Below are 109,994 nucleotides of genomic sequence, written 5' to 3' on the forward strand. Positions count from 1 at the left end.
TCAGTTGCCATTTTGTTCCACCATCTTTTCATCTCTGTTGCATCCTGAGTCGTCTTATCATTCTTCTTCATCTTCTGCCTGACAATTGCCCAATATTGAATCAAAGCAATCGAAAGATTCCCTTTAATTCAACCACGGTAAAAGAAAAGTTCAGTTACTCGTTCCAGCATAAGATGGCGGCGTACCACTACATGATCCATCGGATGAACTCCATTTCTCTATCAACTGAAGGAAGAGAAAAGGAACTTCAATATATTTTCCAAACGGCTAATAAAAATGGTTACCAAAGTAGATCCATTCAAGCCATCATAAGGAAAAAAAGAAAGATTGCTTCAACGGAAATCTTTCACTACTTTAACTCCTATTCAGAAGGAGTTTCAACGAAGATCCATGGATTTCAACAGTGTCAACGCACTTGAATTGCGACAAAAGTTGACAAAGTTTGATATTAGGCTAGTGTTTACTAGCTCAAACAATAAACTGAAATCCATCTTAGGAACAACTAAAGATCCTGGATCTCCTTAGACCAAGCCCACCAATGGTTGCTAAACCTCGAATTGAGTACATTCAGCAACATATCTATCAACCCATCATCGCACCAACAGTCGCTAACTTGATTCAAAAATAGCATTCGAGCAGTAGGTTGTTACAGGATGCGTTTATGTAGCAACCCGGTAGCAACGCAGTCGGTCGTCGCCTTCAGAAAATAAACTAACACAAATACCAACCTTGATGGCAACAATGGGTGCGAAAACCAGTAAATAGATAAAAACGCAACCAATCAAACCATCTAAAATACCGACCGAAATAGCAACGCCCGGTGGGCTTGGTCTTAATAAAGCTGATGTGTACATATCAGTTGTTCCGACTGTGATAAGATGTAGGACCTACATTGGACAAACCAAAAGGAAATTGATTGATAGATTCGAGGAACACATGGCTATAGCTAAATCTGCCTTAAAACATTTTTCCTTCACAGAATCCTACATCAGCAGTACCATTACACATGTGTGACTCTGGTCACTCTATTGATCGAGGAAATGTCTCGCTGATTCGGCCTTTGAATAGTAATTCGCTTAAATTGGATGTTGCTGAAAGCATTGAAATTTTCAATCAAAAATCAGTTCATCTCTTAAACGGAGACACCAGACCAGGGCACTTAAACTCAAAATTAAGTAGTTTTGGTTCAAAACAGCACTTCAGTGGCAGCCCTCAACTTTGAGTTTGACTGGGCAATCGCAAAACTAAGTTCTGATAGGCATACTCAATACTAAGTTCGGCAGACGAACTTAAATTTATCCTTTTTATTCGAGGGTTGTTTATTTTCAGGATGGTTAAATTTTTTCTACCCGCAAGTTGCTGTTCCGGTACATTGCATTGCAATTACAAAGCGGTGGAAAGTTTTGACACTCCCGGTCAAAGAAAACTTCCGGATGTTACTTCCCACGGGAAGTAAATAACATCCGGAAGTTTCCGGATATTCCAAGCCCCTCACCATATGATGACGATGGCGGACAGAATTTTACGCTGACACGGTGGACATTCCATTATGAAGTTTCTCATAGTCTTCTGGTAATTGTTCCGGAACAACAAAATTTTGCGTCGTGTTCGCTAAGTGTTTTCAGTCCAACAAAAAGAGTTCAATTTTTAGTTCATAAGGTCGAACTCAGCTTTGCTCCCTCGCCGAAGGAAAAAAAAGGGATCAATTTTGAGTTCGCAGTTCGAACTCCGTTTTGAACCAGCGCACAGTGGTCCGAAAAGGCTAAAAGTGGAACTTTTTTCGTAGCGCCTCTGTTTTCATTTTATCTCTTACGTGTCTTCAGAACATTTGCTTCTTCAAACATGCTTCATAATTTGAAATTATGTAAAGTTAGTCAAAGCCTACTATAAAAAAATTTAAAATTCTAACTTTTTTAGTTCAATACATAGAGCATTACTTTATACTACAAAGTTGTAGAATACAAGAAAATATGAAACTTTGTTGAATACACCAAAACTCTATCTCTTTTCAGAGCAGAGTTATAAAGGTTTTATTTTAAAAGTTATTTAAAAGTTAGTTTTTTAAACTTAACTATAGTTAGATGAGGATTTACATGAATAAAATGTTCTAAACATTTGTTGAGACATTCAAATCCCACGTTTTGCACAAGATTGCAACATTCTACGACGTTTCCAAGCCAACTTATTGCATTTTTAAGTTTTATTTTTACTCAACTTCACGAGCGTTTATTGCAAAAACGTGCAAGTGAATTTTCAAAAATAATAAACCGAGTTGAAGCTTGAACTTAGTGCAACAAATTGGTGTTGGCGCCATTTGTCTCCACGCGCTTATATTTGAACACAACAAGCATACTTTTGATGTGTTTTGCGTATTTCCTTACAAAAATTATTTTTAACTGCCTTCTTCCTTCGTTTTGCGTAGCATCTGTGTAGCCTGGAAATAAATTTTTCCATTTTTTTGTATGGAAACACGTAGAACATATCAAATATATGCTTGTTGTGTTCGAATATGAGCGCGTGGAGACAAATGGCGCCAACACCAATTTGTTGCACTAAGTTCAAGCTTCAATTCGGTTTATTAGTTTTGAAAATCTACTTGCACGTTTTTGCAATAAACGCTCGTGAAGTTGAGTAAAAATAAAACTTAAAAATGCAATAAGTTGGCTTGGAAACGTCGTAGAATGTTGCAATCTTGTGCAAAACGTGGGATTTGAATGTCTCAACAAATGTTTAGAACATTTTATTCATGTAAATCCTCATCTAACTATAGTTAAGTTTAAAAAACTAACTTTTAAATAACTTTTAAAATAAAACCTTTATAACTCTGCTCTGAAAAGAGATAGAGTTTTGGTGTATTCAACAAAGTTTCATATTTTCTTGTATTCTACAACTTTGTAGTATAAAGTAATGCTCTATGTATTGAACTAAAAAAGTTAGAATTTTCAATTTTTTTATAGTAGGCTTTGACTAACTTTACATAATTTCAAATTATGAAGCATGTTTGAAGAAGCAAATGTTCTGAAGACACGTAAGAGATAAAATGAAAAACAGAGGCACTATGAAAAAAGTTCCACTTTTAGCCCTTTCGGACCACAGTGCAGCGAAAGGAGAAAAGGGGTACTTAACTTTAAGTTCATAGAATCGAACTATGTTTTGAACGTCGGTCAAACTTAATTTTGAGTTAAAATAAAGGAGCGTGTAGGTATATCACATGCGTTATTCGAAAACCACTACATATAAAAAATATAAAAACGCAAAAATACTTGCATTTTAAAAATAAAAATAGTCCTGTCGTTAAATTTGCGAAAAAAAAACAATAATATAAGGCGTAATCATCGTTTAAATTTCAAAAACCGTAATTTGACCGCCTCCGGTACGTTTAGTGTTAAAAATGAATCAATCGAAAAGTTTTTATGAAATTTCAATGCATCGGTGAACTTTTGTTCATCAATTTAGTTGCTTTTCAGTTCTTTTTTAAAACATTTTTTTTGTTTACCTTTATTCTCTTCCAATAGGTATAATGATTCCCAAGCGGGTTTTAAAATTAAAAAAAAACTGTCGTAGCGTTTCATTTCAAACTCGCAGTATTTTCCGGACTGTTAATTAAAAACTTATTTTTATGGAGCAAAATTTTTTTCGTCATCGGTGAGAAATTCTTCCAGATTGCACATTGCCATTCGGACATCAAAATGAACGTGGAATTTATATTCACCACTCTTGTTCGTTTTCCATTTTCACGTTCGCTCAGTGCGTTTCCACTTCGAGCGGAATGGCAGTGAACGCGGAAAAAATATTCCGCAGTGTAAATCAGGGGAATTGAAATAAAACCAATTTTAATGGGTTTTGAACAAGGAAATCAGTTAAAAAATAATCATTCGACCATTCCGCATTTATTCCACATAGTTTTGCAACCATGAAATGCAGTATAGTCGATTTTTTGAAGAATATAAGTAATTCCATTTTCACGTTCACAAGAGGTGTAAATGCACTTTAAAGATCTAATGTCGAAAGCCAAATATGTAGAAGCATCATTCTACACACTCACCTACAAAATGAGGAGTGTTCAGGTTATTTATAAGAATGATTAGAAAAAATACGGCGAATTTAAGTTGACCACTTTTTGATTCGAACACCCATTATTCTTATTTCGCACCCTTTTTCATATTTTGTAACCTCAACGTCAGTTATTTCATCCAAAAACAGTAAACTTATGCTTGACTTATCCGTTGAACGATTCAAAACAAATTGTAGAAGAAAATTTTGACGATTATCAATCATTCAAATTTTAACAAGCAAAACACAGAGTGGTACTTTTCGGACTTTTGGGCAACGCACGCGTTTTTGTTTACGTCCATAATTTTTTTTTAATTAAATTACAATAAAACTAGAAATTTTAATATTAAACAGTGGAAAATGATAGATGAAGTGACTGGTGCTTGTTCCCGGAGTTATTCGTACTTTATTTTGGCATGCTGAATCTTGGTTGAGGTAGTTCGGAAGGAATTTTAAAGTCAGCTGCTCCGGAATGGAGGAAAAGTTTTCTAGTCGAAAACTTTCAAGACTTATTTGGTGAGATCAAACCTTTTTCTTTCTATTAAACGTTAATTTCCTAATACACATTGTCATAAGATTAGTGTAGCTATTTTCAAATTATGCTGTAGGTATTTAAGTAATCCATATGAAGCGTTTGGTAGGGAACTCCACGCTTTATTCCTCCCCTTGCTCCAGAATCTTTTGCGGTAATTACCACATGGTTGGCCTGGCCGTAGTTATCTCTGCAATGCATGTTTTATGTAACAGAGATAACGTTGAAAAGAAAAGTGAAGGACGCAAGTCTTTTCATTTTCCAGGATGCTAACACGTTTTGGCTATGTTGGTAAAAGAAGAAGAAGAAGAAGAAGAAGAAAACACAGAGTGGTACTTTTCTTGTTTCGCTAATACTGCAATGTAAAAGCCTAAAAGTGAAAAATGTTGGATCCCACCAAATAAGTTATCATCGAGAGAATACATTTTGCACTGATTCAGACGCACTTCTTTAGTTGGCATGAGTCGGGCTGATGATGTTTTGATGCTGGGACCTATCGGAACCGAAACTTCTGAAGCTGATTTTCCTCTACTCATATCTTTCCGGTGTATGAAATATCCACGAGACTTGCCCATTTGCTACTACAAAGCACTTCACAATTAAGTTCGCGGTTATATTCAGCTGGATTCGATGTTCGATTACCCATTTTTTATACTATTTTCTTACAACTACAAGGCAACGCCTACTTGAACTCTCATATGTGTACAAAATCATGTAGTTTGCAGTTTTCTTAGAGCAAATTCACTCGTGTTGGGAAAAAGTGGTAGAAATTTTGACACTTGTAGCACATTTAGAAACGAACACACACATATAGAATCTCAGTGAAACTTCATGTTTCTTTGAAGAGATCTAAATTCTACTTAACCCTCATCCGCATTAGATTTCATTACCCTAATCAGCACTAGGAATGTCAATTTGACACCACAAGCTCAAATCGTTACAACTTTTGGCGTGTTAAACCGATTTAAACAAAACTTACATCAAAAGAAACCTTGTAATGTCAGTAAAATATGTTTAGAAGATTATATACAGCTAAAATTACAAGTTTTCTCGTTATTCAGCATGAAAGAAAAAAAATCCGAAAAAACATGCCTCACGAAAACTGCTGTAGTTCATTTATTACACGTCCAAAAAAATATTTGCCTTAAATGCATATGAAAGCTGAAGTTGATGCCTACATCATGCAGACAAGAAATATTTTTTTAAATTTTTTTTAATAAAATGGTCACAGCATCATTATTTCGTCTGTCGGCTTCGCTCTCTGATCAAATCACCACCCACCGTACCTACTCGGAGAGCAAACAAACACGTTTTGCTGGACGCGCTGCTTGTAGTTCTAGAAATTCAGGAATGATTTTACGTTTATAATTTTCATATATTTGTGAAATCTCACAGCGTAAATTGTTGCACCTCACTAGAATGTAGATTAAATTCCCTTTTCAATGGATATAGTTTTAATTGCTTCAAACGGCGAGAAAGCACTGAAAATCCGGGTACAACCTGACGGAGGACCACAAAAACAGATGAAATTTCAATTAGTGAAAAACATCACGCAAAGTAGCCAACTTTGAAAAATTCCAGTAAATTCAATTTTTGTTGCATCGAAAATTTAAAGACAGCAAAATGTTAGAATTTCAATAAAATTTGTAGTCATATTTTTTCTAAAACTCTATCATCGCTCAAACAGTATTTACTAGCAATCGAATGAAAAGTAGGTTTTTCAGACCACTTTTTTGAACTTTTTGTGACCATTTCATTAAAAAAAAAATTCAAAAAATATTTCTTGTCTTCATGATGTAGGCATTAACTTCAGCTTTCATATGCATAAGGCAATTTTTTTTTTTGGACGTGTAACATATGAACTACAGCAGTTTTCGTGAGGCATGTTTTTTTCGGATTTTTTTTTCTTTCATGCTGAATAACGAGAAAACTTGTAACTTTAGCTGTATATAATCTTCTAAATATATTTTACTGACATTACAAGGTTTCTATTGATATAAGTTTTATATGAAGTTCATAATAATTCAAACGACTTAAATAGATTTTACTTTTGTGGTGTCAAAATGACACCCAAAGTCGGAAAAGGGAGTTTTTTTTGTCCAGGCTTCCAGGGTTCGTCCATAAAAAAGTAAATATGCAATATTGAAGAACTTTTGAATTCATTTAGGGTCCCCGAAGAAATTTTTGTATTTTGAAGCTTCTGAAAAAAGTTACAAGCCTTCAAACTTGCAATGGTGTCAAAATGACACCCTAATGCGGATGAGGGTTAAGACTAAAGCGTACATCTTTCAAGGATACAATGGCTAGCATCTTACTAATGCTAAAACCACCAACCCACAGAAAGAGTACTATGTATACCGTGACCGAGACTCGATCTCATGACCTCTGGCTTAGAAGACTTGAACGCTATCCTCTAGGCCACGGTCGGCGACAATTGGAAAATTATACCATGCAAAAATGTTTTCAAGATCTTCGGGCGTTGTATTTTTTGCAGCACTATTTCTATTTCAGCCGTATGTGATAGAAATATTACTATTTTGGATCACAGCATGCAAAAGTACAACACGTGTTGTGAAAAAACCTGAAGGCGACAGATCTTGAAAATGTTTTGCATGGCAAAATTTTCATAATGTGCTAAAAGTGTCAAAATTCCTACCACTTTCTCCCAACACCAGTGAACTTGCTCTTAAATTTTCATAAATTATGTGATACAACAGGACTTCAAAAAAAAGTTGTAGCTATGGAACATGTAATTCCTGGAGATGATGTATTAGCGTATTCTGTTGTGATAATACATCTAATCGATGTATTACAAGTGTTGTCTAAAATGCCAAACCTCAAACTGTGCGGGCTAAATGCGCCTATTTATGTTTTGAACAAAATTTCTGTTTTTTGGGCATTATTTCCGTATAATTTCATTGAAACTGCTAGAAAGTAATAATTTCCGCACGACATAGCTGAAGTTTTATAAAAATCTATGTATATTATAATTTTATGGAATAAAACAAAAGTTAGCGTCGCCATACTATGGACGTAGTTCATCCATGAGAAAAACTTTATCAAATATGTTTTTAGATCTTCAAATCTCTCTTAAGATGTTAGTCAGAGCTTAGATTTGAAGGTTCAATGATAAAAATCATTTATTTATTCTATTTAACGTGTTATTTTAGGATGGAGGCATTTTACAAACATGATGGGGGCATCCAAAAACACTCTATTATTCCACTAAATAATCATTATTGAACCTCCACAAAAGCTGAAATATGTTTAATTTCTTAAGTTGATTTGAGTAAGAAACGAAAACCATCCTAGTTTTTGTTTTAAGCTTCTTTACGTAAAATTTTTAAAAGTCGAAATATTACATCAAAATGTGTCAAAACTTTGTATGATTTTTTAAATTTTTTTGAGTACGTAAATTCATAAAATTCTTTCTTGCCTTATGTTTTAAGCGTTTCACCCTCAAAATGCATTGGTCAGATAAGCTGTCTAGTCAGCCATTTCGCCAAACAGCCGTAGGGTCATTTAACCCGATAGGCCCATTTAGGAAACCTTTCCCCTACACAATGTGAACACGTCGCGTGGTGTAATATCACAACCTTCTGTGTTATATGGCATCAAGTAGTCCATGTTTTCCTCAATTGACGTTGAAATTTTATTCATTTCAAAAAATAAGAAACGGACATCGGACTTCAGCTGTTTTTATTTGGCTTGTAAGTACTTCCAAAATTAAATAAAAATGTAAGCGAACCAACAGCTTCAAAAATAATTTCATCATTTTCCATTTTTTCAAGAAGTTTGATCCATATGCACCAGCGGTACGAAACATATTCTTAGATTCCAAAAGCCGGGTACATCAAGAAAATGTAATGTTAAGTATCATTTGCAGTTCAAGGTATGAACAGGTATTTGATGTAATATAACAATACTGTTTTTGCTGTTGATGAGAATCTAGCAATTGATCATCAGAAAACAAATAAATTTAGGGGTCAAAGATCTCCTTAGACTTGTATTAATAAAAAAAATCATGATTAAAACATTATGAAAACCAACCGCTTCACAGGTAGTAATGACAAATGATTGAAGCTCATCGTTCTTTAACTTGTTAGAATAATGTGATAAAACTATAATATTACACTACCAAATGAAATTCACCAGAGACCAATGACCAATTAAGTTCCAACTTCTCTCTAAAAAAAATAAAAAAGAAAAGTGCATTATGAGTTTCACTACGCAACTACAGTACGAAGTCTACTGGAAATATTTGTAAATTAAATACACTTAATCGGCTCGTTAGATTCTTAGAAACAAATATGCATCGAGCCACCAAATCCCCATTGTAGTATGAAAAAATATTAGAAACGCAGCTCCCACGGGTTTACGCTTTTAAACTACTTATTCCGTGCGCTTGGTGGAAAAACAAACGCGCACGCCAAACTGATCATCGCGATCACACCGCGTAGTCTGAACCCATTAATTACCTTTAAAAATGGTTACTATAGTATAGTATAGTAGTATATTGGGATAGTAACGAAAGCCATGTGCGGGGACACGCTGCTGCTGGGGGAAGGAAATCCCGCTCCTTAGTCATGTTTTTCGCGAAATCGGATTAGAAGGTTTAGTATTCCTGGATATCGCAAACTGTCGACACACATGTTGGGCCACAAGTTGTTGCTCGTTTTGGTGGTTGTGTTCCGGTGGGTTCTGTTCTGTAATGGTGATCCGCGGCGCAATTCGAGGTATCGGCCACCGAGCGTTCACTTCGAGGCTTTTGATCCGCGGGGCCTTATCGTGTGGGTTCCGGAAGCCGGAGTCACGGTGTTTTCCTTCCAGGGAAAGCTGAACGAGCGTTTTTCCGACGAAGATGACACCGGTCATTGGGATCGTACCGTTACGCGACCCAAGAATGGAAGGTTTTCGATCGTAGATCGAAAAGTGCAACTCGATCTCGGCGATACGATCTACTACCGAGTGGTCGTTACGCACAACGGTGTGACGTATCGTGGGAATGACGAATCGTTTCGCATCGGTCGCTACACAGGTCCGACTCCGGGAGGCGATCGATCAGGGAGAAACCCTACGCCGACTTCCACCTTTCCACCGTTCGTTTACAAAAATAACGCGCGTAGAACGAAAAACGTAGATCCGGATGCATATGTCCCCATGGGACCATTCGATATGGAATCCGGAGAGTACGAACCCCGTACCCTCATAAGGACCCGAACCATATCGACGCAAACCAGTGCCGAGGATTTGGACCACAAGGAGTGCGATCGAGCGCAAACGCGGGTCAATGGGAGAAAAATTTGCGCCGGGAAGTTGATATTCGAGGAGCTGTTCAATGGGCAGGCGCTAAATGGCCAGAGGTGGCGCATCGAGAATCGGTTCGCCTCGGATCCGGACAATGAGTTTGTGGTGTACGCGGATTTCGAGGAGAACATACAGGTTCGTCACTTTTGAAAGTTAACCAAATCACGAGTTTTGTGCTTTTAACAAACACAGTGGGTATTATTTCAAAATCGATTTCAGGTTCGCAACGGCAAGCTGCTGATCAAGCCGACGCTGTTTGAGAGCAAATTCGGTCCCGGTTCGACGAATACCAAGTTCATGTTCGCCTCGGAGTGTACCGGGCTGCAGAACTCCCGGGACTGTATCCGGGATCGCAAGATAGACTTCGACATGATTCCCCCGGTTCTTTCCGCACAAATATCAACATTTAATTCGTTCAAATTTTTGTACGGAAAAATAATCATCCGGGCCAAATTACCCAAGGGTGATTGGATATTCCCACGTAAGTTAGACTTCTACTAAAAAAGGGAATCAAATTAATGGACAATGTTTTTTAATGTTAGAATTGTATCTGTACCCGAACAACGAATACTACGGCCGGGATGAGTACGCTTCCGGTTTAGTGAGGATTGCATTCGCTCCCGGTGGGCCACGATTGCGTGATCAACTATACGGTGGTGTGATATTGAATAATGCTGAACCGCTACGTTGCTCGAAAATGTGTACTCTAACAAGAGCACATAGCTGGACAGACGATTTTCACGAGTTCGGCCTAACCTGGACCCCGGAGGGCTTCTACATGGAGGTTGACAAGGAAGTGTACTGTCACATCAGCCCGGAGGAAGGTTTCCACAATGAGCTGAAAAGATCTAAGCCACAGATTGCTTACCTGTGGAAGCTGAGTGGCAATCGTATGGCTCCATTTGATAAAGAATTCCACATCAGCCTAGGGGTGGGTGTTGGGGGACACTACGATTTTCATCTGTTCGATGAGAAACCCTGGAAGGATCTGTCGGTAAAAGCCGTCAATAACTTCTGGGCTGCCCGAGGAAAGTGGTATCCTACCTGGAATAGTAACAGTACCCTGCAAGTCGATTACGTTAGAGTGTATGCCGTTTGAAATTAGTTCCTTGGATTATTAATAAAGATTTTTACTATTTTTTTAAAACAAATTAAATTATTAATCTTTTTGGGCAATATGTAAAGCTTCATGGGTGGTTTCTTTGTCACTTTATCTGTACAGCACATGTGTATTTCCCCTAGTAATATAAGTAATCAATCAATCAAAGTAATCACTATCAAAGTAAGAGTAACGTTCAGTTCAAATATCAGTTCCATGGTCAGTATCAGGATCAGAATAAGGTTCAGATTCAAATCAGCGTTAGAATCTCAGGACAAGGATTGTTCATTAATAACTAGGATGTCCGTAACAAAATGAATAAAGAAGAATCTTAATGATAAATTACTCGTATTAAAAAAAAACAAAAATGACAGAAATTACAAAAACGACAAAAAAATGAAACCGAGATTTAAAAAATAACAAAAGGCAAAATTAAAACAATGACAAAAATGAAAAAAATTAAACAAATTACAAAAATGACATAAGTGACACCTGACAAAATTTTCAAAATTTCAAAAAATTCTCAAAAACGAAAATTACATAAGCTCAAAAAAAATTAAAAATAACAAAAATAAAAAAAATGTCAAAATTACATAAGTGAAAACATTTTCAAAATCGCGAAAATAAACTTAAAAATGCCAAATGCAAAATTACAAAAATAACAAAAAGACAAAAAAAAATTACAAAAATGAGAAAAAAATGACAAAAGGAAAAAAACAAAAGTGACAAAATTTTCTAAATCTAAAAAAATCTAAAATACAGTGTCGGACAATAGAATAGGACCGCTCTAATGCAAAATATTCAAATCACCTTTAAACTGCCAATTCAAATATAATAATATGCGACACCTAGCGGCAAGCACTTATTGTAGTATGCCGACTTTGTATACTGCACGTTTATTGCAATCAAAGCAACCCGTTTGTTCTACTCGACCAGAAAGCTGTCAGAGGGTGAAAAAAGTCGCGTCATAAAATAAGACCAGCTCATCGGTTCGGCTGTTCCGGCATTTTCAGCGCTCTAGATTTGAAGAAAAGGTGTTGTTCTCGGTGTTGCTTGTCCATTTTCGTGTCCTGGTAAGTGTTTCCCATAAAATTTATCATGTAAATCATAAAAACAAACAAAAAATAAAGATTTTCTTCCTCCTACTCTGTTTTCAGCGAAAAAGCGATGGGTCGGGCACAGCACTGCACGGAGGTCCAGCGAGCGATCATCCGGAATCTGTACAAGGCTGGCAAAAGCCAACGCGAGATTGCCGACTACTTAGGTAGGTCGAAAACTTTCGTTTTCAACGCGCTTCACTGCACCGGCAAACGGGAACTGACCGGCCGCCCCCGCAAAACGACGCCGAAGGACGATTCGGCAATCAAGCGGGCCTCGCAAAAGGACCCTTCCAAAGCGTCCAAGCAGATCAGAGACGAGCTGAATTTATCTGTGAGTTCCCGGACGGTTCAGCGACGGTTGGCGGAGAAGGGACTAGGAGGAAAAAGTCCCCGGAAGGTGCCGATGCTGACGCCAAAGCACTTGAATTACAAAAATGAAAAAAAAAAATTAGAAACGACAAAAAATATGAAAAATGTGAGGTCCACCTTGTCGCCAGAACGAATTTCAGGGTGGCCACAACATTTTCATTTTGAAATTCCCGGTTTTTTCCCGGTTTTCCTGGTCAAAAATTCAAGGTTTTCCAGACCTTGATTGTCCATTTACGTCGGAATATAGCAAAATTTTCAACATATTTAATTGATTTGGTTGTTTCATAACAATCAAATCATTGAACACTTAGACGAACAGGATTCTATTTTAAGGTCTACCAAGGGTGCTTAATCGCTTGGCGCACGGCACCCTCCCAAATAAACGCACTTCAATCAATCTATTTTAAGGTTTCCATCACATTTTCTTAAAATGATAAAAATACACCCTACACAAAATCGTTATGGGTTTTTAAGCCATGTTTACAAACAAATTGAAAATGTTGTGTCAGGCAGGACTATTGCCAACACTAAAAATTAATACGTAACAAGAATCTTAACAGCGTTCATTATTACCCCAAATTCATCTGGGCAATTATGAACAGATAAGACCAAAAATGAATAATCTTTGTTCATAATAACCTCAGTTGACCCTACCGTTTTCCGAAAAACTTGTCTTCTGTTTTCAGCCAAGTTTTAAAAAGATTTTCTTTAGTATTCAGTAAAGATTTTTTACATTGAAAAGTCCAATAATTGAAAAAAAAAACAAATTAAGCTTTTGAATCGTTGTTATCATTGTTTTTTTATACAATTGAGTTTTAGCACAGATAAGTTTCAGACCCTGAAAACTGTATCGAAAAGCGATAATTATCGATACAACTAGTGCTATCAATTTACAACTAGTGCTAACGAAATTGTTGCGACGTAACGCTCAGCCGTTACCGCTTGTTTAGAGTAGCAGTGTAGGGCGTATACAAACAGAATTGATTGACAGATTTAGAGGATAGTAGGAAATCAAGAGAAGAAAGAAAAGGTTAAGAGAGACAGGAAGAGGATTGAAATTGAGGAAAAACGTGAGTTTGATAGTAAGAAGCATAAGTTATAGTTTGCTAAAAAGTTCCAATTGTGGTAATATCCCTTCATTAACACTCGTGTTCAAGTGTACTTGTTCAAAGTGACTTTCTGAATAAGTCGTAAGTACTTTAAACTATTTTTGAAAAACCCTTTGCTAAAAATCACTTTACTCAAAAAATGTAGGTTAGCTAAACTTGATACGGATTAAGTCGGGATAGTTTCCTACGCAATACCGTAAAGTATTTTCCTCGATTGTTCAACGATATCAGCTAGGAAGCAGGAAGGATATCGTGAGTAATTTTCAATTAAATATGCGAAACATTTATTGATAAAATTTTATAACCTAAAATCATAGGTTAGAACAAGTGTGGCAACCGATCTTGAATTCTAAGTTGTGTGCTAAAATAGGAACAACGCCACTAAAATTGTGAGTTAAAAACCTTTTACTTTCTCAAAGTTACCCAATTCTAATTAAATTCCCTAAAATCTACAGCTTAAAAGCAACAATAAAATTGTTCAGCTATCCAGAAGTGGCGTTTCATTCCACCGCGGCAACAGAAATCAATTTTTGCCACTTGTTGTAATAAATTACTAAACATTGTTTTTGCATCGTTTCAAAGTTCTGAATGCAGAACATGGAAATCATGATCAAAAATATGGACAACGAGTTGCATCATCTTGATTTAAGTTTTAGGGATTATTTAACAGCATATCAAAGTTTGAGATGAAGAAAAATTAAAAAAACATTTATTAAATTCAGATTCACCCATTGTATTCATTACATTGTACATTGTATAATTACAAATTAAGGAATTTCAATTTGGAAATGAATATTTAAACAGAATTCATAAAGAATTCAAAATTATGTTATCTAAATTTATTACAGTAAAATTGTTACTCAAAATTTTGCAGTTTAAAATGATTAAAACTTGAATTAAACAAGCTATTTTATTTAAAAAACGAACTTTAGAACTCAAGAATTTCAAGTTCAAAATAAATTTTGCTTTGAAATTGAAATAGCATATTTCGAAAGAAATTTAAAAAGGAACAATGCAATGTTTGAAGCAACCATAAATGTTTTAAAAAAAATCTAAATCCTCAACATATATGGTTTCGAACTTTGAAAAAAACATTTTTTCGCATGATTTAGTTCTGTAAATAATTGAAGAATAAATTTATAATTTGAATAAAAGTAATTTTATACATAATTTACACCGATCTATTTTTTGCAAAATAAAATATTTTTGCATAAAAAAAAATCTCAACGCTTTTATGCTTCATTCAAAAGATGGTTAGCTTTGTTAGTTGTTACTGTTAGTTACTGTTAATTGTTATATTTTTATTTTGAATCAGGTTTTTGTGGTTAAATTATAAACAAATAAGGCCGGGAGAAATTTCAAATCCTTCTATTTTCACTTGAAGTTGAAACATCGCAAGGGTGGGGATAATAAAAAACAATGCTTAAAACAAATAAATTAGAATAAATTGCACAAAAGCTACTATATCATTGCCAAAAACCTATAAATCAAGTATTTTTTATCAAAAAAATCAATAAAATCAAGAATATTAAAAGGGAAATAACTCCCATCTCCCAATATTTGTTTTCTGGTCTTGTAATCTTTTGGATATTTGAATTTTTTTTTTGGAAATTTATATAAAATACTTCAAACTTTATTTATTCCCCCCTTCTGTTTTTTTTTGGAAATTTCGAAGGGGAGGTGACAAAAAAAGAAATTTATTATTTGTTCCAGCCTAACTGTTCCAGTTAGTGATAAAGTTATAACATATTTTGCAGTGTTTAATTGTAAAAAACCCTTGTATCAGGGAGAAAAATCTTATAAGTTTTTTCAAAAACATGCTAAGCTTAGGCTAACACCGAGGATTTATGCAAAAACCAATTTGAAAATTGTATGAATAAGGTTTTGAAAATCAAAGCGCCTTAACAGTGTACACAACTTTTTTTCAATTATAAGATTAGTTATAAAATGCAGATTACAATAAATAAAGACATTGTTTTAAAAATTGATTTTTCCGTCTTGAATTCGAATCTTTTGTCAGATTCTATCAAATCTAGTGTTATTGGGTTTTCCTAAGTTTTGAGCTAAATCAATCATTAGTAACTAATAAACCGACAACCCTCTTAAAAAAACAAAAACTGATTTGAAATCTATTTATTATCCTTCATTTGATTGAGCAATGTAACTATTTTTAACTATAGTATATATAACTATTTTTGTTATGAGCATTTGGTATCAAAGATTCGAATTTGAATAACAACTTTGTTGGAGACTGCGAATTTTTTGACTCATGCTTAAGCTTAAAGAACGCCTCAGTTTTTCTCAGAAGTTTAAACTACTCGCGGTCTTCAAAAAGTTGATCATTGATTCGAAACCTTCGATTTAAGTATCTTAGAAAAGTTCTAAAATGTTGATAAAAAGTCAAAATCAGCTCTTAAACCCTCTTCAAACGGAAAAAACGTAAGTTGTGTTGCCTTCTACCATCGAAAAGACAATAGTAAAAATAATCAATTTTATCGAAATATTTTGTTATTTTGTTTAAATATTTTACTATAAACACAAATATGTATATTTTAAATGAACTACCATGCAATGTTGAATCATTTTAACATTTTTAAAAAAATTACTCAATGTATTCTACCGACATAAACACCCTCGTGAAAAAAGCTCGTAAAAATTCTTAAAAATATTACTAAAATTTCATATGACTATTTAATTTCAATTTTTGTCACGATTTTCGCAAATTTTAAAAGAAATCTCAATATATCCAAGCTTTAAAAAGTGAAATTCGAAATTTTCTGGATAAATTATGATCAGTTATCGAAAAATGTTAATTTTGAAAGCACAACTTAAAAAAATTAATTTGTACCCCGTGATGGTATGTTTTTTTTTTTCAAACAGTGCGTTTGATAGGAAATGGTTTTCTTTTTAACTCAGTAATGTCAAATTTATTACTATTAAGCTACAAAAAACACCGTGACGTACGTAAAGATGATTGTATTGTGTTTATCTCGAATTGAACATTATTACTCGAAAATTAGAATAGTAGCATCTTTTTAAAATTTCCAAATTTGAAACTATAATTTAACTCTGATTCGTTTGTATTTGCATGATTGATAGTTTTTTCAAAAGAATCATGATGTGCGATACTTGAAAAAAAATTAGGAGACTTTTTGAATTTCTCATCTCGTTCTTCGAAGCAGTTTTAAATTCTTGGTTTCGGTAAAATTTGTGATTTTTTTAAAAAAGAGGGGTAATTGAAGAGAGATCAGAAAAGTTAATAAATTCAAAAACTTATGATATTCATCTTACACTTTTTATAACTGTTCAATTCTGTCGTGGAAATTTAAATTATAATTCTGAGTTTTGAATTTTGGGTTGAATCTCTGATCTTGAAACCCAAACTGAAGTTCGGTTTCCTTTTGTCAATTTTCCCGGTTTTGGGTCTAAATTCCCGGTTTTTCCCGGTTTTCCCGGTTCGATTTTCAATTCCCGGTTTTTTCCCGGTTTTCCCGGTTCTGTGGCCACCCTGGAATTTCATAGACTCCCATCGGACCCGAAGAAAACCACCTGACGTTCCAGTGAGGGATGTGATGGCTGTGCTTGACTTGGACTACATGTTCGAAATTTACCTTTTCCTCAAAGCTATCGATCTTTGTCTATAACTCTTTTTATTTTCATTTTTCCCTTTCTATCTTCCTTTTTCTTTTAAATAAAAGTGCTAAGCTAAGAAAAACATTGTAAACACAATAAAATCTGAGTTTGACTCCTTAGAACCTCAAGGTATAAGCCGTGTCAAATAAAGAAACTACAAAAAAAATATGAAAATAACAAAACAAACAAAAGTTAAAAAATTACAAAAATTGGAAAAATGACAAAAAAAAAATACAAAAACGACAAAATTTTCTAAATCCTAAAAAATCTCAAAAATAACAAAAGTCTAAATCACAAAAATGCGAAAAATTACAAAAAAAAATGAAAATGACAGAATGATATATGTGATAAAAATGTTTTTTTTTACTTCAAAGAAATATTGCAAAAATGAATAAAAAATACAAAAATGTCGAATATAACAAAAATGACAAAATTTTCAAAACTCCAAAAATGAAAAAAAATATCAAAATATAACAAAAATGACAAAATTAAAAAAAAAATCAAAAATCAAAAAGTTATAAAAAATACACAAATAACAAAAATAACTAAAATTTCATAAAATCACAAAGATTTAAAAAAGAATAATTTTTCGTTCAAAAATTACTAAAATTAAGAAAAAAAATGACAAAAACTTTAAAAAACAGATATGACACGAATAACAATAATTAAAAAAAATTACAAAAAATGAAAAGAATGACAAAAAGACATAAAATAACCAAAATGACAAAAATGAAACACAGAACAGAGATAACAAAAAATATAAAAAGAGAAAAAAATCAATAGGGTAACGTGGGCCATGGAGAAATGTGAGCCACTTTGAATATCTCACATGTGTGTTCAGATAAAAATCTCAATCCAACTGTCAACGTCGTCGCTTTGCGTAAGCATATTTTTCTATATATTGATGACTTAAAATACGCATCATATGCTTCTTTATTTATCAAGCTTAAACAAGTTTTAAAAAAACTTAAATAATTAAACAAGCACCCGCTGATTGCATTGATGGGGAACCTAAAGTTCGTAACAAAAATATGCTCATACGCTTATGATCTAAGTTTTGTCGTGTTCTTTCACGTGGAATTTTTGATGAAACATCAATAAGTCACACAAAAGCAACTAATTTGCAAATCATTGCTTGTGGAGAATCGCGGGCCACATTTTGTGGGGTATCTTGGGCCACTTATATTTTTATGTTCTTATGCACATTCAGAACTTAAAATACTTTTTCCTATCTGTCTTTTATGCCAAATGAAGAGTTATGAAAAATATTTTGTTCATCCTATATGAGAAATTTAGCCGAAAAGTTCGCGAGCCAGGTTTTTGAATCTATTCGATCATACACAACTCTTTTTTTTATCTCATCATCTGAAGTTGCTTTAAAATAACGAAATGAATTTAGTAGTAATAGTTTTGGGTCAACTCATAAACTTTGCATGTTATTTGGTGAATTTGGATTTCTCATCATTTTTCAAAATCCAAAAAATGTTGCTAAACAGTCCAAAACTTAGGGAAAATAACTTATTAATAATAAAATAAAAATTGCCTAATGATACCTTAATAATCTAGAAAACCATACCATTTTTTAATTTCATTTTATATTTTATAATAAAGAAGTTAATGAAGAAGAAAAAGAGTGGCCCATGATTCCCCACTATCCCGTAGGTACATATTTATAAAAATGGAAATGAAAACACCAGAAAATGAAAAATGACGAAAATGGAAAATCCGAAAAATGACAAAGAAAAAATTATAAAAATGTCAACAGGTTAAAAAAATACAAAAAAAAACAATGACAAAAATACAAGAAATACTACAATGTAAAATTACAAAAGCTACAAATAGGTATACAAATTTCAAAGGTTGTAGAAGGGCAAAATTTTTTCAGTTCAATCGTTTTTGTTGTTTTTTTTTGTCATTTTGTTATTTCTGGTTCATTTTTCTCATTTATAATTTTTATTTCAATTTTTTTTTTTAATATTTATTTTTGTCTTTTTTTGCTATATTTTCTATTTTGTCAGTTTATATTTTTTCATTTTTTACAATTTGATTATTATTTGTTTAGAATAAAGTGTAAAATGGTTACAGATCTGTGCGGGATGAAGTTTCATAATTAGAAGTTAGATTGCGTTTTTCATTATTCATGTTGGTCCAATTGCCCAATTGAATCCGTTTAAAAATATTTCAAATTTCCAATAAAACACATTCTTACCTCAATCAGAACAAGGATTTTCTTTTGAAAGCAATAAACCTTAGATGGATGAACCCAAAAATATATTTCTAAAGTAATCGAAGAGTGTTATCTAGTTGATCTAGATAGTCAAAATTTATCCAGAATCTGACAGCGATTATTTTATAAAATTGGTTAAATAAAATTCAACTTTTAAAGGTTCTTCTGAAAATGCAACAGAATAAAACCCAGAATCGTCTCATTAACAATTGCTTACCTTGCTTCAGTTAGTTATCAACAGTTGTAACCGCTCCCTCAGCGTCCGTGTCCGGTTCCCGTTCGAACAGAATCATCAGCTCAGTGTGCGGCGTATGGGGAAACAGATCCACGGCAATGGCCTTCTTGGCCACAAACGGAGATCCACGGAGCGTTTTGGAAGCCGGCCGCACCAGATCGAACCAATTCTTGAGCGCACTTTTGGGAGAACAGGAAACGTATATTAATCGGTTTAGGCCCCGAGCGTTGCGCAGCTGGGTGATGGAACGGACGTCTGTTGAAGAAGTAAAAGGTGTTGAAAATTGTGGAGTTTTGAAAAAAAAAAATGTGTAAAAAAACTTACGAAGGCCGGCCCTCGGAGGATCAACGATTGCAACTAATTTTTCTCCTTCCTGGACGTTAGCTTTTCGCACCAATGACATAATCAAATCATCGGCGTTTCCGGCAAAGAAGTTACAATTTTTAACATCATTCAACTCGGCATTATGTTTGGCGTCCTCGATTGCCTGATCAATAATCTCCACCCCGAAAACTTGCTTGCAGTGTCGGGCGAAGCACAACCCAATAGTTCCCGTTCCGCAGCAAATGTCCAGAATGGTCGTTTTGTCATCTGTGCTGGCCATATCGATGGCAGATTGATAGAGGACTTCAGTGCCGGGCGTGTTAATCTGGAAAAATGCCTTCGGGCTGATGCGAAACTTCAAACCATGAATTTCTTCCACAATGTGGGTATCGCCGCTGAGGTGCTCCATGGGACGTTCTTCGCTACCGGATGTCTTTTTTTCCATTGGTTCAAAGTATACCGAGCTGATTCCAATTTGTTTAGCCTTTTCGCTAGTCAGACAATCGACAATGGAAGATTTCAAATCTTTAAGCTCGTTAGCGGTCAACTGTTGTGGGTGGAAGCCAACAATCACCATCACTTGGCCGGTTGCACTGGAAGTTCGAACCGTAAGCAGCCGGAAGTGACCAGTATAGAGCTCGGCGCTATATGGTTCATATTTTGAGGCGCGTACAAATTCCTCAAACAGCTGAACACTGCCCTTCATTTTGTCCGAAATATGTTTCAAATTCGCGATTCCTTCGACCTCAACAACGCCCTTGCAGTAAGCGCCCATCCGGAAGCCGATCGTCACCTCGCCCTGGCTATTTTTACCGATGGAAAATTCACACTTGTTCCGGTATCCATCGATCTTGGGAGAGCGTCGGATTTCTTCCAGCGGACAGATCATCCCTTCGTACTCCTTTCGTTGAGCTTCGACATACGGACGTAGATTCGGGCAGTTCTTCCAAACCTCGTCGGAAAACTTTACCAGAATGTTTTGCATTTCCGATTGTTTCTGTTTGATCTGATCATCGTAGCTCAGATACGCCAAAGATGTCACCGATTCTTCAACGGTTTTGCGTTTTTTGATTACCTCCTGGGAAGAGAATTAAATATCAAAATTTTAAACGGTTCTTTCAGTTCAAAATTTTAAATTTCCAAGAATATTCTTACCATTGGGTCCCTTTCTGCTTCCCGCCGCCTTTTAACCAGTGGATCCGGCGAGGGTTTCGCTTCGACAGCGGTCAGCGTTTTCCCCTTCCACGAGTAGCCGTTGACCGCCTTAATAGCGTTCTGCCGCTCGGGCTCGCCGCGGAAGCAAACGAAAATGAACGGGCAGCCCCGGTCCATGATCTTTATTTTGCTCGTCGCTAGATTGAGTTTCTTGTTTAGCAGTTTTTTCAGTTCCTAAAATAAATTCTAATCTAATGTAATATTTTTATTAGAGACTACAACGGTAAACCTACGCTAATTCCGTAATACTTGGGAAGGTTTTTGATTTCGATCTTGAACCGTTCAGAGGTGAAGCCGGTAGCATCCAGATAGGCGTACTCGTCCTGGTTAACTTCTGAAGGCTCCGAGGGTGCCACTTCGTTCCCTACTGTCTCAACTTCTACAGGAGGGTCACGATTTTCCAATTCGACATCCATATCTGAATAACAATGAATAAAAATCGTATTTTAGCGAGAAACAGAAATCAACACGTGTGATCGGCAACGAATAGCAAAATATTTTTGAAGCCGGATTCTGTTTACAAAAATAAACGTTCATCCGCAAAGAGTTCATTAGCACGCTTAAAAATAAAAAGGCACCATTTGATATATTCCAATCAATTCGGAAGAAAATATAGATTTAGGATGATTCACAGAATTTCCTTAATAAATTTTTTAATAATTTCGAAATGTAGAAAAATCTTCTCTTTAAAAAGGGTGATTGTTTGGGTAAAATTAAATATTTTTCTTGAAACTTAAAAATCCATCAAACATTGAGATCTTATGTAATTTCAGGTCGAATATCAACTTTCTGAAACGTGCATCACCTGCAAGGTCAATTTTCGGAAAACTTGTGGATGTTAAGAATGTTCAACAATTGGCTATTAAAAAAACAATTTTCTTAAATTCAACATTTTTTTTTACTTAAAACTTTTAATATGCAAAATTTTGTCATTTTATTCTTCTTTATAATTTTGAAATTTTCGAAATTTTTCAAAATATTGTAATTTTGATAATATTAACGAAATTTTGTTAATTTTGTAATTTTTTCTAATTTTTGTAATATTGAACCAAATAATCAACCATTAAAGGTTGTATTTTTTGCACTTTTGGAAATTTTTGTATTATTTCTAATAATAAAATTTATGTACTTTTTGTCATTTTTGTCATTTTTGTCATTTTTGTCATTTTTTGTCATTTTTGTCATTTTTGTCATTTTTGTCATTTTTGTCATTTTTGTCATTTTTGTAATTTTTGTAATTTTTGCCATTTTTGTCATTTTTGTCATTTTTGTCATTTTTGTCATTTTTGTCATTTTTGTCATTTTTGTCATTTTTGTCATTTTTGTCATTTTAGTAATTTTTGTCATTTTTGTCATTTTTGTCATATTTGTCATATTTGTCATTTTTGTCATTTTTGTCATTTTTGTGTTTTTTGTCATTTTTGTGTTTTTTGTCATTTTTGTGTTTTTTGTCAGTGTTTATATTTTTGGAATTTTTTTCATTTTTGTCATTTTTTCATTATTATAATTTTTGTCATTTTTGTAATTGCTGTAATTTTGGTAATATTTGTAGTTATGGTTCTAACATTTAAAATCATATGGTTTTAAATTCAAACATATTTTATACTTCTATTTTGTGAGAAATAGAGCTTGCTTTGGCTACGTAGCCACCATATTGTCAACTTCCGTTAGTCTCTCCGCGTTTCACCGTCTTCGAATTTGACGTTCGTTCAAAATCGCGAGCGCGGAGAGAGAACCGTTTTGTTGTCCGCGTAATCATCCAATCACGGCAGCACACGAGCCGCGCTGATGCACATTCCGCTCGCTGGCTTGTTGTCACGAGGGCTCCATACACGCGCAAGTTGCTTGTCGATGGTAAGTTAGGAATTTCCAAGCAGCAAGCCCAAACGGTTTTGATGTTTGATCTATTGACAAAGCAGTTGAAGCTGTGGGGAATCCGTTGTGTCGTCAGAGCAAAATTTGCCACGTCCGACGATTCGGTTTTCTCGCGCTCTCTCTGTCCGAGTTTTAAGTTCGACTTTACCGTTCAGCAGCACCCGAATCAATCTCAGTAGTCGTCGGAACGTGAAAGTAAGTAGTCGTGATTTTCTTAAAAGCTCGAAATTTGAGCAATTTGAGCAAAAGGAATATCCGGTTGCCTACTGGGTTTTTCTGTGGCCGTGGGTGTTGGAGGAAAAGTGTAAATTTGCTGGATAATTGTGTAATTTTGTGACACCTAGTGAGCTAGCGGCTAATGGTTAATAGTTTTCGGTTTAGCGGTGATTGTTTTTCGGCTCCAGCTGTTATTTTTTTTCCTCCAAGACACCGGATTGGCGATCAGTCGGATCTAATTGTGGTATTAAAAAATTTCCTTTCCCCCCTTTCTCCCCGGACAGACGTGGCGTGAAAATTATTCCTGACCAGGGTAGCGGAAGCGGAAACTCGTAGAAAGAAATTCCAGTAACATGCGAATTCTAGCATCGTTCGGTTTGGTCCTGTTTGTGGCCGGCCTAGCCCTGGTCGCATCGGATGACGATGTGAAGGTGGAGGATGAAGTGCTGGTTCTGACCAAGGATAACTTCCAGAAAGTGATCGAAGGCAACGAGTTCGTCCTGGTGGAATTCTGTGAGTACTCGAATTATCGATTTCTGCAAAAATAAGCTGTCTGGGAAAAATGATGTCCCCCTCCCTGGGCCGTAGTGTGTCATGGCATTTTGCGGGGGGTGCCAAGGGGGTTGCGGGTGCGATATTCTCCATCTTGGAATGATTATTGTCCTCTTTTTCTGAAACACAGTCGACTGTGGCTAACATGCAAACTGCAAACTATTTTGCTTTCATTTCATTCAATCTCATCCAAAATAATGGCGATATGCAAGGGATAAAAGTGCTTGAAACATTGTCCTAACTGCACTTGTTTCGTCGGCCTGTTATTTTTTCTCCCGTCTCCTCCGTTCGGTGATGTCAGCAAAAGAAAACTCCAACACATCACTTTAGTATGCTTCTTTTTCTTAGTTTCTTTTACCCTTCCTCCAGCCGGAGTCATCGATGCCGCGCCGCTCCACGTCTTTCTTCTTGAATGCCCCTACCGCCCGACAATCTCCCCGGGATTCCGTTTGCCGGCCTTATCTAAACATTATAAGGCGGTTATCTCCTCCCTTCTTTCGATGCCTCGTCACACCTCCTCGTGCAGTGGAGGAAATTGTGCAGTTGCCCCGCAGCCGGCAGTGTACTAAACGCGTATATTCTGAACTCACCCAGTTTATTCGCGTTCACCAGTACAGGTCCGGCACGGTGAACAAATACCACTGCAAAATGGGCACTGCTGAAGACGTGGAGTTTTTTTTCTCGCTACTTTGCTGCTGACCGGATCGGACCGCGTATCACATCGGCGTTGTTGTTGTAACACAAACAACACAACTCATCATCTCAGCCGCACCACGTTGTTGGGCGGCAGCAGCAGCAGGTTTTGAACTTGGTGCAGTAAACAATTAGTTACCTACCCACCTATCGATGACCTGATTTATAGGGATTGATCTGCCGGCAGAACCGTTACATCCTCCCAGAGAAATTGTTTTCCAGATTAGTATCGGTTAGGTTCGATTCTCTCATGTTGCTGGATGTCATGGAATCCGAGAGCAATATGAGAATATAGGTATTTTATTTTTATTTCTATAAAAAAAATTAGCTTTGAGTCCTTTTGAGCAACTTTAACGCATGAATTTTTAGGAAAGTTAGTGAATTGTTAAACTTTTCAGCGTTAGTTTTCCCAGGATGATCCAGAATGGTCAAACATTTTAAACTAAAAATTATTAAGTTCTAAATGCTGTAAGGGTACATTTTTTTGAATGTGTTGAGCCTACTTGATTCAGTAACTTTATTTATTCATTGTCAGTCTCGGAGATAAAAATAAAATTTATTACCTATTGAACAATAATTTTCATGAATTTTTCATCTTTACTAAACTCCTTTTGAGAAACAGTGGAAATCACTAGGGCAATTGTTATGTTGCATGTTTGTTATGGAATTTGGGAACAATATGTATCCGTTTGAGCAGCTCTTACCACTTAATTTTTCATTTTCGAAACAATTTAGTCAAAAGTAAAATTATTCAGGATCACTTTTTTTATGAAGGCTCACAATCACATTTCAATCAACAACTTTGACAACATTTTCGATGTTATCAGATTCTTCACATAATTTCTACGTTTTAACAGATATAATAACAGGTACAAAAATCGTTGAAAAAGTTTCGTAAGTTTTTGTTTTCTAGTTGAATGTTAATTTTATTAAAAAAAATTTGTTAAATCAACAACAAATCAATAACAAAGTGGGCAATCAGAAAAACTCAAAATTGATTGCAGTAAACTTATTTCATTTCATACAAAAAAAATAATTGTGATCGATAGATTTGTGTTGGTACTACGATGATTCAGCTTTAATGGCTTCAAATTGTTGAACATTTTTGGGTGCTAATGTGTGTTTAGTGAATGGCAGTTATTAGTTTAGTGGGCACGCCAGATTTCGTACCTTCAGCTTAAAATTATGCCAAACTGAACAGATTTTTACAAATTTGCATCTTTGACTAATTTGATGTCTCAAAAATGTGTAGAATCTTTTTCAATCTAGGGAACCAAACAATGAGCTTAAGGGTGTTAGGTATACCACTATAATAGTGGTAAAAGCAACTTTGGCGGTGGAAAATTCTTGTGCTGGTGATGATCAGCAGTAAAAAAAGCTCACTGCAAGTTTCAAAGCGTTGCTTTGGTTTGTCCTCTGGTTGGTCCTCTTTTGCGATATAACTGCCCTCATTCACTTTCCATGGAAAAATCGCAAACCTGACATACTGAGCGCTTTGGAAAGTGCAGCAAAGCTGGGGCCGAGAAGTTATTGAAATTCCAATATTATTATGGTTTTTTTCTCGTTTTTAACCAATAATTTCGGATTTTAAGCTCTACTAAATAACTAACTTATATCTTAATCCGCGATGCCAGGTAAATTTTTGACGTTTTGTAGTTAGGACAAATATATGGCCGTTTTCAAAAGCTTTCCAAAAGCTCCCTAACTAATCTAAACTTTTCTATGGAGGACATGGTGTCGCTAGTGTTTGCTTAATAACTCCCATCGCTGGGCAAATTCTCATACATTCTTATTCCCGCAAAAATAGCAAGAAATTTTGTCAGGCGAGTCGAGAGAACAAATTCTTTCCAAAGACCTGAAATTTCCTGACCTGTCGCACCGGCAATTCGGAAAAATGTTGAACATTCATCATTCAACCGTCTCCAGAGTGTTGAAGCAGTTCCAGGAGCGGTTGACGTTGGACCACGACAAACGAGCCGGAAGAAAACCGGGACCGGAGAACAAATTGACGGAGGTAAAGGTGAAGCGGATGATCTCAAGCCGTGATTTGGCTAAAAAGATCTGCATGTCGCATGGCTACGTCCAGAATGCAAAGAAGAGAGCTAGACTACATACATACAAGCAGTGATACAAGGTACAGAACTTCCTAAACCGCGATGAGCGGCAACGATCGACGGCTAAAACTCGAGCACGGACGCTTTACGAGAAGCGCCTTTTGCCGTTCTCGACGAAGCTCCGCTATTTTGGCCTGATTTGGCATCATTCCACTATTCTAAAAGTGTCCTGGAGTGGTATGAGGCCAATTCTGTTCGTTTTGTTCCAAAGGTCATGAAGCCGCCAAACTGTCCGGTGGAGCAGTACTGGGCAATAATGAAATGAGAACTTCGGAAGAGCAAGACGACAGTCAAAGACTAGAAGGACATGTTAAGAGAATGGAAAAAAACTGAGAAACTGGTGTCGGGTTTTGATTTTTGAAGTTAATATGTACCCTAAAATTTTGGTTTGATTCTAAACATTATAAGAAAATTGGCATGACATTTTTGGTGTCGCAATAATTTCATGTTCGCCCATTAGAAAATCTTGAGTGGCCAATGTGGTATCTTGATATAAATCGTCTTTGCGCTCCCATCATACAGACCATACAGACAATACATGAGAGCCCAACTCAACCGACGATGTTTAGCAATCGATAGCACAACTGACCTTTGTAGAGTGTAGCAAGCAATCAAGTCAGTTGTGCGGCAGTCTGGATTTGGACCTCAATAGGGTCCAGAACCGGGACTCCACAGCCAACACGTATTCTCTCGATCTAAATCCGATCCAGAATTTCTGTTCCATCATTACAAAAAATCTCTCTGTTTCTTGGACGATTTATATTGCATCAAAAAAGAAAAAAGGAATCGTATCTGCACGTCAGGGTTTGGCGAGCATTTCACCCCATAAAAGCACTCAGTGTCATTTCACCGGCCAATGACGTGTGGATCATTATATGGCGATGCAATTGACCTTTTTGAAATTTTCAGTTAGATGTTGGATCATTTGATTGGTCTTGTTAAGTCTCGAAAAAGGAGAAAGATGAATGGAAACCGGTTTTTGCTGTCTTTTTGGCGTTTCTTTCTTTGACATTACACCCTGTTAAGCGCACCATCGACGAATCATATACGATCCGCGTTGCTGGTTTGTTGGTTGAGTGACCGGTCGCTGGTTAAGCTGATCGCGTTTTGTGACGTGGTTTATACCAACATGTGTCAAGTCACTGCCGAGAGACCCCTTAGTCATCGTCTCTGTCTTGAAAGTTAGATACCGGTAAGGTACTTTCCAAATTATAAAATGATATTGCTCGTTTTGCCGAAGCTTTGATAAACGACAATTAGCTGTGAAATTGGAAAATATCTCTTTTATTTTATCGGGTAAATAATAGGTATACGATTCAATTGGTTGGTCGAATGTCTACGTGCCACGAAGTTAATGTCATAATTTATTTTTGTTCCTTCTGCAACATCTAATCGTTCAAATCTTATCTTGAAAGAAAAAAACTTCTTTTCGGGCAATTTGTTGTTACTCATTTCGTACATCAAGATTGTTATCATTTAACAAACGCAACATAGAACAGTTTAATTGTGATAAGAAGTACCGGGAGTGTGTGTTCTTGGAAAACAACCACTGACCCAGAATTTCAATGTTAACCTATTTCGAAATAGCTCCCCAAGCTCCACAGCATAAATTTCTTGGTTGGTTAATTTACATCTAAGGTCAGTCACCTCTGCTTCGCCACCAGATGCTTTCAAGATTCTTGATCATCCTTCCTCCACAAGTTTGCCATTTCTAATCTGGTGGTAGAACTAGTTCGCTTGTCAAATCGTGTAGGCAATCATTCTTCATGTGCGCGGATCCACAAAGCCGCAACCAAAAACTACAGTTAGATCTCTTCATTCCATTTTCCCCCACGTTAGGTTGCAGGCATTCGCAAAAGGTAAAACTTGTTCTACTGCGCGATGCCTGCGAGAAAACGTGGTGTCGAACAACCTCATCATCATCATCACCGTCTTGAGCCAACGACGTAGTTCCACGTATTACTTAACTGGGAAAAGTTTACGTTTCGTTACGGAAAAGCTGAGCAACAGAAGCGGGGAGACCCTCGATTGCTTGCCGGTCGGTTGGATTGAGCTGGAGTGTGTCTCCCCCGATTCGTTGGAGTTACAAACACATACATGCCTACAATCGTCAGAGAGAAAGAAGGTACACGTCCCCTCAAGTAGCTTGAATCATGCATCAGCGGCTTAGCTAGCCGGTCGTCGAGGAACTTGACTTAATAATGATGTAATTGAAGCGTTCCGAATCGAAAAAGCATGTGTTGTTGCTGCGGCGAGCCGGCATCTCGAGAGAAGGGGAAATTTTTGGAAGACATCTACTACCACAACGAACGGAGATTGTTAAAACAATCAAAATTATATCATATGGACTATGGACAGGGATTTTTTCTAAATGTTTCAATAGAAGAAAGAAGGGTGTTAGATCAACGTACTGTTGCTGTAAATTTGAGAATTTTTGTAGTTCTCAAAATACAAAAGAATCAAATGACATTAATGTTCATTTCAATCTGACTCTAAAAGAACCCTCTTTACAGAGCTTGAGTACATAATTCGAACATTAGAGCAAGCGTATGAAATTTTCTAAGAAACTTGAAAATGAATAACATATTACCTACTGCTTTCCGATCAATTTGAAAGCTTTCGATCAATGTTAAAAGACCCAGGAAAGGTTTTTCTATTTTATTTCTTTTTCAAACCATTTTTTATCATAGTCATTTTCGTTAAAAATGTCTTCGCATTTTCATAATGCAGATTTATGACCACATTCAAATTCGGCAGAATTAGCTGGCTAAATTTCTTCTCCACGTTTTTTTCAAAGGTGTCAAAACATGTCAGTTAACATATTTCGGTCATGCCACGTCACAACAGTCTTCTTGTTCATTTACGCATTCAGTATTTTCTTCTCCATTATTTTTTGCATTAGTCAAAGGGAAAAATTTACATGCAACGGGCAGTTGAAAGAGAAGCGAACGTTTCATGTTATTTGATATTTCACGTCCGTGTTCATTCAACCATTCAACGTGGAGGCTGCTGCTTTACCCTCCCTCAACACCGCAGTCGTTTCTTGCGTCATCGATGAAAAGAAAGCCTTTGAAGAGACGGTAACGATTATTATGATGTGCATAAAATTTCCCATCTAGATGATGAACTAAAATGATGTTCTTAAAATAGACACAACACGGGACAGCTTTTATTGAATATTCATGAAACAAAAATTACCACCACGACTATTATTAACTGTCGCTATACCTATTTATAGATGCTCCATGGTGCGGACACTGCAAAGCTCTGGCCCCCGAGTACGCCAAGGCCGCTAAGGCTCTGGCCGAAAAGAAATCCAACATCAAGCTCGGCAAGGTTGATGCCACCGAGGAACAGGAACTGGCCGAGAAGCACGGAGTCCGTGGTTACCCGACCCTGAAGTTCTTCCGCAGCGGTACCCCCATCGAGTACACCGGTGGTCGCGAAAAGGATACCATCATCTCGTGGTTGGAGAAGAAGACCGGACCAGCTGCCAAGGAACTCGAAACCGTCGAAGCCGCCGAAGAATTATTGAAGGAAAACAACGTTGCCGTGGTCGGTTTCTTCAAGAACCGTGACTCTGATGAGGCTAAGGCTTTCCTGTCCACTGCCAACGCTGTTGACGATTATCCATTCGGTATCACCTCCAGTGAAGAAGTCTATGCCAAATACGAAGCCAAGTGCGGCTCGATCGTTCTGTTCAAGCACTTCGATGATGGCAAGGCCGTATTCGAAGGTGAAGTGAAGGAAGATGCTCTGAAGAAATTCGTTGCTGCTCAAGCTCTGCCACTGATTGTTGACTTCAGCCATGAAACCGCTCAAAAGATCTTCGGAGGTGAAATCAAGAACCATTTGCTGTTCTTCATTAGCAAGGAAGCTGGTCACTTTGAAAAGTACATCGACCCCGCTAAGGAAATTGCCAAGAAATACCGCGAAAAGATTCTGTTCGTCACCATCGATGCCGACCAGGAGGATCACCAGCGTATTCTGGAATTCTTCGGAATGAAGAAGGAAGATGTCCCATCGATGCGTATCATCCATCTGGAAGAAGATATGGCCAAGTACAAGCCCGAAACCAACGATCTGGCTGCCGACAAAATTGATACCTTCGTGTCGAGCTTCCTGGAAGGCAAAGTCAAGCAACATCTGTTGTCTCAGGATCTGCCAGAAGATTGGGACAAACACCCTGTCAAGACCCTGGTTGCCAACAAATTCGACGAAGTCGCTTTGGATCCCACCAAGGATGTTCTGGTTGAATTCTATGCCCCATGGTGTGGACACTGCAAGCAACTGGCTCCAATCTACGACAAACTGGGTGAGAAGTATGCCAACCACGAGAGCATCGTGATCGCCAAGATGGACTCCACTGCCAACGAATTGGAACACACCAAGATCAACTCCTTCCCCACCATCTATCTGTACCGAAAGGGAGACAACCAAAAGGTCGAATTCCGAGGGGAACGCACCCTGGAAGGAATGGTCGATTTCTTGGAGGGCAAGGATGCTGAGGTTTGTCCTTCAACCATATCTCAACATTCGCAACCGATTCTAACAAAATTTTATTTCTATTCTTTCAGAAGCCCGAAGTCGAAGAGGAAGAGGATGAAGAAAAGCATGGCAAGGATGAATTGTAAATGGGTAAAAAATCAACCGTTCGTACTTTAAAACAATAGTAAGCACACAATCAGGATAGAAATGTTATCGGAACACAAAAATAGAAACCCCATGTTATTTACTAAACATTCTCGATTCAGAAAAACGATAAAAACATGCATTTAAATCAAAAGATCATAACAAAAAAAACTTTTCTCAAAAAATGCATGCTTCAGATAGCCAAACTAATTTTCACAACCCGTCATTTAGTAGAAACGGAAACTCGTATCATCCCGGCCCGGAGTGTTGTAAAATAGTTCGCGGAATAATTTTCTTCCACACCTCCACCAACACCCATCCCGATGGCCTCAATCCTGAAGGGGAGGCTCGCACACAGAAAAGGGATCTAAACACACAGACACACAAACACACTGAAAATTGTGAGAGAAAAAAACAAGAAGTTTAAATTAGATTTGCAAGAGACTGTATTTTTAAATTAAATAAAATGTGTTGATTCATCGACGGAAGGGCTTACTTATAGAAAACGTTTTCAGTTGAAATAAGCAGGAGCAGCAGCAGTGAAGCAGGTCTATGTTGGCGCGTGAAAGGCAGAAGCTCGGACACGTTAATCTTCCCATTATTGTGATGAGATGAAGTCGACGACGGATGGCAAAGAACTTTATCTATACATAGTCACCCGGTTTTGAGATATGAATTAAAAACGATGAGAAGAGCAGGGGGCAGTATGAAGAAGATTAATTTAAAACGAGATGCATTTTCAAATGTTATATTAACATTATAAAATAAAAGATGGCGAAAAGATTAAGTGTTTGGTTGTTTGTTGTTGTTGAAAGAAAGTGCCTGTATTGCAAATCGGCGTTCCAATCCTTGGGAACAAACCTTAAGAAATTATTTCATCCCTTATATTAGCGTCAATCAGATACACAGTTATCGGATCTGAATAAGTTTCATTTTTCAATTATGGTTGTCTTTTCTTCTATCTAGATCGTTTTAAGAAACAGTTCTCCTTTTTTCCCAATAAGTTAATATCCATAATGCAAACACTATTATTCTTACTCTGAAAGCTTGTTACAAGTTATAGGAATTTGTATCTGTTCAAACTAGAAATAGATTTTTTTTTGCCTGAAAAAGTCTGTCGTAGCCGATGTACAACATTGATAGGTGTCTGTGGATTTTTTTTGAAAATTTCGTGATTTTTGCATTGCAAAAAGGGAACTAAAATAAGCGAACTTTTTGTGATGTATCCGTAAGTCACGTAGACGTATTTTAAAAATTTCCCATGTTTCACATTTGCTAGTTAGGTACTTTGAATAAACGAATGAATAGAATATTTGGTCTTGGAATCCTTTTTTTAACAATATGAACCTTTCAAAAATACATTCAAGTGCAATTTCTTGCCCAAGCATGCTTCCAGATCTCCATTTTGGCAGAATAAATTTTTCAAGAATGAATTGATTTAAAATTTAATTTTCAAACAGATACGCAATATGTATTAAACATAACAACACAAAGAACAGACGTACAAGCTAGCCCACGAAACTTGTGTAAAATTTCCAGCGGCATTAGTTTAATTATAAGTTCATTTATACGATTACGCCTTTTCGAAAACTGTACACTTGAAAATTTGATTTGTAACTTCTGAACGGCGCAATAGGTGCCACTGTTTAAAGTCAATTTTCAACATATGTCTGCATTTGAAATTTTACACACTTTTTTGAAGATTTTTTGTTCGAGCTTGTACGTCTGTTCTCTGTGATAACAACTAGCTAAGCGAACTTTTCAGCATATTGTACTTCTGGATGAAAAATAGGATGAATCTTCCAGATGGATGATAATTTTTTTCAGGATTTTTACTGTTGGTAGATGATTGTAATTTTTTTTACAAGTATGTCTTATACCAATGTCAAGACATAATTTTGCATTTTAGACTCGCGGAGTTAAACCTATCGTAGACACAACATAAACCTCTAGATATGAGTTTTATGATTAGTAGCCAATCTATTTTCTTAACATTTATCGATTTATTTAAAATGGAACCAAATAGATACTTAACTTAAGTTTATTTAAGTTACATTACTTTAGTATACTGAAGGTTCATTAAAGTTGATTTCCCACGCAACTGAATAACCTCTAGCATCGATCATTTAAATTTTGATCTTAATATACGAAGTAAGTTATCGCTAAGGGTCTGAATTTTCGACACATCACATTTCACATTTTGCATTTGTTTTCAATGCACGAAATGAATATGGTCTGAATTCCCGACACTGTACGGTCTCAAAGCAAGAAACGTCAAAATTGGCTGGCACCACTGTTCGAAATGAGCGAAACTCCAACCAGAGCAGAGCAGATAGATTTTTAAAGCCTCTCTTGTTTTGAAGATAGTTTGCAAAAAACGCTTGACCACCAGTGTGGCCAGAGGGCCCGGTCTACGGACTTCTCCGTAAATCTACGGATTTTAAGCACTTACATGAAGCTACGATCGATGCTCGAAATCTACGGATTTTCAGCAGTTCCTACGATTTTTTTACGGATTATCGAAGAAATTATAGGAATTCTGTGGAAAAACGGAAATTCTACCTGACGACCAAGAAAAAAAAGCCATCATGTTTCATATTGCCAAAATCAGTACATTTGTCGATTTTAGCAATTTGCAATCTGGCAACGCTGCTGGCTACGGCACGAAGTGAGAAAGAGCGGGAGCATTCCATCGCATTATAGTTTTCCCAATTTTTCCTCGTGTTTCTCGCGCGAGAGAACGAAGATCGAGAGAAGGAGAGCAATGTGTAAAATTTATGTTGGAAACATAACAACAATCGTTATACCTTGTCGATTTTTGAATTTTGAATACCGTCTGCGGATAGATTATAATAATAGTATAATATTATAATAATATTATATAGATCAACGGTGAACGAAATCGTTTCTTTGATAATCTATCTATGTTTGTTGACTCTAAATATGTTTAAAAATAAATTCACTTTTGATTCGTATCTTAAAAATGTACAAAAATTAAAAAAAAATTATATCAGGGGCCGTCCACATACCACGTGGACAACTTAAGGGGAGGGAGGGGGTATGGAAATGTCCACGCTTGTCCACGGAGAGGAGGGTAGGGGTTTGGGTCATGTCCACGTGGACATATTTACTTTCAAAATATTTTCTAAAGGTGAATGAATCTTAAGATGTTCAAATAAAAATCTTAAAATTGCAAAGCTTTCCAACTTAAGTTTGAACAATTAGTAGCTACAATTGATAAATATGATAAATTAGAAATTTAAAATTTTTAAAATTATTTTATATCATGAAGTTATTATTCAGTTTTTTTGAAAATCAGCCATGTCAATAACACAAAGGCAAAAAGTGGTGTTTTCTAACTGTCAAATTATAGGTATTTAAAAAAATCTATTTCAAATCTGTCCACGTGGACATCCGGGGAAGGGGGTAGGGATTTGCCAAATATCCACGCTTGTCCACGGAGGGGGAGGAGGGGGTCAAAAATCTCATTTTTCTGTCCACGTGGTATCTGAACGGCCCCGTCAGTTGAATTTTTACACTAACGTAAATTGATTTTTTTGGGTGATGCATCAGTCGATCGATTTTTTCTGGCAGAAGTCAATAAATCACTTTCCAATGCTTTTGCATATTTACGTTTGTTTATAATTTACGAACGCCAGCGTCGATAAAAATAATCACTTCGATAGAAAAATTCGATAATTGAAAAAAATATTTGAATAAATTGTTCATCATTGACACGCTCCTACCAAAGCTAGACCATCATACTTCATCTCGCCTACTCTGTACGCGATATTTCTCCGTCCGCTAGACGGAAACTCGAATCAGTCCAGTGTATCGATTGCTCAAGGAAACGTCGTCGGCGGGTTGTCGCCTTCTTTGGTTCGTCAGTAATAAGCACTAGTGTCCGTCCCATCGTATGTCGAATCGAAAATTTTGCAGTAGCGTTTTCTCGAAAAGAAATCCACAATTCGTTCGGTGCAGTCAGAAAATTCGAATCGTCGGGCGGTTCGTCGGTATTCGCTGGATAACGTTAATTGAATCTGCAACCAATAAGATAAAGTAAAAGTATGTGCGCTATTTTGGAACCGACAGGAACAGCAGCGGTGTGAAAATTATCGCCAATTATTTTTGTCTCGCTAAACTCCATCGTCAACCTCTATATGGTGGGGTGCAAAACCCTCAGAAGTCGGATTTCAAAGTGAATTTTCCTTATTATTATTTATGGCAGATTAAATCTTCTGAGATGAGCAGTACACGACGTACTGTGCAGGTGTAAATTCGTTCGTCAAATGATCTGTCATCTGATCTGATCTGGAGGTTGGGGGGTTGTGATCTTTCGATTGAATGCCCGAGAGCAAATCGACCATCATCGGACACGGGATTCCCTGCCTGCTTGCTACCCTACTACTGGTTTAGTAGATTGTTCAATCTACATATAGCTCTAAACCTAAGTACATACATATATGGCACCATGGAACATCGACCATTCGTTGCAGCATCTCGTACATTGACGATGGCAAAAATGATGTGGCCAGTTAATGTTTGTTAGTAAAAAAATGCTACTAGTAGTATCACTAGTGAAACCACGTTTTCTGTAGTGTGATGCTGCTCAAACGGATATGATCCAAATTTTGTAGATCGCAATAAAAAGGAAATTTCATTAATCGGGATTTGGTCTATCAGTAGTTGGTTTAGAGTTGGGAATTTTCCACCAAAATAATACTAGTGTAAATCTTTAGTGCGTGGCTTAATGGAACACTTCTAGCTTAGAGAAAAGCCTCTAATCACTCCGACGGAAGGTGCCTGTACAAAGATTGCAACTCCATTTAACCAAACGAGGAATATGTGAAAGTTGCGCATGAAACAATAGTGTCACATTTATATCATCACAACACTCGAAACAACAACAAAAAACGAACGCCTAAAGGCCAATCCAGCAACTATCACGGGAGATAAATTGCGGTGCTGTTCCATTCTATCGATTTTTTTCTCATAATGTGTTTGTACCTCTCTCTATGTGTATATAAACCTACATAAATTCTTCTCTAGTAGTTCGTAACCAGCATAGAACATCATTCCAAAACCAATTGCCTTGTATTTCCCTATTCCTATCTTCATTCGGCAGTGCATGCTTTACTTTACCTACCTCTTTATCCCCAGACCCCAACCCAAACACGTTTCTTGCTGACCAAAATGTTTTTATTTTGAAGCGCATATCTCGCGAGCGAGACACTTTTCTTCGCTGCTTTCCCTTCCCACCAAAGCATGGATGGAGCATGATGTTTCCTTCAGTACCTATTTCTTGTGTGGATGCTTCATCCCACCTTGCTTCGCGTTTAGTCAGGCTATAGGCTACATAACATGCATCATGAGATACGTACCAACCTAATACGTAATATGCTCCTCGCTCCTTCACCGCGAACCGACAATGACGGACAGACGGACCGGTTAGACTGGTTCAGTTATCCGGGATGGTCTTTTGGAACATTCCGGTGATAACACAGTTCGCTATTAAGGAATAAATTTAAAAAGTTGTTAAGGAAAGACATCCAGCCTGATCCAATCATCCTTAGGATATTCAGATTTAATCAATAATTAATTCAGTTATGAATTTTAATTTTTTTTTATTATATACATATGTATCTATGTAGATTTGAAAAGTGACAAAAAAACTACAGTAAACGACGGAAATAACAAAATTGATAAAATTGACAAATATAAAAATTGTTGAACATGCAGTTCCGAATAACGACAGACAACCTCAGCATGCCATGACTTAGAATAGTATTTAAGAACGAATTTTCTCCTAAAAAATCACAGTTTATTTAACCGTCAAACTTTGTACCTAGTTGGTTTTATCCAATGTACGGCTGAATCCTACAGAAATCGGCCAATATGACAAAAAGGATAAAAATAAAATCAAAATTGATATGAATGATAAAAATGCCCAGAATAAATTTAAAAAATAAAATGTAACTACCCAAAGGGAAATAAATAACAAAAATATGAAATGATAAATAAAAAAAATAGTCAAAATGGTACAAAAAATTTACAAAATTGAGTTAAAAAACAAAAATACAGACCCCGTTTGATTTTTGCAACATTCTACTTTGACAAAATCCGAGTGCCAAACCGTTCGTTTTTTGCATCATAAAAAAACGGTTTTGTTTTAATCACTTTTTTGATTTATATTGTTAATTAATCGAAATTGATATTTTTTAACTGCTTAAAACAAACGTAATTGAGGCAACCTAGTGAACCTTCATATAAGAGAAGCGACATCTGATCCCTCTTAAAATGAAATATGTGGCAACATCGTCTAAATGTTGGACAAAAAAATCCTCAGCACTGTTTTCTAGCTCAATGTTCAAGCTCTAAAGTGAACGTTCCTTCAATCCAACAAAACAACATTGAACTCGATGCCCGAAGGATCGCGATAAACGGTATGAATGACTTGAACTTCGTTAACAATCAGATAGTTTTCTAACTAGGAACACGATTCAACAAAGCATTGAAAAAAATTGCAACTAATCATAAATTCATATGACCAGCTTTAAAATTATCTGTTAGAACTATAACAACAATCACAATACCTTCCTTGGTTGAGTTTTCAATAAGAAAGGTAAAAGCTCTGGAGAAAAATGCTCGGCTCGATTGGAATCGAGTTTGACAGTTCTTTTGTATCGATTGGAATTTTGTGTTTGAGACGTCGCTTCTCTTACATGTAGGTTCACTGAGGCAACCTAATAAATTTATTGCTAATATTATTTTTTATGTTAATTTTGAATAATTAAAAAAAAAGTGATAAAAAACCGCTCGTTTTTATATCATTCGATTTTGGCAACACTAAATTAATGGGCGCTTTGCCATCATCGGTCTCTGTAGCAAGGTTGCTCGAATAAATTCTGTGTTTTGGGGAAAATAAATTCTAACTATCTGTGATTTTACCCAAAAATTCTGTGATGGTTTTTCTATGGTGCTTTTTTCCATTAATTTCATTGAAAAGTCATGTCAAAACTCAAATTGCCTCTTGTTCACTTTTTTCTTGAACAAAAAACTATCTTATCAAACTTTTCCTTAAAGTTAAAAATATGCTCAAAATTCTGTGAAATTATAGATTTTTCTGTCATTTTGGCAACCTTGGTCTGTAGATGAATAATTGGTATAAATAAACAAAAATGTAATAATAATAAAAATCTTAAAAATTACTTACAAAAATGGCAAAAAAGAAAGCGTTAGAAATAAAAAAAAACATGCGAACAATAACAAAAGTATCGGAAATAGAACGATAACAATTTTAAAAAAATTAACACTATGAAAGTTTAAAGAAATGGGATTAAGTGACAAAAATTATAAAAATGACACTTATAGTATACGGACTTTCCCGAATAATAAAACAGTACGCGTTTTTTATGAGCGATTACAAATCGGACCTTCATAAGCGCAAGTCAGTTGTGAACTCCTCTGTCTTCACTTACACTCTTACCCTATTATATCCTACTTTGGGTAGTTCTTACCCAAAGCTCACACTCAGGGCATCACATCCCCCCTTTTATCAAAAGTCAGATACTTCAGCCACGTAGTGCTGGTTTCTGCAGTGCTCGTGTTAGTTGTTGTTCTCTCGTTAATCGGGGTTTAAATGAAGGAGTTTCTTCGTTGATTGTCTGGTCTGTTTGTCCAGACATAGGTTTAAAGTGAGCAACATTCCGATGATAAACTTTCCCCGTTTCTTCGGATTGCAGCTCCAAGTCTGTATTCGTACGGCTCAAAATCTTGAATTTTTCATGATGGAAGTAGACAATCCTACTTTTGGTAATTCTTGCCCAAAGCTTACGCTCAGGGCATCACAACAATAAGAAAACTATGAAAAGAATAAAACTAATAAATTGGAATAAATTGCACATAAGCTTATATGCAACAAAATTGCATACTATATCTATAGGTTATGTTATTTTTTATCGAAAAATTCAATAAAACCAATAACACAAAAAGCGATAAAACACTCATCTTCCACAAATTTTTTTTTTGCTCTTGTAATTTTTCGGATATTTGATTATTTTTTAGAAATTTCCATAAAATACGTCAATTTTTTGGGGGCCGGACATTCGGCCGAAGGCCGATAGGCCGAAAGATGTTAGGCCGAAGGTCGCTATGCCGAATGGGTTAAAAGGCCGACGGATGTTCGGCCGAATAGGACAATAGGCCGAATGAGACATTAGGCCGAAGGTTGTTTGGCCGAATGGATGTTAGGCCGAATGGTCATAAGGCCGAATGGTCGTTAGGCCGAATGGTCATAAGGCCGAATGGTCATAAGGCCGAATGGTCATAAGGCCGAATGGTCACTAGGCCGAATAGTCACTAGGCCGAATTGTCACTAGGCCGAATTGTCACTAGGCCGAATGGTCACTAGGCCGAATGGTCACTAAGCCGAATGGTCACTAGGCCGAATGGTTACTAGGCCGAATGGTCACTAGGCCGAATGGTCATAAGGCCGAATGGCCATTAGGCCGAATGGCCATTAGGCAGAAGGGTCACTAGGCCGAATGGTCATTGGGCCGAATTTATGCTAGGCCTGTAAGACATATTATCGCTTCCTTGCATGCTAGGCCGAATAGGCCGTATTCGACCATTCTGCTTTGTGACCATTCGGACTTATGAACATTCGGCCTATCGTCCATTCGGCCTAATAGCCATTCAGCCTAACGACCATTCGGCCTAGCATGCAGACAAGTGTAAAAGATTTCTTATTGACCTAGCAACCATTCATGACGATCATTCACCCTTATGACCATTCGGCTCAACGACCATTCGGCCTAGCATCCATTAGCCCTTACGACCATTCGGCCTAATGACGATTATTCCTAACGACATTTCGGCCTAGCATCCATTCGGCCTTACCACCTTTCGGCCTAATGACCATTCGGCCTTACGACCTTTCGGCCTAATGACCATTCGGCCAAATGACCATTCGGCCTAATGACCATTCGGCCTAGTGACCATTCAGCCAAATGACCATTCGGCTTAATGACCTTTCGGCCTAGTGACCATTCGGCCGAACATTCTTTCAACCTCGCGTCCTTTCGGCCTAACAGCATTCGGCTGGATAACCGTCGGCCGAATAACCCATTCGGCCTAGTGGCCTGTTCGGCCAGATAGCCCATTCGGCCTAACATCCATCGACTGAATGACCTTCGGCCGAATAGCTTTCGGCCGAATGACCCAGCCTCCAATTTTTTTCCAACTTTGGGTGTTTTTGGAAATTTCGAAGGGGATGGGGGTGACAAAAGAAGAAATTTATATTTGTTCCGGCCTTTAAAATTTACCAAAAATATGATTTTTAAGTCCCAAATAACAAAAAATTAAACAGATTACAATCATATAGCCACTTTTGTAGTTCTTTTTAATTTTTTTTTAATATTTTTATCTTTTGTGTTGTTTTGTAATTTTTGTAGTTTTTCGTTTTTCTCATTTGTCATTTTTGTGTTCAGTGTTATCGTTTTTCTCATTTTTTGTATGTTTTGTTACTTTTATAACTTTGTCAACTTTTTTCATATGGGTCATTTTTGCCATTCTTGTCATTTTTGTTTTTTTTTTTGTCATTTATTATCGATAAGTTCCATTTTATTTCTAACTTTTGGGTTTTTTAATGGTTTTTTTGCTTGTTGTGTGTGTCATCTGATTTCATATTCATTTGTATTTTATTTTTATATTTTATCTTTTTCACCGTTTTTGTCAACTTTTTCTTTTTTTTTTGTCGCGTTCGTCTTAAGATTTCAAGAATGCACAGAGGATCTCCGAAGATTTTTTTTTATTTGAGGCACCCGAATAAAGTTACAAGCCGCCAAACTTCCGATAATGCCATAAAGACATTCAAGAGCTGATTGGGGTTAAATTTTCCCAACATAAAACATTACTTTTCCCAGAACTAAACACATGCATGGCATTCTTCCCGAGATGAGTTTTTAAACCTACTTTCAATTGATTCAGAAAAAAATTGTTTTTGTCAAAAACACAGAATTTTTTTTTCGGCAACCTTGTTAGGAGGCATAGAGTCTTTCGCTTATTTGGTTTACATGTGGAAGTTTTGAGGCTGACCAGAAACACCACTTTCGATAACAAGATAAAAATAAAAGAACTGCAATAGGAATAATTAATTATTAACTACAGACCCCGTTCGATTTTGGCAACACGCCCGAAAATTTTATGTTGCCAAAATCGAATGTTGCCAAAGTCGAACGGCTTTTTTGCCCCTTTTTTAATTTAAATTTTTATTTCAAATTAGTCAAGATTAATGTAAAACCTTGTTTTAGCATAAAATTTTTCAATTTGGCTCAATCATATTAGTTTTAAGCAGTAAAACATGAAAAAATCATGTTTTTACTGTTTAAAACTATTATAATAAAGCCGAATTACGAAATTTCATGCTCATATTACGTTTTACATTAATTTTGATTAATTTGAAATGAAAATAAAAAATAAAAAAGTGATAAAAAAACGTCTTTTTTTGATGTTGCCAAAAACGAACGGTTTTTGCTCGTATGTTGCCGAAATCGAATGTTGCCAAAATCGAACGGGGTCTGTATTTATAAATCTTCGAGTTCTCATTAATACAAATTTTTAAAAAGCTTATATGGACGAACTTTTTATACAACATGAAATTTTCGTGAAATAATATAAAAATGAGAAAAATAAAGCTTTCGTAATTTTTCGAAAAACCTTGCGTTTGTGTCTTATATAAAACTTCTTCATTTTTTTCTTGGAAAAACTGAAGACCCCCAGCGCAAATTCCTAAAAAAGAAAAAAAAACCCTTTTTACTATTTGTTTTTGTTGTAAATTTCTGAATTTTAGCCTCTTTGGATTTTTTTCTTCTTTTTTTTAAATTTGAATAATTCTTTTTCAATAGTTTTCCAATTTATGCCAATTTTGTAATTTTTGAATTTTGTAGAGTTTGTTATTTTTTTTTTCATTATTTTTTTTTAAATTTAGTCAGTTAGAAATTTGTGAAATTTTGATTATTTTCTCATTTTTGAAATTTATTTTATCAGTTTTGTCTTAGTCAATTTTGTCATTTTTTTCGTATTTTTTTCAATATTTTCATTTTTGGTGTTTTGGTTTTTGTTGCTCTTGTTTGACATTTTTGTCATTTAAGTGATAATAACAATACTTTTCTTAAGAATATGATTTCTGAATTTAATTTTTGTTTCTAACTGAAATGTACCAAAATATGACATTTCATGATGATGTTTTTTTTTTAAAGGTATGTATGTAAATGTTTCCCATTTCGATTTCTTTAAAAATAAAAATGATACTTTTTTGTAATACCGAGATTTTTTTCCTATTGGAACAATATTTTTGAACCAGTCCAACAGCAAAACTAAAAACTCCAACGTGAAGTGTAGGCAGTTCCGGTTCGTCATGGACTTTCTTTCTTTCACCGTTTTTTTTTTTTTTCATTTCTGCCCAGCCATGCTCACTAAATATGCACACCTTTGTCTGCTGATGGCTTAACGCTTAGCAGCTAGCTTGGGCTGTAAGATGCACCGCGCAATTTTTGGAAGTGCAATAGCAAAACTAGTTTTCAAAGTGCTTTTCGAATACTTCAAAGGTCATAAAATGATGACCGATTATGAAATCGGAATGAAATTAAGTGGTGTCAGTATTCTTTATATCATAAGATGTTTATTGAAAGTGCTATTAAGTGCATACTCTACCATTTATCTTTAAGTCAAGATACGATAACAAATCGATGAGAGGCATTCGCCAAGCAGAACCATTTTCAAGAACTTGATGTTATATATCCTACACGCTAGCTACGCCACGCTTTATGTATTTCCCCAAGAAAGGCGCAAATTGTGCTATCTTCTTGTTACACCACTCAAGTGTACACCCATTAATGATCTAATGAAATTCTAGGTATAAAACTCATTAACATTTCCCGATAAAAGGAAGAGGTGTGTGCATTAATATAGATTGTTTCGAAAGGCGTCGGCGTTTCGTAGGAATTGTTTGTCGGATCGACGCGACATTTTTCTTTTAATGCGTTGTTGAGTTTTTTGAGACGTTACCGGAATGGGTGTGTTTTTTTTTATTGCCAAATGGTGTCTATTTTTCCGACCTCTAATTTTAAAACTGTACTTTATTGTTTTTGGGTGTGATTTATTTTTGCTTTGCAAATCCCTGAAGCATGAACCTCTTGCTACTAACCAATAAAAAACAAGTCGGGAACAATGATGGAAAGCCGCATGTAGATGGTTGTTTTTCTTGGACTTTGGTGTTTTGCATTCACAGCAAGAAAGCGAAGAAAGTACGCATAATAAAATTGTATACTCGAAAACTTGCAGCTAACGGCGACATCACGTTGAATTCGTGTTACCACCAGCTGACTTCTGCTACAACTGCAACGAACGGCGGCGCCTTGCCACTGAAAGCCTACAAAGCATGGATGTAATTATTCACGAATCGGATAATGGAACATCAGAGGCAAACAACGAGAGCGAAAAATTTCTCAACGCGTCGTCACCAACGTTTTTGCTGCCACCTTTGGCTTCCACCACGTCTATACCGGCTTCTTCCGTCACAACAACCGTACACAATCAATATCACCAAAACCACCACCACCAGCAGAAGCAGCTTGCTTGGGACCGAGGGGACCTTCTGGCCTCGTCAGCTGATTTTCGTACGCCAAACGCCACGAGCACAGTCGTTGGACCGGCTGTCACTTCGCCATCGAAAGCGAAAGCGTTCGTCTGTGACCTAGATCTGAGTGCGCCGATAATAGGCGCTAAGAAAGATCGTCCCTATCATCATCATCTGCTGCACCAGCACTATCTCCACCATCATCACCAGTACAACGATCTGCAAATTCAGCTGACCCGGTCGGCTTCCCGGAACGCCAAATCCCCGACGAAAAACTCCGAGGACGATTTTGCCACCGGTAGCAACAGCAGAACCACTGCTAGTGATATCGATATGCGGTCCGACTATTGCTTCTACCGGTTTCAGCGGTTCATCTCGCGTAACCCACTGCTCAACTATCTGCTGCCGATTTGCGTAATCGCGGTGCTCGTGTTTGTGATCTACACCTTCCGGGATACGGCGAAAAACATGCTGTTCTGGATCGAAACGCAAAACTCGTGGATCGTGTTCGTGATCTTTCTGTGTTTGTTCACGATCGTGAGCTTCCCGGTGACAGTGGGCTACCTGGTGTTGATCATCAGCAGCGGTTATCTGTTCGGGTTCATTAAGGGCCTACTGACAGTGATTATCGGTGCTAATCTGGGAGTGGCGATCGCACACAACACCATCAAGGGCCTGCAGTCGAAGCTGCCGATGCACAAGTGAGTAACATTCAATATTATTATTCATGCATAAATTTTCCTACCGATAGCGCCATATTATTTGAATCTTAATTATTCTTCCAAGTTACCATAATTTCCTCAGAATTAAATTTTCAATGTTTCATCGCCCTTCTAAAAAAATGCGTTGCTATAGACCCCTGTTTGCCAATGTTCTATCAATTTTAGGTTTTTTTTTTGTACCAAAAATATTGATTAACACAACTGTAAACTTTTGAACAAAAAGATAGCATGTTTCCTGTTGTCCTGACTTCTAGTTTATACTTGTGGGGAAATAAACATACTTTTGAGCTTATAACTCAAAGTGGGTCGGTTTAAAAAAATAGAAATAAGGCGGTGCCAAACACCGAACTTTGCTGGATATCCAAATACGGCAAAAGCATCAATTCTCATAACTGACAACCCGTGCAGTATATGAGAGGCAATGCAAATCTTGCCGTGCTTAAAAATGTCCAAAATTGGGTCCAACTACCGTAAGATGAAATGATGGGAAAAGAAACAGATCACGAAAATTAGATGATCACATGGGAGAACAATTCCCTTCATTCCTATAGACCTCGACACTCGACCAATATAACTTTCATACGCCAGGTTCTCTCCTGTAGTAAAATGTTAATACCTGAGCCGCGGAAAGGCGCAAGATGTGGGTTCAAGTCCTACCGGGAGATAAGGCGAATTATTATTTTCGCATGTTTTTTAACATCAATTTTCATCTTATCTAGTACCTGAAATGTCAACTTACACAGTTGGATTCAATTCTCTACAAAATAAGTTTTGCTGACTGAATGTTTGAGTCAAGGTCAAGACCCATCTATGGGTCGCAGTTTAAAAAAAGGTGTTCTAAAAGTTCGAGTACACTAGTTGTACAGCTGTAGTACATACATCAAATATTTTTTAGAGAGAAGCACACTAGGGATTTGTGGTTAAAAGAATAAATCCCGAACAGACCTGTATGGCAAAATTATAGCAGGTTTTGTTATCACGCCTTGAGAGGAATTTTTTTCTCATTTTGCTTGGGTGGTACACAGCAAAAATTACAGCTGAAATTTTCAAACTTGGTTACCAAAGTGATGCCAAATTTTTCTAAAACTTAGACCCCAACTACACTGAACAAAATCGGACTATGAGATTTATTGGAAATTTTAGTAATTTTGCACTAAAGGAAAATCCAATATTTTTGATTAGGAGACGAAGGATTGATTTTATAGGAATTCCAATGAATATAATAAAAAACCAAATGGGCACAATTTATTGTTTTAGATAATTAAATGAATGATTCCATGATTGCCATTAAATAAATATGCTTTTGTTTTTTAAAATGATTTTAATATTTTCTATCCGTATTACTAAATCTTTGTTAATACAATCTAGGAGGGTTTCTTTTCACATCCTGCGATTGTTCTATGTTCATGAACTGATGTTAATGTTCGAAGATTTTTAACCGAAGTGTCTTTCAAATAATATGGTTATCCTTTGTTCTAATTAAAAAAAAAACCAATCGAGTTACAATGAAGAACAATGCATAGATTAGTTAACTATCCTATCAGATGTATATAAACGGAAAACAGCTAAAACTCAACCTGAGAACCCAACTATAACTGTGAAATTATGCTAATACTTATAAACTAATTATTTTAAAAAAATCTTTCTGGTCACCACCCTAGAAGGTTTTTTATTGATTTTATTATTGGTAATTGTAAAATGAAGAAAGAAAACTCCCGAAATACTCCTGGGTTTGTATGCAGTAAAGTTAATCGAAATTCCATTGCTTATTGCTGGGTTTAAAAAATGCATAAAAATGAATTTTAATCTAACAATTTATAGTTATTATTTATTTTTATATTTTAATATAATAATATAATGTAATAATAATTATTAATGTTTTTAACCATTATGTGATGCATTTTCTGATAAAATTTGAAGCCACTGTGGAAACTTTGGTAGTGCTGAAAAGAAAAATTAAAATTTATTTTTATTTTGGTCACAGGTTGATTTCTTAACACATTATGGACCGTTAAGAAATCTAAGCCCTAATACACCAAAATTCGGCATTCTCAATCTCAGAAACGACCTGACCAAGTTCTACAAATTTAGTATCTTTTAATTATCGAAAGTGCTGTACAAAATTATGTGGTTTTTTTATAAAATGTATCACATTAAAGTTCCTCTCAGTGAAGCACACACGCCAAGGAAAAAAAAATAGATATCTCGTATTTGGTCCGCAATTTGTTAACATAGATGCCTTAACGATGCCAAGTTTTGCTATCAGATTGAATTTAACATCACCTTACTTTCAATTATACTTGCTAGCAAATAAAAACTGTTGAAATCTTATTGATGTCAAATGTTGCTTGTAAAGAACATCAACATCAAATAATGCTGTCATTTTGCTATCGATACCTTATGTTCGTATCAGTTTTCTTGTTCATTTTCTGCTTTGTCGCAGCACAAATTTTTTACCAAAATGTAAAAATATGACTCATTGAGCTTGAATTATTTTGAAGAGCCGAATAAATAATATCTTGATCATAAGATTTTGCTGCGAACGACATGTTCAATATACTGAGTCGATTTGGGGTCATTTGTGAATTTTTTAAACCCTGGGGTCTAAAAACCTTCGTTTTGGTTCAAAACTCATCCATGATTATTGGCAGTTTTTATAAGTAACGTTTACATGAGTAAATTTGGACTTTAAGGTTTGTATGGGAAAATTGAATATTTTGTACAGAAAAATCAACATCAATTTTGTTTCTTCTGTGGAACCAAGCCTGCCAATGGTTTTTGTGCGAATTTATAAAATCTCTCAAGGAAATTTTCCGCTGAACAACTTTGTTGAGGGCCGTCACTTCGTATCTTATTAGACAAAAAAGTTATTGGCTGTTTCTCAGGGGAATGACTTATGGCATTGATAAATAATAAATTCAATTGACATCTCTGCTGGGTGCCTAGCAAGGTATTGCATGACTACTTCTCATGCAATACTTCGCGGGGTACAAGCAGTGATGTCAATTGAATTTATTGTTTATCAATGCCAAAAGACATACTCCTGTTAAACAGCTAATAACTTTTTTGCCTAATAAGATACGAAGTTACGGCCTTGGATGATTTTTGAACCAAAACGAAGCTCTTAAGACTCAGGGTTTGAGAAATTCAAAAATGACTCCAAATCGACTAAGTCTAATGTTCACATTACCTTTCAGTTCAATCTTTTTTCTGATTATTTTATCAAATGAAAGCCAATGATTGTTACATTGTTGAAATGGCATTGATCCATCTAAACTAAAACAAGTTTGCAGAATTTACCGGGATTCGCGCGGATATTTTAAACTAGAGATGTATCGAATATTCGGTCGGCCGAATATTCGGCGCCGAATATTCGGCGCCGAATATCGCCGAAAAACCGTTAAGCCGAATATTCGGCTCACCGAATAGTTGAGCTAAGTATTCGGCCGAATAGGCCGAATATCTTGTACAGACTGGAAAATTTTTCGAATATTTTTTGATTATTTAAAAAATATCCTAAAGTAATGTTGTAAAAGCTACACAAGCATTAAAAACTTATGGTTTCAGCAAAACATCTCAGGTGTTTCCGCGTATCTTTCACTATAGATCGTACAGGAGGATGCTGAACGGTATCGCTTTAAACTTTGGTTATAGTTTATTCCAGATTTTCTGGATATATTCGAGCTTACCCTTAAATTCAGTTAAGTATCCAGATAAGTCAAACTGGACGAAATATCCAGATATTGTTAATACTTCCCGAGTTTTGCTCGGGTTTATACAGATTATTTGCTAAATCAAATAAAAAACTCAAATTTCTCTGTATTTTTTTTTTAGATTTTGTGTTCAACTTTTCAAAAATTCAAAATATACCTAAATTTTGCCTTTTTTATTTTTTTTAACGTTCTGAATGCCTGACCGTCTGGATACGTGTGGTTGAAACTATGGTTTGCATAATGTTTAAGATTATCTATCTTTTCAACAACTATTTTAAAGACATCTCGCTCAAATTTGACCTTCACCTAATTCAATATCAGAGAAGCAATTTCAAAATCCTTGGCACCTGTTTCGATATGTTTTATCCCAGATTTCATAGGAACGCAATCTCTTTGGTGATAAACGCCCTAGAAGCGACTACCCAGCCAACATGAAATCGTAAAAGAAATCATCGTCGAACTCGTATATAGATGCCATTCAAATCGGAATCGTAAATATGTACACTTACCATTCGATCATATCGTTTATTTATCGTAGAAGATGCAACATCCCAATGAAATACGACTTAGTTACGATATGTTGGATGAAGTCGTATTTAGTTCCACCGATGTCAAATGAAATCTTATAACGATCGCATAAGATTTCTTAAGAAGCATTTTATTGGTACACAAATTACTTTCGAATCGAAATCGTAAATAACTTCGAATAAATTCGTAAAGAATACTACGTAAGCATCGTCTTTCGTATCACGTTGTATGTTTACTGGAATGTCACATTAGTAGGCAAATTAACATCGTGTCTATCCGATATAGCTACAAATATTATAACAAGTTTAGTTATAATCGTATAATCGGTCACTTTACCCACGATATAAATATATTTAATGCGATCAAATTAGATTCGTATTAACAGATACTTAGCGTTCGCCCACATCTCATCATATGATACTAAAACTTCATCGTGATAAATCGTGTTCAGTGGATGTGCAATTTTGCGATCGTGCTTGCAATTTAGTATCAGTATTTAAATTTTGTGAAAGTTGACGACTAAAGCGAACAAGCAAACGGAGGAAAGAAAATAATAAAGGTAGGTTTCGGAAAAACAACGTTTTACAGAAACCTCACTAACATTTTCCTTTCAAAAACAACAGGATTACTCTCCCCTACTAGGCTCAGACTAAAACAACCCCGCCGGATAATTACCCGGCGATTTGCATGTGACTACGAATATCAAGGAATGTTCACGGACAGAATTGTGGCCCGGCAAATTCCGCAGTAAACCCGAAAGGAAGAGGCGTCAAAGATCCTGAGGGAGGCATGGATGCGGTGGCAGTTAGGAAAGTAGCGAGCGGGACAATGCCCGGTTGCGGTACCTACGAAAATATAATTAGTGCATTTCAACGTTAGTTATAATAAAAATCAGTTAAAATCATCAATTAATTTTATTTCTACAACACACATCTTATAAAATGTGACTTAAGTTGTCAACCGATGCTAAAATCTCTGAACATCGTATAAGGGTACGAACACAGTGAGCGCGAAGCGAACTGCGAAGCGAAATATTCATTCACCGGATGAATTTCGCAAGTTCGTTTTTGAAGGCCGGCCACAGTGCACGCGAATCGCGAAGCGGTTCAACACTGAAAAAAAAACCTTCGGTGTTTTGCAAAAATTATTCACACGTGAAAAAATCTTTGCAAATTAATTTACAGAATCAAAACTGTGAACAGGGGATACGTACAGCGCAAAAAAAAAAACAATCCGCGTTAATTCCGAAAAATTACGTTAATTACGGAAAACCGCGGAAAAAAAACCTTGCGAGTTTTAGGACCGCAGGGATTATGAAAAGGAATTTTAAGGACATGAATACCCCGCATAAACCAGGATTGTAACCAAACGTTTTCTCAAACAATCGCAAAACGATTTGTTGAGGCGTAGATAGAACTTTAGGCAAACTTTTAAATAAATTGTTAAATACATTAAATGAATCGTGAATTCCGAATTGATTGTATCTTTAATATGTTGTTAGGTTATGTAACTGTTAAAAACTTTTCAAACTCTTATATGGGAGAACTGTTCTACAAACAGTTGCGATAACGTTCGTAAACCATTCACGAATAATGTTTTTGTGCATCGAACTGTTGTTGTTACAGTTATTCTTAAAATTTACTTGTAAGTGAACATTAACAGTAATAGTTGTAGAACGATTCGAAATGACGTTTTCCAACGTTATGCGTACCGTATTCTGAATAGTAAGGGAAAGTAGCACGCACACACACAAAAGAAAATTTTCTTAAAAAAATAAACTCAATATTCAATTTTTATTAATTTCTATTTTATTCACTAGAACGTGAATTGGTGGTTTAATTTTCATCACACGGGCGGGATGTTGGCGTAGCTGCTGGATTAGAAGTCGTACGGGACATATTATTCTTCCCAGTACGACGACATTGCTCCTCCAGCTCCCGGCGCTGCAAAAAAAAACCTTTTTAGTGTATTTGGATCGATATATAACTAATGTTTAACTTACCTGTTGCGGACATCGCTGGTGTCCTTCTTCCGGTTTGATTTAAAATGTTTGTCCGTATGTCGGACCCTGATCGAAGAGGACTTTTTTGTTGCTGCTGGGTGCTGGGAGTTGAACTTCATGGGGGAACACGAAACACGAAAAGTTTTTGTTTTTTTTTTTCGCTTCAACTTGTCGGCCTGTCCAGTGGTGCCGTCTAGAGCGATTTTTCAAAAATGTACCAGAATGAAATTAAAAAGTTAAAATAAAATAAGATTTATAACTTTTATGTTTCTATGTCGCCTGTTTGCATGTATGCTACACATCAAATTTGTAATTGCTGGTTACTTTTTAAAGTGCATTTTATTCAATGACGAATGACTGACAAATGATGTTATGAGTTGCATGGATTCGAAAAAAAAATTCATATTTATATTGTAAATTGAAGTATCGCTTTGTATCATGAAGTACTCGCTTAGTATCATGAAAACAATAAAAATTAAAACTATTTTCGTAAATTTGAACTAATTTTGGAAAAAACCATCTGGCATCTCTGACAGGGCGTTTCGTTCATTTATGACAGAAAGGATGAACGGTATGTGTAACGGTTCGAGTTCAGTTTTATGATTAAAGAAAAATTGAAGGTAATCGTTCATATCATTCTATAACCTTTCCAGATACCATCACGTTTTCACATTAACGTTCATATTTCGTTCTTATCGTTGGCAAAGTAAAGTTTGGAAGAACATCTACGTTTACAGATAAAATCACAATTTCTGAAACCGTATATGTATCGTATAGACTGTTTGAGATATGGTTTTTTAGTATGCGGGACTCGGTGCCTGGACTTTATGAGGTCGCCGAAAAATAGATTTTTGACGCCCAAATCCAAGATGACGGCTTCAGCCTGACATCATTTGACATAAATGACTGAAGGTCACATAAAACAAACACAATGTCGGTATTAGGTGAAAGGAATCAATAAGCAGAGGTCGAATTTTTAAGTCTGACGCTATGAAACGCCATCTTAAAATCCAATACGGCGACTTCCGCTCAACTTTGAAATATTGTAAATGACTGGAAATTGCATGAAAAAAAAATCTAACAAAACTATATGGCAAAATTAGGCAAAAAAAAAAAAACAAAATTAAGACAACAAAAATTACGAAACTCTAACAAAACTTTGAGAAAAATATGGCAAAAGGTGATAAAAATATAACAAAAATATGAGAAAAATATTAAAAAAAAACTTTGATAAATTTTACATTAAAATGGCAAAGCACTGACCAAAATATAAAAAATCTGACAAAAATAAATGAAAATTGACCAAATAATAACAAAAACTTTACAATAATGGCAAAACTGGAAATATAAACTTTGACAAACATTTGACAACATCATGGAAAATATGACATATGAAATAAAAATATGACAAATATAATAACTAATCCACAATAACAGATATGAAAAAAATTGCAATAAAATAACATAAATCTTGCAATGCTATGACATAGATAGATGATATAGATTTGTCTAGATTTTGTAATTTTTTCGTCATATTTGCCATATTTTTGTAAGATTTTTATTTTATTTTCGGATTTTTGTAATTCTTCTCTCGTATTTGTCATAATTTTGTTGAAAGTATTTTGTGATATTTTTTATCATTCTTCATAATTTGGTCAGATTTTTATCATAGTTTTCTCAGAACTTTGTCATATTCTAGCCCATTTCTCTTATTGTTTCATTTTGATGTAAAAATTTTGCCATATTTTTATCACTTTTGTGATAATTTTTTTTATTATAGTTTTTATATGTTTGTCAGATCTTTGTGATTTTATTGTAAATTTTTTGTTATAACAATGTCATTTTTGTAAATTTATTGTCAAATATTTGTCCTTATATTAGTTCTGTCAGATTTTTGTCATTTTATTTTCAAATTGATGATTATAATTTTGTAGTATTTTTTCACATTGGTCATAGTTTTGGCATTTTTGTGAAATTTTTTTCATATTTTTGTTCAATTTTCGTAATATTTGTCATATTTTTGTCTAATTTTTTTACCACATTTGTCGTGTTTTATTCAAAGTTTTGTCATTTATCACTATTTTGTTTGTCATAGTTCTTTCAAATTTTGTCATTTGTCATTTTTTAGTAATAATTATTCAAATTTTTGCCACACTTTCGTTATGTTTTCGTTATATTTTTGTTATAATTTTTTAATTACAATTGTCATATTCTTGTTTATTTCTTTCAGTGCTTTTTAGCAGTTTTCTCAATTTTTTTGTTAAATTTTTATCAGTTATTTTTCTTTTTTTAGTCCTTTTACTCATTACCCATATTGTGGATGGTTTATAATTTTCGATTTTCAGTTATTTACTGCATTTTGAATTAAGCGGGAACCGCCATCTTTGATTTCAAGATGGCGTCGGACAGCCATATTCGACTTCTACTAATTGAGCCCTTTCATCCAATACCCATATTGTGGGAGTTTCATGTGCTTTTCAGTCACTTCCAGCATTTTAAAGTTGAGTGGAAGGGGCCATATTGGATTTCAAGATGGCGTCGGAAAACGAATTCCAACTTCTATCCGTTCAGCCCCTCCACCCTGTACACATATTGTGGGTCTTCATGCCACCGGTCGTTTATGGCCAGTTAGAATTTGTTCCAATTGAAAAAGACTGCCAACGCGTTATTTGCGAAAATCCGCGCTAAAAAAACGTGCATTTTTCATAACCAACACAGAAACTGCAATGATAATTTAATAAATAAACTTTTGAAAAAGATTTTTTTGATAAATCATTTTACGATAAAAAATATCCGAGAGAATATTTTCAGTGTATGTCCGGATGAACAGGATGAATTCGCGCGATCCAGCCGGGTCTTCGCACGAAAATTCGCTTGCACTGTGGCCGGTCGATGTTTTTTTCAACGTGTTTCAATGAGAAGCGGTTGTTCGCGCGAATTGGAAATTCGCTTCGCACTTCGCACCGCGCTCACTGTGAATTCGACCTAAGACTGCAACACATCTCGCATAAAAGGTGACATAAGTCGACATTCCATCGTCAGATTGCTTCGAGTCATATAAGAGTACAAAACATCTCGCATAAAGGGTGACTTAAATCGCCAATCCATCGACAGATTGCTTCAAGTCGTACAAGAGTTCGGCACACCTCGCATAAAGGGTGACTTAGATCGCCAATTCATCGTCAGATTGCTTCAAGTCGTACAAGAGTTCAACACACCTCGCATTAAAGGTGACTTAAATCGCCAATTTATCATCATATCGCTTCAAGTCGTAAAAGGGTAAAACACACATCGCATAAAGTGTGGATGGAACAGTTAATCCTCCCATCATCGTAAATGCGCATGAATCGAATCCTTTAATGTAACGTACAAAACGACGCCAAAGCGACATAAAGTACCAAAGTATTTCTAACATCGTAAATGCCATTTAGCCGCCGCCCGTGGCGTAGAAGATAGCATTCAAGTCTTCTAAGCCAGGGGGTATGAGATCGAATCCCGGTCACGGCATACATAGTACACTTTCGGTGGGTTGGTGGTTTTAGCATTTGTAAGATGCTAGCCATCATATCCTCGAAAGATGTACGCTTAGAGTTAAGAAAAAAAAGGAATCTCTTCGAGGAAACAGCAAGTTTCATTGAGATCCTGTATGTGTTTGTGTTCGTTTAAAAAAAAAAAAAAAAATGACATCACATATGATGTTGTCGATGTCGTAAACCAGAAAATAACGAAAACATGTACGTATATTGCCTCCACTTTTGGTAGGTATATGCTTTTTTCTAAAGTCATATACGATGATTTGTGTCGACATAGACGAACGTATATCTTTTGATATACCTACCAAATTGTTGGCTGGGTAGTCATCTGATGCCTTTTCAATTATTGGTGACATTTGAAAAATCGGAAAGACTCCTACTTAAAAAATATCTTGTAAAACATCATCCGATAATATCATCTGGTTGAAAAAAAAAACGATTAAAAACACGAGGGGCAGTAATATGGAAAAAATAGAAAGCATTGAAATAATCGATTAAGGTTTTTTCACTGAAAACTCAATAGAATATTCGACCGAATATTCGGCCGAATATTCGTTTGGCCGAATAGTTGAAAAGGTCAATATTCGGTATTCGGCCGTTCGCCGAATACCACTATTCGGTACATCTCTATTTTAAACAAAACCAGAGAAAGATTTTGGAGCTTTGAGAGATCCGAAACCAACAAAAAATTCAAATTGAGCCATTATATTTTTTTATTTTTTCGCCCAAATCGAATTTAATTTAACAAGTTTCAATTCAAAAAAAGGGTTTGGAGTGTTTTTATTCCTGATTTTTATCAAATTATCTTTCGCTCTAATTTGCCCGGATTTTGAGTTGAATGTTTTGAAAATCAGCCCGAATTATGTCAGTTTTTAGATAAAATGCCCCGATTTTCCCCAACCCGGATACGTCTCGGAAAAATTCTGGCAATTTTAATCTAAGAGATTCACGCAAACTATACTAAACTTGGGGTCCAATCAAATATCATTGACATGGAAGAACCAACTATGTGTACTTTCATAAAATCGCCAAAATCGACCGTTCACAGGTCTAGCGATCGATAATTAGGAAATCGTGTATTGTTTAATCAACCTCACTTTATGGATGATTTATTTCAAATACTGTTTATTATTTTGGCTAAATCGGTTAAAAGTATTCGGATATATAGTAAGAATGTATAATCGGAAATGATAGGTAGAGAGAAGAATAGAAGAAAATTTGAAGGAAGATGAGTAAGGATATTTTATTTAGAAAGAAGAATGGCACCACATCCCAGACTTTTGTCACAGCACAAAATTAGATGGAATAGGCGGAAAACAGCTAAGATAAATGTTTGCAAACAGCACACCTTTTCAAACAAAAACAACAATTCGATTCGGTTCTATGCCAATTTCGGTTGAGGCCAATTTCATCAAAGGCGAGGTCGAGCATAAGAGAGTTAAGCATGTTGCCAATTACAGAAAATCAGCTAAACTTCTTTCTAACGCTGACAATCAGGCATCAGAACAGATACTCTTAACATAATTCGTTTAACAGCTTGTTCTCGCTTAAGTGGCACAACATTGCATTGTTCCACTCACAACCAATTATGATCAACGAAAACAAATAAGATCAAATCGAAAGTTATTTTGTATAGTCTTTTTTTTCCCCTGGGATTTTCGTCCTTGTTCGTTCTGTTCGGAATTAATGCTTTCTTTCCTGCAATAGTGGGTGAAATTTTAGCTGTATCTCACTTGGACTAACGTAAAACCATCACCCAAATTCGGCAGTGCTTCCATCGATTTGTTGTCATTTCCAAATATCTCAACCCTGAGGTTAAAAAGCTGAGTTTTTGTTCAAAACTCTCCTTTCAGATACTCAATTGGGGTTTCGCAGGAGCGAAGGATTTGTCAGAGAAATTGTACTCCTAGGGTCTGCCTCTTCTATTGAACAAATTCTTATACAGTTTGCTTTTCGAGAAACATTTGAACTTTGCTCATGGAGATATTGCAATTAAAATGACTTCTTACATAGGCCTCCCGCAGGGTTCACATTTGAGCCCACTTTTGTACAATTTTTACGTTAGTGATATCGACAGTTGTCTGTCTGAAGGTTGCACTCTAAAACAACTAGCAGATGACGGCGTAGTGTCTGTCACAGAATCTGTTGAGTCTCATCTGCACAGACCTCTACAAGATACTTTAGGACTTTGGGGCTTGGAATTCAGTTTTCTCCACAAAAACGTAGATGGTTGTTATCTTTGAGAAACATATACCTGTTCCTCCTAAGGTTCCACTACTATAGGCAGAACGATCACTCAATCGAGAAGTTTTAAGTACCTTGGGGTTTGGTTTGATGCAAGTGTACCTGGAGAGCCCACATTAAGTTTCTAAAAGGAAAATGCCAATAAAGAATAAATTTTCTTCAGTCAATCACTGGCACTTGGTGGGAAGCCCATCCAGAAGATCTTTTAAAATTGTATCGAACAACTTCTGTTTCCAGTATGCCCACAACACACAACATGAGTCTTGAAGTTTTGGCAGGAATACTTCTTCTGAACGATCAATTCAATTCACTATCACTTCGGTTCCTCATCATGGATCCATTGGTAATTGTAAATATCGAAAAATTACTTGTGCAAAATCTTCAAACCAGATTAATGTCTATATACCATGTCCTTATGTCAATACTCTTCAACTCGAGTTTTTAGCCAGACTACGATAATCGTTTGATTTGTCTATGCAGCAGGTAATTCATGGAATCCCGGATCTGCATCGTCGATTCCAGGAATTTTCGAATCTAAACATAGATACTTCGTAGGTGGAAAAAGTTACTTTACTGATGGATCACTTATAGAGGAATCGACATTCAACATTCTGCAGTTACCATGCTCTGTATACATATATAGGGGAATTAGGTAGCAGCTATTCACTGGGCTTTGAAAGTGTCGCTTCACATTGAACACTACTATATTGTGACGGACAGGCTCAGCTCTGCCAGAGAAATTCGTTCAAAAAGACCTGGAGAGCACACTCCGTATTTCCTCGAGAAGATACGCGATATGTTGAGTACTTTATCAAGACTTTGGTTTCGCATCATTTTTGTCTGGGTCCCCTCACATTGCTCGATAGAAGGCAATGAGAGGGAAGATTCCCTTGCAAAGGTGGATGCGATGAAAGGCAACATTTACCAGCGAGAAATCTAATGAATTTTACTCTTGGTTCGGAAAAACTCTCTTGTCAACTGGCAGCGCAGATTATCCCAAAGACAAGCCTTAAACCCTGGTTTACTAGATTGAACCTGAGTCGAGATTTTGTTCGTATATTTTCCCGTCTCATGTCCAATCATCATTCCTTGAACATGGTACTCTACCGTATAAATATTGCTGGCAGCAACCAATGCGGTTGCGCTATTGACCTTCGTCTATAATTCTTTTTATTTTTATATTTCTCTATATAGTGATGATCTAGAGTTAAGCAAACAACTGTTAACATACAAAAAATCTTATGCGAAACATCTACGAAAACTGCCAAAACCAGATTTAAAACCCAGCAAGTCATTTTATATCAGAAACAGAAGTTGCTGTGACAGCTAATTTTTATTATTCAAGACGGCAAATTAGATGCGATGTAATACGCCGCGCCGCCTTTCACAGGCGGAACACAGCTAGGATAAATATTTACTTTGAAATCCCAACCGGCAGACGATGTAATCGGCACGTTGACAAAAACGTAAATACTGTACAAGAGAGATCGGTCCCGTTTCAAGTGATATGGAAAATACTGAACATTCTCTTACTTTGTGAAGACGACGAGTTTCTTCCTTCAGTAGAAAATGTGCTAGAATATGATGCAATATTCGAAAATGATAAGAAAGATGTTTTTCTATTATTATTTAGTTGCAATTTCTATGGAATGTGTAACTATAGTTTGTCAATACGAGTAAGTTTATTTATGTATCATTGCACAGTAACATCTAGTTCCAGAAATACAAAAAAAAATGCCAAAGTCAAATTGCGGATATGAAATAAATTTTGAAACCAAACTAATCTGCGATTACAGCTAAACAGCAAAAGGTAAACCCGCCGTGTTTCATGCATCATGTTGGCACTTGAAAATAAAAGTTACATTGGCACGCAACAACCATATTTCCACTTTGCAGCCGACTCTCTCTCGTTCGCTGCTGTACTGGACACGGTAACGAATATTTTCGAACGTTTCACTTTTCCACTACATTTCTATAATAGAACCGTCTACCAGCGACAAAGTTTTCCCGTATAATTACTTTTTAACACGATATGTATTTTGCATATACGAATGTAGTACTGAAGCTGCGCCAGGGAGGGATGGAATTGTGTAAATATGATTTTCAGCTGTTTACATTGAACAATTGTGGAATGCAATTTCTGCTGAAGGTCCATTTGATTGGATGAATAAATTGATGTAAAATTTGTTTCAACCTCTAGTTATTTTTTGTTAAATATATCTTCGACATATCGGTCAATATTAGGTTTAGAATTTAACTTTACAGTGAGGTTGTATTTGAAAAACAATTCCAGTGTTGTTGCGATGACTGTATTTAGATTTTAGGAATAAATTATTGAATTTTTTTCTTACTACAGACGCATTAACAATTTGCGGTACCATATCTAATGATTACTATGTACCATTCTGACTTAAACTCCAGGGATCGGATTGTCATAAATGCTTCTTAAATGGCCAACAATAACGATGAGCTATTACGCCAACAACGGGCCATACGCCATATTCCCCCTGCCACCAGAACCAATGTGGCCATGTGGCCATGTGAGCGGATGTTATTGAAATTCAGCCGGTTGACGCCTCTTATGTTAAACTGCGACTTGCTTGAGTCGTCATTCGTCATACGAACGACAAACGGCTGCAGTATGCCTACAGAAAATTCCCTGGTAGTTTGAATGGAACGCATTGTTACCTACATACGTACCTAGTGCTGGAATCATAAGTGTGGCGAATCACGCGACATATTCACACATTTTTTCCCTCGAAATAATCGTGTTTGGTGAAGTCAGCTTAACTGATATTCTTTAGAAAACCTTTATGAAGCGAATGGCAGGAAACTCCACGCTTTATTTCTTTCCTTGTTCCGGTTTCTTTCGCGTTATTTACCACATTGTTGGCCTGGCCGTAGTAATCACAATTCATGTTTACATGTAAAAGAAATTACGTTGAAAAGAAAAATGAAGGACGCAAGTCTTTTATTTTACAGAATTCTTACATGTTTGCTATATTGGTGAAAGAAGAAGAAGAAAACTTTCAAAACTTATAAATGTTAAAAAGTTAAAATCTGAAGAAAGTATCGATACACTCCAGATCTAATGTTTTATGAAATAGTTGCAGAACCTCTTTTAACCTTAATTATTACCCATATCAGTTGAAACGCGACTGATCTCTTTTATAGTATTTACTTTTTTTGTGAACGTGCCGATTATATCGTCTGCCGGTTGGGATTCCAAAGTAAATATTTATCTCAGCTGTTCTGTGAGGCATATTATATTGCTTCTAATTTGCGTTGACTCATGAAAAAAGAGCTGTTGGTGTTCAGGATAAGGTTCCGACTTCACGGCTTTCAAGCTTTTAAGAGACATACTCATTAGACTTAGTCGATTTTGGGTCATTTTTGAATTTCTCAAACCCTGGGATCTTAAAAGCTCCGTTTTGGTCCAAAACTTATCCATGATTTTTTGCAGAATTTTTAAATTACGTTTACATGAGTAAATTGGAACCTAAAGGTTTGTAAGGGAAAATTACATATTTTATACTGAAAAATCAACATAATTTTTGTTTCTTCTGTGGAACCGAGCCTGGTGATGGTTTTTGTACCAATTTATAAATGTCAATTTAATTTATTGTTCGTCAATGCAAAAAGACATACCGCTGAAACAGCTAATAACTTTTTTGCATAATAAGAAACTAAGTTATGGTCCTCAACAAAGTTGTTGTATATATGTATGTATGTATATCTACCTGTTGCGTGGGATTATAGCCCACAGATTGGGTTTCCAGTTTGAGCGTGTAGAAAAAAGCGGTAAACGTCAGATGAAAAATAACGGATTTTATTGTATTTCTGGATCTCGTCGCAACGTGTTTTGCAAACGTTTACTAAGTTCCAAGTGCTTTAGCTTTTCGCGAATTTGTAGTGGATAATATTAGGTTTCTGATATCTCCAAGTAAGTTTAAGCCTTTTATATAATCGCCTTCAATACTAATTGAAAGGTTTTCCAAAATCTAGCGATTTGTCGCTCGAAGTTGACGAAGAGCGTTCTCGTTGAACATTCCGGTTTCTAGGGCCAATTACACTGTGATTCAGCTCAAGTTGCCCCGTTTCCATGTAAGTTTTTTTATATAGAATTGGAATATTTGTTAATCTAAACATCTTATCAGACGCTAGGCAATCTGTATCCGGAACGCCGGAACGTAGCACTCGAGTACAGACGAGTTAAGAAAGGGAACTATTTGTAAGTAACCGAATTTGTTTTTGTTGTACCTCAATTTTAAATAAATTGCCTTTGCAGTTGAGTCCTGTCGAGGACAGTTTCCCGTCATTACGGCATTAAGTCTATCCGAGACAGACTACAGAAAAACCCAAACAAGCTCAAAAATAACCTGCGGAATGAGTGCTACGGATTCCAATCAACATAACCTGCAAATTTCATCTATTGCCGACAAATCGTTCCGTTGTGCCCAATGTACCGGAAAATCCAGGAAAACGAATACTTCTTCGTTCCATACAATGCGATCCACTTCCTCAAAACATTCAACATCTTCGCTGGCCCGGCTCCGGTTGCAACAGCTGGAGGAGCAAAAACAGTTGGAAGATAGATTGAGGAAAGAAAAGGCAGAGCAAGCAGAGAAGGATCGATTACTCCTAGCAGAACAAGCCGAAAAAGATCGCTTCTATCTGGCGGAAAAGCACCAACTACAATTGGAATTGCTGGGCGAAGAATCTCAAGCAGGAAGCGAACGTAGTTTCGAGTCACGGGAGCAGCTGACCGAAAAGTGGATCCAAAGTCAGGACATCGGTAATGAAAACCTGTTGGCTTCATCCACTCCTGTAGCGGCCCCGGTACATACTGGTGCGGTGCCGAAAATCTTACAGCTGCCAGCGATAGAGGAGGAATATTGTAGACCGGAAGATTCACGAATAGTCCAAGGAAGGCGACCAGAGGCAGCAACTAACAAGAAAGGCAGCATAGGTTACGCTAAACTTCCCCCAGCAGTACTGGGCACAAGGGAGTCTAGTTTTTCCCGGAATTGTTGGCCAAATTCTGATGTTCAGCGTCGATCGTCGCATCCATTCAGTATGACAGTGGATCAAAATCCCCAGCCGAGATTTTCTTATGCAGAACTATCAGAGCCGGTAGATGTTTCCGGAGGTTCGTGGTGTCGAGAAAATAATCCCCCTCCAAATTCTCCACCTCTGCTCAACAATCAACTCGTTCAGCAGCAGCCTGTACTGCTCAATGCCCAGCAACTCGCAGCAAGGCACGTCGTATCCCGGGATTTACCCAGATTTTCGGGTGATCCATTAGAATGGCCGGTGTTTCTTAGCACTTTCGAATCGACCACGGCCATGTGCGGAATTCAACCACCAGAGAACCTGGTTCGCCTTCAAAAGTGCCTGGTAGGAAGTGCGAGAGAAAAAGTTCTGAACCTGCTCACAATTCCATCAGCGGTTCCAGAAATTATTGCTACCCTCAGGGAAGAGTGTGGCCGACCCGATCAATTGATACATTGTATGCTGTCTAAAATTCGCCGTGGCAGTCTGCCAAATGCAAACAAATTGGAAACTCTCGTTAGTTTCGGACGTGAAGTGAGGAATTTGGTGACGTACATTGAAGCCGCTCGTTTACAGTCCCACCTGACTAATCCGGAGCTCCTTTCCGAACTGGTGTTTAAATTGCCTCCAAGTTTACGCCTTGAGTGGGGAAAACTCCTAGAAAACGTTCCGGAGCCGTCGCTAAGGGATTTCTGCAATTATGTGTCATCGCTCAGAACCGCTGCATGCAAAGTCACTCCACCAGCTGACCTCGCAATGGATGGTCAAATTCGAAGAGGAACCCGCAAAGAAAAAGAAACAGGCTTTCTCAATACTCATCAGGAGGTTTTCTCGAAAACGGAGAACACTTTGCCGAAGCAGAAAGGAGATCCCAGACCCTGTTTATCGTGCGATAGGAAGGGCCACAGGGTCCGCGACTGCGAGAGATTCAAGAAATTTTCATTGGACGATCGTCTGAAAGTAGTGCAGGAGAAACAACTGTGTCGACGATGCTTGGCACCACACGGGAAGTGGCCGTGTCGAACGAGACAACCCTGTGGTGTGGACGGTTGTCAGGAAATGCACCATATGTTGCTTCATTGTAAACCATCGCCATCAACCTCGTATGGTGCATCTGGAATTGTAACAACACATCGACACAAACAAGATTCCACGCTCTTCAAAATCATACCGGTTATGCTACATGGGAACGGCAAGTCTTTATTGGTCCACGCATTTCTCGATGATGGGTCCGACTTGACTCTCATCGAAAGCAAAGTCGCCGATGAACTGGGCCTAGACGGAGTAGAAAGACCTCTATGCATAGCGTGGACAGGTAGCGTAACACGAAATGAAGATTCTTCTCGTGTCGTGCAGCTGACGATATCCAAGCCGAATAGCGGAGAAAGACATGCCCTGACGAACGTGCGCACCGTTCCTGATTTGGGATTGCCGAAGCAGTCGTTGAACTACAAAAAAATGGCTAAAGATTTCCCCCATCTTCGTGGTTTACCGATTTGCAGCTATACCGATGTTACTCCCAAAATATTGATTGGAGTCGACCATGCAAGACTGATGTTAACGCTGAAAAGAAGAGAGAGAAGTGCTGGTGAACCCGTGGCAAGATTAGGCTGGGTTATCTTCGGTGGACAGAGTGCTACGAATAATCTCGCCCGAACCATGGTCCACACATGCAAGTGCAACAAAGACGACGAATTGCACGTTCTTGCCAGAGGAAACCTAGCAGCCGCACCTAGTATGCGCATTGCCGAACATGCTCCGCCAGAAACCAGCGAAGATCAACGTGCCCGAAGAGTCTTGCAAGAAACTACAAAGCGCATTCCGTCCGGGAAATACGAAACGGAAAAATGTTCCGCTCAATATACGAAGAGTCTGAACGCTTCCGAACATCGTGTCCGTTATCCAGAAGCAGCAGCCGCCATCGTAGAAGGCACGTATGTCGACGACTTTCTCGATAGCAGAGATTCAGCGAGAGAAGCTGTCGAAATTGCGCAAGGAGTGGTCACAATAAACGGTGCAGCTGGCTTCCAAATCCCGACGTGGCAATCGAATTCCATCGAGGTTCTTCGAGAGATCAGCAACGAAAGCGAAAACTCCACGAAACGTTTTTCTGTGGATGGAGTGACTGCAACGGAGCGAGTTCTTGGGATGGTTTGGCGGCCAAGCCCAGACGTCTTCGTATTTGAAAATGTATTTCGTGATGATCTTCAGACACTGCTAACCGGACACATCATTCCCACCAAACGTCAAGTTCTTCAGGTGGTAATGAGCCTTTTCGACCCCCTGGGAATAATCGCAGCCTTCACCATCCACGGAAAAATCCTCATGCAGGATATATGGAGGTCAGGTGTGAATTGGGACGAGTCTATCCGGTTGACGGATTTCGAAAACTGGAAGCGCTGGATAGGAGTGCTTCCCGATTTAGCGAAGGTGACGATTCCAAGATGTTATTTCCCGAACTACGATCCTATTAGCTATGATTCTCTGCAACTGCACATCTTCACAGATGCAAGCGAGACAGCTTACGCTAGCGTAGCATTTTTTAGAATAGTCGATCGAGGATCACCGAGATGCTGTCTAGTAACTTCGAAGGCGAAAGTTAGCTCACTTCGACCACAGTCGGTTCCTCGGAACGAGTTGAATGGTGCAGTCATTGGAGCGCGACTAATGGAGTCCATTGTCGACAGTCACCAGTTGAAGATATGCAAGCGATATTTTTGGACAGATTCATCCGTAGTGATTTCGTGGCTTCATGCCGACCCACGAAAGTACCGGCAGTATGTAGGATTCAGAGTCGGTGAAATCTTATCGAAAACTCAAGTCAACGAGTGGCGCTGGATAGCGTCAAAACTGAATGTTGCGGATGCTGCGACAAAGTGGGAATCCGAATGGCCGTCACCATATTTGTTTCATTTTTACCATCGCTGTCGAACCAAAAATAGAACTGAGAGTACCATAACATTAGTGCCGCTGGACTCTCCGGATGATCCTGTACTTACTCCTAATTGTTTCCTGCTTATGACATCGAGTGGTTCCTGTGCACCGAAGGTGGAAATTGGTTCGACGAGTAACCTGAAAGCTAATTGGAGAACGATGGAAGAAATTTTAAATCAATTTTGGAAACGCTGGATCGAGGGCTATCTACCAACAATAGCAAGGCGGACCAAATGGTACCATGATGTTCGACCCTTGCAGGAAGGAGACCTTGTTGTAATCGTGGACGAGACCGTGAGGAACGGATGGTTACGAGGGCGTGTAAGCCGAACTTATCCAGGATCTGATGGGCAAGTTAGGAGAGTAGACGTAGAAACTAGCTCAGGTATATTACAGCGAGGAGTTGCCAAGGTAGCACTGTTAGATCTAGATGTGACAGGTAAAACCTACTAGCGTTAGGTGTTACGGGCGGGGGTGTTGCGTGGGATTATAGCCCACAGATTGGGTTTCCAGTTTGAGCGTGTAGAAAAAAGCGGTAAACGTCAGATGAAAAATAACGGATTTTATTGTATTTCTGGATCTCGTCGCAACGTGTTTTGCAAACGTTTACTAAGTTCCAAGTGCTTTAGCTTTTCGCGAATTTGTAGTGGATAATATTAGGTTTCTGATATCTCCAAGTAAGTTTAAGCCTTTTATATAATCGCCTTCAATACTAATTGAAAGGTTTTCCAAAATCTAGCGATTTGTCGCTCGAAGTTGACGAAGAGCGTTCTCGTTGAACATTCCGGTTTCTAGGGCCAATTACACTGTGATTCAGCTCAAGTTGCCCCGTTTCCATGTAAGTTTTTTTATATAGAATTGGAATATTTGTTAATCTAAACATCTTATCAGACGCTAGGCAATCTGTATCCGGAACGCCGGAACGTAGCACTCGAGTACAGACGAGTTAAGAAAGGGAACTATTTGTAAGTAACCGAATTTGTTTTTGTTGTACCTCAATTTTAAATAAATTGCCTTTGCAGTTGAGTCCTGTCGAGGACAGTTTCCCGTCATTACGGCATTAAGTCTATCCGAGACAGACTACAGAAAAACCCAAACACTACCACTCAGGTATCAAGGCGCAGCCAGTAGCAGCGAGCAACTTTTGCTTTGTAATTTGTTCAAGATTCATCAACTTGATGAGTTCAAAATGCCTTTGAATGGACTGTTCCAAGGGACAAGAAATGTAAACAGAGGCATTTACATGTCTAATTGGGATAGGATATAATTGTCTCCATCGAAAGAACATAACAAACTTATCGAGCGTCTGAGTCAAGCCATTACAACGCAGAGCGCTCAACTGGGTGTGAAGACGAGCCCGTCCTCAATCCACGATTCAGTGCTGGTGAGGTAGCCCAATGCTCTCCTCAAGAATCGCTTCAATCGGATGCCCGGATGGATCCCCCAAAACCCCGAAATATAATAGATTTAAATAAAAATCAAGTTTATATTTTGTTACGTAGTGGATATTTTACCTCTTTAATGTCAATAGTCGCGAATATTACTACTAGCACTTTTGCGCCATCTGCGAATGCAGATGTGCTAGCAGCCAAGATACTTTGCCCGGACTCTTACCCCAGGGGGGGACAATTTGTTTTCGCGCTCTACAGAGGGAAGAAGCAAACTGGCAATATCGTTGGGAATATAGGTCGGCTCTTTGAAAACCAATGCAAGCGCATTTCAATCCCAAAGATCTCAAAGGATTCAATAAAGTACAACGACTTACCAACGAATTGCCAACTACGTCTTCCGGGTGTCCAAACATAGGCCGTCGGATTGCCTTTTCAGTCAGACAGGGGTTAGCTTTGAATCACCACACTTCCGTCGACTTCCGATACTATTACGAAGGCTATCGATTTTCAACTCGCAATGTACTACGGCGACAATTCCAAACCACGGCGATTTTCTACTTCCGTTAAAACTCTAAATAGCTACGACTCTTTAGCAACATCCGACTCATAAAAAGGTTCCAGGGATAGAGAGCTGGCTCATGTCTTGCCAGCTTTCAGGAAAACTTTTCCCACCGCCCTTCTTCTGAGGTTTTCCTCAAACCTAATGCCCAGACAATGCAAAAAAGACGCGCGAGTAGTTTAAGCATTTTTTTTGGTGGTCGTAGTCGACCATCCCCTAGTTAGCCATTGCGCTTTAAGGACGCCCTCTCGATCTTAGGTCAAGAAGCGTCGCTTACACTGAGTAAATCTAGATCTTCAAAGAGTTTCACTAAAATTACTAACGATATTGCCAATAAGCTTCGGGAGCATTTGTTGCCACGCAACAATTTGAACAATAATGATATAGAAACAAGACTACTACTACTACTATTACTACAGTATCTACTACTACTTCTACTATGAAAATATTGAGTGATGAATATTGTGATTGAAAGTTGTGTAACTTTGATTATGAGAACTGTTCTCCTAAGTAAACTTTCTTTAAATTTCCAAATCTACTCAGATCTTTGAATGTACTTTTTCATTAGCTAATCCGAAGCTAATTGGAGAACGGTTGCCATGGACCGAGTGAATTTTAGGAATTATGTTCGTCACGTTATGTCGTGAGACGGAAAACTATGTAAATCATTAGCTAATAACTCGATTTGATAAAAATCATTTAGAGAAACCGATTTGTTTAAAAATTATTTAGAGTAAAAGAATTCTAGTATTTGCAGTTAAATATTCAAATGAACAAAACAGCTTGTTAAATGTTTTTTTTTCTCGATGCGAAATATGTAGGTATCTTTTTACTAAAACGGAAAAACTACTATCCTAAAGAAATTATTACACAAGCACATGCTATTTTGGCATTATTGAAATAACATATCAAAGAAGCATAAGTTTTCGACCGCCATCAGCTGGTACAAAAAAAAAATACCCTGGCGCAGCTACTGTAATGAAATATTTCACCATCATGGGAGAATCCTCTCTCTTGCTTGCTAACATTTCTGGCCACTGGCCAGCATTCCATACAAAGAAGGTAGCCTAGCTTTGTCTCATTCTAAGTCACATGAAATTCCTGCCGCAAAAAAAACTGGTGACATCAATGGTACAGAAAGAGAAAGAGAGACTTATTTGTATTAGCGTTACTACAAATTCTAATAATACTACATACGTTAAGCCTAGTCCACACTAGGAGACGGTTCGTCTCGAGGCAGTCTCAGCGTCTCCCATTTTCTTCGGGAGACACTGAGACCGTCTCAGGTTTCCAACAACAACAACCGACAACAAAGTTTGTCTCATAACATACATCGCAGTTCATGTTGCCTAGTGTGGACTAGGCTTTACAACAGGAACAGCCCTGTGAGTTGTTTGAAAGCAAAAGAGAGAGAGAGAGAGATTGTAAATAGTGATAAGTTGGAAAGATCTAACCGGATTTGGTCCAATGTTTGGTGTCCTTCTCTAAATCCGGCTCGATGCCGCATTTTCAAAAAAAAAAATAGCACTCATTTCACTACACAAACGTTCACTATACGTTCTTCTTCTCTCGCCTACTTCAATTGAAATCATGTCACATCCTGTTTAAACCCGTTTCTGTCGTCCGATGTTTGGCCCGATATAAAACGCTTCCTATTAATTTGCACCTTTCTTTTTAACTTCAACATTCACTTATCACATCACCTTTCACGACATTTGATTCTTAAAACTACAATATGACCCAAATTCTAAAAACCGTAAAATAAAAACACGCGCAACAGCACAACGCGGTTGACTAACGGCGGAGCGAAAAAAAACTCAACCGTTCGGCTTGACGCTCAGAGCGCGAATGGTCCTCAACAAAGTTGTTCAGCGGAAAATTTCCTTCAGGAAATTTATAAATTGGCACAAAAACCAATACCAGGCTCGGTTCCCCAGAAGAAACAAAAACTATGTTGATTTTTCAGTACACAATATTCAATTTTACCATACAAACCTAAAAGTCCAAATTTACTCATGTAAGCGTTACTTAAAAATTCTGCAAAAAATCATGGATGAGTTTTGGACCAAAATGAAGCTTTTTAGACCCCAGGGTTTGAGAAATTTAAAAATGACTTGAAATCGACTCAGTCCAATACTCATATCTGTTGTTCTTTCTGTTAAATTAGAATCAAAGTTTGTTTTTTGCCTAACAGAAGGTCCTATTTATAAAAATTTCAGCTATGGTTAATCTCAAGAGATCGCCCAACGGAGTTCAAGTGTATATGGGAAGTATCCTAAAAAAAGTTCAAAAATATCTCAAATTAAAAACAAACAAACTTTTACTTTTTTATGCATGACTTTTACAGTGGATAGATTTTTTAATTGGGGAAGTTTCTGTGGAAATTCAAAAAATTTTTTGGAAAAATTTAATAAATATCGCCGTCATTTGGGTCACGTCATCTAAAGCAATTCAATTGCTTTCCTCGAAAAGCTCCTCCACCACCAGCTGCTAATAAAAAGCAATATCAATTTGACCTGACCAGATTTAGCTTCGTGTCTGGCTTCCCCAACTGATAAAGCATCCCGCCGAAGTTCCATGCGTTCAGAGATTTAATAACCATCGAATGCCATTCCCATTAACGTCTGTTGTGATCGCTTGATGGCAATTTCAGCGGACCAGTCCAGTAGATTCTGCTGTTTTCTTTTTGGCATCGATTCAATCAAAATCGGGCGATCGTTCGATTTATATGAATACCGACTAACACTTGAAGCTCTAAAGCATTCGGGAAAATTTGAGTAATTGAGATTCTGTGGAAAAAATGTCATGACTTGTCAATGTAATATAATGTCAAAACTTTCTATTTGTCATTAAATTTATTCAACTAATGGTAAATTTTCTTACGTAAATCGAGTTCTTGAGAAAATTTTAGCCACTTGCAAGGTACTAATTTAACTAATTACACTAATAAAAATCTACTTTGAACGATTTGCGTTTCAAGATCACTAGACACATTCAACCCACGCATCTTTAATCTGAAATTCTACTGAAAGTACGGGAGACTTCTGTCAAAATCGATAAAATAGTTTTACGATGCATTCCTCTCTGTAGCCTGTATATTAGCCTGTGTTCACAAACTATATGGCAAATTCGGGCAGCACTTGTCTCATTGCTAGTGAGTGAATAGCCGTTAGCACGTGATGGTTGTTCCATCACGAGCAATAATCTTATAGCGCCAGGAGTTGACCCTGAATTTTCTTGTGTATATAATTGCAAATTCAATGCTCCGAGCGATTAGATGTGTTATGAGCTGATCATTGCAAATAGATGAATGGAGGAGACACGAGCTGATGTTTTTTTCAAATTTTAATCACGATAATTCAATTTAAGTTTATTAGGAAACCAGGAAATAGGTATTATATTAGGATTCAAATCCTCGTGTTATATTAGGCTCTTAAAGTCAGAGAGAAATAAATTCTATCAAACCTACTTTCAAGGAAACACGCTTCCAAGTTTTACTTTTTGCTGTTTTCCATATATTTTTCGTAACGTTGTAGTTTTCATCCGATCAAAAAAGTTTTGAAAAAAATAATAAAAGTCTGATTATTTTCTCAGATGAGGATTAAATATGGAGAATCGTATTACTAGGTATTATTACTTGCTTGAAATTGATGATTTTAGCTTTAGCTTGTTTAGCTCTGTGGCTCTCATATTTTCTTAAGAAATACAAATACAATTTTAATTTGAATATTTTTTTTCTCTTGTCTTTCAGATTAATAAGAAACGAAACCGGTCGTGCCATCCTGCGGGTTATTTCGGGACCACGAGCCTTCAAAATAGTATTATTTGCCAGACTGACGCCGATTCCCTTCGGACTGCAAAACACCATCTTCGGGGTGAGTAAAGTATTTTTATATGTTATGATTTTTTTTTCTGTGGTGCTATGATGGTTTTTAACTTGAACTTTGTTTAGGTGAAATCACAAAAATCACTTTTTAGTTTAAACTTCTATGCACATCGATGATACTTATTTATTTTCTACATAATTTACTCTAACGCATTTTTGAATACTTCACATACCGTGAGACGACACGACCCAATTCAAACAATAAAAGTAGAAGTATCTCCAGCTTAAACGTTTGGAGAAGCGAGAGGGCTTCCAGTCGTCCAAGTGTCACTCCTATTTATGTTGCTCGAATCTCGTTCGTTCGACAGAGCAACTTTTCATGTACTGGCCTCATCTGTCTAGAAAAAGAATAAAACTTTTCTGGTACCAATATCTTGTGGAATTAATGCTCTGTTTGCGCTGTTGAAGGCAAGGATTTGGTAGAACATACTGATCGGTACCACATCTATTAGAAATTCAAAATAATTTGTGTTTGTAATTTGTGTCCTTTTTTATGTTCACTTGAAACTTTAATCATTTTGATCGCACATACCATTACTTGTGCAACATCTCATTTTTCTGTCCACGTGCTATCTGAACGGCCCCTTAAAAGAAAGATTAAAAAGTTAGACCAATAAAACCATACGTTATTTAAGCGCCTACTGGAAAACTGATTACTCCAATGAAGAATTTGACTACAATTTTAATGCCCTACTATAAAGTTGATTAAAAACTTGAAAGTCAATGATCTTTTTCAACTTCTTTGAACGACCAAGATCTGTTAACGATTAAACATGATAGCAATTTCTCAAATCGAAGGGAATTGCAAATTACATGATTCTGTACATATTTGTATAGTTTAACGATTATTATTTTTTTTTTCTATCTGAGAGAAATTATTATTACTATTTCTCATGTAAATTTAAGCAGTATGAGGAAAACTAAGGACAGTTAAAAAAAAGTTTGTAACGGTTTTTGCCGTTTGAGAGGAGGGGGGGGGGGTTCGGTGATCTCCCCGATCACCTCCCCATAGGACCGCGCATGAAACCATCAGGCTTTGTGTGACATTTTAACGTCTTAATGGTTAATTGGGTACTTTTGATCGAAATTTTCAACAGAAAATACCATCAGAGTTAAAAGTTACAGAAGTTGAAATTTGTAGTTATTACGGCAGAAAATTAAAAAAAAAGCATGAATCTTGAAAACAAGAGCTATTAGATAAAAAAAATTGCCTATCCAAATATGCCCATCCTAATGAAATCCCAATATCTTTGGACTAAACTCTTTGCACCTTGGAAAAAGCAGAACCTTTGTTAACCTTTGTACCGTGTTCCGCAAAATGATCACGAGTTCTTTAATAGATTTTTATCTCCCTACGAAAGTCACCTCAAAATGCAAAGCATTTAGAGAACACGTTTTTATCAACATTTCGTGTTCAGCGTCTGAAATTATCACAAATCACCTGAAATCCTTGGAATAACGGCAAAAAATGAAGTTCCGTAGACTTGGGTTGATTGATCCTTTGGAATTGATATGTTTGATAGAACATTTATCATATTTTTTTACATGTTTTATTAAATGATGTTTTATTAAATTTGTAGTGACAATTTCCAATAAAGTTATTGAAATTTGAAAATCAGGATTCATAGCACCAAAACCTTTAAAGAGAGTGATAGAGATTTATTTTGAATGTGAAACATTAAGCGCTTAAGATTTTTTTATATCAATAATTCAGAATTCTGAGCAAAGTTTATAATTGCGCATGGTGAAGCTTTTATAACACAGATTAGACGAAAATATTTTACATTTTGAGAGTTGAAAATCAAAATAAAACATCTAGCATCCAGTATAAATAATACCAATCAAAATCCAGGAAAAAAGTATGATATTACTGACTTCATTAATCATCAAGCATAGTTCTGTTTTAAAGTTATCAATCACAGATTTAGATTTTTTAAAGCAGTCGAATATAGAATCAAAGATATACAAAACAACCGCATGACATTATTTAAAAAGAGCACGAATCAACTATAGAAATATCGATGTTCATATTTGTTAAAGAAGCTAACAATGTGAGAAGAATCCATTGATGTAATTCAAGTAATCTCTATACTATCTGAAAAAAGGCGTGCAGTAGAATCGTTAAAGGAAACTTATCTGTTATCACTTTTCCAATAAAACATCTCTTAGAAGGCAAGGTTGGTCATCGTGCAGTGCAATTGACCATACGAAAATTATCGATGCATTTATCGCAGATTAAGCTCACTGTAGATGAGTCATGCGTGTATGAGGGGATTATTTTGCTCATTTTCTTGCTACAGAATTATTGTGATAAAGCTAGGAAAGATTAAAATTATGTCAATTGAAGATTGTGCTGTGCTGTGATTATCTATCTAAATCCATGATACGATAAACATTCTGGGAACTGTACAATAACGTAGTAAAATGTTTTCATCACAGATCTCTCGGTTTGATTCCAGCACCCAATCCATACAATTTAAGAACCTTCTGTTTGGAAAAATAAACTTCCACACAGTATAAGGTCAATAGGCCGGCCCCGAAAATGATCCAAATCCAGCTGAATTTTAATCGAACTGTTTACATTTTCCGCTCATGGATTTTCTCGCAGAAGCGGCTGCTGGTGTGTGCAATTTATTGCCTTTCTCGCCAAGCAGCGGGCCAGAAGAACGCACTTGTACTGTGAAAGTAAAGGGAAAACTATTTTCAGCTTCACAGACAAACCACCCGCGCCGCCGATTGTTGGTTTGTTGATGTCTTTATTTTCATTCGTAAGACGGCGGCGGCGGGTGGGCGCTTTATTTTTTCTTGTGCCTTTTCCACGCTTCATGTTTTCTTCCAACAATTTCCACCGATACTGTCTCGCCTCGCTACGTTGCAGAAAAACGTGCACCAGCAAGAGTTCTCCCGTTTGGCGTCTTCGAGAAATGCGATTGTAAACATTTTCTTTCGTCACTGGCACCTCATCCGTTTAGCAGCGATTAACTCTTCAAGCTTCACGGGATAAAAAAGAAACCTTGTAAAGTTAAGGTTCCCTAAGTCGGTTAGGGCATTTATTACAGTGTTTATAATTGTTATACAAAAAAATTATTTATTTGTGACACTATACCACTTAACCATTCGTGTGTTATCCAAAAAAGGAAAAATAAAATACAATTACAATCGGAAACTTTTAATTTGCTTTTCGAGAATATCAAACTTTTTTTCCTTTTTACCACTCTGCTTAATCGAAGCCAAGAAAAAGAATCGATTTATTCGAGTTTCTTAGCATATTAGGGACAGTTGCTGTCCGTCCACAACACGTGATTTCACGCTACTAAGTAATTTACCACATGTTCATTGAGAATAAGAAAACATACCATAGGCATCGCTCTTAATACCCGTATAGTGTAATAGTGAAGGTACATATATGTAAAATAATTGGACCCTCTTTTTTATCTGTAAGTCTGAACTTAATCTAATGAAAATATGTAGGATCCACAATTATGGTAAAGTTCAGATTAGTAGCATAGTTGATCAACACAAAACAGTATGAAGATATCGGATCATGGATTTAAACACAATGATCGTAAATAGTCCTTCTGTCCTTTCCTTACAATCCCCACAGATCAAATGCAGATCATTTCTGTGATTAACACATCGCCGCAGTATGAATGATGAAGACTTGATTTACGCTAGGAAGTTAGAGACAACATGAAGAAAGCCTCTTCAGAAGCTCCCATCAATGATGGTGAAAAGTACGTGTTTGGGCTCGGCCGATGGGGGAATTGGTATTCGGGGAAGACGATGGGATGTAGCTGACCAAACAGTTCTTTGGCTGCACTGTTCACTTCCGGAACACGTCTCCAACTGATCCCATCTGTATCTCTCTGGATAGCAGTTACAGGTTTAGCAGCAACAGTTCTCCAATGATGCGGTGGCGGCTTCAACCATTGAAACAGTCAAACATTGATTCTGTTGGCAGAACATTTGAAAAAATGAAAACTGAGGGCTGCTTGGCTAAAGGAAAAATGTAGCAGCAGGATTCACAGGCAGCGTCTTCTCCTTCGTCGTTGATTTTGGAGGAACTTTGATAAGAGGCGAACAACGAATTGTGTTGAACGATCAAACCGACGAACAGCGTATTTTTAAGCGCGTACCCTGAGTTGGGCTTTATTGGGGGTTTTGGCTCCTTTAGCATCGGGTGATATGGCAGACAGCAGTGTGGTTTCGATTGAGCTTGCAGTGTATATCTCTGGCCGAGATTCGTTTTGTGATATTCGTCCAAGGATCTGTAAGGGTGATTTGTGGATCATTGAGTCTGGAATTGTGAGCGACGTATCCTTCTTCGTGGATTTGAATGGTGGAGGGTTCAGCTTCCATTCTCTGGCTCCAATCGACGGTTTCCATTGGCCGGAACTCCCCAGGGATCGTTTCTCGAGTTTAACGAAAAGTGGAGAGGTAGCACGCTTGCTATCTGGTGGTGGAGCTGGAATCCACTTTGCCAGAAACTGTCCAGCCAAAGAGGGTGTCCACCAAAAACGTAGAACTGTTGCCAAGTGAGTGGCGTACATCTGTGTGGAATTCATGGTAACTTTCTACACCGATGATCATGTCGATTGATGCTGGAACGTCGTTGTATCGATCAGGCATGTAGAAAGATAGATCTCGACGTTTCATGTAGTTTTAAGCACAGAGAACACACACACAGGTTGCGTTTTAGGAAGTTGTGGATTAGTTGCGACAGACTGACCTACCTACCTACCTAAGGGTCCAGCGCCGATTGACCGGCGCATAGGGCTGAGATAAAAAATCTCCACTGCTGGCGATTCGGAGCCAGCGTCTTCACTTGCTGCCAGCCGAGGTTCTCGTCAACTGTGCGGATTCCAGCGGCTAGACTTCGCCGCCACGAGCTTTTGGGCCTGCCTCTTCTTCGATGCCCATCTGGATTCCAGTCAAGCGCCTCTCCGCAAATCTCGTTTTCATCTCTTCGCAGCGTGTGCCCAATCCATCTCCACTTACGTTCCCGAATCTCGATTTCTAGCGCCTTTTGATGACACCGGCGATGAAGTTCAACGTTTGAGATCCAGTTGCCAGGCCACCAAGCGCGGATGATGTTCCGCAGGCAGCGATTCACAAAAACTTGCAGTTTTCGCGTCGTCACCGCATATGTGCACCAAGTTTCACACCCGTACAGCAATACGGATTTGACGTTTGAGTTGAAGATTCGGATCTTAGTTCGTAGAGAGATCTGGCGTGACCGCCAGATGTTTCGGAGACTCGCAAACGCAAATCGGGCTTTTCTGATCCGGGTCTCGATGTCCTTCTTGGTCCCACCATCAGGCGTAATCTGGCTACCAAGATACTGGAAGCACTCCACTGTCTCAACCTGTTGTCCAGCTACCACGAAATTGGAACGATTTTCTGTATTGATTTCCATCGACTTGGTCTTTCCGACATTGATTTTGAGACCTGCTGCCTTGGAGCTTTCGGTGAGGTCGTCGAGTTTGCTCTGCATGTCTTGTTGTGTTTGGGCGAGCAAAACAATATCGTCTGCCAGGTCAAGGTCGTTCAGTTGCTCCATGGTTGAAGGATTCCACGGCAATCCTCAGTTTGGTCTACAGTCAATCGATCCAGTCAAGATCTCATCCATTACGATGAGAAAAAGCAGCGGTGACAAAATACATCCTTGTCTCACTCCAGCAGTTACCGGGATTGGTTCGGACAAGACACCGTCGTGCAAGACCTTGCACGAAAATGCCTCGTACTGTGCTTCGATGAGATGGACTAGTTTCTCTGGGACCCTTCGTCGTCTAAGAGCAGCCCAGATGTTTTCGTGGTTCAGTCGGTCAAATGCTTTTTCGAAATCAACGAACACCAGCAGAAGAGAGTCCAGTCGGCCGGGAATGTTGCAGTATCCCAAATGTCAGCGAATAGACGGTGCAACATTTGTGCTGACAAGGCAGGGTCGGCTTTGAGCATTTCAGCAGGAATGCAATCGATTCCAGGCGCTTTGTTGGATTTCATGTCCTTGATTGCCGCTTCTATTTCAGCCAGCGAGGGCGCTTCCGAGTTGACGCCATTAATGCGACTTACTGTGGGCGCCTCGAGCTGCGGGTTCTGTTGGCCATTGCTATTTGTAACTCGAAAAAGTTGATCAAAATGCTCAGTCCAACGCTTGAGCTGATCTGTTCGATCTGTCAGCAGCTGACCTGCTCGGTTTTTCAGCGGCATTCTTGCATTAGTCCTTGCACCACTAAGGCGGCGAGAAATATCATATAATAATCGGATATCTCCAATGGCGGCGGCTCTTTCTCCCTCTTCGGCTAGGGAGTTTGTCCAGGCTCTCTTGTCTCGTCTACAAGCTCGTTTAACTGCCTTTTCCAGCTCCGCATATCGTAAGCGGGCGGCTGCTTTGGCTAACCCGGTACATGCCTGCTCAATTCCGACTTTCGCCTTTCTCCGATCATCGATCATCCTCCAGGTTTCATCCAACATCCATTCACTTCGTCTTCCACAAACTTTACCGAGAGTACCATGGCTCGTCGTGATAAAGGCATTCTTGATTCCACACCACTGTTCTTCGACTGTTCCGTCTGTCGGCAGCTCCGAGGCTCGGGATTCTAGCTGTTCAACGTATGCCCTTTTCACCTCTGGATTCTCCAACCGACGGACGTCGTATCGACACCCGACTTTCTCCTCGCGCCGTTGGACACGCGCAACTCTCAGTCGTACCTCGCCAAGGACGAGGTGATGGTCAGATGCAATGTCTGCGCTTCGTTTGTTGCGGACATCAAGAAGGCTCCTTCTCCATTTTCGACTGATGCAGATGTGGTCAATTTGATTTTCTGTTCGGCCATCTCGGGATACCCAAGTGACCTTATGTGCTGGTCGATGGGGGAAGAGCGATCCACCGATCACCATGTTGTTGTTGCCACAAAATTCTACAAACAGCTCTCCGTTTTCGCTCATCTGTCCTAGGCCATGGCGCCCCATGATGCGCTCAAAGTCCTGATTATCGGAGCCAATCTTTGCGTTGAAGTCGCCTAAGTGGATTTGAATGTCACCCTTCGGAATTCTCTCAACCACGCTGTTCAATTGACTGTAAAACTGCTCTTTCTCCTGCAAATCGGCAACGTCAGTTGGCGCATAACACTGGACCATTGTAAGGTTTCTAACCCGTGTTCTGAATCTGGCTACGATTATTCTTTCGTTTATCGGTTCCCATCTAATGCCATCTTGGACTTAGCTGGCGGGAGCCGCATTTCATAAATTCAGCCGCTTGCTGCAAGACAGACGCTGTTTGAGCCGCCCCTGACCTGGAGAACAGACGCTCGGTTGTTGTTGCACGCCGCCCCTGACTTGGGGAACAGACGCGAAACAGGGCGAAAGACTGAAAGCAGTTTAAAAAAAACACCTGGCACCCCTGTTGAGTAACGAGGCAGTTCGTTTAGTTTTCGTTCACTTAGCAATCAGCACCATCTAGTGGCTATATGCTGAGTAATATTTGAACGAAATACTAACGTATTTGAATTTAAATTCTTACACACGTTTTAGGCTCATTTTTGTTCTGGGCCAGACCTCTGTTCTCTGTGTTTTAAGTAATTAGGCATCAAAATTAAAATCTCGATTTTTCCGATTTCCTTTGAAGTCCCCCCTTTGATGATTTTTGAAGGTTAAAAAAACCGAAACTTTGAGCGCTTCGAGGCACCCCTAAATCAAGTCCGGTTGAGCTGAAAATAAGCACAAGTCAGTTTTTCAGGCCAATCTACGAAATGTTTATGGGCAGTTTTCGAAATTTGACATGACCCAAAAGACTGAGTCATTTTTGAATTTCCAAACCCTCGGGTGTAAAAAGCTTTATTTGGGTTCAAAACTCAATCAAGATTTTTTGCAGAATTTTTAAGTAACGTTTACATGAGTAAATTTGAACTTAGAGGTTTGCATGGGAAAATTGAATATTTTGTACCGAAAAATCAACATAATTTTTGTTTCTTCTTTGGAACCCAGCTTTATATAATTATATAATTATAAGATTTGTTAAAAACCGGATATTCTAAAATGAAAAAAAAAATGACAAAAATAACTAAAAATACAAAACCAAAATGATTATTAAGACAAAAATTGACAAAAATGACAAAAATGACAAAAAAATAAATGGTGTGCAAATTTATAAATTCTTCAAAGAAAAATTATTAACTATTTAACAGAGGTATGTCTTTTGGCATTAGAAATCAGTAAATTCAATTGACATCACTGCTGATACCTCGCGAAGTGTTGCATGAAAAGCAGTTATGCAATACCTCGCTTAGCACCTCAATGCCCCCATTCAACAGCTAATAACTATGTTGTCTAGTAAAATACGAACTCACGATTGAATTTTGTTTTAGTAAAATGGTAAGGCTGTGCGATTTTTTGAACACATAGCCACTTTTTTATACTCATTCCGAAACAAACTTTGAATGTTTTGCTACTGCCTATGTCAAATCGGATAACCACCAAAATTTGCACAGTTGTTATTGGGCTCAAAAGTAACCCAACACTCTTTGTTTTTTTCTGTGCCCAGAATTTTACCAGCCTATACCAGTTATTTTTGAAAAAAAAAAAATTAAAAATAAATAAACAAAGAGATGTATACCTACCAAAAATAGTGCCTAACAAGATCGAGCTTACCATTTCCCTTTTTTTATAAACTCCTATCTTTACAGATCAGTGCGGTCAACTCGCGCAGCTACCATACCGGTACGGTCATCGGGCTGCTGCCGGCCCAAACGATCAACGTCTATTTGGGCTCGAAGCTGCGATCGATCCACGAGGTGCTCAACGATCACAATGCTGCCCTTGGCCTGGCCGGCTACGGGGTATTTGTGGTTGAGGTAATTACACCGAATGTTAATCTAAGAGTTAATTGTGATTTAAGTTAAAAAATGTCTTCTCTATTTTAGGTTATTGTTGGTGCTGCCCTAATGGTGTGGGTTATTCAGAAGGCGCGGACGGAACTCTCTGCTGCGCTCCTATCGGACATGGATTCGGACGAAAAGATTCTGATCGAAATCGAAGCGTAGGATTGGACCCATCATCGGAAGATAATCAAGGGAAATTCGTTGTCCCAGAATAGTTGTGTATAGTCTATATGGATTGTTAAGTTTAGAATAGAGTAACCAAACAATGGAACGAATGGTTTTATGATATTAAGTTTCGGAAAAGGTGCGATTAGCGATGGTTTTTTGTTCCTATGAAACTAACGAAAGACGAGAAGCTGGAATGTGTTAATGGTTTACAAAGATCTGTATGTAAATATTGAAAAAAAATTCAACCAAATTCCGATTCTCGCTCCAAACGCAGCTCTAATCTAAACTTTTGTTCGTACCATTGAAGAACAACCGTCCAAACTTGCTTTAAAAACCGATATTTTCCACCTCGTTTTTTACACAAACAAGTTTTACTGAAAAAAAATAGATGCATTCGCGCATTCGAAAGCAAGCAAATTAGTACAGAGAGAGTAGAGATAGAGTGTGCAATAGACTAGTTCACTTTTCGGCTTTTTTCGCTGATCACAACGCCACTTACAGGGTTTGATCCTCATTCATTTTCAAGAACTCTGGCCGAATTTGAGCTCATTTGAGTAAGTTTCCAGCGTGCGCTAGAAGTTTTATTGAAAAAAGTCCATTTTTCTGGAAAATTTTCGTAGATGTGTTCTAGCAAGCTGTTGTTAATATAAAATGATAATTTTATAGTGCTCGGTGATTGGTATGACAAGCATTCGTATGGACCTGTTTTAGATAGTTGACTACCCGAATACGAAAATATTGTAACATAACGGTTCCTGTTGTAGTTATAAAACGTTTAGAAACAGTGTAAAAAAACGTTTAGAAAATTATATCTGAAACCATAAAAAACATTGCACTTATCTTGAATTCCAAAACGACGGTCTGTTGAATATGGCGTTAAGTTATGTTACTGTTTAAAACTGTTAAAACAATTGTATGGGGAGACTGTTCTACAAACAGTTAAGATAAAATCTAAAAATCGCTTACGGAAACGTATTTAGAGCATTAAACTGTTATTGTTAAAGTATTCCAAAAAGTACTCTTGTAATTCAACTTTTACAGTAACAGTTACGAAAAAAATTATGAAACGTTCCTCCAACGTTATACTGATGGTCATGAGAACCGTACGCGATAATGGCGGACGCACTAAAGGGGAAAAAATTTTGGATTTTCGGATTTCACATTAAGTAATTCATTTTCAGTATACATTTTTATTTATTTTTATATTTAAACTTACTTTTAAGGCATGAAGGGTTTGTTTTTTATTAATTCTTTGACCCAGATTCCTTAGTTACATGGTGGATAAAGTGAACAATTTATGTCCAAGTAAAGTCCGAAATCTCTGCGGTGCCATAGCGCCACCCACGAGGGAAATCCCCCCGGCGGCGTACTAGAGCTGCAAAAGAAAGCAGCATCGCTGACACTGAAATGAAAGATAAAAAAACATCAATTCGGTATCGAATTTTGAATACGGCGAATGCGCCAACTGTAAACAAATCCAGATAATCACATAAATGTGTTAAACTATTCATTTTACATCCGAAAATATGATCTCCTTTCAATTTTTCTTATTTTAGTGAAGTTAAATTTAATTTTTTAAATAAGGCGAATAGCTTTTTTTATGAGTGTGTAATCCCACAGTTCATTCGCCCATTTCCTCTCAAAATTTCGTCGCGAACAAAAGGGCCAATAGTTATTTCGAGATGGAAAAAGGGCATTGAAGTTTTCGAAAAAAAAATTTCCATGACGAGGAGATGCACAAATCAGTATTTATAAGATCGTTGAATGTGCTAATGTGTTAACGTGATCATTTGGACCCGCTTTTAAGCCGAAATTTGCTTGAATATTGCTTCTTTAATGAGTGATCCAAAAGGCGAATAGTCATTCTGCAATTCAAAAGGGCACTCCAATTTGGCGAATGAACAAAATGAGAGCACCAGTCTGTGGTAAAAGGGCCCACAGTTACATTTATTAATTTTTTGTGGTAATTAGTACGGAAAAGCTATATTTATCGATCGGGTGTTGAAATTAAACCAATTTGAAAGCATTTTAGCGACTTCTTTAGGAAAATGATTGTACGCAGCTAAATAGGAAATTGATTTTATTTTCTGAAACTTGGAATGCGTTTTTCTCAAAACAAAGGTCTTGGCGCATTCGCCGTATTCAAAATTTGATACCGAATTAGATGTTCACATATACGCAGCTAGATACACATTTGCCTACCCAATAAGCAGCAGGTGAAAACAGGTAAAACATAATTCAACTTACCTGAAAAACTGAATTTTTCAGCCTTACTGCTGGGCTGCACTTCCGGCACCCGATGTGCCTGCTTTCCGGTACGTTGAACCGAAACATTCACCGAAATTCCTCCCGAAATTGCTGCGGCAGCAATTCCACCAGCAAATCGTTTTTAAATTTCTTTTTCATCTCTTCTTCTTTTCCAAACTGCTAGCGTGTCATGACAGCTGTCATCAGAGGTGCCAGATGTCCTGATAAATCAGGGTTTGTCCTGATTTTCAAAAGACCGTCGTGATTTTTTGAATGTACTGAATTGTTTTGATGTTGAAATAAAATATTTAAATTGTTATTGCATTTAGTACAACCATCAGGATATCGAACAGATCTGTTTTAATCTTCAGATTCAGATGATATTCAAATGAGTTTTTCATATAAACTGCAGTCCAGCCAATATTCTACTTACCTCTGTTACATCAATTAAGGCGAGTACAGTACCTTTATTTTTCCTTTATTTACGCAATTTAATCAAAATTTGTATGTATCCTGAAAATCCTGAAATTTTTCTTCATGGTCCTATTAGGTCGGGCAAATAGCAATCGCTGCAGATTTTGTTTTTACTTTTTGGCAGAAAACTGAGCACTTTTGGAAAAGATTTAACCCGAACTATAATTTATAACTGACAGGCTCATGACTCCTAATAATAAACATTAAAAATTGAAGGGTTGTAACCGTTTATTAAAAAAACTCGCACCGGAACCAAACAAAATCAACAAAACTATTGTTTTAAAGATGAAACATGCTCAGTTTAGTGAAACTTGTTAATCTGTCCAATGTAAAACTCTCTCATGAATTCGGGCTGAGTTTTCTTTTTTCAAACCATCTGGCATCTCTGACCCGCATTTCGGTAATTTTTGACGTGAGTTTGACACACGACATGAACGCTAAGCGTTATGGTACGAGAACAGTTTAACGATTATTGATAAAATTAAAGTAAATCGTTAAACAATCCATTCACCTTTCCAGAAACCATCACTATTCACATGAACGTTCGTTTTATTTTCTAATCGTTGTCGAAGTAAAGTTTTAAATTATAGCTACGTTTACGGAGACAATAACTTTTTCTGGGACCGTGGATGTATCGTATTGACTATTTGTAATATAGTTTTTTAGTATGCGGGTAAATCAAACCGAAAAAATTTAAAAATTTATAAACTACCAACTTTTACAGAAAATTTACTTACAAGTTAAGAGCTTAAAATCAGTAGTAAATAGAAAAAAAATATTTTCGATATAAACTTTTCATAAAAAGATAACCTTATTTATAACCTTTAATTTGATGTATAACACTTAATGATCGCAACAGTACAAGCAAAGATATTCAAACATTCACATCACATTCTTTGAATCATAATGTTGTCTCCATTCAAGTTTTAGCATCATGCAACCAGCAAAACGTGGCATCAAGAGGACTTGCTTACAACTTGATCAAAGCGCGCGCTTTTTTTAACTCCTGGCCCCGTCATGGGGTACTTGATTGAATAAAATATCCTTTCTTGTGCACAAGTTGGTGTGGAGCAAACTTGAATGAAAAATATTTTATCAAATCAAATTTGTTGCATAGATAATTGAATAACTTTGCTAGCACTCTTGCGATCATTAAGTGTTATACATCAAATTAAAGGTTATAACTAAGGCTATCTTTTTATGAAAAGTTTATATCGAAAATATTTTTTTTCTATTTACTACTGATTTTAAGCTCTCAACTTGTAAGTAAATTTTCTGTAAAAGTTGGTAGTTTATGAATTTTTAAATTTTTTCGGTTTGATTTAGTCAATTATCTAAAACAGATCCATACGAATGCTTGTCATACCAATCACCGAGCACTGTAAAATTATCATTTTATATTAACAACAGCTTGCTAGAACACATCTACGGAAATTTTCCAGAAAAATGGACTTTTTTCAATAAAACTCCTAGCGCAGGCTGGAAACTTACTCAAATGAGCTCAAATTTGGCCAGAGTACTTGAAAATGAATGAGGATCAAACCCTGTAAGTGGCGTTGTGATCAGTGAAAAAAGCCGAAAAGTGAACTAGTCTAGTGTGCAAACTGATTAGTCAGTCATTCGGGTCGAATTTGCATAAATTACCAGATTGTCGATGTCCGTTTGCCGCCTTCGGTCTCGAATATTTAATGTTGATAAAAAATGTTGATCATTCACAACCAAACATACAGCAGTACAAAAGAACAATATAATATATACACTCACAGATACACAGACGACATTTTTAACAGCGTTTCAGTCACACCGAATAGATACAGATTACAAAAAAGGGTCATTTTTGGATATGGTTTATAGTTTTAATCCTTTTCAACGAAAAACGAAAATAGGGCGCTAGAAGAGTCGAGCGACTGATAGTTAGCAAGATAATAAATTATTGTACGCGAATTGTTTACTAAACTATTTTCTACCTACATTTGTTTGGCGTAATCGCTCCAAAATGTTTTCCATATTCAATGTGATAATCTAAGTGACACTATAAAACAAACACAAGAAAAATATCGCTGCGATGAAGCCATTATATTCGAAGTAAGTTATTTAGTAGCAGCATTTTAAATGTAACCCTCTATTTCTTATTATTTATTTGTAAAGTGTTTTTGCTCTGTACATATTTTAGGTAAGCGTTCACCGTTTCTAGGTGTGTAACAACAACATTTCTCTTATGAAGAAAACTATTTATGTAAGGATATTGACTAAAAGACTATGAAAATCAAGAATTCGAATACAGATGATATGAATTGGAACCATCATCTCTGATCGATCGAAAGTTTTCGCCGACGTTTTGAAGAAGCCACTGTAGAATATCTTGTTTGTCGAGTCTCAATTGTCCGATGAGCAGTCCTATGATTGTTAATGAGCTGCAACTAGAAATTTATCAAATATGTAAATTTTGAAATTTTGAAAATGCTTTCGGATGTTTAACATATGTATAAAAACTACCTAATCAATTTTCTTGGATGAAATTTCCCGTTTATTTGGATAATATCCTGTTATTACTGTTTCGAGAACTGGAATCACAGTAGCTTAAATCTACGATAGAAAAAAAAAAACCAGCATGGAATGAATCATTTAGAATGCTAGAAGTATGTAATATCATTGTGCACGCATTGGCAAGTGTGCGTATGTAAATCACAGACAAAATTTCGGTTCGGTAGAAGTCCGGCAGACTTCATCTGCGTTTGTCGTTTTTCAGCACTTTCGGCAACCGCGTCTTCGTTTCTTCTGGTAGGCATCACAGGCAAAATCGATTACGGCCAGTGCGTATTCTGCATCTTGAAGGTTCACAATCATCGGTGGTTTCAACCGGAGGACCTGTATCAGTTGAGTTTTTTTTTAAATGGGAATAATTTAAAAGTTGTATTAATATTCAAATGTAAAACATACAATTTTATGATAGGCAGTAATGACAAATGCATAAAGTGACGAATGATTTATAGAATTTCACACCATATGAGTTAGTTGATATATTCGCCATCATTATCATAAGCTGGTATAAGAATGAATATGATTTTGTACATGAATTGATAGGTATCATTCGATACCGAAATACTTTACCATGAGGAAAGGCCTTAGTTATAATATGTAAGGAAATGTTACCGACATTCTACTAATCCTCCGAGGAAGGTTGTTAGAAACATTGACTACAGTGTTGTGCGCGCGTTTTCTAGAGGGATTATTTAGACCCAGAACTCATCTGGGGTTATGGATTTCTACAACACAAGGAGCAATAGCACCAATTTTGACCAATGGCCGAACTTTTAAATATGAACGCGTGAATTTATTTTCCAATTTTGTGCACTATTTTAATTACTCCAATTCATATATGTTTTTTTTTTAAATCAATTGTATGGTTGCTGTTAGTTTCATTTTGGATTGGTTATCCCAAGGTGCATCGCAGTCTAGAATGGGTCAGATAAGTTTCTGGGCGCTCTCGCAGTGCTTTTCCAGTGCCTTGTCCAGCACCTGGATGGCAGTTTCCACGTCTTCTTTGGTTAAACACATGGGCGGTTTAATTCTAAGTACCTGTGGGTGGGAATATGGCATATTTATAGAAAAGCGAAAGAAGTTTATGTGTAACAAAGCAAAAAAAAGAACATTCATCTAAACCATTACGTGCTGTTCTATTTACAACAAAGTGCAAAAGTTTAGTTGAGCTGCTAGCTGCGAGTGGGAGAGTTAGTCGTAGTGACTCCGCTCTAAGTATGCCCGGAATGTGAAATGTGCTGAACCGGAACCGGTAACAACTTACGTTAGCGTTGAGGCCACCTCGTCCGAACAGAACTCCCATGTCCTTACACATCTCCCAGATTTCCACAAAGTGTGGGGCGCTAAGATGTTGACGTGTCTGCTTGTCGGCCACCAGCTCAACACCGATCATCAAACCCTGGAAAATAGGAAAGCAGGTATGTATATTTATATTTTCTTTTATTTAAAAAAAAATCCTCCTACTACTCTCTGGAGCCACTATTTTAATTGATTCATAAAATTTGACGATTTTCAAATTTTTAATTTTTAGGTTAATACATTTATTGTATAAAAACAGTTTCGGTAATGTAATTTTCTCACGTGTTTGTGATCCTGGTATTTCTTCGTAATGAATGGAAAAACCAGTAAAAAGTTTTAAAGATTACTTTTTTATTTCAAGAAATTGTCTTGCTTCTTTCCAAAACGGTCTAAATAGGCCCGTTACCCTACTGTAGTAAAGCCCATTCATCATGTTGGAAAACGCCCCTTTTTCCGGAGAGATTAAAACCACTTTCAAACCACATCTCAATCAGTTGCAGTTTGAAACTGAAAATGTGCTCACGAAAGATTCTCATCCTCTATCCCCTAATTCTAACAGTGACAAGTGCTTCGAAACTGTGGCGCTTCGATTTGAACTTTGACAATCCTTCCAACTGGCTATCACAGAGCGTTCCTCAGCACGGTCAATCCATAGTTTTCCCGGCCAAACTGAATGCCCTCGTTGATTTGCCCCAGGTTGGACAGACGGAATCGATCGTCCTACCCCGAGAAGGTGTCGTAGTGATACCGGAAACGGATTTTTCACTTACTTTCTTGGCAGATAGTTCGAAATTGGCGCCAGCTGTTTTCAAAGCTCCCATCCGGAGACCTTATTACGCGGCCGAGAACTGGCTGGCAGTCGATGCAATGGGGAACGTGCTTCCGGAACCGAACAAGGCAGTGCCCCATTTGGAGCGGATCCCGTGTCAATTTGAGGAAGCAGTTTTCCTGGATCCACCTGGGCCAATTGATCTTCAGTATCACGAGGCGGTTGAATTGAAAGGGGTGGTTTATGGGAAAACGAGTGGATTGGCAGAGTTGCAACAATTTTTCCGATCGGATTTGGGCCAGTACGTGTTCTATAATGCTGAAGATAGCGTCGTTCGGGAGGGTAAATGTGCCAGTCCGGAAAAGTGTCCCTGTCAACCGGAGTGGGTTGCGGATGCTGTCTGTCGGAATGAAATTTGTCCGATTCCGCGGTGTCTTAACCCGATTCAACCGGTCGGTTATTGTTGCGCCATTTGTGGTGGAGTGCTGACGATGGATTTGTTGAGCTTTGGAGGGAAGTTTGATCTGGAAACCTTCAGGAAAAAACTCGACAGGAAGATCACCGCATCTGAGGTTGATGCATCAGCAGTTGAATATCATGTCAGCGTTCAAAATGATGCCCTGCAGCTGGTGATTGTAGACAAAGAGGAGTACGATGAAATAAGTGTTGAGCTGCTGAAAAGTTTGGAGTCTTTCTTCGCCAAACAATTTATGAACAGTAAGTAAAAGCGGAACTCATTTTCAACTTTTAAAAGTTCTTAAAAATGTCCCTTCTTTTAGGCCACAGAATACTGAGCTCGGGACATCCATATGTGCCGTACCAGTCGGGACAGCTGATAACGGTGATCTTATTCACCCTACTCATCGTATCCGCCTTCTTTACATCGTTCTACGTCTACTACTACGATGATCGAGTGCTCCCCCGCATTCTCGTCATGATACGCAATCGACAGTTTATCGCAACCCCCTTCGTATTTGCCCGATTTGATCCCAACAATGAACACGAGGAAGGACAATCGGCGGTAGACATCAACTTCAGCCCGTCCGGTATCGAAAATCTAAGCTCGTCTTTCAACAATCCGATGTTCGAAGGTAACGGAGCCAAGAGAACGGATTCGGCCAAGAAGGATGAGCAGGATGAATCCTACGTCGATGTGGAGTTGGAGTCTCAAAAATAGCTCTAAACTTTATATGTGGAACCTACCCAGCAAACATTTATGAAGGTATAACACAAGAACAACAGAATTATTTAAACATGTATACCAGGTGAAAAGATTCTATTAAACTTACCAAAATAGCATATAGCTACAAAATTGGAGGCGATATATCTACAATGACAAGATTCCAACGATTCGATTTTCCCACAAAAAGCAAAATAAACGAAAAAAAAATTCCCCGACAGAGATTTGAACTCCAGTCCTACGAGTTGGCTGCCCGATATCTTACCGCGATGCCAATTCATCAACTGATATTAATCACGCTATAGATCTGAAGACTTATTTACGATTTGACTAAACTGCTATCCGATTCAACTTTCTTTAGGCAAAGCTTGTCGTAAATGAATGGTGGAAAATCACTCAATACCAACGTGTGTACGATGTTTATTGAAAATGTCTAAATATTCGATTTGGATTATCATTTCTATTACGATTTCATGTTAGCTGGGTAGGTATTGATTGTTCGATAATAATGCGAAAAGTATTGATAATGTATGAAGTTAGAAGAAAATACATTTCTTAAATCAACTACCTACATATGTAAGTATAACAATCAGAAAAGTGTTTTTTTTTCAATGATGATTACCCTTTTTTTTGAAGCTGTTATGGAATTTGGGCTCAACGACTCAACGAGTAGAATTTTGTTAAAAAAAAGAAAAATAATAAGACAATATTACAAAAGATAAAAATGATAAAGAATAATAAAGCCTAACAATGAGAAAATATTCTACCAGGAACAAAATCATAGAAAAAATTGATATGTCGAATGATATGTCGAATGATATGTCGAAGTGACGAACATCCATTTTTATCGGTTTTGGCTTTTTGACGTCATTTTATGCACTTTTCTAAAAGCTTTCTATTAGCAAAACGCGTGTGGTTTATGAGAGTAGTCAGAGTAAAGTGAACATTTATTTCAAACTTATTGCATAGCCTACTGACAATTCTATTAATTCACAGGTTACTTATTCAACATCCCCCTCATAACCTGAATTTTCTAAACCTAGGACTCTGGATGCTTAAAAGAATTTAGGAGCTCGAATGCCTTTCGTTAGGACATCTGCTTTCTGGAGATTGGACGCAACGTGGAATATTTGAATCGTCTTCTTCTCAAGTTGCTCCCTTACGAATTGATGTCGTAGATCGATGTGTTTACTTCGGGGCGAGTATCCTATTTCCTTCTCAGCTAGACAAATAGCACTTCGGTTGTCACAAAATAGTGGTACCGATTTACCTATTCCGAGGACCTCCTTCCGGAATCTATGCCACCACAAAGCTTCTTGCGTAGCTGCGGACAGGGCCATGTATTCCGCTTCTGTAGTAGATAGTGCCACTGTCGGTTGTCTTCTGCAACTCCATGATTAAGATCCTCCAGCACACATGAAAATGTATCCAGTAATGGACCGTCGAGATTCTGGGTCATTGCCCCAGTCAGCATCACTGAAACCTTCGAAAACTGCTTCTTTCTGCTTCCGGTAGACCAACTTCTTCGCCTTCGACTGTTTCAGGAACCGTAAGATCCGTTTCGCTGCAGTCCTGTGTGCCTCACCTGGATTCGAACTGCCTCGTAGCGAACGGGTGGTTAAGTGGACTATAAGTACTAACTTGATCGCATTGTCACACAATGAGAATAACAGATAGAGAGTTTGTGTCTTCGGCAAAGTCTCAATGCCCCGCGATAATGTTTGTAAGAGCTATTTTCGCAACTTTTCCGAGGACACAAACTTTCTATTTGTTATTCTCATTTTGTGACAATGCGATCAAGTCAGTGCGATTATTAGACCATACACCGATCACGATACATAGAAGAAGGCGAAAAAAATCACACATTCAATTGCGGATAACTCATCACAGTTAACTCGTATTGCGTTACAATCTTCTACAAACTTTTTTGTCATGGTTTGAACTACAATTCCTGAAATTCTGAGCTTTCTAGCATACTGGCAACATTTTTTAGAACACAAAGAGTGAAAGTATGTCGATTTTCCATACATTTTGCCGAATATCTTCATACAAATTTCAAGTCCTTTGCGCCAGCTCGTGCTTCTACCAAATGACCTGAAACTTTCAGAAAGTCATTTTTTCACCTAAATGCACCAATCTGGACCGTAACTGGAACGTTTCAAGCCAAGTTTCTGCAACTCCATGTCCAGCTTCAAGTTCCACACTCGGCTGGCCTGCTTCAAACCGTACAGCGCTTTTCGGAGACGATAAACTTTCTGGGGATTATTCTGGTCCACGAATCCCTCGGGCTGCTTCATGAATATTTCCTAAATCTTACTCACCGATATCAAATTTAGCGCAAGATCCGGGACATTTAAAACGTTTGCCATCATTAGCTCACACGTGTCGCCTTCAACCATCGCTCGAAGTCTCACACTCCCGCTTGCTTTGACCAGGGACACGCCGTTGTTTGCCACATTTATGCGCTGCTCAACCTTCATTGCATCTTCTAAAATCGCTCCGTCAAAACACATGTGAGTAGTCGCTCCGGAATCAAAGATCCATTGATTTTCACTGAACGACTGAAACACGCTAAAAGCTGCATGTTTCCCAGCCTTGGGTTTTCTTTTTCCGTCCTTGCTCTCCTTGGTTGGACATTCAGCAGCATAATGCCCAAAACGATTGCACTTGTAGCATTTCACGCCGGATTTTTTGGTTTTTTTTCGTTCATCGTTGTTTTGAAAAGAATGCACCACCTCGGTTCGGACCAGCCAGATTCGACATCTTTACGTTCTGCAAATTTTCGGTTTCACAGCATCTGCCGTCAATCTCGCACCCGATGTCCCCATTCCCATAATCATGGGTTCATACGCTTCCGGTAGGCCCAGCCACGTGTCATCTACGACGAAACTCACTTCCGCGAGTTTATGGCTTGTCGACTTCAACTCGCTTACATATTCCTCCACGGAACCGCAATCTTCGAGACGAATTCTAGTCAGCTTCCTCAAAAGCCCGATCCGACGAATCATTCCGTTATCCTGGAACGCGAATTTAAGGTTTTCACGCTTCTCTTGCAGTTAGAGCACGTTGAACCAAACTGTAATTTACGGGTTCAATGCTGAGACAAATCGTTGCCAGTGCCTTCATGGGAATCGCATCCACCGGGTCCTCGTCTTGTCGGCCATCTACAACTTCCCACGTTCCTTCACGGTTCAGGACCATCTTCGTAGCAAACGACCACGAGGAATAATTTTCGCGTCCTCGCAATCGCTCCACCATCGGCATTGAAAAGTTTCCGCCAGCAATCCTATTCGGACCATTTCCGCTTCCTTCTGCTGCTAAGTTGCTGTTGGAACTGCTTGAATTAGCTCGACCGTTCATCTTGACTACTTCCGGGAAATTTTCGAATCTTCAAGAAAATTTTTTCACTTTGTTTGGCCGTTACTATGGCTATACTCTGGGTTCATAACCTATTAGCAAAACGCGTGTGGTGTTTATGAGAGTAGTCAGAGTGAAGTGAACATTTATTTCAAACTTATTGCATAGCCTACTGACAATTCTATTAATTCACAGGTTACTTATTCAACACTTTTAAATATGTACTCTGAAAAGGTTTTTGAAATCCCATATAGTTTTCGAGTAAATTCAGAAAAACAAAGTGACAAATGTGCCATTTTGACGCCAATGTGACTAATATCCGTTAATCCATGGAAAAGATACGGAAAACTTTAGCAGATTTAATAAGGATGGACAAAATATCAATTTCTTCTTTTGTCACCCCTCACTTCGAAATTTTCAAAAACCCGAAGGGGGAATCAAATAAATTTTGAAGTACTTAATGTAAATTTCGAAAAAAAAAAATTCAAGAATCCAAAAGATTTCAAGACAAAAAAAAACAAATTTTTTTAAGATGGAAGTTTTTCCACCTTTTTTTTTATTGAATTTTTCGATAAAAAATTACTTGTTTTTTAGGTTTTGTGAAATGATATTCTTTGTAACTTTGATGCACACAAGCTTTCGAGCAATATATTCCAATTTATTTGTTTTTCGCATTATTTTTTATTGTCCCCCCCCCCTCGCGATGTTCTAACTCCTAGTGACAAAAGAAGGATTTGAAATTTGATCCGGCCTAATTTTGAAGCGATTTTCATTAAATTAAGGACGAATCTTGACATGATGATATTATAAAAGAAAAGACACCCTAATCCCTTAGGAAATGGGGAGGAGGGGAAGAGGGTCCCATTTAAAATAGTTGTAGAATTTCTTTTAATTTTATCAAATTTGATACGTAAATTTATATATTTTCAGAAAATAGGTTTTTACATTTTCCAGCAAATCAATTTTACGCAAAAGAACTTTGAGTGTGGAGTTGTTGAAAATCAATACATTTTTTTAAATATTTTTTTTAATGTGTTATTTTATGGAAAATATAAAATATCATGAAAGGAAGGGTTAGAATTATTCGTTAGTGCGCAATGATCTCATATACAAAGAAAACATTGTCAGTTTTAAATTAAAATGAAATGCTTTGCATTAATTAGAATGAATTTGTTCAATGAATTGAAGCACAATTTAAATAAGTTAAAATTCATCAAAATACATTCTTTCGTCGAGCATCTCCCTAAAATCTTTGTTGTTGAAAGCATGACTGATCGCCTTGGCATATTTTGTTCGCGCTTTTTGGCATTGGACATGACCAATTTCACGAACACCCCTTTAAATTTTTCAGATTGAAAATTGTTACCGGTAATCACTGATTCACAAATTGAATCACCTTAGTATGTTTTTGAAACTTACCTTTCCTCTGACATCTCCAACGATATCGTATTTGTCGCGCAGTTTCTCCAATCCCTGCAAAAGATAGGTTCCAACATCTCGAGCATTCTTCTGTAGATTTTCCTCATCGATAACCTACAACAAATTTACATTTTTAACAAAAGGATTTTTCGAATTTTGTTAGAATTCAAGACTCACATCCAAAACCGCAATACCGACAGCACTGGCCAACGGATTTCCTCCGTAGGTGTTGAAGTGCAGTGCCTGGGACAGAACTTCCGCCACCTTCCTGGAAGTTACGACTGCTCCAATCGGGAATCCATTTCCGATACCCTTGGCCATCGTAACGATATCCGGCATCACGTCGTGTCCCTCGAAGCCCCAATAGTGCTCCCCAGTCCTAGCAAATCCAGACTGCACCTCATCGGCCACGAACAGTCCTCCATTGGCCCGCACCAGTTCTGCGGCCTTCTTGATGTAACCTTTGGGATATTGGACGGTTCCACCGACACCCTGAATCGATTCCGCAAACAGTGCAGCTACCTTACCACGTGGCAGCGAGTATTTGAAGATTTGCTCCAACTGTTCGTAGTATCGTCCTGAGGCGTAGCACTGATCCGGTGGACAGTCGCAGTGACGTGTCGTTTGAACTGGTGAATCGCGACAATTTTTACCTCCCCAAATGCCGGTGTAAGGGTCTGGGTTCATCGCGTGAATCACCCCGTTACTGACTCCCGGCAGGGGATAGCGCCAGGTGGAATGAGCTGTCAACCCCATCGTGTAGGGTGATGCGCCATGATAAGCGTTACGGAAGCTGATGATCTCCTGATGTCCGGTGTAGAGGCGAGCCATCAACATCGCCAGATCGTTAGCCTCCGATCCGGAGTTGACGAAGTAAACGTTCTTCAGATCTCCCGGCAGCTTGGAGGTAAGCTTTTCGGCGTACTCGTGAACCTTGGGGTGCATGTAGATGTTTGTGGTATGCCACAGTTGGCCCATTTGTTCCTCCAGGGCGGCGTTAACTTTCCTGAAAAATAATTCAAATAATCAATAAACCTTCACCCGTTAACACAATCCAACTTACGGATGGCAGTGGCCCACCGAGACGGTCACAATCCCTCCGAACATGTCCAAATAGCGGCGGCCCTCGTGATCGAACAGCCACTGCATGCTACCCTTGTGGATGAGCAGAGGTTTCTTGTAGTAGGAAGTGACATTAGGGGTGAGGTAGGTTTTGCGCAGCTTTGTAATGTCCTCATAGCTACGTTTGCTGTAAGTTTGGTCTGTCTTTGGCAGTTCCGGTACCTCCTGAGGGCTAGCCTGGACAGTAAGGCATCGCTGGATCAGTCGCGAAGCCGTTGGGGCTGAAATCAAAAACAAACAAAAAATTAAAAACAACAGATAAGGTTGGTGCATAATCATGAAATTAAAACTCATTATGTGTTCTGTTCCCCAATCGAAAATAGCTTATGTGAACTTTTTGATAAATAGGTGCAACATAATAGGTGATAACCTTGCCCTCAACGTTGCATTTAGATTTAGATTGCCTGGGGCAAACGCATGTTGCCTTATCAAATATTTTAGCGCGTTAAATTTGGTAGGTCTGGAAATGAACTTTGATTGTTGATTTTGATCACTACAATCCATCTATCAATTTTCAATTTAAAACATTACATTGAATTCAGTTAATTTTTTAACGCCTTCAGGACATCTTGATAAAAAAATCGACGTTTGATCTCGTTGAAGTGTGTAAATGACGAAAATGCCAAAAATGACCAAATAGACAAAAACGAAAAAAAAGACAAAAATTCCCAAAAAAAAACAAACATGACAAAAATGACAAAACGAACAAAATTGACAAATAGACGAAAATGGCAAAAATTACAAAAAATTAAAAATTACTGAAATGACAAAAATGACGAAATGACAAAAATGACAAAAATTACAAAAATGACAAAAATGAACAAATTGAAAAATTTGACAAAACTGACGAAAATGATGATTATGACGAAAACGACGAAAATATCAAAAATGACAAAATTGACAAAACGATAAAAATGACAAAATTGACAAACACGACAAAATTGACAAAAACGAAAAAAATGACGAAAAGGACAAAAATAATAAAAATGACAAAAATGACAAAAATGACAAAAATGACAAAAATGACAAAAATGACAAAAATGACAAAAATGACAAAAATGACAAAAATGACAAAAATGACAAAAATGACAAAAATGACAAAAATGACAAAAATGACAAAAATGACAAAAATGACAAATAATGACAAAAATGACAAAAATGACAAAAATGACAAAAATGACAAAAATGACAAAAATAACAAAAATGACAAAAATGACAAAAATGACAAAAATGACAAAAATGACAAAAATGACAAAAAATGACAAAAATGACAAAACTGACAAAAATGACAAAAATGACAAAAAATACAAAAAATACAAAAATGACAAAAATGACAAAACTGACATAAATGACATAAATGACATAAATTACAAAAAATTACCAACATTACAAAAATAACAAAAATTACAAAAATTACAAAAATTACAAAAATTACAAAAATTACAAAAATTACAAAAATTACAAAAATTACAAAAATTACAAAAATTACAAAAATTACAAAAATGACAAAAATTACAAAAATAACGAAAATAACAAAAATTACAAAAATTACAAAAATGACAAAAATTACAAAAATTACAAAAATTACAAAAATGACAAAAATGACAAAAATGACAAAAATGACAAAAATTACAAAAATAACAAAAATGACAAAAATGACAAAAATGACAAAAATGACAAAAATGACAAAAATGACAAAAATGACAAAATTGACAAAAATGACAAAAACGACAAAAATGAAAAAAACGACAAAAATGACAAAAATGACAAAAATGACAAAAATGACCAAAATGACAAAAATGACAAAAATGACAAAAATGACAAAAATGACAAAAATGACAAAAATGACAAAAATGACAAAAATGACAAAAATGACAAAAATGACAAAAATAACAAAAACGACAAAAAATACAAAAATTACAAAAATTACAAAAATTACAAAAATTGCAAAAATTACAAAAATAACAAAATCAGACAAAAATGACAAAAGTGACAAAAATGACAAAAATGACAAAAACGACAAAAATGACAAAAATGACAAAAATGACAAAAATGACAAAAATGACAAAAATGACAAAAATGACAAAAATGACAAAAATGACAAAAATGACAAAAAATGACAAAAATGACAAAAATGACAAAGCAGACAAAAAAGGAAAAATTGGCAAACGTGACAAAATTTACAGAAATGACAAAAATGAATGATTTAAAAATTAACTTAGAATCAGGGTTGAAAACAAAGGGAAATAAAAATCATTGCAGAACATTTTAATAAATGATATTCGTATTGCACTTCCAAACGTAAGTTGCAGCATTCATTTGAAAAAGGTTGCATTTAAATGATTTTGAAATGTAATTCAAAATGTTGTTCAAATAAATGGACATTTATATAATTATCACATCTTCATCGGGACAGCCAGTATGAAATAAATATAAGTATGATAAGGGTCTGAGATAAAATTTTCAAAGAAAAATATATAGAAAAACTGAATAATTGTAATAATGACAAAAATAAATATTTCAAAAATGATAAAAAATACAAAAATTTCAAACTTAAAAAAAAGGTACAAAAATCACAAAAATTTAAGTCGTGACATAAAAATTTAAAATTATAAAAATTACATAAATGATATAAAAATACAAACGCTACAAAAATCGTAAGAATGACAAAAACTACAAGAAATTACAAAAATTCAATGAATATTATAACACATAAAGGTTGTAAAAACTTCTAAAAAAATATCATTTCTACCAAATGATTTTCTGGAAATTTAAACATCGCACAATGGGGAAGAATGTGTACAAACAGCGAAGAAATTCAATATCTTTCGTCACACATGAACTAAATCTATGAAAATATACTTTCCTTTTGTGAAAATTTCCGAAGAATCGATTGGACATAGTTTCAACAGCCATAACTTCATTTTCCGAAGCGTGCGGTGGCTCAAACAGCCTTTATACGATTTCTCGGAAAAAATCACACAAGATACGTCTTATTAAATTCAAAATATTCAAGTCCGAACATGCGTTTTCTTAACAATTTGAAAAATGTAGGAGAATTAAAGGTAAAACAGCAATAACTTCATTTTCCGAAGCGTGCGGTGGCTCAAACAGCCTTCATTCGATTCCTCAGAAAAAATTACACACGTTAGGTCTGTTTTCGTTCAAAATTCTCTAGTTCAAATCAGTGTTTTTCTGGAATGTTTACAAAATATATAGGAATTAGGGGTTAAAAAGGCACTATATCTCCGTTCGTAAGCTTGTGCGGCGTTTGAAACTATGTCCAATCGATTCTTCGGAAATTTTCACATAAGAAAAGTATATTTTCATAGATTTGGTTCATGTTCAACGAAAGATATTGAATTTCTTCGCGGTTTGTATACTTTTTTCCCATTGTACATTGTCTTGTACGCTCTAGGATATTTAAAATATTTTTTTTCAATTTACGACACTTATCCAATATTAAAAATATGATACCTATTAATAATGCAGCCAATACCACAAATTTCTATTTTCTTTTGAAAATACTATTGTAAATTGAATTAAATATTGATAACAGTTTAAATTCTAAGTTCCAGTCCTCTTTCAAACTAAATCTTCGGGATATTTTTCTTTTGATTAGATTGAAATGCTCCTTCCTTCTAAAATTTTTCAAAGCCAAGTTCAGTATTCCTTCGGTTTACAAAAATGTTCTCATTCACAAGATGTGGTGATCGAAACGTCGCGCGCAAAATGCGCTACGCGCATAAATGAGCAGCACTCGGGTCGTCGTGTTTATCAAACAGTCGTGTTGTGTTTCTGTTTATTTCGGCGTTCTAATTCAATCATAATTTATTGGGCCAAATTGAGCGAACCAAGTGGTTGCGATTTGCGTTCCTCATCCGACCTATTTTTTTTTTTTTTTAATATTCTCGTCTATATATGTATGGTGATAGCAGATAGACAGAGTGGAAAAACAAAACATCTCTGCGAAGACTAATTCAAAGAGTGTCTAGTAGGTATCAGATTCACTCCCACATTGTTTAGGGTAGTGATCCTATTTCGGTTTGTGTATATTTTTCTGAATTAAGCTCGAAGTTTATCGATGAAAAACAATCTACTGAAAAGTAGTACTCAGACCCTAATCATACTTATATTTATAGGAGAAAAAATCGTAGCTCAGCCGTTGAGTCAAAAATACACAAGTCAACATGTTGTTTGTATGGGGTTCGATACGGTACGATATCGGCAAATTCAAATTGTTATTGGAGTTCATTTACGGGTTGAATAAATTAATCAAATAAACACAAGCTGCCTATGGACGACTGACTCCGGATGCAAATATGCATAATACGTTGCGTTGCTGGATTCCACTTAACAGGAGCGTTGCGGTTTATCCATGCGAGTGTCTATACCTTATGGCTAGCGCATTTTCTTTATCCCATCCCAAAAGGTACTATGTATAAGGTATAAGACCTAAATGGCTTTTGATTGCTGGACGACGACGTTCAACACAACAAACATCACAATAAACTTGCGTATCAAAGGTCAGTTTTATTTATTTTCTTCGTCATTCTTTCTCTCGTTTATTGTTCTTTGACTCGGTTGGGTTTTTTTTCCTTTTCAAATCCGTTTCGATGCAAACCAACTTCCAACTGATGCGCATATGTAGAAGATTCGTTGCGCCATCCGTAACACCCACTGCGCTCTCCTGCGTATGGGCGTTGCATTTCTCCAATCAGTGGGAACTGGAATCGGATAAAAATAGATGGAACAAAGTCCAGAAACGCATCAAACGAGTGGCTTTAGCTTTGAAACCAGAAGAAACAAGCATCAGAATCAACAACCGTTGAAGATGATCTGGTTTCATGTAGGTGTCCTTCTTCTAAGTCTAACTCATCTGCCTCGCTTCTGAGAGATTCTGCGTAGATTTTTCAAAACAAAAAAATAAATCGAAGCAGATAAACACGTTTTCAAACGCTTCTGCTAATACAAGGAAGCATATTTTTCTTTCCGCCATCAGGAAGAGCAACATCACCCCAAAGAACGCGAGAACGTGTTTTCTGCGAACCGTTGCGACTTGCCTCTAGGGTTTGACTGCGAGTATTGTACAATTTTATTTATAAATTAATCACTATCACCAACCTGTTGATAACGGGAGCTTCTTCAGCATCATTCTCTGTTGTTAGCCGTTTGTTGGCACTATCACTTTCACGAAACGACTCCTTCCACGTTACACTTAACTATGGACGTCAAATTTCAAATTTAAAAAAACAGTTTGTCTCACAAAACGTCTTATTTTTCCGATAATTTATCCAATTGAAATCAACTTAGGTCAGGAAGCGCCTCTTCTAATCCAGCAGTCAATTCTTGGAGAAGAAAGAGCTCGGGTTCCGGGCGCGCCGATCTAAACACACTGTGACGACGACGGTTAACTTTGACTGACTGAATGAGCTGCAGCGCCGCGCGGTCGTCGATCGACGACGGAATGTCCACATCCACATCAGTCAGAGACGGACGAACAACACAGGCTGCTTTAGGGTGGTTCAACAGGCAGCGCAAAAATCTATACTTCTAATGGCACTGAATTGTTATTGTGACTAGAGAAAACTTTTTAAATAAAGTTTTAAGTTTTGGTCTCAAAATATTAATTTTCGATTCAGACATTTGTATTTTGAAATCTGTGGTTTGGCTTCACATGACAAGAATTTTTCAATTAACATGAATGTCACCTATTCAAAAATTCAGTATCAGTCTTCTTAAACTTTGAGCTCCTTTAAAAATGTTACAAACCCCAAACGGATAATAATTCCAAAATTGGCTTTTTTCAATTTGGCTGATGATATTATGATTTTAATCGCTATGATACCCAGTAGAGTTCCCCAAATGACCCGACTTTTGAGAAAGTTATGTGCTGCAGGCTAAAATTAATCCTAAAATGATCCAGATCTCATGCCAAATTTGGGCCAGATCGGATCACGGGAAGGGGTCGCTTAATGAGCCTTGTATGGAATTTTGTTGGGGAGAAACATGAAAACCCAGTTTTTCATTAATAACTTTGGTTCTCTTCGGTCGGTTTCTTTTGAATGCGGTTTTTCTTAAAGCCTAAATTATGCCAAATATTTCATCTCAAGACTGCATTTTAATTAGAGTTCAGATAAAGAAGTTATGAGGCTTCAAAAATGGGCTATATTTGTTTAAGGGTGGTTCATCACCGTTAATGAAGCGTCAATATGTTCGACTTCCCCGACTCATTAACCAGCGATGAATACCATCCTTGAAAAAGTTAGCCCATTAGGCCGGAACAAATTTGAAATCCACTGTCACTTGAAGTTAAAACGTCACGAGGGGGATTAAAAAAAATTATTCGAATTTTCAATAAATTGGAACAAATTGGACAAAAGCTTGCATGCTATTAACTTGCATACGCACAACATCGAAAAATCGCATTATTCTGGTGGTGTGCTATGGTTAACAAAAGAAAAAATTGAAATTTATTCCGGCCATTTAAGCCTAATAACTTTTTTATCTTAACTTTTATCGAAATGCAGTCTTCGGATGAAATATTTATCATAGTTTGTGCCAGGGATGATAACTGTTCGAATGTCATTTGACATTTTTCTGAAGCCTAGAGGGACATTCATCAGTACGAAAACGACCGTCGCAGTCATGTGCTTTTTGGATTTTATGAATGTCATCGCTAAGAAATTCCCTCGAGAAAATGTCAAATAACATTTGGGATGTGTTTCACAACTTGCATCGAGATTGTGATAGTCATGGAAAAAAAATGTTACGATAAGCTGATGAAAGTCGGTCGTTGCCTCGATGACATTTATATTGGCAGATGTTATGGCGACATTTAACATTTTGAATGTCACAGAATATAATCGTAACATTCATTGGAATCTCAATGAAATGTCATTAAAATGAATGTCGCGACAGTCAAAACGGTTCATATTTTAACTTGCGAATAGAAAGCTCTTGATCTATACATGATAGGAATTGATAGGAGAAGTGGTTCGGGGCCATCTGCCACGGCCACGGCCGATCTGGCCGATTCCGGAATCCGAAAAATTAAAATGATCAGAATTTAACTTGCGACACAAGACTATAGTTCTACTGAGCCACGCCGGCGATCATTGAATTCAAAATGTCTTGATCGTTGCTAAAATTTTATTTGGGAAATAATTTAAAAACTTCTTTAATTTCACTGTTTCATGTATGCATAGGGTTGCCATCCGTTCCGCAAAAGCGGGACATGTCCCGCTTTTTTTAGAAAATGTCCCGCCGTCCCGCTTTTTTCTTAAAATGTTCCGCTTTTTCTGACGAAACTTTTGTGGTAGACTCAACCCTCTTTTATTCTACCTATTCAAAATAGCTGGTCCGTGCTTGATGAAAACGCTTCTTTTAAAGTCTCTCCTCGAATCATTTATGGTTTTCAAAACTGCAAATGTGATAACTTAAAACTCAAATTTAAGTTTAAACATGGCATTCACCGAAAAGGCAGTAAAAATTAAACAAGTAATACTTTTATGAAGTTTCACTGACTTACACTGGAAAACAAAATTGATCCTCAATTTAAATTCATTGGTTCAACCCAAAAAAGTTCATGTCAACCAAATTTAATGTTTTTTGAGTTTTTTTTCTCAAAATAAGCAGCATTTTTTAGAAGCTTATATAAGACATTATTACATAACTTGTTTAGTTCTTAGCATTTAAGGTAGCCAGAATATTTTCCGGACATATCCAGACATAATCCGGGCAATTTTATCTACAAACCTGTCAAAATCCGGGCATCTGATTTCAAAATTTTCTACCCAAAATTCGGGAAATATGTGGACAAATTTGTCCAAACTACGGGTTATTTGATAACAATCAAAAGATTACACTTGAAAATATATTTTTTTATATAAAACAGATCAACAGATCAGATCATAAAGCAGATTTCAAATCGTATGGTAGGCTTCCGAAAAACTGTTCATGATTATTTAGGTTAAACTTGCTCAAAAAATAACTCTTTTAAATTTGAGTGTTTATTTGATCAATTTTTGGAACGGAAATGAATAAATCTGTGCAAAATCCAGACATTTTTCTACGAAATCCGGGCAACCGGGCCGGAACGAACTTTTTCTTAATTTTGTGACAAATACCCGGCATGTACGGCGGGTAAAACCGGGCAATTTCGCAAGCTTATCTAAGCATCACCATAACAATCTGGATCAGTTAAGCATTCTTTGAGCACGTTCTAGCGATGTCAACATTTACGATTGAAGAAAATATTCTTTAAGTTGCTTCCAAATGATGATGGCTCCAGATGATTCTCCCGATTCCTAGCAGAATCTTTTGAATGAGGAAAAACTCTAATTCTAGATAAAATAGGACAGGACCAAATTCTGATTTAAATTTTCCAATCTAAACTTAGAAATCCGAAATTTGAATTGACATCAAAAATAAAAATTCGTATAAAATTCGAAAAATCTGTGAAATCTGTGATTCTTCCCAAAATTCTGATTTCTATCACACAGGTTCTGTGATATAGAAATTAACTCAGAATTCTGTAAAATTATAGATTTTTCTGTGATTTCGGCAAACTTGCTTTGGATTTTGGACAACAACATTTTCGACTCAAGTTCTCGCAGTATAAATATTTTATACAAAATTCGTGCATCCATATTTTATTACTTTCTACGAACTATTTATGCTGAAGGAACATATACATATTTATAGGAATGATCATAAAAATCAGGTTTACCTATACGAATTTCTTGAATGTCCCGCTTTTTTCGGCGATGTCCCGCTTTTTTTCGTGAAATGTACCGCTTTTTTCTGAAAGTATCTGGTAAGCCTATGTATGCAGCATTTTGAATTTAACGATTTAAGGTGGACGTGAGTAGTCAATTAAGCTAAACTAGTAGTCGCAAGAGATAGTTTTGAAAAGGTAGAAAAGGATGAAAGATCATCACTCGCTTTAGGGCCTATAGATTACCTCTGCATCCTGGTCGGAATTATACATAAGTACTATATTTTTAAACTCAAAATTTATAATTCAGTATTGAAAGTTAGAAAGTTAAATTATAACTCATCATGCTGAATCCGGAATTCAACTTAAGAGTTTAAAATTTAAGATTTAAGAATGGGAAATTCAAAGGAGCCGTTCAGATACCACGTGGACTGAAAAGTGAGATGTTTGATCCCCTCTCCCTTTCTCCTTGGACAAGTGTGAACTTTTGGCAAACCCCTATGCCCCTCTCCAGGTGTCACATGGACATATTCGATTTTTTTTATAAAACATTAGTCAGATATTATCTTTTTGATTTTTTTTATTGGAATCGCAGATTTGAAATAACGATTTATACTGATTCAGAAGAATGATTGAAATATTGAAATTCAATAACTATCAAATTTATCATTTGCTTGGAAGGAGCTTAATTACAAATTGTTATTAGCGCTCATTCAGTAGATGAGAGCGATGACCCTTGTTCCCTGAGAGGAATGATTTTTCAGCCCTATCCCGAAAGCGAAAAAGATTTTACAAATTTCGTGCCGTGCTTAAAACTGGATAACGTTGAAAAGCAACTTCGGTTTGCACGAGATATTTTTGTGCTTATGAAATCATTGAATCTCGAGCACTTGTCTAGACTTCATATTCAAAGAAGAAATTTAATATTTTTGGGTAGTTTTGTTTCAAATGAATCACTTTAATACTATTATTTTTTTTTTCAGAATTTCAATTTTAACATAATAATTCAGGATTCAAAATACAGATTCAGTTTTAATTTGAAAGACTCCAAATAATAAATGAATACATTTGAAAATTTAAATAAAAAATTTAATAAACCACAATTCAGAAATTTCAGAATTAAGAAATGAGAATTCATAATCTGTAATAAGTGTTCATTATTCGGAAACCCAAATACAGCCTGTCGTATCCTAACGTCAGTATCTCGCGACGGATTTCTTCGCGTTTTTTAAAGTTTATTTCGACGCGTCTATCATCCGCAACAATCACAGATAGAATGCTTTCCTTATGTTTGATGTTCTTTTCATCGGTCCAATTAATTTATCTCTCTCTCTTTTACTCATCAGCAATTCCATATTCTCGACAATACTTCGTCCTAATCAAACGGTTGCCGAAGCGTTTGCACTAAAAACACTTATTCAAATTCTCTCCTATTATTATATCATTCATCCTGTAAAGCTACATTCAATTTCGATATTTATGACTAATGTTATACCTTATTCACTACATTATTCTCCTCCTCTATTCTTGATTAATTTACAAAATTTGATTTACTCAAAAAACAAATTCAACCGATAGCGTTAAAAATTATTATTACTTTTCAAAGTTTATACAAAAAACTCCCAACACTTAACAAAATAATTGAATTTGTTCGATCTCGGGGTTTCTCAAAATTATCTGCACCATTGAAACTCAACCCTTGATTTTTTTTTTATCAAATAAATGCTTAATTCACTCCCGCTTAGATATTTCCTTTAATCATTCTGAACAAATTATAATTCACTCGTATTTCCGCAAGCTTACAAATTAATATTGATAGAAACAGTATTTAAGAGTTTTTATAATTATTGTTCGTTTCAGAAAACTGTTACTTCAAAGCTATGGGTTTATTTTGTACTTTTACTCGATAATACTTAGATGCTTACGTTTTTTTTAACAGGAATTTTAAATCTTTTCTTTTAACCAACTATCTTTAACCGTGTTAGTTTTACATTGTCTGATTTTGATGTCTTTTGCCTTCTCATAAATTACATACCCTATCGCGAAGCTTTTCAAAATTAAATGCTTCTCATTCTTACAAGCAATTCCATTAGAATCGGAGTGCAATCCGAATGAAGTTGTATCTCACTTTCACTTATGTGAAGCAATATACCGAACTACTGAGCGATCCCTTTTCATGTCCGCTGTCATGTTCATCTTGGCTGCCTTCGCCCATTGGCGATGGGCGCGTTCACAATCCCGATATACGATTTCTCATGTGTTAAACAGAGAAAGCAATAGCCTTCAAACTATTTTTTTTTGTAGTCATTCCGAGTAGAATTTGCATCATATCTCTCTCACTTACGAATACCAAGAAATTCATTTATCCACATAAAAAATATTTTGCTCTAGCTTAGAGTGTTTCTTTTTTAAAATAATGGGTCTAGTCAATCTCTACATAGCCGACTTTGGAAATATTATTTCCGTACAACATTCACTTTCGATAGCTCCCAGAGAATATTTGTCAAATTTTCAATGTCTGGTTTTGACAGAAAACCCATTTTTTGACTGAAAATTGGAGTACCTAAAAATACCAATCAAGAACCTCTACCTTTAGATAGGTTAACGTAGTAGGAACAATTAAAACATTTATTACCTTTTGATTTTTTTTTTTTAGAATTCTCTGTCTCTGTCTTTCGAATGAAGGCTTTCTCATTTTTTTTAATTTTTTTTTTCTGTATAAATCCCCAAATCATGTTCTAGGAGCAAACTCAGCATTTAATATTGATTTTTTTTTTGTTTATTCGTGTCATAGAGAACTCTCGCTCTGAACATCGGATTTTTTTTTTTGTTTATTCGTGTCTTAGAGAACTCTCGCTCTAGTATTTCTGATTCTACGATTCTTATCAACGCGATTTTTTAAATTCTTTAAATTTCGAACTCTGATTCTGCATTTTTCCGTTCAAAGGTACTGTTTTATCTTTTAAGACTGAAAATTTCTTCAGGTAATAAACCGAAGAATTTTCTCACATTTTTTTCTCAGGCTTCAAACCGAGAATCGTAACCTGTTTGATGAATATGAAACAAATAGCTAGCTTGGCCAATTAACGCATCATTTCACAAATCAGAGTCTCTCGCTCTAAAATTTTACATCATCGTTTAGTTCAGAGAACTCTCGCTCTGACTCAGAGTACTCTCGCTCTGTTTTTTTTTTTACTGTGACTGACTTCTTTTTCTCAGGCTGCCAACCGAGAATTTTCCGTCAGAGAAAAACAACCAGTTTTCCTTATCCAGAGATCTCTCGCTCTGTATCAGAGTGCTCTCGCTCTGTTTCTAACACATTAAAACATCTTTTTTTTTTACCGCGTGGCCTTACTAAACTACACTCAGGTTTTTTTTACGCGGTATTTCGTCTCGCGTAAAAAAAAACCCGCGTAAAAAAAACCGCGTTAATTCGAAAATCCGCGTAAAAAAAACCGCGTTAATTCGAAAATCCGCGTAAAAAAAACCGCGTTAATTCGAAAATCCGCGTAAAAAAAACCTCGTTAATTGGAAAATCCGCGTAAAAAAACCCCGAATTTCGAAAATCCACGTAAAAAAACCATTTTAATTAAAAAATTCGAGCAAAAAGCACGTTACTAAAAAAATGCGAAAGAACCATGATTATTTAAAAATTTGCGTACAATGATAGTTTATTTTTAAGATAAAAAACAAAATCAATTAGATCGTCTGATGTCTCATGTCTCATGTCTTAGGTCTCATGTCTCTGGTCTCAGGTCTCATGTCTCAGGTCTCATGTTTCATGTCTCTGGTCTCATGTCTCATGTCTCAGGTCTCATATCTCAGGTCTCATGTCTCATGTCTTTTGTCTCAGGTCTCATGTCTTAGGTCTCATGTCTCATGTCTCATGTCTCAGGTCTCATATCTCAGGTCTCATGTCTCAGGTCTCATGTCTCAGGTTTCATGTCTCATGTCTCAGGTCTCAGGTCTCAGGTCTCATGTCTCATGTCTCATGTCTCAGGTCTCATGTCTAAGGTCTCAAGTCTCATGTCTCATGTCTCAGGTCTCAGGTCTCAGGTCTCAGGTCTCATGTCTCATGTCTCATGTCTCATGTCTCAGGTCTCATGTCTCATGTCTCATGTCTCATGTCTCAAGTCTCAGGTCTCATGTCTCATGTCTCAGGTCTCATGTCTCAGGTCTCATGTCTCATGTCTCAGGTCTCAGGTCTCAAGTCTCAGGTCTCAGGACTCAGATATCATGTATCACGTTCTTAGTCTCAGAGCTAAGATTTTCCCAACTACAAAAAGATTCTAAGTGTTTTCCTTTGAAAAAGTCTTAGAATGTTTTCTCTGAAAAAACCGCGTTAATTCGAAAATCCGCGTAAAAAAAAACCGCGTTAATTCGAAAATCCGCGTAAAAAAAAACCGCGTTAATTGGAAAATCCGCGTAAAAAAAGCCGCGTAAAAAAAAACCGTGTAAAAAAACCGCGTAAAAAAAAACCTCAGTGTATCTGTTTTTCATCATCTTCGGAATCTCAAAGAAAAATCGTTTAACACTCCCGTTTCACTATTTTTCACTGCAAACAATAATTTACCGAGCGGTTATGGAAGCTGCTACGCCATTGTCGTATCCTAACGTCAGTATCTCGCGACGGATTTCTTCGCGTTTTTTAAAGTTTATTTCGACGCGTCTATCATCCGCAACAATCACAGATAGAATGCTTTCCTTATTTTTTTTTTTTTTTTAAATTCTTTATTTGAAACGGCTCATACCTTTAGGCTTTAAGGAGCCAAACTCGTTTTGTTTGATTACAATTGTGTGCTTATATCTAGTTCACTTTTAAAGAAAAAAGAAGATAGATGAGGAAATATGAAAATAAAAAGAAATTATAGACGAAGATCAATAGCTTTTAGGAAAAGATATATTTCGAACATGTAGTCCAAGTCCATCACACCCAGCACATCTCTCACTGGAACATAGGGTGGTTTTCGTCGGGCCCGAAGGGAGTCTATCAAATTCGTTCTAGCGACAAGATGGACCTCGCACGACCAAACAATATGCTCGATGTCGTGGTAACCTTGGCCGCAACTACACAAATTGCTGCTAGCAATATTCAAACGATAGAGTACCGCGTCTAAGGAATAATGATTAGACATGAGACGGGAAAATATACGAATAAAATCTCGACTCAGGTCCAATCTATTAAACCATGGTTTAAGGCTTATCCTTGGGATAATCGAGTGCAGCCACCGACCCTTGTCATCCTCGTCCTATTTGCGCTGCCAGTTGACAAGAGAGTTTCTTCGAACTAAAAAGTAAAATTCGTTGAAGGCAATTTCACGCTGGTACGTGTCGCCTTCCATCGCCCCCACCTTTGCCAGAGAGTCTGCCTTCTCATTACCCTCTATCGAGCAATGAGAGGGAACCCAAACAAAGGTGATAATAAAGCGACGTTTTGATAAAGCACTCAAACTATCCCGTATCTTCTCGAAGAAGTATGGCGAGTGCTTTCCCGGTTTTATTGAGTGGATTGCTTGAACAGAACTCAGACTATCCGTTACAATAAAGTAGTGCCCAACTGGCCTTGAAGCTATACTGTCCAAAGCACAATGAATAGCTGCTAACTCTGCTATATACACAGAGCATGGTGACTCGAGGCTGTAAGAGGCGCTAGATATTTCGTTGAACACTCCAAATCCTGTTGATTCCTCTATAAGTGATCCATCAGTAAAGTACATTTTATCAGCATCGACGTGTCTATATTTAGCTTCGAAAATTCTTGGAATCAGAAGGGAGCGATGAGGGACCGGGATTCCACAAATTTCCTGCTGCATAGACAAATCAAACTGGACAGAAGAATGATCGTAGTCTGGGCTACAAACACGAGTTGGAGAGAATGAAGAAGGGTTTACCTGCATTGACATGAGGACATGGTATATAGACATAAACCTGGTTTGAAAATTTTGCTCAAGTAGCCTGTCAAAATTTACAATCACCAGTGGGTTCATGACCTCACACCTGATGAGGAACCGAAGTGATAGTAGATTGAATCGATCTTTCAAAGGGAGTATTCCTGCCAAAACTTCAAGACTCATGTTGTGCGTTGAGGGCATACAGCCCAAAGCGATGCGAAGACAACGGTATTGGATACGCTCGAGTTTGAGGAGGTGAGTTTTGGCAGCTGACTGGAAACAGAAGCTACCATATTCCATCACTGAGAGAATAGTTGTTCGATACAATTTTAAAAGATCTTCTGGATGGGCTCCCCACCAGGTGCCAGTGATTGATCGGAGAAAATTCATTCTTTGTTGGCATTTTCCTTTCAGGTACTCAATGTGGGCTCTCCAAGTACACTTGGAATCAAACCAAACCCCAAGATACTTAAAACACCTCGATTGAGTGATCGTTCGGCCTAGAAGTTGAAGCTTAGGTTGAGCAGGTCTACGTTTCTTAGAGAAAACAACCATCTCCGTTTTCTGAGGAGAAAACTCAATCCCAAGCCCCAAAGCCCAGGAAGACAATCTGTCTAAAGTATCTTGTAAAGGTCTGAGCAGATGAGACTCAGTAGAACCTGTGACAGACACCACGCCGTCATCTGCAAGTTGTCTTAGAGTGCAGCCTTCAGCGAGACAACTATCGATGTCATTTACGTAAAAGTTGTACAAAAGTGGACTCAAACATGAACCCTGTGGGAGGCCCATGTAAGAGGTCCTTTTAATTGCAATATCTCCGTGAGCAAAGTTCAGATGTTTCTCACAAAGCAAGCTGTATAAGATGTTGTTCAAAAGCGGAGGCAGGCCCCGGGAGTGCAACTTGTCTGACAAAACCTCTATCGACACTGCATCAAAAGCTCCCTTTATGTCTAGAAACACTGAAGCCATTTGCTCACGTTTTGCATACGCCATTTGTATCTCTGAAGACAGCAAAGCAAGACAATCGTTTGTCCCTTTGCCCCTTCGAAACCCAAATTGAGTATCTGAAAGGAGACCATTTGCTTCTACCCACTTATCTAAACGAAACAAAATCATTTTCTCCATCAACTTGCGTATACAAGACAACATCGCTATAGGACGGTACGAATTCGCATCGGATGCTGGTTTTCCGGGCTTTTGGATAGCGATAACTTTCACTTGTCTCCACTCTTGGGGAACAATGTTGTTCTCCAAGAATTGATTAAATAAATTTAACAAGCGAAATTTTGCTGCGTCCGGAAGGTTTTTCAACAAGTTAAATTTGATTTGATCAATTCCCGGAGCTGAATTGTTACAAGAGAGGAGCGCAAGTGAAAATTCGACCATCGAAAAGCTGGAATCCAGACCACACCTATCAGAAGGCACGTTCCGGATTATTTTTTG

General features: G+C 37.1%; 6 protein-coding genes across 9 annotated transcripts; 4 read left to right on the forward strand and 2 right to left on the reverse strand.

Moving 5' to 3' along the window:
- The first annotated feature begins 9,223 nt into the window (after positions 1 to 9,223).
- On the forward strand, positions 9,224 to 10,999 carry LOC129749004 (beta-1,3-glucan-binding protein-like). The gene is made up of 3 exons (XM_055743825.1): positions 9,224 to 10,027; positions 10,112 to 10,373; positions 10,435 to 10,999. Exons 1-3 carry the CDS (start codon positions 9,236 to 9,238, stop codon positions 10,989 to 10,991), a joined length of 1,611 nt encoding a protein of 536 aa, XP_055599800.1. The 5' UTR covers positions 9,224 to 9,235; the 3' UTR covers positions 10,992 to 10,999.
- Positions 11,000 to 19,501: 8,502 nt separating this feature from the next.
- LOC129749002 (tRNA (uracil-5-)-methyltransferase homolog A-like) lies at positions 19,502 to 21,686 on the reverse strand. Its single transcript, XM_055743817.1, has 4 exons — positions 21,437 to 21,686; positions 21,144 to 21,377; positions 19,989 to 21,066; positions 19,502 to 19,919 (listed from the first exon to the last, which is right to left on the reverse strand). Exons 1-4 carry the CDS (start codon positions 21,617 to 21,619, stop codon positions 19,657 to 19,659), a joined length of 1,758 nt encoding a protein of 585 aa, XP_055599792.1. The 5' UTR covers positions 21,620 to 21,686; the 3' UTR covers positions 19,502 to 19,656.
- A 1,434-nt stretch (positions 21,687 to 23,120) lies between these two features.
- On the forward strand, positions 23,121 to 32,072 carry LOC129749006 (protein disulfide-isomerase-like). The gene is made up of 4 exons (XM_055743828.1): positions 23,121 to 23,273; positions 23,579 to 23,807; positions 29,892 to 31,162; positions 31,231 to 32,072. The coding sequence occupies exons 2-4, from the start codon at positions 23,648 to 23,650 to the stop codon at positions 31,285 to 31,287; spliced, it is 1,488 nt and encodes a 495-aa protein (XP_055599803.1). The 5' UTR covers positions 23,121 to 23,273; positions 23,579 to 23,647; the 3' UTR covers positions 31,288 to 32,072.
- A 3,053-nt stretch (positions 32,073 to 35,125) lies between these two features.
- Positions 35,126 to 84,560, forward strand: LOC129749009 (transmembrane protein 64-like). 3 transcript variants are annotated; one of them, XM_055743833.1, is made up of 6 exons: positions 35,126 to 35,350; positions 36,025 to 36,247; positions 43,628 to 44,623; positions 70,352 to 70,475; positions 79,171 to 79,338; positions 79,408 to 84,560. In XM_055743833.1, exons 3-6 carry the CDS (start codon positions 43,725 to 43,727, stop codon positions 79,525 to 79,527), a joined length of 1,311 nt encoding a protein of 436 aa, XP_055599808.1. In that variant the 5' UTR covers positions 35,126 to 35,350; positions 36,025 to 36,247; positions 43,628 to 43,724; the 3' UTR covers positions 79,528 to 84,560. The 3 variants fall into 3 exon arrangements, with proteins under 3 accessions (XP_055599808.1, XP_055599807.1, XP_055599809.1); XM_055743832.1 differs by lacking the exon at positions 36,025 to 36,247 and having other exon boundaries at positions 35,126 to 35,829; XM_055743834.1 differs by lacking the exon at positions 36,025 to 36,247.
- A 218-nt stretch (positions 84,561 to 84,778) lies between these two features.
- LOC129749005 (alanine--glyoxylate aminotransferase 2, mitochondrial-like) lies at positions 84,779 to 99,379 on the reverse strand. Of its 2 annotated transcripts, none has more exons than XM_055743826.1 (6): positions 99,066 to 99,379; positions 93,883 to 94,162; positions 92,997 to 93,825; positions 92,820 to 92,933; positions 86,060 to 86,194; positions 84,779 to 85,122 (listed from the first exon to the last, which is right to left on the reverse strand). In XM_055743826.1, the coding sequence occupies exons 1-6, from the start codon at positions 99,094 to 99,096 to the stop codon at positions 85,000 to 85,002; spliced, it is 1,512 nt and encodes a 503-aa protein (XP_055599801.1). In that variant the 5' UTR covers positions 99,097 to 99,379; the 3' UTR covers positions 84,779 to 84,999. The 2 variants fall into 2 exon arrangements, with proteins under 2 accessions (XP_055599801.1, XP_055599802.1); XM_055743827.1 differs by lacking the exon at positions 84,779 to 85,122 and adding an exon at positions 85,134 to 85,833.
- On the forward strand, positions 86,509 to 88,552 carry LOC129749007 (protein amnionless-like). The gene is made up of 2 exons (XM_055743830.1): positions 86,509 to 87,580; positions 87,643 to 88,552. Exons 1-2 carry the CDS (start codon positions 86,608 to 86,610, stop codon positions 88,038 to 88,040), a joined length of 1,371 nt encoding a protein of 456 aa, XP_055599805.1. The 5' UTR covers positions 86,509 to 86,607; the 3' UTR covers positions 88,041 to 88,552.
- Positions 99,380 to 109,994: the final 10,615 nt, after the last annotated feature.

This window comes from Uranotaenia lowii, chromosome 2, assembly GCF_029784155.1.
Source record: "Uranotaenia lowii strain MFRU-FL chromosome 2, ASM2978415v1, whole genome shotgun sequence".
Lineage (NCBI taxonomy): Eukaryota > Metazoa > Arthropoda > Insecta > Diptera > Culicidae > Uranotaenia > Uranotaenia lowii.

Bases quoted from the DNA above. Each gene is read 5' to 3' on its own strand.
- LOC129749004 (XM_055743825.1), top strand. From the start codon at position 9,236: ATGTTGGGCCACAAGTTGTTGCTCGTTTTGGTGGTTGTGTTCCGGTGG. The intron at 10,028-10,111 runs GTTCGTCACTTT...AATCGATTTCAG, and splicing joins ATTTCGAGGAGAACATACAG to GTTCGCAACGGCAAGCTGCT. The intron at 10,374-10,434 runs GTAAGTTAGACT...TTTTAATGTTAG, and splicing joins GGGTGATTGGATATTCCCAC to AATTGTATCTGTACCCGAAC.
- LOC129749002 (XM_055743817.1), bottom strand. From the start codon at position 21,619: ATGGATGTCGAATTGGAAAATCGTGACCCTCCTGTAGAAGTTGAGACA. The intron at 21,378-21,436 runs GTAGGTTTACCG...AATTTATTTTAG, and splicing joins CCAAGTATTACGGAATTAGC to GAACTGAAAAAACTGCTAAA. The intron at 21,067-21,143 runs GTAAGAATATTC...TTCTCTTCCCAG, and splicing joins AAGCAGAAAGGGACCCAATG to GAGGTAATCAAAAAACGCAA.
- LOC129749006 (XM_055743828.1), top strand. From the start codon at position 23,648: ATGCGAATTCTAGCATCGTTCGGTTTGGTCCTGTTTGTGGCCGGCCTA. The intron at 23,808-29,891 runs GTGAGTACTCGA...ACCTATTTATAG, and splicing joins GTTCGTCCTGGTGGAATTCT to ATGCTCCATGGTGCGGACAC. The intron at 31,163-31,230 runs GTTTGTCCTTCA...CTATTCTTTCAG, and splicing joins TGGAGGGCAAGGATGCTGAG to AAGCCCGAAGTCGAAGAGGA.
- LOC129749009 (XM_055743832.1), top strand. From the start codon at position 43,725: ATGGATGTAATTATTCACGAATCGGATAATGGAACATCAGAGGCAAAC. The intron at 44,624-70,351 runs GTGAGTAACATT...CTTGTCTTTCAG, and splicing joins TCGAAGCTGCCGATGCACAA to ATTAATAAGAAACGAAACCG. The intron at 79,339-79,407 runs GTAATTACACCG...TCTCTATTTTAG, and splicing joins ACGGGGTATTTGTGGTTGAG to GTTATTGTTGGTGCTGCCCT.
- LOC129749007 (XM_055743830.1), top strand. From the start codon at position 86,608: ATGTGCTCACGAAAGATTCTCATCCTCTATCCCCTAATTCTAACAGTG. The intron at 87,581-87,642 runs GTAAGTAAAAGC...CCCTTCTTTTAG, and splicing joins CGCCAAACAATTTATGAACA to GCCACAGAATACTGAGCTCG.
- LOC129749005 (XM_055743826.1), bottom strand. From the start codon at position 99,096: ATGATGCTGAAGAAGCTCCCGTTATCAACAG. The intron at 94,163-99,065 runs GTTGGTGATAGT...TTTTGATTTCAG, and splicing joins GAAGCTCCCGTTATCAACAG to CCCCAACGGCTTCGCGACTG. The intron at 85,123-86,059 runs GTAAGTTGTTAC...CAACTGATACAG, and splicing joins GAGGTGGCCTCAACGCTAAC to GTCCTCCGGTTGAAACCACC.